We start from the raw sequence: 144,179 nt of genomic DNA, 5'->3' as shown, positions 1-144,179 counted from the left end.
CTTTTAAGCTTTTTGATTCTAGCGTCACTGATGAGTCTTTTGTAGACGAAACGCGCGTCTGCCGCAAATACAAAATTTCAATCCTGGTATCTATGATGAGTTTATTGTAGACGAAACGCGCGTCTGGCGTACACAATTTTACTCCTGATATCTATGATGACTTTATTATTCTAATTGAATATTCCTTTGTTTACAAAACTTTACATTTTTTAAATACTAAGGCTTTTCTACCTTAGGAATAGATTACCTTAGCTGTATCTGGCAAAACTTTTAGGAATTTTTGGTCTTAAATACTCTTCAACTGCTTACTTTATTTGGCCTTTTAAACTTGTTTTTTTTTTAGCTTCACTGATGAGTCTTTTGTAGACGAAACGCGCTTGGCGCAAATACAAAATTTCAATCGTGGTATCTATGATGAGTTTATTGTAGACGAAACGCGCGTCTGGCGTACACAATTATACTCCTGATATCTATGATGACTTTATTATTCTAATTGAACATTATTGTCTTATTAGTTTATTGTCTTGTTTGTTTATTATATTATGAATAAATATTTAATTTTCATTGTAACACGTCTTCTGATTAGCTGAAAGTGTTTTGTCTATCAGCTCATAGACATAATTTTGTTATGTGGCCGTGACGTCAGCATTTTTTTTTCATGATTTACTCCTAAACAATGAAATTTAGAATTAAATTATAAGGAATGACTGCAATATTTTCTATGTCTATTCGAAATAACCTCAAACATGTGGTGCACAATTTTAAATAAACCGCTACGCGGGATATTCAGTGTGAACCACATTTTTGATGTTATTTCTTCTTAGACAGAAAAAATATTACAGTCATCCTTAATTACATTGTGATTAATCTATCCTTCAAAGGGCGCCTTGGTGTGTTAAAAAAATTATCTCTATCTGTATCTGTATCTGCATATGTTTATTTTAGATATAAACCCTTCCCTTATCAATCTCGACCCGTGGAAAACACAAAAAAAACATATAAAAAAATAAACATTTACACAAAGAAAAACACTAAAAAATTTTAATAACGGAACATAATTATTTTATAGCACAGTAACAATAATAGTAAAACTATAGAAATACTTACAGTTTCTTCTAATATGTGATTATGCCGTCCTACATTTTGTGAAAAAGCTGATTTTAAAATACCATTTCTGATATGTTCTAAATGAGCCTCTGTATATACCCTACATGAACGTTATATATCAGTGGCGTTGTAGGAAAACTTTAGTTGACGGCATCACCGATATGTAACTTATAATATACAAATTAACTTAATATCACTGTTTCTACAATTGAAACAAACCTGTAGTCGAAGAATTCATAAACGGAAATCACCTTAGACTATATAATTGCTATGGAATTACCTATAAGGGATGTTAACATTATTTTACTGTTTAAGGTGGTACCTAACACTACAGGGAGATAACTCTGTAAAAATCAACTAGACGTTTTAATCACGTTGTATTGTTAAGGAAATATTAAACTTCTCAATGATCAAAATTAGTGTTTGTCAAACTGCTATATAACCAGTGAAATTTTTCTGATAAAGTGGTTGGTTGAAATTTTTTGAAATTTTTATATTTTTGTCAAAGGGTCAAAGTAAACATTTTGTCAAAATTTTATGAAAATTAAACGAGCCAAATTAATATAAGTCAAGGTGTTGGGTACCACCTTAAGAAGTCCTAGTAGTGCATTCAATTTTAAGTGAAAACAATTGCATGTAAATAACCTTTCATCTAACATGTCTTAAAATTCTTACATCCTGGCAGATAAATGTATAGTACATGTAAATGTCTCTGATTACAGGTGATGTTTTTGTGACCTCTTTTTAATTTTGACATTTACTCTTTCAAGTGATTATATTAATGGAAATTTTATCATTGGTTTGTAAGATATATAAACTGAAAATCTTATTTCTCCGGAATATTATTCTACTCAAACTACATTACATTTACACACAAACAATTATTTAGGGACATTGAACTTACTCTGTAGAAGTTTGTTTTAGTGCAGATTACTACCCTGAGAAAACACTGTCAACCGAGACACAGAGGTTTAGAACAGTAACAACCTGCTCTATTTTCTTTTAAATTGTAAATTGAAAGTAATTAAGTATTATAGATACAATGAATAAGCGTTGGTTCTTGAAAAAGAAACAATGAGCCCGGAGGGCGACTGGTTGTTTTTTCATGAATCAACGTTTATCCATTGTATCTCTAACTTAAACTATTATATTTTTATCTTTTCAAAATTAAAGCCTTTTCTTAATTAGATGGTATATTGTATACGTAAGTGAGTTTAAATAATCATGTTATCATATTCAACGATGCATTAATCACAATCAAAATGGTTGAGAAAATACAAATAGAACATAACACGTCTGTTTTCTAAATCACATGAATATCATCCGTAATTTACAAAATAAGACATATTCAAACTTATTTCTATACATATTAAGTATGCTACTGAAAATTCTATCAATAAGCCTAAATCTAGGCACGTCACGATTTACTCGAATAGGGATTTGTGAATAATCATTTGTAAAGAAATGTAGTCAAACTGACGAAATCATACTATATTAACAAAACAAAAATTGACAAATTGAACGTAATCATTTTCTTTTCAAATATGTGAAATAGCCAATAATAATCCAAAAATAAACGGGAAAACCCGCTATTATTACAAAAATATCTACAGTAACATACTAAATAAGGATATGTTGCTGTCAGTCACACATAACAGAAGGGGCCTCGGTGGCCGAGTGGTCTAAGTAGTTACTACTGTAATCACTAGCCAGTCAACACTGAGGTTGTGAGTTCGAACCCCGCTCGTGCGGGTGCACTCGACTCCAATCTTTATTGACTAGGATTGTCAGTTTTCCTATCGAAGGTCGGTGGTTTTCTCCGGGCACTCCGGCTTCCTCCACCAATAAAAACTGGCCGCTACGAAATAGCCCAAAAGCGGTGCTTAAAAGTGGCGTTAAAACACCAAAAATCAAAAATCAAAATCACATAACAGATTTCAAGGAGGGGTTCTATTCTCAGTGAAGGCATATACAAATTACAAAAAAAAATAAAGGTAAGTTTTTAATTAATTCCATTTGTGAACAGAAATCAGTAAATTAGCCAATTCAAACTTAATGAAATTAGGCACACAAAGGAAACGATGGAATATTAATTGGCGAGTCCATTCAAGCGACAGATTTTGGAAGCGTTGATTCTAGAAAACGAATCCATGGTAAATGAATACGCTGTCGTCATAGCAATGGTTTAACTATGATCTTACGTACATAACAACGTCAGTATTAATTAAATGTCTAATGATTCTATTTAGTTATAACATATCCTACTTTAACATAGTAAAAAAATACAAACTGTCTGACACATTAGTCATTTACCAATGCTAAATATATTTTTCCCTTATCATTTTAGCTTCAGTTGATCCCGAATGTGTCGCGAAAGCGAATGGCGGCAATTGTGAATTTTACAATTGTTTTGAACAGCAAAGGCAATGCGGTAAATCTGGTTATCTTACAGGATATGGCTACAAGTATTGTAACAGATTCAAAAGTTTTCATTCTAATTTTACTACAGCTGGGAAAAAATGGATCGACTGTGTGAGGCCTTGTTTAACAAAAGCTCTGATTGGAAAATATGAGGAATCTTTGAAGCCAGGACAGAAATGTAATCAGTTAAAGACGTATGCCTTTGACACACATGTTAAGTGCTACCTGGATTGTGGATTTTGTAGTGTCTATAAATCTAACATTTCGGCATTACGTAGAGTTTTGAGTTTCTCGGACCTTCTTTCAACAAATGCTTTGAAACAAATCTTGAAGGTTGCAAAGGAGTGCATTTTTAGGTAGACCATACTAATTATGTATCCAATAAAATTATACATACTGCAGTGTTTGCTGTATTTGAGAGAAGTATCGCTATTTTGAAGCAAATTAAATCCGTCAAGACAAACAAGCAACTGTTTTTCAGCTTCAAAACAAATGAAATATTTAAAATCATTGCGTTAAAGTGGAAACAATGTTCGCTAATCTTGCTTTTTACTATTTTGTCAGATATTCGAAATCCTCTGGTTTTATCCATGTGGTGCTATTACAAATTTACCTGCTAACCCTACTTTTCTTTTTTAAAATCTTATCGAATCCTTTTTTTCATAGTTTTTGCAAGAATAAAAATGCCAAATATAGAGAGAATCATTTCCCGAATTTTTTTTAAATTGCATGCCTATATTTTTAAAAAAGCAACGACACGGACCTTGCATATTTTTTTATTTTTTAGTTCCGTTATTCATATCCGATCAATTTATAACAGACTTATAAAATGCTTGTTATTTTGAAAAAGATGCGTGTTTCTTCTAAAAAAGACTCATCAGTGACGTTCTAAGCAAAAAGTTAAAAAGGTCAAATAATATACGACATTTAAGAGCATGATGGACCCGAAATTCCGAAATGTTTTGACACTTAAGGTATTCTATTTCTAGAGTGTTTTGTAAAGTTTTGTAAACAGTAGTTCATAATTATAAAAAAAAAGAAGATGTGGTATGATTGTCAATGAGACAACTCATTTTGGTAAAACTCGGCAGTAGATAAAGAGAATGCTTGATTATTTAACGAAAACATATCATCAAGATAACGATAACTAGTATTGTTGCATTTATCAATTTGAAATGTAATTTAGACTTGTTTTTACTATGAAAGGGGTGCAATGTGAGCTCATAGGAATACCTGCAACCTATCGATAAACTTCATCGCCGAAACGTGCATAAATTCTGTCAAGGAGACAGCTTCAATCGTGTCATCACACAACCATTTATTTAAATAGGAAAGCTTTTGCTTGTAAGATGGTGTCGTAGTGTTGAAAAGTCAAAAATCTCTATCGAATTAAAAGGACCACCAAAAGCTCGTGATTTATCAAATCATCCCAAGAATTTTTAAACTCCGAAAAAGTTTATTCCACTATTTTCATATTACAAAAAGTTAATGATAAGTTCTTTGATAGTAGTTAAGTTAAGAAACTAGTGAAAAGAATATTTACTTGAAGGCGAGATGAAACAACATTTTACGTTGTTTTTTGTTTAGTTTACGTAACCAATACATAGTAGGGACTTTTAAATGCTCAGACGATGCATTAAGCTGAGATGTGGTAATGGTATGATTGTAACCTATATGACTTGGTCTGAATGTAGATGCATTGATAATTTCATTCTTAAGAACTTCCATGTAGTATCTCCGTCATACCACCACCACATTGCTGGCTCCTTTGTCGGCCGGGACAAACACTTACCGCTTTGCAAAATTAATACACAAAAGTGTGTCTCTTATTCTAGAAATATGCGTATTTTTATTTCTAAATAATTTTCAAAACGTGATATTTGAATATCCATAATCTTGATAATATGTATATTCGTACATTAATGTATATTTAAATAAGAATCAAGAACATGTTGATCAGATTTTTCCGGTGTACAATATTTTAAAATACGAGGAAAAAACGTCTTTAATGACATGAAGACACTGTTTCTAATCTATTTTAGATGGAGGACGATATTTTGGTGGTTTAAACCTCTGGGTCTTGAACGATGTCGAGATCCCCTGTCATATTATGACCATTAGGGTCATATGTAAAATTCGATGATTCAAGGTCTCAAAGTGAAAGGAGCATTTTTTTTCAATACTGACGTCTAATGTAACTGACGTAAGATAAAAATTGAAGTTTCTACATGTTTTCTTGTATAGTGGCTCTATGTTTTTAAAATAGGGAGGTATACAGTCTTGATTCATTACATATAATAGTATATTGTTACTAACTTGCTGATTCTGTATTGGCCCATGTATTGATTCAAGGTCTGCTGTATGTCCAGTCCGTATGACAGGAAGTAACTACAGCTGGTCCGTATTGCCAGTCCGTATGACAGGAAGTAGATACAGCTGGTCCAAATGACCATTCTGTATGACAGGAAGTAGATACAGCTGGTCCGTATGAAAAAACTTATCAACAGGTACCAACATCCGTATTAAACGTAAAGTTAATATGAGTTGATCTTTTGAATTCCATATAAGTCATGCTGATTTTAGCATATTAGGGCCAATTTAAACATATTATTTAATAAATAAAATTGTAAAACGAGTAACTATATAACTGTTAAAGGGGCATTAGCTGTCAAATTCATATATTCACCGACTTAACTCAAATTATCATATTTGATTAATTACATACTAAAACGTATATCCAAATTACAAAACGTTCGAAATAAACAATTAAAAATGCATGGACTCGATTAAATGTATCAGCCTTTCGTGTGTATTTTATTCTAGACGCCATCTAATTAACCATCGAGGTGAACTTCGAAGACTGTCGACAGTGATATAACCCGATATAAGTTAAAAATATAAATGTAAAAGAGATACATGTAGCGTGCGCGTGAAATTGGATTTTTCTATGTTTATTTGATTTCTTTTTATAGATTTCTAAATATGTTAATCAGTGTTTTTACATGTATAAGAATAATTTTTGTGGATCGAATCAGTCAACCTAATTGTTCATCCTTGTTTCATGTTCAATGTTGACATGCTTTTTCTTTTAATAGCTAAACACGCTAAGCTGGTACATGCGTAACCCATCTCTAGCTAAGGGGTTAAAATGAATGTCACATGATTACGGATTCAACGAGGTTAAATTATTGACTTGCAAGTGAATAATACATCAGCGATGTTATTGCGCTTATTTTGAAATATTTTGGCCAATCTGACTTTTTATAACAAACAATTATTTCTAAATTATTTAATACTTGAAACAAGAATTAATTTTATGTTCAATATTTTTGTAAATCGTAGCCAATGCATCTTTCACCTAAATAATTTTCAGAAAATGCCACTTTATATTCTTCAGGTTTATGTATGCGCGGGAACAGCCTACGGTCGTAAAAAGCTGTCATTATACACGTTCAGTCTATGAGTGGGCTGATAAACGAGATTGTGACGCACTTCTTGAAAATGTTATGTAATTTACTAATTGGTATTTGACCAAGTTTACATAGCAATTGCAGCCCACTAGTATCTTAAATATAGATGAGAGATCGTCAAGTGTATAATTTATACGACGTTAAGTATTTGTGGTAAGGTACATTTCTTACATACTACAAACAATTAGTCAAGTGAACAATATTTGTGTATAGAATAATTGTAGTGTACATTTCCACCTTGCGGGATTTATTTAAAACACATTATTTGATTGCAAATGTTACCTTTATGTGATATCTGTAATAAAACCTTAAAATATCTTAGGCCAAAAATAAAATTTAAATTGTTAGATGTTGCCTATCTCCCCGACTAGCTATAAAGCAGCCTACCCGAAAAAAATTATGTAGTAAATTCTCGGGTCAGATTTCCAAATAGCTATAGGTCTGTTAAAGATGTAAGATTTAATGTTTCTTAAAACATTTCAAGCTTTAGGTCTTGTCTAATTTTTCTTTTAGGTGTTTCCCATGTAAAATTGAAAAACCGTCTAAAAGAAATAATCCACAATGCTTTTCATCATAAAAATGGTAGCATACGCTATAAATTTATTACTTTGGGATACCATAAGGCATATTTTGTTAATAGTGAACAAAAGTGTTTAAACATGCTACACAGAGGAACAAGTGATCAGTATGCTGGAGTTTCTTATTGACAACATATTTGTTGAATATGGAGGTAGACTTTTTCAACAAATTGTCGGCATTCCTATTGGAACGAACTGTGCGCCTCTCCTTGCCGACCTCTTCTTATTTTCATATTGATCGGAGTTCCTTCAGACACTTGTCAAAAACAAGAAGATCAAAGAAGCCAGGTTATTTAATTTCACTTTCAGATATATTGATGATGTTCTTTCCATTAACAATCCGAACTTTTCTGATTGGGTTCCATTAATATATCAGAACTAGAACTAGAAATTAAAGAAAAACCAGACACGGTTTCTTCCGCCTCATTTTTAGTATAAGTATTTCTTTATTTGAAACAAAGATAAATTCTGCACAATTTTTTGCAAATTTAACAAAGACTAATAGGGGAAAATCAATGATGGTATTACACCTATAGATGCATCAATATTGGTCATTCTTCGAGCACAAATAATAGCTGATATGATGTCATGTTGCATGTACTTAATATTTAACCAATTGGTACCTTAGTCAAAACTTTCGACATTTGTATCAAATTCAGATAGCTCTCATGAGATAAAGCATTCCACTATTATAGAAAAAACAAACTAAAATCATCGAGGTTTGCATCAGTTTGACAGTAAGTGTAGTCGAGGCTGGATTATTTCTATAGATATGGCTCTTTAATCTATACTACGACGTGGGTGGTTTAACGAGTTTTACACACAGTTACAAAGTGTTTATACGGTTGTGATTATTTCGTTTATCAGGTCTTAACCTAGTAATAAATCAGTTTGAATCAACACAAGAAAATCCTTTTGTCATGGATCAAATTTGGTTCTAAAGAATGAAATCTAATTAGAACGTGTTTCCCTTTTTATTTTTGTCAATTTTTTTTCGAATTTTTATTGTCTATTTCAAACATTCATGACAGTAGTAACACTCTGTTGACCGATCACTCTAACTGTTGATGTCTCGTGCTGATTAGGAAGCACACGTTTAGCGTGTCAACCTAGTAACACTCTGTTGACCGATCACTCTAACTGTTGATGCCTCGTGCTGATTAGGAAGCACACGCTTAGCGTGTCGACCTAGTAACACTCTGTTGACCGAACACTCTAACTGTTGATGCCTCGTGCTGATTAGGAAGCACACGCTTAGCGTGTCGATCTAGTAACACTCTGTTGACCGATCACTCTAACTGTCGATGCCTCGTGCTGATTAGGAAGCACACGCTTAGCGTGTCGACCTAGTAACACTCTTTTGACCGATCACTCTAACTGTTGATGCCTCGTGCTGATTAGGAAGCACACGCTTAGCGTGTCGACCTAGTAACACTCTGTTGACCGATCACTCTAACTGTTGATGGCTCGTGTTGATTAGGAAGCACACGCTTAGCGTGTCGACCTAGTAACACTCTGTTGACCGATCACTCTTACTGTAGATGCGTCGTGCTGATTAGGAAGCACACAGCTAAGCGTGCCGATCTAGTAACACTACGTTGGCCGATCACTCTAACTGTTGACGCATCATGCTGATTAAGAAGCACACGGCTAAGCGTGTCGATCTAGTAACACCCTGTTGGCCGATCACTCTAACTGTTGATGAATCATGCTGGTTCAGATGCACACGGCTAAGCAAGTCGATCTAGTAACATTATGTTGGCCGATCACTCTAACTGTTGATGCCTCATGCTGATTAAGAAGCACACGGCTAAGCGTGTCGATCAAGTAACACCCTGTTGGCCGATCACTCTAACTGTTGATGAATCATGCTGGTTCAGAAGCACACGGCTAAGCGTGTCGATCTAGTAACACTCTGATGACCGATCACTCTAACTGTTGATGCCTCGTGCTGATTAGGAAGCGCACGGCTAAGGGTGTCTATCTAGTAACACTCTGTTGACCGATCACTATAACTGTTGAAGCCTTATGCTGATTAAGAAGCACACGGCTAAGCGTGTCGATCTAGTAACACTATGTTGGCCGATCACTCTAAGTGTTGATGCCTCGTGCTGATTAGGAAGCACACGGCTAAGCGTGTCGATCGATAACACTCTGTTGGCCGATCACTCTTACTGTTGATGCCTCAATCTGGTTAAAAAGCACACGACTAAGCGTGTCGATCTTGTAACATCCTGTTTGCAGATCACTCTAACTGTTGATGCCTCAATTAGGAAGCACACGGCTAAGCGTGTCTATCTAGTAACACTCTGTTGACCAAAAACGCTAAGTAGATTAATCGACTAGAAAGACTGTTCGGTTCGGCCCCGAGTCAAAATGATATGTCCCGTTATAAAAGGACGATTTTTCTGTATAAAGTCAATAATTATGTAGAATCTGAAGCCCAAAATTTCTATTACTAGTGTGAAGCTAGCCGCCGATAACAGCCGGCGTTAATATTCATGAGGCCAGCCTGCAATAATATTCATGAGCCGTCAATAATATTCATGAGATGACTTGAGTTCGATGAAGTGTTGTAAGAAACTATGATCGATTATAATGATTAAATAACGTTTTTGTTTATATTTGATATTGTTTCAAACAGGCAAGTCATTCGGGTGTCTTCTTCGAGGTCCACGTTTATTTAATCAATTATAAAAAGGAACTATTGGTCTTCTGCAAAGTCTGTGTCTTTTAACAACATTTAAAATGAAAGTGAAAAAAGGTTAATGCTTCCATGCATAAACATAGAACCAAGAACCGATCTTTTGAAGATTCTGTGACTAATGAGATAATGTAAACTGAAACAACAATAAATAAAAAGATGATTGAATATAGAAATTTAACGATTACTATCAATAAAGAAATTAGAGGATAGAAATGAAATATGCTTAATTATGAATCTTAAAAACGGGACATTCCACCAGACATATTAAATAGAACAGTTCTTAAAGATATTTCTGACTCCTCGAAGTAATTAAATATTTAACAAATATAATTTAATCGTACACTGAAAGGAATTAAAGGGAATTAATTGTCATAAGGGCATTCCATAATCTGTTCGTTGTCCCATATATAGTCCCATCTCAAAAGTAGTACATACCGTAAATGCGATCGTTTATCTTCCATTTTAAACAGACCAGACAAACAAAAAGTTTTACAATTAAAGAAAAAAGAAGAAGTTACTTTATAATGACGTTTCATTATTCAAAACTACGGAGACCAATTTGAGTCTTAACATAATCAGGTTATTGCTATTCAGAGGAAGGCATTGCGTTTGAAATGGCCCATACCACTTATGCCCTAGACCCGTACGGGTTTGTCAGCAAAGAATTAAAAGGGGGAGGGGTACCCCGGTACATCACGAAGTCAAAATAAACTATTGCTGGTTGGCAAAATTAAGAGATTCTCCACGTGGGTCATAATACCAAAGATACAGGTAGGTATGGCCTCTAAAATGGCCTATAGCACTTATACCCTAGACCCTTTGGAGTTTGTCAGCATAGTTAGGGGGATACCCGGTAGGTCACATAGTCCAATACCACTATTGCCGGCTGGCCAAACTAAGAGATTCTCCACGTGGGCCATTATACCAGAGGTAGAGGTAGGCATTGCCTCTAAAATGGCTCATATCACTTATGCCCTAGACCCTTAAAAGTTTGTCAGCATAGTGTAGGGGGGGGGGGGTACCCGGTATGTCACATAGTCCAATACCACTATTGCCGGCTGGCCAAACTAAGAGATTCTCCACGTGGGCCATTATACCAGAGATGGAGGTTAGCATTGCCTCTAAAATGACTCATATAGCACTTATGCCCTAGACCCTCAGGAGTTTGTCAGCATAGGGTGAGGGGGGTACCCGGTATGTCACATATTCCAACTTTACTATTGAGGGCTGGTCAAACAAAGAGATTCTCCACGTGGGCAATTATACTAAAGGTAGAGGTAGGCATTGCCTCTAAAATGGCTCATATCACTTATGTTCTAGACCCGTAGGAGTTTGTCAGCATAGGGTGGGGGGTACCCGGTATGTCACATATTTACACTTTACTATTCACGGCTGGCCAAACTAAGAGATTCTCCACGTGGGCCATTGTACCAGAGGTAGAGGTAGGCATTGCCTCTCAAATAGCTCATAGCACTTATGCCCTAGACCCTCAGGAGTTTGTCAGCATAGGGTGAGGGGGGTACCCGGTATGTCACATAGTCGAATTCCACTATTGCCGACTGGCCAAACTAAGAGATTTTCCACGTGGGCCATTATACCAGAGGTAGAGGTAAGCATTGGCACTTAAATGGCCCATATCACTTATGCCCTAGACCCTCAGGAGTTGGTCAGTATAGGGTGAGGGGGGTACCCGGTATGTCACATAGTCCAATACCACTATAGCCGGCTGGCCAAACTAGGAGATTCTCCACGTGGGCCGTTATAGCAGAGGTAGAGGTAGGCATTGGCTCTGAAATGGCCCATTTCACTTATACCCTAGACCGTCAGGAGTTTGTCATCATATATAGGGTGGGGTGGACACCCGGTATGTCACATGTTCCAAATTTACTATTGACGGCTGGCCAAACAACGAAATTCTCCACGTGGGCAATTATACTACAGGTAGAGATAGGTATAGCCTTTCAAATGTCCCATAGCACTTATGCCCTTGACCCTTAGAGGTTTGTCAGCATAGGGTGGGGGGTACCCGGTATGTCACATAGTATAATACCACTATTGCCGGCTATCCAAACCAAGAGATTCTCCATGTGGGCCATTATATCAGAGGTAGAGGTAGGCATTGCCTCTAAAATGATCCATAGAACTGATGTCCTAGACATGTACGAATTTTTCAGCAAGGAATAGAGGGAGAACCATGGTATATCACAAGGTCAAAATTAACTATTGCCATGGAAACAGTAATTATCTCGGAAACCTAACATTTTTGGTTGTTCTGGTATACATTACGGTTCTTGTATTCAAGCACATATTTCTCCTTATTTTAGTAATGTTTTGTTATATATTTTGAAACTTGTTTGTATTCTATCTTGATATGATGTTCACGTATTTTTCTTTTGCGATATGAAGAAAGTCAAGTAAAGGGTTTTATACTGAAATGCGTCAATTCCCTGTTGTAACCATACATAAATGCATAACAAAAGTCATTATTTTCTATGATTATATTTGAAAAGTGAAATCATGTTTTTAGGTTTTAACTAAATGTAATATCATATTTCGACCGAACAACTCGGTATTGTTTCAAATCATTTAATTGTGTTTATAAAATAACGATACATAATGATATCAAAATTGAAGAATATCCTAATTTAGCACACTGTGATGTAATTGATAATACAGTTTGAGTGACTTAATTTATATACCACTGGAAAGAAAACACACAATAAATTAACATTGTGACTGCAATAAACATGTATAACACTTAGTAAAATATTATAGATATGTTAAGATGAACGTGTATCTTGAAAGAATAAAAAACTGATAAAAAATTGTTATGCAGAGTGAAAGTAGTATGATTAACTGGTAATATTTATGGTCTTTACGAATAAAATGACCACAGATTTAAAGATAAACATGTGAGATATCGTTGCCAATGAAACAACATTAGACCAAAGGACAAAGATGTGAACATCTAATGACCGAAACTCATACCAAATTGTAAGCTTTAAAAATCACCGCCACGACAGATTAGTCAACATGGTCAATTTGAATTTGTTATTATTGTTTTACTTGTTATCTATTTTGAAAAATTGAACGGACGCATTACGTAAAGACAAATAGCTGAAAAGAATCCACTACTACATAAATCAACCAATGAAAAGGCTTACATTTGTTTTATAACATTTTCACTCCCGTGTCTTCAATTACGGCCGCGTTTTGAGTATAAATTAATGCAACAAAGGCGGGAAAATAGCATAAATGGTTAGTTTTTTTCACAGGATTTCTCATAGTATCAGTGTTAATAAACTATGACATTCAAGGATTATTCAAAAAGATTAATACAGGTAGTTATTCTTTTCAATTATTGAAGCTATTCAAAATACAATATATCATTACAATTCTTAATTGTATCATATGTAGATCGATACATCATTAATGTAATAAGCGTTTTTTGGCAATAATTGCCATATGATATCACACCAATTTAAACCAGAGTTGACATATTATCAGTCCGGAGGAATGACTTTTTATATTTAGTACACCAACAAGTGGAAAGGTCGTTCATAAAACTGTTTAACAATATCTTTACGGATTTTATATTAACCTTTTGGGTTTGAATATTAACATTTAAATTTATGATTAAATATTGTTCTCATATGTGTAAGAAGTTATTCATTTCAAAAAATCATGTGATTAAATAAATCTTTTTTCCCCGATTTTGAGTAGTATAAATAATAAGTGTGATTAAAAGTTAGGTTGGGTAACTTTTCCCTGTCCCTTTGCTATATTTTATACCAGGACCATTATCCGCCATTGAAATTTACAGTATCACGGCTTCAGATCGATGTGTATAGTAAGGTTGTAACAACAGCGTGTAACACTAAGAAACATATAAAAGATGGGTTCAAATGTGCAATTTTTATAGACTTTGCTTAATCTTGTTCAAATACGAATGAGCAGGATATTGCAATAATAATGTTTTCTCTCTTAGGATTTAATCGATACAAGCTTGTTACCGATGTAAAATGTTATACAAAAGAAATTCAGCTGAACTGTATATTTTTTATCTTTTATTGTCATCCTTCTGAAATAAAATAGTTGTATGTATATTAGATAAGAACAGATGTTAGTAATACGTCAATGAGAGGATAACCCATAAAAACATAGCCTATAGACATTTAAATAATACGTATAAATGAGGACAAATATAGAGACCCAAGAATATGTGAAATTGAGTTAGCCACTTCTTTTATTGTCATTCCTATCAAATTTCAACAGTGCCATGTTAGCTATTGTCATCACTTAGCACTCGTCGTCATCGTAGGTATTTTAGTGAACTCCTCCTCTGAAATAACTCAACCGATTTTAACCAAAATGTCCGACGATATCTTATATGAGTTATTTCCCTTTAATAATAATTTTTTTTTTTTCAATTTTTATTGTTAATTTTTGCCTTCTAACTTAAAAATTGTTTCAGATAGACAGAGCTATAAAACACACAACTATCAGAAAGATGAGATCTTCATATAAGTCAACATAGCCGATATCGTCCGAAGCCGTCTTATTTTGGAGTCATTGCCCTTTAAAGTCGATATTCATCATTTTGTCTTATATCTTTAAATCTGAAATAGATTTAAATAAAATTCACAAAATTCAAAATGATAAACAAGACACCATCTTCAAATAAGTTGAATGGCCAAAATCGTCAGTCGACTACTAATGAGAGTTATTGATTTTTAACGACCATTTTTACCAATTTTTTTATCTATTATCTTGAAAAATATAATAGATAAATATAGACCAAAAAAGCTAAAATTGTCGACAAGACAGGATATATAAATAAGATAATTTGTGGTAAAAACGTAAGTGGACCCTGTATAAGAGTTATTGCCATAAAATGACAATTTATTAACCCATTTTCTGTTTTTGTGGCAAATTACTATAGAGGAAATGCAAAACTGTAAACAAAAAACGTTATCAACAATACAAGAAAAAAAAAAATAAATTTTTGTCCTGAATTCTATTCTAGTCTACAATATCAGAGCGTGTCGCTTGTTGAATATGCGTATAAAGCTATGTGCGCTTTTTAGAACCTATAGTTTTCATTATTTGTATTACACTTCTTTAGTACTTAACCTGCTTGATTTTTACGAAACACGGATATAACACACATGAACCAACGTCAGCCTTTTAGCTACAGGCTCCTGACTTGAGACATGCAATAAAAACAATTTTCAAAGATCAAGTCACAGTGATGGATTTGGTATCTTTTATAATAAAATTCTTTAATGATTGATCAGTTTAAACGGATAATATCTAAATGTCCGAGCTCGATAAACAACATAACATGTTTTATTAGAATTACTTCTTGCTTTTTTTCTATATATTTTTTTTTACTTAAACCAGAAACACAATTGCCAAATTAAAGGAGATCCAGTTAGGTAAATTCTTCTTTTCTTGATAATAACTCAAAAGTATGTGTACATTGAAACTTGATTAAATACAAGTAATATGGACTAAGATAATTTTTTTCAAGATATATTTTTTAATATAAACAAGATGTCGTTTCGATTTAGGGGACTTTGTGTAAGCATCAGGATAACCTGTTATTACTTCGCTTTAACCGAAGTGTGGGAAACTTCTTGTGTTTGTTTCGTACCTTGTTAGTAGAAGCTTCTTGGTTTTAATAATAGAAGAGAATCATGCCTCATTATGCATCAAATTAGATTTATTCCAACAAGATTCCTTCTTCATCATTCATTAGTGGTACATAGCGGGACAGCTTTATTATATAATTAAAAACTAAAAGTGATATACTTCATAAAAATTCTAAATAATTTATTTTTCAACAAGAGGCTCTGATGGGTAAATTTTCAAATTATTTTAGTTTATATCTTTATCTTAATAATCAATATCAGCTGAGGCATTTCCTAAAAAACCGTCAAAGGTCCTTCCAGTCATATTTTCCTAATAGTGCATAAAGGTTATATTTGAACATTGGGTTTTTAAGGTATATATAGGGGATGAAGTGATATAAGGGTTTACAACAGGAGCGTATATTATTGTTTTAGGCTTCGTTAAAGTTGTTATATAATGTAACTAGGTAGTCCGAATAACTTGACATCAAATTGTACTATATTTGGCAACAAAATATATGAATGAAATAATGGAAAAACACAACTTTATTTATATTGACCTCATCTTAAAAGGATATTTTTCAAAATTTCGTATACTTGTTAAAAGACTGAATATATAATGTACCTTAAGACCCTACTCAAATTTTTGGTTAATGTCCTGACGGTCTTTCAGAAAAAAAAAGATTTTAGAAAACCTCCAACTAACTGAATATCTAAATATTGTCCCCTGAGCTCTGAAATACAACACTTCAATATTAAAAGGAATTTATTCCATTTTTTAAAGACAAAAAACAAAATATTGGTGAGCAATTGATTCAAAAATTGTAATGATCTGACAGATGATTACAGGTGTCTACGGAGACTTCGTTACAGCAATCTTAGATGACCATGCCTTTTTTCCCGAATCAGACCACTGAAACATGCAAGCTTTCAAAAATTGCTTAATTCCAAACTCTGAATTTTTTGGAGGATGGTTAAAATAACTCCTAACAAGTTTGATATTTTGCGTACAGCGTTCACGCTGAAGGTAAATCAGAAAAGCGCTTTGGACGTTTAAATTCACCTTAGACATGTAAGATAGATTTGGATATTATTTTGATTTTCTATTTGGTCAAACAGCTCTTCACGTGTTATGGTACATTTGCATTCTTGGCTTTAAAAATTTACGCATAGACCGGTTCAGATAAAGACATGTCGTTAAATTGCTTTGTCCTTTTCATTCAAGTTTAAAAAAATCACACAACAAAATAGTTATTTCTTGCAGCTGTAGAATTGTTTAGTATGAACAATTTTTTTTAATAAAAAACCAGTGTGCATCCTAACTATGCAGACAAGATCACGCATGCCTTGTGTGGTTATTTGACAAAACATCTAACAATATTTTTGTAGGAATATCTGGATATGCGGCAATCAGATAAGAGTTACAGACTATTGACAAGCAGGACACCTATTTGTGTTTGAGAAACGAAACCAGATATTCATTGTGTAAGTTTTCTTTAAATGTGAAACACTTACATGACAGAAAATAGGTACAAATGAACACTACGCTTAATGTAACGTGTTATTCCGGTCTCACACAGGGTAGATATTATGAACTACCCGGCATAGTATTTAAATATAAACCCTTAACTGTAAATGTACCATTATAGACCGTGTGTGAAACCTGAATTACTTATATATATATAACGGGTTACCTCTACCGTAATGTATTTTGCAGTACCGGGTATTTGTTTGAAATTCGGAATGTAGTATAGATAGTCAGTGCGTTTCTCCATACCTTGTTTACTTCACTTAAATGCATTTTCGTTCATGCTTACATGTCATTTTTACGTATTCTCGTGTTGACTTAGAAATACGCACTGAATCGTGGATTTTGAAATGGACATTCACAGTTAAAATCTAATTAAAATAAATCTCAGTTTCCCAATGCTTTTTAACCTGTCATTGATAATTACTTCGACCTTAAAACTGCAAATTAGGAAAGCCCTTAGGATAGATCAGTAGTATAAATATAACACGATATAATATTCTTATACGATGTAAAAATGTAGTTGAAATAACTATTTTTTTTAATTATAATACAAATTATGGGTTATGGAGCTTTTCTCGAAACTAATGATTGTGCAAAATTGTCAAATTGTTTTAATAATACAGGGTAAAAATTCATAAAAGACGGTACAAGTTTCACGTAACAAGCTACTGCTACAGGTTTTTTTTATATTTCTGAAAGGTCAAAGGAAGAATGTACTTGCTGTTGCAGATTTGTTTTAGAAATTTGTTCAGTAAAATTAAAAAGGGAGTACAAGTTTTCTGTAATCAACTCCTTGTACAGTTTTCAACCCAGATCCATAAAACTCCACAGAATGTTTGCACATATGTCGAAGTAGTGCATCTGCTATTGTGGCATTATCCATTTTTCCAGACTTAGAATTTTATTGATATTTCAAAAAAAAATCAAAATACGGTCACTTTTATTTAAAGGGGCACTAGCTGTCAAATTCATGTTCACCGATTTGACTCAAATTCTCATATTTGATTAATAACAATGTAAAACATTTATCCAAATTATAAAAAGTTTAAAATAAACAATTTACAGGGCATGGGCTTGATAATATGTAGCTTCAATTCGTGTGTATTTTAGTCTAGACGCCATCTAATTTACTATCGAGTTGACCTCCGAAGACCTCCGATGGTCATATAAGCGTTATAAACATAAATATAGATATAAATAGATATCGAAACTCGTGCAATTGTACTTCTCCTAGGTCTGTTTAATTTCATTTTATAGATTAAAAATATATGTTAATCATGGTTTTTACCTGTATCAGAATGAATTTTTGTGGATCGAATCAGTCAATCAAATGATTTACCTTTGTTTCACTTTCCATGTTGACATTCTTTTCCTTTAAATAACTCAACACGCACAATGCATGCGTTATCCATTTCTAGCTAAGGGGTTAAATTGAAGTTAACATGAATATGGATTGAGTGAGGTTGAATTATTCACTTGCAAGTGAATAATTCATCATCAATGTGTCATAGCTTATTTTGACAAAATTGAACCATATTGGCAGCTAAAAGCGAATTATTATTAATGATTGAACAAAAAAAATCATATTTTAGATTTTTTATATATCTCGTAGCTAGTGCCCCTTTAATGAGGTTATGAACCTGTCATTACTGGGTTGTTTAAAGATTTTTTACATCTTTTCTCATATATTTAAATGTTTATTATGGACCATTCTCCTTTGCTACAGAAACAAACTGCACAACCCGGGCTCGGTGTTTAAATGTCTTTGGTGATGACAACATATCAACGTCACTTTCATAAATGCTATTTGAAAATATTCAATGTCCAACATAAAAATTGCCAATTTCGTGTAGTCTCTGAAATATTCAGTTAAATTCAAAATATCGGTACTGTAAACATGATACAAATGGAGCTTTATGTAGGATTTGTAATAATGTGCACTATTACTACTTACTATAAAATATTATGTTAGGGAGCACTCGAATTCATTTATGCTGCATGAGTTTTTAAGGAAAATGTAGACCGATAAGCATTTTCCGTAAGCGAAAAGCAGTGTGATACCATAGACAAACAAAAAACAAGTACACATATGGACATTACTCAAGTACATCTTTAAGGGTGCACTCGCTTTCAGTTACTTATTACGAGGTTTTCATGGAAAATGCAGACATGTAAGCATTTTCAGTATACACAAAGCAGTGTAATAACATGAACAAACATGTGAATAATCTATATTTCAATTATTAAAACGAAAATCGTTGTAATACATTTTCTGTAAAAATATTGTCTACAGTTTCCTCGTGGTATATGTACAAAATGGCATGACTATTTCATATATTTCATGCATTTTCTATACATAAATTATAAAATATATAAAATGTTTATACAATACAGCCTAGGAGAAGGGGTCCTAATATTAACTCCTTTTCACTTTTTTCCTTTTCGATTTGATCGATTATGCAGGCTTTTCAAAGGTCATATTCTATTTTGATAGTCTGTAAAACCATTGAATGCACTGTACTTGGTTTGAAACAGGAAGTTTGACTTATAGCTTCACTTTTAATAACACTCAGTAATTGCAATCAGTGACACATCGAAATTTTTCTGTTTGTCGATTTCAATTCTATGAAATAGCTGTAGAGATAATCACACCTGGTCACCATACCTGTTTTTTCATCCAATAAGACCCATATGATTTCAATGAGATTTAATGTCAATACAAAAACTTCCTTATTTTTTTAAACTTTAATCATATTACATGTATATATAAATAGGAAGATATGATATGAGTGCCAATGAGACAACTACATGTATCCATCCAAGTCACAATGTGTAAAAAGTTAACAATTATAGGTCAAAGTGCGGCCTTCAACACGAATCTTTGGCTCACACCGAACAGCAAGCTATAAAGGGCCCCAAAAAGACTAGTAAAGCAATTCAAACAGGAAAACCAAAGGTCTTATCTATTTAAAAAAATAACGAGAAACAAGAAACACTTATGAACCACACCAACAAACGACAACCACTGAACAACATGCTCCAGACTTAGGAGGTGCATAAAAATGCAGCAGGTTAAAACGTTTGAACAGGTGCCAACCTTCACCCTAACCTAAAACAGTGGTATAACATTACAACATAAAAAAACACACAATGAAATATCAATTGAAATGGCTTAACTCGATCAAAAAGACAATACACAAAAACAAGTAAATATACACTGATCGAATAAGTTTGATCTATGACACAATATAAATAAAAAAGATGTTTCAATGTCAAAAAGACAACTTTAACCTACGACATAATGGCGTTAAATGAAGTAACGTACACAGGTAATGTCCTTGGAATTTAAAAAAAAATATCCACGTCAAGCATAGCAAATGCCATTAAAGAACTCAAAATAACACATATAAAGAAATCATGTAAAGCAGAGACATTAGGTCTCATTTGCTCCAAAATAGGAAGACAGAATACAAAGGCTAACAGATTAACAGTTGAATATTTATTGAAAAAGAGATGTATTGGAAACATGTACAAGAGATCACCTAAGATAAAGTATAGCTCTACAGAGTATACCACCTTATTCCAACCTAGAAGAAATAGACTCAAACTGGCACTCTCGTCGGAAAAAAAGAAGTCCGAGTGGAAACCATTGAAGAGCAGATGCATGGACACTGACAGAGTCAAGGGACATGGAAACAATCAAACGTTCATTAAGAGCAAAATTGGTTCACAAAGTTTATGAAAAAAGGATCAGGTACATATGACGGTTTTATTTTATGTGTATTCTTTGAAATTTAGGAATTTACTATCTATACTGATTTATGAACAAATGTGATAGAATTGAGAATATTTAATGCATGTTAATCAACATATAACAAGAACAGGAAATTTCCGATTTATTTTCAAAGGATCAACTGTATCAATACTCAGAGAATTCTTCCGGAAATTGTATGTGATAAGTTATTAAATTGTTTCTTCACTGTCAATCCTTTAATTTGATATCACTTCAAAAATAACTTAACGGTACCAATTTTACAAAACACGATGATAAATGTCACTTCATTTACGTTCGAAGACAACGTACCAAAGAGATCCAAACTTTCCACAAACGGTGAAAGGCTGATAAACCAAACATGACCAAAAGTACATACAAAAGGGCAAAGAATCCGACTATACATGCAGTTGGTACATACACTAAGACATCACCATATCATGAATTGGTATACACAATCACAAAGTGAAAGTTTCAGCAGCAGACAACAGATTCCTTAATTAACATGTAAACGGCTTTTATGTAGAAAATGCGATATGAATGAAAAAAGCTGCTGATTAAACGTCAATGTTAGACAATAAGACAATGTTCCGTGTACAATTATATCTATCTGCCTATATGCAGACCTTGGCAAAAAAATGACATCAAATATCCTCTCAATTAAAACTTGTCATCGAACAACGAAAATTTGCACCCACAAACAAATTAACCCACGATAACAGAAACTCAAAGAAATAATTTGATTATTTTCTTTATTACAAAGTCTCAGACATACTGTTTAAGTAAGTCTAAGATACATGTTGAATTGTGGCATTAACGCTAACTGAACAAATGTCTTGTAAAACATTGCAGGATGGGTTATCATCCAGTCTTTATTTTGAAATAACAACATTAGCGGTACCATTTTTTATGCACTGTATTCGCATTTCGACAATAAATGATAATTCAGTGATGCTCGAGGCCAAAACATTAGTAAACAATTTAAATGAATTAACGACGCTTATTACACACCAGAAATTTGGTATTCTAATATCTATCTTATTATATTGGTTTCAAAATAATAAAGTTGTCTAATGTGTTTAGTTGCAGCAAATTATACAGAGTGTCATATTATGTTGAGATATTTAATTAATACATGTTATTCTAAAATCATTAACATTCAAGTAATGACATGCGACTCATTCTGTTGGTGACAGAAAAAATACAAATACCTAATATTATTTCATAAATTATTGCTAAGTTGTTTTTTAAAGGTGCACTTATATTTTTTTTCTAAAACATGTCGATAATTAGTTGTTCTTATATCTTAAATTACATGCAAAAAACTATGGACGATAACAGTGACACGTCAATCTCACTTCTTCATTCTTTGTTTCAAATCACCAGAAAATATTACATATTACATTCTAAATATTTCTTAGTATTACTAGTATATAAATTCTACAACAGTAGTTTACCGATGTTCAACATTCAATAATTTTTATTTAGAACAAAACTAGAGGCAAAAACCTGCATGGACAAAAGATGGAGGAAAACCGATTGTTTTAACAGGGTAATGGTATCGACTATACATCTCCCGCCGTGTGATCAATTCGTCGTTAACAAATCTCTATAGGGAAAAGGGCAAAAATGACCATATTATAGTACATTTCATCTCTTCACCTGTATCAAACCAATTGTGACTAAATTATTCCATTACAAACATGTGTTGCATACTCTCAATATTAGTGACTATAAACGTCTTAACCTCCAAACTGCACCTGTGCTAGTTCTCCATTCATATGCAGTAACCGGCTGGCTACGTTTTAAATAGGTATCTGAACATTGTCAAGAACACTTCTATGCGAAGCGTGTCATCTACAGACCCTACATATTTTGAGACAACTTATAATTGGAAACACAATTTCAAAATACTAATAGATTCAGTCGAGGAGTATGCCAGACTATGAGCTAAATGCTAAAAAAGATGACGTCGATAATCTTTTCAAATAAACTAAGACTGAGATCGTTGATACAGATTAGAATTTAAGAAAAAACTGAACAGGTATATAAATACACATTCTACAGAGATTAACATAAATTTTATCAGAAAGCAAATCCGATCTTCAGAGTTATTGTGAACCTACCTACTCTAAGGCCAGTGTCAATAAGATGTTGATAATAAAAGGTTCTAAGATGTGTTCAAGTACATACAATCTAAGTCTTTTTCCTCCTGTAAAAGTATTAACATATTTGACTTTTCTGTCCTTTACACAAGTATTCCCCATTATGAAACCCAAAGACAAATGAATGAATTGGTCCTACTTTGTTTTATAAATAAATGACCATCGTAGATATAATTACCTTGCATCTATCCAATCGAACTTGAAATAAAGAATACAAAAAAGAAAATAACACGTTATAAATTATATGCGTCCGAAGCGCTTTTCTGAATTTACCTTCATCAGGAACGCTCAAAGCCAAATATTTGAAAGCCAAGGGTGTTCAAGAACCGAGATAGTTGAAGAGCTATATAACCAAAAAGGACCTAAAAATAGCAAAATCCATCTAAGTCAACTTTGCCTGAGTGAGTGGAAACCTTTGTTTCTAACAATTTCAAAAGTTATCACGGACAATGTTGTAATAATTGAAAACAACACGTTATTAATGAAATGCGTCCAAAGCGTTTTTTTTTAATTTACCTTCATCAGCAACGCTCAAAGCCGAATATTTGAAACCAATGATGTATAGGTAAAGGCAACAGTTGTATACCGCTGTTCAATATTCATAAATCGATTAAGCGAAAACAAATCAGGGTCAAAAACCAAAACCGACGGAAACACATCATCTATACGAGCAAAACAACGGAACAACAGAAACACTGAACTACTACAACAACAGACGCCAACATACATAGAAACGGACTATTTGATAACAACTGCATATTCTTGACTTGGACCAGGACATTTTAAGAACAGAAACAGTTGAAGAGCTATAAAACCAAAGAGGACTTACTGAATTTATTTGAACAAACTGCTGTAGACAAAAACTACAGTCAAGTCGTGAAAGTGCAAGGTGATAAAATAAAGCATACTTACAACCCTACAAGACTTTAATCCCACTTGAATGTTATTATGAAAAATCAGTCTAACTAGACATTTTATTGATATTGTCATACTAAAGGTGATAGTAATTGATACGTAAGAATTAAAGTCTTATTGGGTTGTAAGTATGCTTTATTTTATCACCTTGCACTTTCACGACTTGACTGTGGTTTTCTGCAGCAGTTTGTTCAAATTTCTTACCAGTTGAACATTTTGGTTTTATAAAACAAATTGCAATTTGGTCAAAATTTTGAAAAAATTGCAAAAGGTGGAGAGCAACACTTACAGTCAAGTGACAGTAAAAAATTACAAATGATACAATTAACTCTAACTCATATCTTGACTTACATCCAGAATTTGACAAAGAGGGTCGGTTAAAAACAAATCATTTCGACAAAAGAGATAATTCCAGTTTTCAAAATGTGAAACTTTCCATCTCTGTGTAGCAACATTCCAGCAACGCCTGCATATGGAATATTTATCGCCCATTTAATACGATATTCCAGTGCTTCCATTACAAGAAGGATGAGTTTTGCTGCTAACAAGGCAGCTATTAAACCAAGAGATACAAGCGAGGAAGTTTAAGTCATCCCTTCGAAAATGTTACGGACGCCATCACGAGTTGGTTTAGTGTTATGGAATATCTGTCTCACAGATGACGACATTAACAGGCCTTCAACTGAAAATTTGAAAGCCCGTACTATAGATCGCCTTCCGAAAATAAACAAAAGCCCGTTCACATTTCGTTTCATTTGATCTTCTAGTAGGTATTCTACGACTTATCTTCTGTACTGTCAACCAGTCCCCTTACTTTTTTTCAAGACATAGTTATTGATTTCGGAAATGAAGCATATGAAAATTGGTTGTTATGGAAGAATTACGTGCTATTGATTTTTCGTTCAATTCAGTTGCCAGTTATGACTTTTCGACTCTCTACAAAACATTACTATACAATCTTATCAGACTGAAGTTGTCCTATTTACTTATTAGTAGATGTTCCTTTGAGACATCTGGTTGCAGATTTATTAATTTTATAACTACAAAAAAACTAAAAACATTTACCAAATTCTTTCATAAATACAAACATTCAAGAAGGATGTTTGGCTGTACCTGTAGAGTTATAATTGAGAATGGAATATCAAATCCTGAATTTAACGGTGATGATTATAAATTTATATACGATTCATGTACACTAATGATCCTTTGAATAAGTTTATTTTTAAAGGTTATCACAGTAGTAAAATATGTACTTATTGTTCTTAGAGGTACTAACAATGATTTTGTTTTTAAAAAATAAAAAATAAATTGATAATTACTAAATATCAATTGCTAAATAGTGACAGTTATAAAACCTCAATATATTGCTTCCTTTCGATATGGCTTACTTATATTCTGACAATCAATGTCGCGTGTTTTTCAGACTGTTTATAACGTCCATACACTACAGCCATTAAATGTGTACTGATTGATACTTTAGTCTGAGTGATTTATTAGTTATAATTGGCTTTGAACTAGCTTTCACTAACTTCCAGTACTTTAATAAGGTGCTTTGTGTCTATTGCTTTAATGCGAGTTCATTTAGTGTCATGCACCGATCCTTCGAGTGCAACTGAATTTTACAGTTTGTTCTTATCCCACTGTCATTGGTTAGAAAAAGGGTTGAGCGCTCACAAAAATGTTTCTCCCCGGTACATTCTTTATGTGCCTGTCCTATGTCTGGGCCTGTAGTGCAGTGGTTGTCGTTGGTTAATATTTGTTTTTTCGTAAATTGTTTTGATAAGAATTAAGTCGTTAGATTTCTTGTTTGAATTGTTTCACATTTTTCATGTCTGGGTCTTTTACAGCTTACAATGTGGTATGGGGTTTACTCATTGTTGAAGGCCATACAGTTGAATTTAATTGTTTAGTTGTCTCATTGTCAATAATACCATATCTCCTTATTCTATATCCTAGGTTGTAATCGAATTGTTTTGTCAATGAACGCCACATCATCAACACCAAAATGCGAAACTAACGTGCAAATAAATATCGACAAACAGTACAGAAAACACATTAAAAAGGATGGCCGTTTAAAAGAAAACCAATTGCAATGAAATATAATACGGTTGCTATGGGTATACATATTCAAACCAATTGCAATGGAATATAATACGGTTGCTATGGGTATACATATTCAAAGCATTCTTATGGTGGTTTCCTGCTTTTGGTTTGTCAATATCCGTTTTTCTTTAAAACAGTTATATATGACATCTTTTTGGGCATACAATGTACCGAAAAAAGCATATCATACGGAATGAACAGAAACTGTCAAATATAGACATCAGAAAAGTAAATAATATAATACTATAAACACGTTAGTGATGCATATGCTCGTCTGTTTGTTTGTGTTGCACTTTAAGTCACGCTTACAGTTCTCGCCTACCAAAATCTTTGAAATCATAGCATAATTTGATAAACCATTTGATGCAGGTCTAGTTCGAGCCTGGCGTTATGTGTATGTGCTGTTCAAGAGTTACTTACTTATTTCAAATAAACTGTTGACACAGAGAAATGTCTTGCCTATTGGCATAAAACTCAGAAAAAGACAATCTGATGGACAGCAACATTGCTTATTAATTCAGTCACTGGACCACGATCCAGTGAGCAGGGCCTGAAAATGGTTGACAAACTGAGATGTACAGACAGTAATACAATTTTATAAAAAAATATCGTTGTTTATTTTAAGTAGTTCCTATGAAAATAACTTAAGCAGAAAAACTTTAACATTTAAAATTGCTAATTAATTCAATGTCACAGGACCATTTCCTACGGCACAGGGCCTAAAAATAGTCGTCAAACGGATATGTACTGATAGCAATGCAACTTCATACAAAATATCAATAAACTATCACAAGTACTTCTTATCAAACTGACTTAAGCAGAAAACTAAACATTGAAAATTGTTGATTAATTCAAAGTCACTTGACCATGTGCTAGGGAGCAGGGCCTCTTAATAGTCGTCAAACTGATATGTACTGATAGTAATGCGACTTCATACAAACTATCAATGATCTATCACAAGTAGATCCTATCAAACTAACTTAAGCAGAAAACTTAACATTGAAAATTGCTTATTAATTCAAAGTCACTGGACCATGATTTAGGGGACAGGGCCTCAAAATAGTCGTCAAACTGATATGTACTGATAGTAAAGCAACTTCATAGTAAATATCAATGATCTGTCATAAGAAGTTCCTATCAAACTAACTTAAGCAGAAAACTTAACAATTGTTGACGCCGGAGCCGGATCCGTCGTCGCCAGAAAAACAACCCTTTTGTCTCACTTTCCGCGACTTTCGTCGAAGACGAGACAAAAATTGGCTTTCCTTCCGGTTTATTATGACTGTTTTAGCATTTACTTTACTGGAATTTATGAGTTCTAGATCACCTCATTCCCGTGTATTTATTACCATTGTTTTTGCTTTCGGTAAATATTCATCTTAAAAGCTGTTTTTCGTTATTTGTTGCAAAGGTATTTCATTAAATGCTATTCTTTCGTAATGCTTTATACCAACGAAATTTTTTTATTAGATTTCAGCGACAAAACAGTACACCAAAATTTCAAAACCGAGGAAAACAATTCCTATTCAGTGATGATCGTAACTTTCTCTATATGCTGATAGGCGACTACAAATACATCGTGTTTGCGCTCGTGCGGGTGCACTCGACTCCAATCTTAATTGACTATGATTGTCAAGTTTTCCTATCGAAGGTCGGTGGTTTTCTCCGGGCACTCCGGCTTTCTCAACCAATAACATACTTAGAAAGCTTTACCAATATGTAAATGCAGAATACATGTTCGGATTAGGGTCAGTTAACATCAGAAGTTTGTCCAGTTCGGTGTCTTTCTCTTCCATAATGCTTTCCATAACCTTGGGTAAAAATTGAATCCTAGTATCGATATATGCTGCGGCCTCCTTAACGTTCGGAGTTACATACTTAGAAAGCTTTACCAATATGTAAATGCAGAAATGGTGCAAGACATGGCAATCAATCTTTTTTCAAATGATAATATACTTTCCAATTTAGAAACAGATTTATCCAGGTCACCTTACCTGAACGAGATTTACTTAGACATAGCTTCTAAATCTTTATCAATGAACTATCTGCAATATTTCAAAGATATTCATATCGGTCTAGTAAATTTGGGAACATCGTGCTGGTTTAATGCTGTCGTACAGCTACTAGCTGATTGTAAATCCATGCAGAATATAAATGAACACTTTGTAAAAAATCTTACCTTTGAAGAAGGGCTTAGGGATGTATTAGAAGTTTTTCACCGTGTTGCCGTAGGAACAGAGGTTTACAGACAGCACTTGCAGAGCGCTTTAGGTGATCTCCAGAAGAAATATAGAATTGATATACGTCGCCAAAATGACGCTCACGAATTTATATCCACGGCTATTTCAGACTTTATGAATGATAACAGAGATACTAATTTTATCAAGGTAAATATTTTTGAGATTTTTTTTATCTGATTTAGAACAAATATTTTTGTGCTTTAAGTATATGATTTAATATGGAAGGATTGCTGTATTGATATTATCATTTACATGTACAGGAAACATTTTTTTGCATTACCAAATCTGCAATAACATTCATACCATCCAAATGTTCGATTAGTCTGATGGAACATGGTTGCTTTAAAAAATGTTTTAAATGTAAAATGTTCAGTAAGAAGTATCCTTTATTCTAAAGTGTATTCAACATTTTCCCATTTCAAAATTTAACAATAACAGCAACAACGCTAGCATAACAGCATGCAAAATCTCAAAAGGGTGAGACTGGTCAGGTCATGTATGGTAGTTTGATTTACAGAGATTTGGGTGTTGAGTCTACGCCTGTTCTGGTTTTTCTTCATCCAAATAATGTTGGTAGGTTTTAAGACTTGTTTGATAAAGCTTATGTGATAAATATGTTTCAATGACCGATGTGCACATAACAATTCGCGTAGTCCGATTATATGTCTTTTATAACTACTGCTACTGACACAAAGTAATTGCAATAGTTTAATAGTTTTCTGAGTAGTGATTCATTCAATCTTTTTATCTTTTGTCGTTTTTGTTTTCTTGCCAAAGTATTGTCGGATATTTTCTATTTTTACATTTAAATTGTCTTTTTGTATTCCTTGCCTATGTTTGATATATAGACATTCATAAAATTATATTATGTTTAAATTTGGTATCGTTTTTCCTAGATGAACGAAGCAACAACATGCGTAAATTGTGGTAGCACTGTTGTAAAAGGCGAGAGTCACATTGATATACAGCTCAAGGTAGCCGGTAGTCATGTTAAAAAAGGATCCAGTATGAGGGTGAGTAAAATTATCGTTTAAATGCGGGTCCATACATGTTAAAATAGAAACAATAGTTTGCAAACATGACATTATAACTCATAAGTCGGACACAAACCGAAAATGTCATGGAGAGAAAAAAGACAAACGACCAAAAGACAAACAACAGTTCACAAATCACAAGATATAAAACTAAAGACTGAGCAATACGAACCCTACCAAACACCAGGGGCGATCGAATGTCCCACTGAATGCTAAGCAGATCCTGCTTCACATATGACACCCGCATGTCGGGTAACTCCTATAAATTACGTTGATAAGTAAAATCAAATGATAAAGCATTACAATCGACCGAATATGACATTTTTAAATTGAAACGCGTTTTTCACGACAATGGATAGACAAGACTGTTACAGGAAGACTCAACATAAGATATTGAAAACTTACAAAACACAAAGAACAACACTGAAAATTCAAGCAAGAGCAACACAACCCCTTTTATAAAAAAAACTAGAGGGATCTCAGGTGCCCATGAAGGGTCAGCAGACCCTAACCTACAGGTGACACCCGTCGTGTTGCTCATGTCAGTACAACACTGGCGATCAGTGTAAATCGGTAGGTCACCTTAGTAGCAATATACCAACTTCACCTGCATTCGGTATCCGAGACGTTCTTTTACATAACCCTGGTTCATCAACTTTTTGCTCAGACACTGGTGACGTTTTATAAAGTGTGAGTAGCAGCTGCAAGCTCTTGAATACTGAATGAATTGGGAAATGTATATCACCATATGCAGATGAAGTTGGTATATTGCTACTAAGATGGGGGAAATTGATAATTTCAAAATTAAAATGGTCTCGTTTGTCATAGATTCTCGTATTTAGATGACCGTTTATGTCAAGTTAGTATTTTTAGTATAAACTTCCCTAAGTAAAATGACATAACAACGGAAGTATACAAAATTGCGCATCGAATGTTTGAAGAGCAAATTAATTCGCATTGATATGACAAAGCCTATAGTAGTAAGGAACTAGTCATTTTCTTTCAATGGTGGGCCTGGGTAGAAGCATGTGAATTTCTCTTATTTTCTAATGTCTTCATCTTGAACAAAGGAAATTCATTCGAGTGCCACCCTATCAAAAAGCAAAAAACAATCACCCCTCCTATTTCTCAATGTTTTTAAAGTAAATGCCTTCATTTTCTATTTACATTTATATCATTATCATTATTATTATTATTATTATTATTATCATTAATATAATAATAATTATTATTATTATAATTTTCATTACCATTATTACTATAATTATTATTATCATCATTATAATTATTATTATTTTATTATTATTATTATTATTATTATTATTATTATTATTATTATTATTATTATTATTAAAATGTTGTATCAGCAGTGGATCTAGAGCTTTAAATGGGTTCCTTGTTTGTTACTTCAGGTGAATTTATTTTGTTATGGTTTCATTGACATATTCCGCACCTTCATTCTATTTTAGCTTCAGATAAGAAAAAGACTTTCTAGAAGAACACATTGTTACTTAAGAATGGGGATCTTAATAATTGAACCGAGACGAGGAAGGCGGGAAAAAAAACTAACTCTTTCGTACTATAAAATTACTAATTTTACTTGTTGTACTGGGCGGGTCTCATGACTACGCAACTCCATGTAATAATGGATTATTATTCATGTAAATAAATGTTGAAAATGCCACACTTGACTCCCAGATATTACCTTAAACTATTGATGTTATGATATATATGCTCAATCATTTTAAGATTAATCATGTAATGAAGTTTTTATTATATGACAAGGAGTAAAATAAAAAAGCTCAAAGAGAAAACCAGCAAAAGCAATGCAATGACATTCAAACCATCAACTCCTGATATTGTCGTTCTTCAGCGGTAGAAGGTATTGACTTACAGGAAACACATATTTAAATGTAGAAGGTAGAAGCCAAAAATGATGACACAAAAGATATAGAACAAATGACACTGAATCAAGTGTTAAAAACTTAAGAATCCGTCAATAAGATACGATTTAGTCTATTCCTCAGATTAACATTGATTTTTGCTTGTTTGAAATACAGAATTTTCCAAAATCTTGTAGAATAAATACGATACTTCTTGGTTTGAAGTGTTAAAAAATTGGATAACTTCTTTCCATTTCCAGAATTTGTCCCCCCTTACTTCCTCCCTACCGCCACGGCCCCTACTTTACGTTTGATGGTTATTTATCGGTCGTTTTGCATTTTTCCATAATTATGTTTCGGATTTGATTGGAAAAAAAGATATCCATTAGAGATGAAGTGAGTATAAGCAAACAAGGGGTCACCATTCGGCCTTTCAAAATAGGCAAATATGTTATTTCGTGTATTAGCCATTAAATAAAGATTTTTACAAATTTTCAAACAAATCCGTTAAACGAAAAGTAATTGACTATTTTTAGATGTCTGATTCAAAACAATAAGGTATATCTATTTCCATTGCCTAAATAAACGGTTGGTGTGGACATTAGTGCGCAGAAGCAAATGCTACATGTTTGCCATATTATTTGTCTCCTTTTGGTCACTGCGTTGACATCTATTATTTGATTAACTTTATTTATGGTAATGTGTCTTTTTATCTAACTTTAGGATCTACTTGATGATTACTTTTCTGATGAAAAGTTGAAGAAAGATATTATGATAAAAGATGCTTGCTGTGAGGAATCAGAAATTTGAAGAAGTTTTCGTCTATCACACTGTCCTTCAGACCTTATCATTACTCTAGTTTGATACATTTACAAAAATAACAGAGTAGAGAAAGTCAGAACGCCCTTTGTAATAGATCCACTTATCAATCTCTCCAGATATATTGAGTCGTACGAGGACAAAGTCTACCGGTTAAACGGAATAGTTGTTCATCATGGAAACTCTCCTGCACTTGGACACTATACATATTTAAACACAGACGGACCATCCCAAATCATAATAAATGACAATATTTTTGACATAAGTCATGACAATTCCTATGTAACTGACAGCTATATTCTGCGGTATGAAGAAATTTCAACGTGTGATTGTTTTCCGGCAATGCTTCATCAACTTATTGTGTGTCTACTTTCATCCCAGGGGCTATTGATAGCCATTGAATATACATGAATTCAGAAATGCTAAGTGTTAAGAAAAGAAAAACCATAGACCTTTTGAAATCTATACAATTCACCGATAGATGTGTGTTTCATTCACAACAGGCTTTAAAGATTCTTTCTGAAGGTATACATTTTCTAGGTCATTCTACAGCGTATGAGATGGAAACTGCCAATCTTTTACTGCCAAATGTCTTAGAATATGTACTTGGAGAGAATGAAATATTTCTATCTAACAGCTTCGGGATTACGTACTTACAGAGTAGTAAATGTTCAACATGTGGGAATCAGGAAGCACAGGTTATCCACTCCATCATCTTTGAAAATGAAACATTAAGCAAATCGAATGCACCATCCACTAAGTGTCAATCATGCAATGCTAGTATATACTCAAAAATCACAGTGATAACAAAGCTAGGACATACCATCATATTACAGAACAGTTTATTACCTGAGGAAATCACAACCTACCTTACTAATTGCACCTTCTTTCAACAACTGAACTCATTCCGACTAGAATGGAAAGCTTGTCTTACACTTGATGCTGTATTTATGGTTGATGAAAATGAAAATAACAGGAAATCATACGCAATGGTTAAAAATTTGAAGTTTTCAGAAACTAAGGTTTCAACTCCCTCAGGCAAAGTTGACCTTAGATGAGTTTGGCTATTTTTTTTAGGTATTTTTGTCATATAGCTCTTCAACTGTTTCGGTACTTATACATCCTTGGATTTCAAATGTTTGGCTTTGAGCGTTCCTAATGAAGATAAATCCAGAAAAGCGCTTCGGACGCATGAAATTATTAAACGTGTTTTCAATTTTTTACAGCACTGAGTCGATACCTCTGTTGGTGGACTATCAGTCCCCGAGGGTATCATCAGCTCAGTAGTCAGTACTTCGGTACTGACATGATTTATAACAAACCTTTCTAAAATTGTCCGTTTATAAATTTCGAAACATAAAGAAACTAAGGTTTCAACTCCCTCAGGCAACGTTGACCTTAGATGAATTTGGCTACTTTTTTAGGTATTTTTGTCATATAACTCTTCAACTGTTTCGGTACTTATACATCCTCGGATTTCAAATGTTTGACTTTGAGCGTTCCTGATGAAGGTAAATCCAGAAAAGCGCTTCGGACGATGAAATTATTAAACGTGTTTTCAATTTTTTTCAACGAAACCAATTTCAACAAGTATTTCAATGAAGCAAGACAACCATCAGAATCATGTATAACATTTTTAGATGTCACCAACTTTACATTCAAAGAAAACTACCAAGTACACGATATCCCAGATTAATTTCAAAAGGATATGACACAGTTTCAAACATATATCTTGAAGCAGGACATTGATTTATTAAATAATTTTGACATATCCCTTAACATCGGAAATTTACAGTTAACCAAAGATCATGTTTCCAAATTCATCGGATTCCAATTGACAGATTTGAATATTGATGCTTTTTTTTCTACAATAAAATCTACCAATCCTAACTGCTTGTTTGTCAAGTCGTCATTGTATTCCTGCAATGCAGAAAACACAAATTTCTTTACTCTGAAAACAAAAGAAAGCTGGTATGATAAATCATATATTGTAACTCCAGTGAATGTCAACAACTGCCACTGGATTTTGGTCGTTGTATGACCAGCTGATAATATCATGTATTATTTGGATCCACTTGGAGGAGAAGTTCTGAAACTTGTAGTAGACAATCCTGTTGAATATCTAACTTTCCGTTTTATCGCTGAAACAGCAACGAAGATGACAGACACATGGCAATTATGTGATGTTATGACCACACGACTTTACCCAAAGCAGAAAGACATCTTTTCGTGTGGAGCATTTATCTGCTTGTATGGCAAAATGTTCGTGAAACATGAATGCTTTGAAGGGTTTATTGACAGCACAAGAGTCAGACAATTAGTCTTGAAAGAAGTGGTTGATGAGTTTTACATCCAAAACGAAAACAAACCATTTGGAATTAAAGACATAACTAAAATAGATGACCTAGACTGCATTGTTCATATCATCTGTACAAACTCTGACGTTGATCGACATGACAGCTTTCTTAAAGATCCTGTTGCCATTAAAAAGAAAGTTTTAGATGGATTTGGAGAAAAATACATCCCGGCAGAGAAGTTTCAGTTCATATTACTGTATCATATGGCTCGGCGGGAGACAATTTTTTTAATGTCATCCTCTCGTGCAAACAAATCAAAATCGAAAATTCATTAATAATGTTAAAGACAATGCTTAACCTCTACCTTTTTGCCTCATAATTTTTCATAGACTATCAAAATAAAAGAAGCATCTTGCTGTACTATTGTAATTTTTCATAATTATTGTGACGTTGTTAATATCATGAACTTCATAGTTAATAAATTTCAATTTATAACTTAAAAGACTAAAATTGCATAATAAATTCAATAACACATAGCTGAGAGGGTGTTAGAGCAGATTGTTACCCCTTGAATAAACATTGGCTTTGCCCCAGTTGATAATGTTTTCTTGGGCAAACAATCTGTTCAATTACTCTTTCAGCTATGTGGCATTTATAGAATTACAAAGATGACACGGACGCATATGGTGGAAGTAGTATTTAACATTTATTCAATATAAACAAGATGACTTGTTTGATGTCATTTCATTATCGATAACATGAAAGTAGAATGAAGTATCATGGCATCTGTTTTCGAAAACATAAGTTTTGCATGTTGTATGTGATCAATATTTCATAACTCAATTCAAAGCAATTTTTTTTTACATTTTCGTATGACATATGATTTGATTTTTTTTAAAGCATTTATCCTAAATGCCTTTTTCTTCATCACATTTTGCACTTCCTTTTTTGTCTTTATGTTGTCATTTTATAACTTTGTTATGCATAACATATGATATCTTTCTAGGAATATCATTTAAAATGATGGCACAAAATGTTCAAGGCATTTTGTTCAGTTTTATATAATAAATTATCATTTTGATACGATGGGCATATCTTTTAGTCATAGACTTTGTTGTTTCCATTTTTTGTTAATCATTCAACAACAAAATGTAACGTTGTAATATTTAACTGTCATAAATATTTTTATGAAAATAATGGTTGATAGATGATAACTATTACTATTGTCTAAGGTATTGTTTTGTAAATGATGATTCCTTGTCCTTTGGACATGATAGTTTATCTCCAGATATTCATAATATTCAATCACTTGTGGTAGTTAACATATAAATTTGATATTTCATGTCATTGGTTAATGGATGTTTTGTATGCTGAGTGGTGATGACATGATGACAGTTTTGTTTTGTTTTATTGTTTGTTATTTTTCTTTTTAGTGTGTTATTGTTTTTTTTATATAAGGATTGTTGTAGATACAGCATCGATATTTCATTGCATGCCATTGATATTTGATTGTACATGTATATTCTTTAATTACTATAATATTTAAAGCATTTTGAAGCTGCCATGTTGTATGCGTTTTGTTGATGTTTTTTTATGTTGCTTTCATGAAGGTAGGCCTTTGTTGTGATTTATGTGTGTGAGTGCTATGTGATGATGAATTATGCTTGTGATGGTTATAAATTGAGTTGATGCTTATTTACTTCATGCAATAATTGTTTTAGTCCTGAAAATTTATGCAGAAATTATGCCATACTGAATATTTTATTTTGAATTCCATCTTTTTTTCATATTATGTCTGGTGGCTTTTCTTTTTTTTGCTTTTTTCAAAATGCACGTGCTATTTGTTGCCTCTGATTCTTTTAGGTATGATCGAAATTGCATCTTATGAAAGCATTTAATTGTAATTAATGATGCTTTTATTGATGGCTTATTGACAAGGTCTCTATTTGCATGTAATTGTGATGTTTGGAAATGTTGCACTTGTTTTATTTCTCATTGTACCTTCTGGCTCCGATCCCATCTGATACAGGTTGCTGTACAATCACACTGGTTTGTCATAACAAATTGTTTTATAGCACAACGAAAAATTCTTGTACACAAGATATATGACAGCCTTTTTTGTGTCGAGTCAATGTAATAGTAATGATGTATTCTGGTTCAATTATTCAGCATTATATCATGCAAATAGTAAAGTCGTTATTTCTTAACAGTTATTGTGTATGCTATTTGCCAATGACATGTAATGTATGATATGAGACTCTATGCAATAGCATGTTACATATATGAGACTTTATACTGAGAAATGGGGACATCTCATGTGAAATGCAAAGTTCAGTACATTTCTTTAATAAATGAATATTATAAAAATTTTGACTTTTTCGTTCATTGATTTTTGTTTTTCGCCACTTGCAGCACTATTATGTCCAGAAAGAACCAACAACTGCTGAAAATCTCCTAAGGGTCTAGGGCATAAGTGTTATGGGCCATTTTAGAGGCAATGCCTACCTCTACCTCTAGTATAATTGCCCACAAGGATAATCTCTTAGTTTGGCCAGCCGTCAATAGTAAAGTTGGAATTAGTGACATATCGGGAACTTCCCTCACCCTATGCTGACAAACTCCTGAGGGTCTAGGGCATAAGTGCTATGGGCCATTTTAGAGGCAATGCATACCTCTACCTCTGGTATAATGGCCCACATGGACAATCTCTTAGTTTGGCCAGCCGGCAATAGTGGTATTGGACTATGTGACATACCGGGTATTCCCCTACCCTATGCTGACAAACTCCTAAGGTTCTAGGGCATAAGAGCTATTGGCCATTTTAGAGGAAATGCCTACCTTTACCTCTAGTATAATTGCCCACGTGGAGAATCTCTTAGTTTGGCCAGCCGTCAATAGTAAAGTTGGAATTAGTGACATACCGGGTACCCCCCTCACCCTATGCTGACAAACTCCTGAGGGTCTAGGGCATAAGTGCTATGGGCCATTTTAGAGGCAATGCCTACCTCTACCTCTGGTATAATGGCCCACGTAGAGAATCTCTTAGTTTGGCCAGCCGGCAATAGTGGTATTGGACTATGTGACATACCGGGTATCCCCCTACCCTATGCTGACAAACTCCCAAGGGTCTAGGGCATAAGTGCTATGGGCCATTTTAGAGGCAATGCTTACCTCTACCTCTAGTATAATTGCCCACGTGGAGAATCTCTTAGTTTGGCCAGCCGTCAATAGTAAAGTTGGAATTAGTGGCATATCGGGTACTTCCCCCCCCTCATCCTATGCTGATAAACTCCTCAGGGTCTAGGGCATAAGTGCTATGAGCCATTTTAGAGGCAATGCCTACCTTTACCTCTGGTATAATGGCCCACGTGGAGAATATCTTAGTTTGACCAGCCGGTAATAGTAAAGTTGGACATATCGGGTACCCCCACACCCTATGCTGACAAACTCCTGAGGGTCTAGGGCATAAGTGCTATGGGCCATTTTAGAGGCAATGCCTACCTCTATCTCTGGTATAATGGCCTACGTGGAGAATCTCTTAGTTTGGCATGCTGGCAATAGTGGTATTGGACTATGTGACATACAGGGTATCCCCCTACCCTATGCTGACAAACTGCTATGGGTCTATTGCATAAGTGCTATGAGCCATTTTAGAGGCAATGCCTACCTCTACCTCTAGTATAATTGCCCACGTGGAGAATCTCTTAGTTTGGCCAGCCGTCAATAGTAAAGTTGGAATTAGTGGCATATCGGGTACTTCCCCCCCCCTCATCCTATGCTGATAAACTCCTCAGGGTCTAGGGCATAAGTGCTATGAGCCATTTTAGAGGCAATGCCTACCTTTACCTCTGGTATAATGGCCCACGTGGAGAATATCTTAGTTTGACCAGCCGGTAATAGTGGTATTGGACTATGTGACATACCGGGTATCCCCCTAGCATATGCTGACAAACTGCTAAGGGTCTAGGGCATTAGTGCTATGGGCCATTTTAGAGGTAATCTTACCTCTACCTCTAGTATAATTGCCCACGTGGAGAATCTCTTAGTTTCTCCAGCCGTCAATAGTAAAGTTGGAATTAGTGACACATCGGGTACCCACACCACTTCATCGAATGGGGTATCATCTCATGAATTTTATTGACGGCTGGCCTCATGAATATTAACGCCGGCTATCTTCACACAAGTCTTTCTATTGCCTTAAATACGCGAATGGAAGAACCGAAAACGAAACCAATACAGAATTACATGTTTTTGAAATATAGCAAAACTTTCGGTTGACATATTTTTATTCCTTATTAGAAAAAATGAACTTAAAATAATTATTCTCCCTACCCAGTTTACTCCTATTACTTATTATGATGTGGACCGGTCATTGTTTTTGAATCTTACGCAATTTGGTTGGATAAAGTTATTATTAGTTTACCTTCAAACTGTTAATTTTTTTCAAACATGTATATTGATTAAATCAGAACGGGCATGAATGTAATAAAAAAGATGAACACAGTTGGTGCCTTATTCATTTATTTATTTTTTTATTTATTAAGCAGAAAATGTACAACAAAAAGTATTTGAAAAATTTGTTTTCTTAAATCTGAATTATAATTGCTTTTCTTTTTACATGTACACACACGTTTACAGTAACTTAAATGACCTTCAAACTGGACACTGGAGGAGTCCATGTTATTCTTTATCTATGAAACTAAAGGTACGAAAGGTTAAAATTGCCACTTTTTATATTTTCACAAAATTATCCACGTATAGAGTAGATAAATTATTTTTTAATAGCCTATTCCCGAGAAAAAGAGAAACTTTACAAAACAGACGTTTCATTCCATCAAACCAAGTCATTGTTCGAAGAGAAATGCCGAAATACATTAACGAGACGGCTACACCAGGTAAAATCATTGTTTATCTGATAATAAAAAAACATTTATCAGTCTCGATATAATGTTATATTAAACCTCAGTTATCAATTTCTATATAAAATAAGTACACAATTACAGTTTCATTATTTTTCAAACCCTAAGAGGAGTTAGACGAGGTGGAACCAACTGTTCTTAATTCCTTACTCAGGAAGTTCTAAAAGTCAGACGGAAACGAATTACATTGTGTATGCTTACAAATCAATGTCGAAAATACGTGACGTTTTGGATTACAAAATAATTTCATTCAGTCTAGAGACTTAGATGTTGTAAATAATGACAGTTTTGCAACATCCAATGCAATGTTCAAGACAGAAATGGTTAAATTGTAAAATAATTGGCTTAGGAACTGTCACTCAAAAAGATGTTATTATACCTGAAGACCTACAAAAACTGTACAGTCATGAGAAATTTTCTTGTGATACTCCAGAGTCCCGGCAGAAATGAACATTTTTGGAATATCAATTTTACTTCTGTAATCGCGGAAGGGAGAATCTTAGAGGAGTGCAGAAGGGTGACTTTGAACTGAGACGAGACTGACATGACAGAAAGTATGTTTCCTGAAAATAGGACGTCAAACGAAGAAAAGAAAGGTGAAAACTTGGCTAATTTCGATCACAGTGATGGCAGAATGTATGAACTACCAGGTAAAACCATCGTAATTTCAAATCAGTACAACACATTTATCTTTTTACGTTTTTGCAGACTGTCCATGCACCTTGATCAAGTTTGAACTTTTGTTGTCGCATTATTTGTAATTGTAACAACCACGGCAAACCAAAAAAACAAACACAAAAACAAAGAGAGACATGAAATAACAATGAGTCATACACATGTAGAAATGTCGAGAATGCAAAATACATGTACATTAATTTATGTAGAATTACCCAGGAAAGCTTAGTATAGACTTCTCCTAGACTCCACAAGAACAAAAAATAATTTATCGAAAGGTCATGCAATACACAAATGAAGCTACAGATTGCACACAGTTTTCGCATCTGCATAAACATTGTATATTTGAACTATATTATACATAAAATTCCTAAAAAGTATATTTTTATTTCTAATTTCAGGTGATGTTAATGGTCCAGTTGTCAATTTACAAAGTACATGAGCAAACTTAACCCGCTTAATGATATTTTTTGGCAGAGACCGAAGCTTGCGTCCAGTGTTTCGTATACCGATGATCTGTGGTATGATAATGTTCCCGTGGGAACAAAAGCAATGGCAGATCAAATGAATTCGTTGAAATTGTTGTTCTGTTGTTGAATTCTTTCTTTTGTTTTGAAAAAAAGTAGCTTTAAACAATTGCCTGCTTGTTATTAGAATGCATAGTTACAATCGGATAAATGTCATCACTATGTGTCCGTTGTCTCGTACAAAATATTTAATTTAAAATGAATTTCGGTCACCTGTGTAGTTCAGTCCTTGGCATAACTTTGTGTCTGTTGTCTCTTTCGATATAATAAAACACTTACTGACTGGACATTCGTGGAATAGTATTTTTATTGTCACCTCGGATACAACTATTGCCCTCGGCTACGCCTCAGAGCAATAGTTGCACCTCGTGGGACAAAAATTACTCTTCCACTCATATCCAGGCAATAAGTATATTTACAATTAATCCCAAACAAAAGTAGTCAGTAAATAAAGTCAAAATATGTCCGATCTGCTAATTTTTTTTTACATTAAAATTCAATACGATCGTTTTTAGGTCAATTCGTCTGCCTCACAAAATCTTGTTAGGCACTGTAGTAGATATATTTCACGTTGTTTATTTGTGACATGGACAGGTAATCAAATTAACACACAGCTCTTAGAAATTAATCGTACCTCAAATGAATATTATCCTTTTTAATTCAAGTAAAAATCGATTTATAACTGCAATGGAATAATACTCATTGAAACACTAATTGCTTTATCAAAACTTATTTATTTTTAAAAGTATTATTTTACGGAAAATAAATTGTTTCTTCTTCGCTTTCATCCACAGTAGGTTTCCTATTTTTGCGTAAATTGATCCGTTTTATTTCGAGTGAAATATCATGTAATAAAATCCATTTACTCTTATTTCGTAAGTATTACAGTTTATTTCTGATTCCCCCAACTTGTTTAAATGGTAGACACGGCACACCAATTTCAAATATATCACTCAAAGTACAACTTTTAATATCGTAAATATTTCTACGTGTTATACAGTTAAAACGTCCAGTTTTTTTAGAACATGTCAGTGTTTTCCAAAGAAAATGTGAACTGGAAACAAAGCGTCCTTTTCTCTAAAACCTGAAAACCCGACCTTTTCATTGTATTACTGCAATTTTTGAATCTTGAATTTTAATCAACAATATATTACCAGTAACATAAAAAATAAAAAAATAAAATTGAGAACGGAAATGGGGAATGTGTCAAAGAGACAACAACCCGACCATAGAGCAGACAACAGCCGAAGGCCACCAATGGGTCTTCAATGCCGCGAGAAACTCCCGCACCCGGAGGCGTCCTTCAGCTGGCCCCTAAACAAATATGTATACTAGTTCAGTGATAATGGACGTCATACTAAACTCCAAATTATACACAAGAAACTAAAATTAAAAATATTACAAGACTAGCAAAGGCCAGAGGCTCCTGACTTGGGACAGGCGCAAAAATGCGGCGGGGTTAAACATGTTTTTCGAGATCTCAACCCTCCCCCTATACCTCTAGCCAATGTAGAAAAAACAAACGTACAACAGTACGCATAGTAAAACTCAGTTTAAAAGAAGTCCGAGTCCGATGTCAGAATAGGAAACAAAAGAAAATAAGCAAAATGATAATAATACATAAATAACAACAGACTACTAGCAGTTACTGACATGCCAGCTCCAGACCTCAATTAAACTGATTGAAAGATTATGTCTTCATCATATGAATATCAGGCACAATCCCTCCTGTTAAGGGTTTAGTATTATATCATCATAAAATATATGAGAAGAACAAAACCCGTGGCATGCCAACGACTGGTTTAAGAATAAATATGTTTAATTCCGATGCAAAGACCCTATAAGTAAATCAATATTAAAGCCAAAATATGCAATCTTTAATGACCTGACAACAGTATCGTAACTATATCCCTTCTTAATAAGTCTGTTTAAAGGTTTTGTTAGCTTTTGAGGTGAATACTGACATTTTTGTGCTTTGTAAAGAATATTACCATAAAAGATTGGATGTGAAATACCCGAACGTATAAGATGTCTGCATGTTGAGTTATATTTACGAATGATGTCCTTATACCGATGATAAAATTTAGTAAATGTTTTGACTAGTTTATGATATCGAAAACCCTGGTGTAATAATTTTTCAGTAATACATAAATTTCTTTCGCTAAAATCTAATACGTTGTTACATACACGAGCGAATCGTACAAGTTGAGATATATAAACACCATCAGATGGTGACAAGGGAACGTCACCATCTAAAAATGGATAATTAACGATAGGAAATGAAAAATCATCTCTTTTATCATAAATTTTTGTATTAAGCTTCCCGTTAATGATATAGATATCAAGATCGAGGAAAGGATAGTGGTCATTGTTAGTTTTAGCTTTATTTAAAGTTAGTTCAACAGGATAAATGTCTTTAGTATACATACTGAAGTCGTCATTATGAGAGCCAATATATCATATCATATGTTTTTTTGAAGAAAAAAAAAAAACAAAAAAAACACAAAAAATAAAAATAATAAAAAAAAAGGATTATGTACCCTTTTGTTAATAAAATGGTAAACATATGGAAATTGAACAGAAAATTCACAGTTTTTCACCTTATATTCTCATATTTGACAATTCTGTACTTATAAGTTAGGGGGTTACTGCATCCAGTGATAGCAATGATTTTCTTAAAACAAATTTAGAATGAAAGATGTTAGTTAAAACAGTCAAAGTATGGACCTTGTAAAGTACACCTTCCAAGGTGCGATCGATTACGTTAACCAGCACGATTGTTTTGGAGTGTAAAAGTTATGTTGTATAAAAATAAGGAGATGAGGTATGATTGCCAATGAAACAACTATCCACCAGGACTTTCATAGGACTTTTTTATAAACAAAATAACGCTAGCACAACAGAGACAAATACTACGAAATAACTGAATATTGTTTAGATATAAATAGGAATATGTTGTATGAGTATCAATGAGACAACTATCCATTTAAGTCACAATGTGTAAAAAGTAAAGAATTATAGGTCAAAGTACGGCCTTCAACACGGAGCCTTGGCTCACATCGAACAGCAAGCTATAAAGGGCCCCAAAAAGACAAGCGTAAAACAATTCAAACAAGAAAACCAACTGTCTAATCAATATAAAAAGCGAGAAACACTTATGAACCACACCAACAAACGACAACCACTGAACGTCCAGGACAGACAGGACAGACGCATAAAAATGCAGCGGGTTTAAACGATTTTAACAGGCGCCAACCTTCACCCTAACCTGAAACAGTGGTATAACATTACAACATAAATAGACACACAATAAAAAATCAATTGAAATGGCTAAACTCGATCAAAAAGACAATACACAAAAACAGGTAAATATAGAGCTTATATTTTATTCAAGTCCAATTGAACACAGTTTTTGAAATCTTCTTCATCATTTATGCTTTGGTACCTTAATCAATTGCATACAGTCTATACCCGCTATCGATCAAACTTCAGGTACAGTTTCTCTTTATTTTTTATGGTTGTCAAGATAATAGCCAAACTTGCTATTTTAGAATATCAATCAATAAAGTATTCTGCCAGTTATGGTCAAATGGTAGATCTTGACCTTCTGCACTGCTCTGTCTCTGTCATACTTTTTCTATCCTTAACGGTTTTGGAGATATTGGACAAAACATGTGTCTCTTAAATTGTCTATTTCTTTCACAACACCAAATACTCTGTTATACCAACTGTCAAAAGAGTGTTACCCACAATTTAGAATAAAGATAATAACAAGTTTTTAATCTAACGAAAGCATGACAAAGGAGAAACCCATTTCTTATTTCCATTTCGCCTCTCCGTTATATATTCTATTTTAATCAGATTTGGGATATAGTGGCATTGAATAATCCTCATAAAAGATGTTTGCAAGTAACGCTTTTTAATTTTCACGCTTTTTTAATACTTATTTAAATTAGTCAAACGTGTTGACCTTCCATGGACTAGGGACCTTTACGCTCCTTTCTGGTCGTATAGATCTTGAATTGCCCAGATACTTATACATCCATCGGTTCAAATTTTTATGGTTTCAGCGGTCCTGGTGGAGTTTAACACAGAAAGCGCTTTGGACGAACCAAATTAAAAACAGTGTTATTTTCCTTGAAATACATATTTGATATTTTGAAGTTTCCCCATACTGCCATGGTATCGCATGAACCCCAAAATGAGGGAGATCGGACGCGTCGACACGTTAAGCGTGTGCAACTAAGCATGGATCACCTGCCATGCAAATCGACAGTCATTCAAAATGACCAATCGTGAATATGACACATTCTGTAAAATTACAGATAGAACGACAAATCTGCTAATTAAAGATCTTAGGCCGCGACAACATGTCGCTAGTGAGTTCAAACACAGACACGTCGTATCGTATTTGTAATTGTGAGTGTGAAACATATGTAGTAATCACGTATTTATTGAGATATGTAAACGTCATACAATTCATCAAGATAGTATGTTACTGTTGAGAAATGGGAGGTTAACAATTGGAAAGTTTAAATCATCATGTTTGTCATAGATTCTAGTTTGAAGTCGTCTATCTGTGTCAATATCGACGAAAAGATCAACATATGAGCAGACCTCTTTGTTTCGGTAGTATCCTTAATATCAGGTCCACCGGGTTATATGAGATGTTATCACTCATAGAAATATGGATTATATAGTGATAGGCCATAATCAATATAATATGAAAATTTACAAGACTTGAAGATTCGTTTTGAAGGTTTTGTTTGAAATGTTCTTCATATGAGTGCAAAACAAAAAGTCGGACGGTAGGGGTGCACAATAAGAACCATTTAAATACCGATAATATGTTAAATATCTATCAACCAAACTCAACACATGTAATGTGAATGACAAATTCATGCGTTTTGTTAATATCATCTTTGGTGTATATGTTGTTGGAATCACTGTCGTTTATGACCTTAAGGAATTGGTATCTACGATTTGATTTTTTGTCGAAAAAAGCTGTTTAGTCAAATTACGAAGTCTTTCTTTCACTTAAGCATTGCGAATGGAAGTGTAAAGTGTAGAACATTTTTTAAAATGCTATTACTGTAAAATTGTAAAAATTGAGATTGAAGATTTTGGAGAAAATTTGTAGAATTTTTCAGATTCCACAAGTCATGTGATTTTCGCCACTGGTTGAATACAACTCATTACACTATTCTGAAGGCCATCTTTTAATGTAGAAAGAATAGTGGTACGAACTTTAAGAGATTGTCATCGTCATCTTTTACGTTAGTACTGACGAACAACGAAGTGAATTTGAAATTTCTAACCTTCCACTTTTGTTAATTATGCAGGGATATATGTGGGATTCCTAGTTAAGCTTTGAGTTTCAAGTTCTTTAGTAAGACATTTCAAATATTGATGTGTGTATACAGAACAAAATGTGTGGAGACTTTGTCGGCTGGAACAACACCATATTTGTCATGAAGAGAGGATAAGCATCCACAACTACGGCTTTAGGGAACATGTTAGAAATGCGTGTTCTATTTGTATATCGTTTATTTTGAATGCGCTTCTGAATACCTGACCGAACAGCTTTGATTTATTCAAATAAAGTACCCAGTTTGGTACATCTTTTCCCATTTTTTATGCATAGTCCACAACTGCTTCTATCAGTGGCCACCTTAAGTTTTTATTCCAGTTGGTGTTCTCTGGAATGTTTGACTAAAAATCCTCTAAGATGTTCATTGTTCACGATTTAATTGTTTCCAGTCATAAAATGACTAACTAGAAATATTTGTATTGAAACGATGAACAAGAGCTATCGGGAAAATTAGAGTTTAGACTTTTCAGGGTAAAACTTCCTGTGATTGAAAATCTTAGATACAATAGGTGTGTTTTATGTATATGAAATGACAAATGTAGTTTGAGGTAATAAGGCATCGTGTTCTGCACATATTATGTTGGATAATATTTATACTATTTATAGAAGCAGGGACATGACACTCTCCTAACTCCAGCTTACCGACTGACGTCCACACTCTGAACGGAAGTCTGTTGACGGGTTACTTTATCCATTAAAGCCTTTACTTTTATATGTAATGATAAATGATACAACTGTTTTTGGATTGGTTCAGTATTGTCTACCCTTCTGATGTCTTTTACACATTATTATTTACTTCAAATGTTTAAATTAGATAGGCTACAATTGTAATGATTTTGTTCAATTTGTTTAATTTATGTTTTCATATTCAAAGTGTGTAATAGAATATCATATGGCTGTCAGCATTGCCAGTGGTTAAAGTGTAATCTGTTAATATGCATGCTTTATTAACGTAATCTAAATCCTCGGGTTCGAGGAGAAGAGTGGATTTGTGGCAGATTTGTTCCCCCACTTTTGCTTTTGTTTATTCAATTGATATGATTGCAGTTGATGTAATTTTGTAATAATCCTGAATTATAACTTCATATTAATAAAGATGTCAAATGTTTTACTTGCAAACTGTATTTGTACATTTTTTTTAAAATTTCGAATATATGCCCCATTTCGCCGATCTTGTGATTAAATAGCATAACAATCTTAGACTGTGGCCGGTTGTATATATAAGTATTTTATTATGTCTATCTGTCTGTCTTAAGCAACTCAACAAACATGGTACACATTGAATTTACCGAATGCTGTAGAAAGTTTGTTGATCGTTCGTTTTTACAATGGACTTCACAAATCTCGATATACATGAATCATTTCCAACTGTTGAATGGTACATGCACTGTACGAGGACCCACTCATTTCAAATATATCTAATTGATTGAAACGACTCATAAATATATAAACTCTTAAAAAGAATAAGCCCGTATCTACCAACAACATGTTTTTGTTAAGTGCTGTATCAAATCAATGTGGTATATATAATTTGAAATAAAATCCCACGAATTTTATTTCAAAGTATACAAGGTGCAACTGATGACCAACAATTAGTCATTTATTTTGTAAATACGATTTAATGCACAATCCTTTCCGTTACTGGACTTTACAATACTATTACAATCAATACATGCTTGGATGTGTATAATTATAAATGATTAACAAAAACATTTATTTTTTTGAATAACATGAAATCCGATGTAGCTCATGCTTTATTAATAAGAACAGTTGTAAAACAGAAAAATTAATTTGAGTTAACAGTATTATTTTATTGTTTTATTATTCTAAATACGTATAATATTCCCCATTTAGAAAGAACATATGATTAGTCAACTGCAAAATGATATTGCATGGCGTAGAATATAAATTTATATAAATTCGAGGATTCTCACAGCGATGATAGTTGCAAACGGAAACAGCAAAATAACATCGGAAATGAGGTCGAATATGAAAGCTGTTTTAGTGCTTCTGATTTGTTCCTTTATCATCCAAGGTAAATATATTTTTAGGGTCGCTTTCTTAGTATTTTTTAATTAGAAATATAGTTTATTTATTACTTTGTTTATATAATTATGAAAACGTTTTATTATTCTAAAAAAGTTTTTTTTTATATTTTATAATCTTTTTTTTAATATAGAAATGAAATTGTTGAATTGCTTTTTTGTTTTGTTTTTGTGTTTGGGTTACTGTAAATAGGCGGGACGTAGTTATTTAAATACAACAAATTATCTGGAGAACAAAGTGTTTTTGAAATCCGTTTGCAAGATAGCAAGAAGGCATCCTTCCCTTTTTGTACATTGAAGCACTTTATTAATTTTAAAAGAGTTGGAGCAATGGACATGATGGATGATCAAGACGACATAAGCGTGTTTATTCAAGATGGTCGATGGGGAAAACCATGACATAGTACAAGGAATTAAACGATTTTAAGTACCTTGAATATCAAAAGAAATTTTCCGGATATTGCTGTACCTCGTACCTAATGCCCCCTTTCATAGGTTTTTAAGATTTGATAGAATTATTGACGTTCACTTTAAAAGTCGTGTAATACGATATCGAAGAAATGAAATTATTGGCAGGTTGTAAAAAGGCGAAGTTATCAAAGGAGCAATACAAAACTGAATTCGAGGAGAGATAATGAAAACCCTTTCTAAAGCTGTGCATTGGGAAATTTCAAATGCAATAATATCAAAACACATAACTTTTCTTACATATACTATGAAGAGACATCATTACTAATTTCGTTAGTTTATTGTTTTATTACATTTAAGGGGAAGGAAATGGGTATTTTGTGATAACTCAAGAAAATTACAAACAACCAACAGATGTTCATGACCTTATTATACGGATTTTCGTCATAACATTTAAAACATAGATTGCTTACTTGATAGTCTATATTCTGCTATGGTGTTATTATCTTGCTGTTTCTGTATTGGACCTGCCAAAAATATGATGTTAGTTGTAATTTCCCCAACAGTTAGAGAAGCGATGGCTAATACAGCTGATCGCGAATCTATTACATGAACAATACACAAGCTGCCAGTTCATATGTAAAACTTCTATAAATAACTCTATATCTTCGATAAAACTAACAAACACACCGTGAAGCAGGTAGAGGAATTCATATTTTGAATCCATTTTTCTTTTTGCAGTCACGATGCAGTTTGTCAATATTGTTGAAATTTCTGATTTCACGTACAAGTATTTAATCTATGCTACTTCCATACATTTAATCTACCAAATGTAAAGTAGCTTGGGAGAATAAATCAGACATTTAAACCAGTCTTACTCTTTAATCGTTTTCGTTCTGATGACTGATCAGGGAAGTGAAACAGTAATCATAATCGACAGTTTCTTGCGGAAAGGCTGTGTATTAATGTTTTCGTTTCAGATCGTTACGGAGGTTGTGAGTACGAATCCCGCACGTGACAGGTGCGCTTAACTCCAATCTTAATTGACTAATACTCCTACCGAAGGTCGGTGGTTCTCTCCGGGCCCTCCAGTTATCTCAACTAATAAAAACTGACCGTCACGAAAAAGCACAATGTTGCTGAAAGTGGCGTTAAACACCAATTAACTAATCAATCAAATAGGTACGAAACACGGAACATTATTTAAACTGTAATTAATATTATTCTAAGTTAATAAATATGATAAAACTATCTAATGTATGATGATACGTTCAACGATAGGCGAGGATTAAAAAAATGAAGGTCTCGTACTGGACGGATTTTTCTTTTATTGACCCGGACCGAAAAGCTGTATTAATATGAACAGGACGACGTCATCAATATTACACATGGTGATGTATCCGTCTTACGGCTGATTTAATCATATCATTTAATAATATCGTTTATTGTTCACTGAAAGCGCTAAACTACCTTTTTAATAAAAACGAAAAAGGTCCATATTTATACTTGTTTTATTAACTACATTTAGATACTTGTATAGGGTAATCATCGGGAAAGAGGGGGAAGCATTGCATTCAGAAGTTCGATATTTATTAAATTCCGAAATTTCAAAATTTGACAGTAGAGTGGAAAATCGTAGGAATTTTTCATAAAATTTCCATATGTTTAACATTGAAACAACGAAGGGATACACAATTATTAGTCATGATATTGGGAAGCGGATAAGGATAGTTATCTTATGGGCAATCATGCCTCGTCGCCTTTATATATCAAAACAAAAATGAGGAAACATTTCTCAACATCAATCAAATGCACGGTGAAAGGACACTTTTAAGCCAAACTTACCTAAAAAAATATTCTCGAATTTGCAGAATAAATATCGAATCTATGAACTTTATCAAACTCTATTTTTGGTATATTTCCTTATAAAAAGTAATACACTCATAAAATGAAGTTGATATCGTCAAGAATGCAAAACCGTGATATCGATTCAATGCTGAGAAATACGATAGCGCAAGCCAATCGCAGAAAGATATTTATACAAAGTTTTATTGGTGATCATGTACCTGCAAAAAAGTTTATTTCAGCAAACATCAGTACTCTCAGATCTGTACTTAGTGTCCTTTTTGTTGTTAGGGATTTGGGATGGATAAATACCCTGCCACGTCCGGTCTATGTTTGATATTTTTTTGCTTTGTATCGATCTGATGAGTTAAACTTTTTTCAAATGATTTTTATAGTTTGTTCTTATGTTGTGCTGTTACACCACTGTCCAGGGTTAGAGGAGGGTTGAGCGCTCACAAACATGTTTCACCCGACCACATTCTTTATGTGCCTGTCCCAAGTCAGGAGCCTGTTGTTCAGTGGTTGTCATTGGTTCATGTCAGTCATATTTTTTTTTCGTAAATTGTTTTGTTATAAATTAGACCGGTAGTTTTCTCAATTGAATTGTTTCATATTTTTTATGTTGGGGCCTTTTACCAACTACGACAATTACGAAAAGTCATCCAGAGTAAAAAAAATCCTTTTACTATAGACAATTGTCTATATAGTAAGTCACGCTCGAAATCGTACCAAATGTAAATTCGTTTTAATTAAAAGACATTAACAATAAAAAAAAATTCCATTAAAACTCAAATTCTCGAAAATAACGATTAATATATGACATTCAACAACTATACTGACGAGTTTTCCGACCCTTGAAAACATTTAGCGCGGTAAAACTATTATCTTAAATCCGTCCTTTTTTAAACTCGATCATTAGATTAACAAAACAAACATTTACAATACAATCCAATTCAGTACTGGAAGGCACTTATGTATAAATATACGGCATTATGAGTAACGAAAAGGATAACAAATTATGTTAACACAACATGATTATTAGGTGTTTATAAAATTGATCAAGCATGTTATCATGCAATTCTACTTGTTCCCTACAGGAACTCGGTGCTAGAAACTCTAAAAAATTACCTTTTATAGTATGGCTAAAGGTACGGATCGATTCAAATTTTCAAACGGAAGGTTTAACTTACATTGCACATACAAAACACGATCTAATCATGCCTAATGCATGATAAAATAAAAAAGAACAAATGTCTATTTCAGAAAATCATAACAAGTAAAAATATTTTCTGTTTTCACAGGTATGTCTATGTCATGGCAGAAAAGAATACGAGTAATGAAAGTGTGTAGCAATTTAGAAATAGCTGGTACTTTTCCAAAATCAACATGTTTCGAAATGGAAAAATTGCAAAGCTTTATATGTGGACAATGTAACGATAACGGTTGTAACAACCGGTACATGTGTTATCTTTGACTATTACATTCATGGACTTTTGTTTGCTTCACATTATTTTAATGAAAGAACAACGACTTTGATGATGTTTGAAAGACATGTACTCTATACATATTTCTGGAGTAAATATAATTTAAGGGATCAACTACCTTTACTTCAACATGACATTACATGATTGTATTTATTGATAACTAATGCATTTTTCTGAATCTGAATAAATCGATTAAATTCCATACATTCGATAGTTTTCATTGTTTGTTCTATCCTTATAAAAGAACACGTAGAGGGGCGGAAGAAACTATTTCGGGAATGCGAGATTTATTCATATCGGGACTCGGAAATAAATGCTTATTTTTGGGTGAATTCGGGATGACACCCCTCCTACCGCCCATCAACATAATTCGTATGAGCTAAAAACCTCAATGTCATTCGCACGGTTTGTCTTTTTTAAAACTTTATAAATAAACTTCAGCAAATAATTTCCACCCACAGAATGTAGAATACTTATGTAAAGGGTAAAGATTCTAATAGTGTTATACTATTGCATAACGAAAGGGTCTATGTTTTCAATCGACAGCAAATCTAACATGTATCTAAAATTAAACACTGTTTGATACGCCTTATTGGCGGAAAATTAGTGGGATTTAGTACAGATGTTTGCATGCGCCCTATTCTCCTTACTTTTCGTTGGATCCGTACGTTAATTCGTATTTTTTTAATGTAAATGAACTACTGACGAAACTCAGAAATAATTTGTTATATTACAGGTCCAAAAATGTATGAGATAACTTATGTTGGTAAAGACGTTCCTTAACAAAATGTATGAGATAAATAATGTTGGTAAAGATGTTCCTTAACAAGATGTATGAGATAACTAATGTTGGTAAAGACGTTCCTTAACAAAATGTATGAGATAACTAATGTTGGTAAAGATGTTCCTTAACAAAATGTATGAGATAACTAATGTTGATAAAGATGTTCTTTAACAAAATGTAACAGTAACATCGGCTGTTATGTACTTTCTTTAAAATCTTCAATTAGCAAGACATGATAGCAATGGTTCTAAACAGATCACGTGATGGTTAAGCCACACAGTATAACCAAGTTTACATCGAAATTTTTTTTATAGAAAACTACTATAAAAATGTTATTGGTTGGTCTTGTGTGGACGAGACGCACGTCTGGCGTATTGAATTTTAAGCCTAGTACCTTTTGTTAGCTATTATTCGTGTGATTCTTTGTCCTATATGTCCTCCCATTTATTTGTATTGTGGTCCTGTCATGTGATGTTGTCGTTTTGGTGTTGTGTTTGACGTTGCCATAAAAGCGGGAGGTTTGGCATGCCACAAAACCAGGTTCAACCCACCATTCTTTTCTTAAAATTTCCTGTACCAAGTCAGGAAAATGTCCATTGTTATATTATAGTTCGTTTCTGTGTGTGTTACATTTTAATATTTTGTTTTTGTTGTGTCGTTGTTCTCTTATTTGATGCATTTCCCTCAGTTTTAGTTTGTAACCCGGATTTGTTTTTATCGCTATCGATTTATGAGTTTTCAAACAGCGGTATACTACTGTTGCCTTTATTGACTAGTTAGTGAAATCGAGGTATGATACATTGTTTATACACTGTAAAGGAGAGGCGAACGATACCTTAGGGACATTCAAATTCATAACTCGAAAATAAACTGACAATTCTATGGCATAAAACAAAGAAAGACCAAATGACAAACAACAATATACAAAACTAAAACATGAGAAACAAAAACCCCACTTAAAACGGGGATAGTCTCAAATGCTCCGGGAAAGGGTGCTCCGGAAATTTGGTTAAGAGATTATGCTCTTATACTGTCATGTAGCCCATGTAAGGACAAAACCGGTGGTAAGTCTAATTTGGTAGGTATAATTCGAGAGAAAAAAGGACGGGTTGTGGTTTGAATACCTGGAACAAATCCGTAGTCATCTGTGAACAGATATTCTATAACAATCAACCAACTCGTAATGACGTTTGTTAGATATTTGAAGGGGTAATTTCCCTCTACCAAGAAAAGTATGATAAAAAATGTCAGCTATGGGATATTGTATCAACAAGGAGATATATATTACATATGCAGGCGCTGCTGAAAAGTTGCAAAATAGAAGTGGAATGTTCATAATAAGCTGAAAGCATCTGTTTTATCGTAAAGTGTTTTCATTTACCGACCCTCGTTGTTTCTAGATATAAGTCGAGATTTGAAGCACACTTAACTTTACCTGTTATATCTGTTATTTCAAGTTTGATGTGATAGATGCATTTATCATAGTAAACTTTGAATTATTTAGTGATAGGGCATCAACTATTAAGGGGTAATTCTAGCTTCTTTCCATTCTTCATAAGAAGCTCTTATATGAAGCCAACCTCATATGAGTACAGGAACAGGTTTTGAGTTTCCAACTGAATTGTCATTACATTTTGTACCTTATTCATTTATCAAGCATTTTTGTACAGTAATTTACACACAAAAAAGATATTGTTTTGGGCTATGTCTGCGGAGCTGTAATAATGATAGTGATGAACATTATCTGCAATTACTTTTGTTTAAATGATATATACTCATAACATGTACGTATTTATTTTACACGACCTTGATGACTATCGCTAATAAATGAAGTATGATGTAACGAGCACTCATATATTAAAACAATAATATTTCATTTTGACATTGAAGTCGCACCACATTTACTATACATGTATGTATGGCTTTCTAGACTAATACCACTAAATTAAATAACTCTATTGGAATGATCTGCTGCAGTGAAATTTAAATATATTCGGTTTCATTGAATTATTTATAAAACCGCAAATTTCTCCGAAACAATACAATCAATTCAATAATCATTATTTCTGATTGTCGAGTATCATGAGTTTTTGTATTTAATTACATAACAGAAAACATAGACATTTAATTGCCATAATTGTTTAGTATTGTTTATAAAAAGTACAGACAATTTCAAGGCAAACCCATCAAGGAATAAAGAAACTGTATTAGTTTATATGACACAGGATGGTACTTCGGAAGCGGAAAATAACGTTTCAAAATCTACCATTTATCGATCAAAGTTGGTTAACTTTTAGCTGAAGTTCTTAACTAAAGGCGAATTATTCCGTCGACATATCTTTCAACAGGGAAAAAAGAGGCAAAAGATACCAATTCGAAAGAAACATTCTAACTCTTAAATTGAACATTAACTGTTAACGCCATGGCAAAAAAGTGCACATGAACTCTAGGATAAAAAGAAATTACAAAACGTCATAGTAAAAATTGCACATTTCTAGCTGTAAAAGGATTTCCTATGGGAAATTTCATTGTCTATTAAAATCACAGAAGTGTAACCTTAAAGTGGTTTCCTGCAGTTGGGTTTTAGTGCGTTTTAGTAATCGGTCTGCCATGAAGTATGAAAACTTCGTACACAGGTGACTTTGCATTTGTAACTCTGTCTCGCAAATCACATAAATGACGTTTCCTAATTGACGTGAAATTTTCTGATAATATCAAGCTGACTTACACCAGCCTGCAACATCCATATAACTTGATCGAGATTATCAATACTCGCTCTCCGCAATATAAAAATTCCACACACAAAAAAGATATTGTTTTGGGCTATGTCTGCGGAGCTGTAATAATGATAGTGATGAACATTATCTGCAATTACTTTTGTTTAAATGATATATACTCATAACATGTACGTATTTATTTTGCACGACCTTGATTACTATCGCTAATAAATGAAGTATGATGTAACGAGCACTCATATATTAAAACAATAATATTTCATTTTGACATTGAAGTAGCACCACATTTACTATACATGTATGTATGGCTTTCTAGACTAATACCACTAAATCAAATAACTCTATTGGAATGATCTGCTGCAGTGAAATTTAAATATATTCGGTTTCATTGAATTATTTATAAAACCGCAAATTTCTCCGAAACAATACAATCAATTCAATAATCATTATTTCTGATTGTCGAGTATCAAGAGTTTTTGTATTTAATTACATAACAGAAAACATAGACATTTAATTGCCATAATTGTTTAGTATTGTTTATAAAAAGTACAGACAATTTCAAGGCAAACCCATCAAGGAATAAAGAAACTGTATAAGTTTATATGACACAGGATGGTACTTCGGAAGCGGAAAATAACGTTTCAAAATCTACCATTTATCGATCAAAGTTGGTTAACTTTTAGCTGAAGTTCTTAACTAAAGGCGAATTATTCCGTCGACATATCTTTCAACAGGGAAAAAAGAGGCAAAAGATACCAATTCGAAAGAAACATTCTAACTCTTAAATTGAACATTAACTGTTAACGCCATGGCAAAAAAGTGCACATGAACTCTAGGATAAAAAGAAATTACAAAACGTCATAGTAAAAATTGCACATTTCTAGCTGTAAAAGGATTTCCTATGGGAAATTTCATTGTCTATTAAAATCACAGAAGTGTAACCTTAAAGTGGTTTCCTGCAGTTGGGTTTTAGTGCGTTTTAGTAATCGGTCTGCCATGACGTATGAAAACTTCGTACGCAGGTGACTTTGCATTTGTAACTCTGTCTCGCAAATGACATAAATGACGTTTCCTAATTGACGTGAAATTTTCTGATAATATCAAGCTGACTTACACCAGCCTGCAACATCCATATAACTTGATCGAGATTATCAATACTCGCTCTCCGCAATATGAAAATTCCACACACAAAAAAAACATAAACAAATCTTGATAACTATAAAGATTATTCATGGTATTTATAATATGTCCGATACAGGTTTAAGTTAGTATGACATGATATATATAATTTATAAAAGGAAACACAGAATTTATAAGTTATTAAGGAAAAATATGGTCCATTGAAAGCTTCAACAACCGTTCCTTCCGAGAGAAATATCATTATATAAACAACACCTAGCAACTATTAACACATGGTTCAGATAGCCCGATCCGGTACATGTACACAGTGTATTTGGGCAAAATCAGCTTCATTTGCGAATTTGTACGATGGAGAGTTGTCTCATTTTAAATCATACTACGTCTTTACTTTAGAAATAAGAGACGACGCATAATTTGAAAAGCAAGGTCTGTCAACGTATATTTTCTTCCGCCTTACATAAGCTCCCTTAGAATCTTTGTTATAAACAATGCCACAATATCTGTTCCTGTTGGAACAAATATTCTATTCCATTTATTCCGTAAGTAACACAATCAGTGGAAAAAATATACCAGAATATTTCTTCTATCTGGAACTTATTTTATGAAGGAACTTCAATTCCATGACGTGTGCTGCTACAAAGACCTAGCTGAGAAAACTATAGCTGTAAGGTAAATAATGATCCTCGACAAAAACTACAAATATCAGAAACAACACTCCTTACAGATTTAATAAAGTTCTGTTCTCATAAATTTGATTGATATCGGCATTATGTACCTGGTACATGCATTTCGAATTGAAGCAACACACACTTTGCAAGTTCCGCTTTTTTCAGAAACTCTATGAAAAACGTGTCACCGTGTTTTCATTTAAGCTATTTATGACCATAGTTATTATATTGTTGGTTAGATGCAATGAATAATTTGTTGTTATTTAACCGCAGCTGTGTTCTTCAATGATGATACGTAGCATGATAGACATTTATAACGTGTTGTTTTCATTGTTTGTAGTAATGAATTCACTTCAAACCGGCACATCATTGGAAGAAATATATCTGTCTTTTGATTCGTTGAATGAAAAGTACTTATTATTCGATTTTATGAAGTTGAAATCTGTGAACAATCGAAAATGAATAGTTTGATTAATTATCATCGTGCTTAGTTTAAAAATGTAATCCTAAAATTAGAGGTTATCAGTTTGCACCAAGATAATTGGCAATTATTTTAAATGTCATAATTATAATTTTAACTTTCAATTTTACTCACATGGAAAAGATTCACACGCTATATTTAGATATCCGCTTGACAAAGGTAAGGTTCTGTTTATATTTAAGAATGCATGTTAACATTTTTATTCAGACGTCTCCCTGCAAATTCATATATTGATCTAGATTCGATAGGAATATCGATTAGCCAAGGCCTTGAATTCCATTTTTTCAATTAACGAAACGCTTTAATCGTCTCAAGATCTAGAGGTGTTAAACATATCTAATTTTTGCAAATTGTTGTGTAATACAATATTAATTTGCGTAAATGCTAAACAATCCATGATTTCGTAAAAAACAATGTTATAAGCCGCTTATTTCCCCTAAGACATATTCAATGAAATGAAACATAGTCATCCAAAATTTTGACTGACTATGTTACGAATTGAAATTGGGGCGTCAAATGCATTAACTCGGTGTTTTATCAAAAGGAATATTTTCTAATGAATGTATTTATCTCAGATAAAAACTTGAGCAATATTATTAATATTAATCACTACATTCCTCCGAAAGCTAAATCAGAATATAGAACTTGAAACATTTTTGCGGGAACTATAAAAAACGGCCTCCATGCATGTTGTTAATGACGCTCTTCGTATGCGAAAAGGCCCCTATAGCGCATCATTTATTAAAAGGAAATTCATTTGAATCTTCATTCCCCTAACTTAATTATCTCTTTAGAAAGTGCGTACAATTAGTACAATTAGTACGACTAAAAAAGAATATGATACAACTCAATTGAGAAAACTAATGGCTTAATTTAAAACAAAAAACAGTTTACGAAAAACAAATATGACAGACATGAACCAACGAAAACCACTAAAGTACAGGCTTCTGATTTGCGACAGGCATAAATTGAATGTGGCGGGGTTAAACATGTTTAAAGGCGCCCACCTTCTTCCTAACCTTAGGCAGAGGTGTATAACATTAGAACACTCTATATAACTCACATGGAAATGTCTTAACTCATTAGATCGATACAAAGCAAAACAAAACATCTAACAAAACCACAGACAGGACGTGGTAGTTTATTATACATCATCCATAAAAACAAAAAAGACACAAAGTACAGATCTGAGCGTACTCGCCAATGACAACTAATGCAAAAATCGTGTATCTAAGACTGAGTTCCCCAATATCAGACACATAAGGGATATTGACCACTTTGAAGGAGATTCTAGCCACAGAGTACAGGTCCGTCAAATTTTAAAACATTCTAGTCAGGTAATTTATTATAACAGACACAATATTTGAATTATTTTGATCGATAAATGTGATCTGTTTTTTTCCTGTTTTCAAAAATAATAATATTTAGCATTTTCTTTGAAATTTGTAGAAAATTTTGATTTATAACAGAATTTCAAGGCAAAGTATGTATTAACTTTTGTTTCGGAATTTTCATACGATTAATAAAAGGACGCAAGACTGACCACCCAGTTCTTCGTCAGCTAAAACATGTAGATAATCCTGATCTAATTTTTCATTTCATAATGTGACAAACTTGGTGCTGAGGGAACATGTTTTTAAAAAGCTTATCTAGACAAAACTAAAAATTTAAAGTTTTTAAACATAAAAAAAACAAATGATATATTAAAGTCATGAAATTTGATTTTTAAATCCGAAATTTTTTATTTTCCAATGTGTACCAGAAAAAAAAGTATATGACTGTGTAGTATTGTTACATAAGGATATGTGTAGTATTGTTACATAAAGATATGTGTAGTATTGTTACATAAGGATATGAGTAGTATTGTTACATAAGGATATGTGTAGTATTGTTACATAAGGATATGAGTAGTATTGTTACATAAGGATTGATTGATTGTTGGTTGCTTAACGTCCAGTGGCAAATATTTCATGCATATTCAGGACGAGAACAAATTAACAATAAATACAATAGGTAGGTTCTGTAATAGAGGCGTATGGGGTTGAGGTTGGAGAAATTTAGACTGCCACGGGAAATGAGGGTATATTGGATAGGGACAGAAATTTAGCCTTGCAACAGGTCACCTACGGACCCCTCAAAGAGTTGTTGCAAGGGTTCTTAACGTGAAAAGAGCGTGGCACTCTCTTTACACGAGGCATCGGATTTAACGTCCCCATTCTGACCGGACGTGGCTGCAAATTTGTACATCCCGCACAGCCAAACGGACGCCCCACTTTGACGAGGGTTTTACCGCCGGTCGGAGGAAGACCAATGGTGACCATACTTCTATTCCCCAGTCACCCTTGGGGACGTTACATAAGGATATGTGTAGTATTGTTACATAAGGATATGTGTAGTATTGTTATATAAGGATATGTGTAGTATTGTTACATAAGGATATGTGTAGTATTGTTACATAAGGATATGTGTAGTATTGTTACATTAGGATATGAGTAGTATTGTTACATACTGATATGAGTAGTATTGTTACATAAGGATATGTGTAGTATTGTTACATAAGGATATGTGTAGTAATAGAGATTTCCAATAAAATGACATAAGTACCTAACTCGACGTACGCACGTAACGGGACCGTTTATTGCTAACCTATTATTTTGTTAAATGCGTCATTCAAGTTTTAACTAAGTATTCCTAAACTATAAAACCCATTCAGGATCAATTTTTGTCAATATCAAGTATTTCTAAGATGATGAAAAACGAAAGAAATCATGATTTTTATATATCACGTGATTTTTGAGATTCCCGCCAAAACTTCACTGTCATAAGACCACGTATATACTCGTATCTTTACCTATCATACGGTTGATTTGAGGTGTCTTTCATGGTTTTGACCATGACTTTGTTTTTCGATATACTTTGCAAATGAACCTTTTATTATTAAATATTTGACATGCTTTTATTTGTCGTTATCAGATTGGTGTCCCTTTTTCCTTTCGTCTCTTAATATTTTATAATATTTAGTTTCCTTGGGTATTTATTATATGACAGAGATTTTTCTAGCAATTTCAGAAATATCGAATTCAAAGTGTTAGTCAGAATTTGTCTCTGTTAAAGTTGATAACTTGGATTGCATCATACTTTATTAAGCATCATTTGACCCCAGGAGTGTAAAGAATAAATCGAAAAAAAGAATGCATGCTTAGCATACTAATGCTTTTGAAGAGAAAATTGAAAATATTTGTTGAACAGACAGACTGGCGGACGGACAGACAGGGTGATTGTAATATGAGTGCGGGTACAATATTTTGTCAGTGTATGTATCTTAGATGCTAGTGGTAAGGAAGTCTGGATCAAAACGGGGAAATCTTTACTTGTCAAAAAGTATTTTTTTACTATTTAGAATAATAATTGCATGCCTACTGGATATTAGTACAATAGCAAGTCACAAGGATAATGGAAGCTGTGAAACACCATTTTACAATAAAAACTAAGCTTTTTGATACAAAGAAACAAGGAGAAAAATCAAACAAATTATGCAACAAAAAGTGATATCAAAACAAAACAAATGTTGCTAGAATAATAATATATGCACTTAAAGCATAAAACATATAAACAGGTTTTTATTAAATATGGAATTGACTGGTAGCAGGCCAGCCTCGATTTTGGGTTCAATTATTTTGTTGGACAAATCGATCAAGCGAATCACTATCATTTCATCATCCTTAATATATATGTAATATTTGTCGCTGGATATAAGACATACATCAGTATCATCATCTTCATAAGTATTATAGCCTGAAGCTAAATCTTCGTCGTATTTATTATAGCTTGCAAGTTTTATAGCTTGATGCTAAATTCTTATCTGATATTTTAGCCAATTTATGTCGAGAACTTATTTTATGCATGCATCTCTTTGCTACATGCTATAAATGTCCAAGTTAAAGCCAATAGAGATCATAGAAGTATGTTTATCAAATGATCATGTCTACTCATAATTAAAACAGTAAGAAAGGGATTGACTCGTCCGACTAAAACGAAGCACAAAAACAGCAACTACTAGCATTTCAAAATAAACTCCATGAACCGATCTTAGAGTATTCACAGCTACTGAACACTATCTTAAAAACAATTACAACTAATAAATACAGAATAATTATCCAGTCTAGAATATTAATAAATTATTTCGTACTGTTACACCACTGTCCCAGGTAAGTCACTAAGTGGGCCAGTTAACATGTTTAACTCCGCCACATTATGTATGGCGGTGACTGTCCCAAGTAAGGAGCATGTAATTCAGTGGTTATCATTTGTTGCTGTGCTTTCGTTCATTTTTTTGTACATTAATTAGGCCGTTAGTTTTATCGTTTTTGTTGTTTTACATTTGTCATTTTGTGGCCTCCTATAGCTGACTATTCGGTATGGGCTTTGCTCATTGTTGAAGGTCGTACGGTGGCCTATAGTTGTTAATTTCTGTGTCATTTGGTCTCTTGTGAAGAGTTGTCTTATTGGTAATCATACTACATCTTTTTTGTACATATCACATATTAAGTACATAAACACTCTAGAAAAGCAAGACCTTGTGTCATGTCAAAAGCACAGAGTGTCTGTAGGACCATTAGTGTTCATAACTGTATAACAGATTATATGTAGTTTCTATAAAATGTAATGATAATTTATCAGTAAAAGATACATGATTATTTGTTAGTGGGATTATATATAACTAAATAAATGAATATTTATATTAAAAGAAACAACAGAAACAAGAATATATGTCCATTAGATTACACACCAGTATCACATTTCCGTGTTGAATGAGTTCTAAATCCAGGAAAAAATCCAATTCAGTATGTAGTCTTAAACTTTTAAATCTCGTGCGAGATGTCTAATGTTCAAACATTGTTGTTTTTAAAACGTATTTATCAAAGTCAAACGACAATCATTTAATTTATTTTTTTTTGGTGCTATACAATTTGTGATTATGGCCGGATCCAAGATATTTGAAAGAGGGCGTAGTTCCCGATAATTGAATTTATACTGCCAAGCGAAGCAACGCAAAAAAATATTGGACGATTTTATAATAAATATTTGTATAGATAACGTGGAAAATGTGAGATGTTCAAAATTACTTGGCGATCGAAAGGGGGGAGTACGGCCTCTACCCCTGTATCTGCGAATGCACGTTTAGGGATACATGATCAAAACCTCGTCCCATGCATTATTATAGTTAAAGACTAAAAAGTACTTTTTGATAAATGTATCAATGATATGAATTTCTGCCCACGTCAAATTATCTTGAATTAAATTATAGAATTTTTTTTTTAAGTTAGTCGCGTACACCTTTTACATTCGGGTGTGTTGGAATCCACTTTTTAAACGTTAAAACTTATAAAAACAAAAAAAGAGATAACCTTCTCGCTTCGGATTTCATTATTTTAATATTTTCATGCTTAATGTTTACTTGGTAGTTTTTTAAATTCACATATGTTGAGAAGAACTGAAATATGGGTCAAGTGAAATGACAAGAAATGATGGGTGTATTTGATTACAAGTTGCTAGCTTACTTATTCCATTAAAATATTTTTGTCAATAAAATCATTAAAAATTTAATAACAAAATATTTAAAGATTAAAAAAAGTAGTTGGGGTTGATTTTTACATTAAGTCTATATCAGTAAAAAATGCGTGTTCAAAGAGCAAAAAATGCATGCAGTGTATGCTCCCCTCCGTCATGCTTCGATGCAATAGGACGATATACGTTTAGTTAGGTCGGTTATGTCGAGTAAAGTCATTTTATTGGAAATATCTATTGTTACATATGGATATGTGTAGTATTGTTACATAAGGATATGAGTAGTATTGTTACATAAGGATATGTGTAGTATTGTTACATAAGGATATATGTAGTATTGTTACATAAGGATATGTGTAGTATTGTTACATAAGGATATGAGTAGTATTGTTACATAAGGATATGTGTAGTATTGTTACATAAGGATATGTGTAGTATTGTTACATAATGATATGTGTAGTAAGGATATGTGTAGTATTGTTACATAAGGATATGAGTAGTATTGTTACATAAGGATATGTGTAGTATTGTTACATAGGATATGTGTAGTATTGTTACATAAGGATATGTGTAGTATTGTTACATAAGGATATGAGTAGTATTGTTACATAAGGATATATGTAGTATTGTTACATAAGGATATGTGTAGTATTGTTACATAAGGATATGTGTAGTAAGGATATGAGTAGTATTGTTACATAAGGATATGTGTAGTATTGGTACATAAGGATATGTGTAGTATTGTTACATAAGGATATGTGTAGTATTGTTACATAAGGATATGTGTAGTATTGTTACATAAGGATATGTGTAGTATTGTTACATATGGATATGTGTAGTTTTGTTTCATAAGGATATGTGTAGTATTGACACATAAGGATATGTGTAGTATTGTTACATAAGGATATGAGTAGTTTTGTTACATAAGGATATATGTAGTATTGACACATAAGGATATGTGTAGTATTCTTACATAAGGATATGTGTAGTATTGTTACATAAAGATATCTGTAGTATTGTTACATAAGGATATGCGTAGTATTGTTACATAAGGATATGTGTAGTATTGTTACATAAGGATATGTGTAGTATTGTTACATAAGGATATGTGTAGTATTGTTACATAAGGATATGTGTAGTATTGTTACATAAGGATATGAGTAGTATTGTTACATAAGGATATGTGAAGTATTTTTACATAAGGATATGTGTAGTATTGTTACATAAGGATATGTGTTGTATTGTTACATACGGATATGGGTAGTATTGTTACATAAGGATATGTTTAGTATTGTTACATAAGGATATGTGTAGTATTGTTACATAAGGATATGTGAAGTAAGGATATGAGTAGTATTCTTACATAAGGATATGTGTAGTATTGGTACATAAGGATATGTGTAGTATTGTTACATAAGGATATGTGTAGTATTGTTACATAAGGATATGAGTAGTATTGTTACATAAGGATATGTGTAGTATTGTTACATAAGGATATGTGTAGTATTGTTACATAAGGATATGTGTAGTATTGTTACATAAGGATATGTGTGGTATTGTTACATAAGGATATGAGTAGTATTGTTACATAAGGATATATGTGGTATTGTTACATAAGGATATGTGTAGTATTGTTACATAAGGATATGTGTAGTATTGTTACATAAGGATATGTGTAGTATTGTTACATAAGGATATGTGTAGTATTGTTACATAAGGATATGTGTAGTATTGTTACATAAGGATATGTGTAGTATTGTTACATAAGGATATGTGTAGTATTGTTACATAAGGATATGTGTAGTGATGTTACATAAGCATTCATTCAACATGTGATTTACGATGGCGCCATCGTGTGCGATAGATGAATTATTTCACCGTTTATTATCCTGTTCTTCTGAACACACAGAAAGCAACACGATTGCATAATTATATAAACGAGCATGCCTTTAAATGATAAATAATTCTAAACTTCCCTAACTGAATAAGAACGAACATTAGAAATGACATTTTAAACTCGTGACAATGATATTTGATATTCAATTTTGGTTTATAAAACTTAAGTAATAAACATGATGTTAACTTAAACAGTTAATGTTGCATCTATAAGGAAACTGTCGGGTTTGATAGAAACAATTATCTGTGTCACTAAAACAAATGTGCATATTTTATTAAACATGCATTTCAGAAAAAAATAAATTGTCTTGGAACATAATTGTTTTGCACCATATCATCTCTTGGTACCATAAATGTCTGTGCAATATAATCAATAGGACCATGATTTTAAATCGCCAGGACGTTTCGAAAACAAAATTATCAATCTATTTTGTTATACGTAATAATCTCAAAATGTGTCTTGTATGATACATGAAAGAGAAACATTTTGCAAATTATCAATTTTAAGCCTCTAAACATACATGAAAAAGCTTTTAAACTTTATTTTACAAATCAAAAATATTAAAAAAAAAATTCAAAAACCACTTAAATATCTGTATATTTGTATTACTTATATTAACGTTTAAATATAATGCAGTTTCATTTACACTATTTCTGTATTAGACTTATGCAAAAAGGATGGAAAGGAAATAGTTTACAAAACAAAGTGCTGTTTAACGTAGCTGATCTAATGTTATGTAGGGGAAACAGTGATACAAAGCTGAAAAACAGGTATTAAAATACAAAATAAAATGAACTGATATTGTTATATACAACAAAAGTATGCAATAAAGCATACAATAAATCGCCTTCAACAAAAATGCATTATGATGAACATATACATGTACAGTTTTATATTAGATAATTTTGTCAACTACATCATGTACATAACAACATTGCAACTAGATAACGATATTTACTGAAATTTTATAGCTTGCTATGCGGTATGGGTTTTGCTCAATGCTGAAGGTCTTACGGTGACCTATAGTTGCTTATTCTCTACGTCATTTGGTCTCCGATGGAGGGATGTTCCTTTAGCAATAAAACCACATATGTATGTAGGGGACTGTTACATGTGAAACAAAGTGGAAGCATTTATATGTTTACTTGAAATTCTCGCTGATAATGCTACTCAATGGAACTTTATTAATTTTACACAGGCACTGTGGGTTATACTAGGTGTAATATTAAAGTTACAATACAAATGTAAATTTAACAAGTTACCGAGTGGGTGTCTTGCAAAATCTGAATCACTCCAGTCATTTTAAAATTCAATTGGAAAAGTTTTTCAGTTTGTCTTGTTTGGTCGAAACGAATGTCTGCCGTACAAAATATAAATCAGGTATGTATGATTACCTCTTGTTTTATATTTCTACACTTCTTGTATCGATACCTTCGATACCAGGTTGTAAAAGCTTTTCAACGTTACCACTGTGACAAATATATTTAATCGATTCTCTGATTATTTCATTAACAAAATCCTACAGCGTTATGTAAGTAGACATATTCTCGAGGTACAGCCAATAGTTGTTACTAATAATTTCATGCTACCAAATTACAGATCAAATAGCGGAAAATAATTCTTCAATATATGGCAAGTAAAACAGTTGAAAGATTTTACTACATATATGTTTAAACTGGAACATAGTATGGCAATTTTATGAAACAGCGATAAGTGGTTTTACTGGGACAGATAGTTTATCTTACCTAACGTATCCTTTTGCAGCTGTCATTAAAATAAATGCAATAAAATTCTAAAAGTAGCTTAAAACCAACATCTAAATTGCATAAAAAATGCTATTCCAACCCCAACAAATGTCCAAATAGAGCATACAACGCGAGATGCTTGGCTGGGACACAAATAAACAAATGTTATTAAGAGACTCATCTATTGTTATTATATTAAACAAGTTAAATACTGTTAACTATTTTTTATTTGATATTCAATTTATGTAGTATTACATTGTGACTTTTACACTATTTTTTTTGAAGATTTGATATTATATACATGATATGATTACGAGTAATTTGAATCATTTTTAATTGTTCTACCAAAGTTATGACAAAGGAGCTTACCAAAGGGTTGACTGGGGTAATTAAATACGACCAGAGTTGAATCCAGAGGTGAGTGTATGCTTTACAACAGACGTAAAATATTGTATTTATGAAATTGCTACTTGTAAACAATTCGTATCATTTTACTATCTCATAACATTAAAAATTATATTTTACAGTACAATGGATCGTTCTCCTGCTGTCTCAGTTCTCATTATGTTAACTGCAATTACTAGTTCACGTGGTATAGTATTGTTATTGGAATTTTAATTCTCTTCTTACTTTCTCAATATTTGATTCATTGGTATTTTATTTCAGCATTATATACCGTATATCGGGGTTTTTTTTTCGCTTCGGCTGTATATTTGTATTACTTATATTAACGTTTAAATATAATGCAGTTTCATTTACACTATTTCTGTATTAGACTTATGCAAAAAGGATGGAAAGGAAATAATTTACAAAACAAAGTGCTGTTTTACGTAGCTGATCTAATGTTATGTAGGGGAAACAGTGATACAAAGCTGAAAAACAGGTATTAAAATACAAAATAAAATGAACTGATATTGTTATATACAACAAAAGTATGCAATAAAGCATACAATAAATCGCCTTCAACAAAAATGCATTATGATGAACATATACATGTACAGTTTTATATTAGATAATTTTGTCAACTACATCATGTACATAACAACATTGCAACTAGATAACGATATTTACTGAAATTTTATAGCTTGCTATGCGGTATGGGTTTTGCTCAATGCTGAAGGTCTTACGGTGACCTATAGTTGCTTATTCTCTACGTCATTTGGTCTCCGATGGAGGGATGTTCCTTTAGCAATAAAACCACATATGTATGTAGGGGACTGTTACATGTGAAACAAAGCGGAAGCATTCATATGTTTACTTGAAATTCTCGCTGATAATGCTACTCAATGGAACTTTATTAATTTTACACAGGCACTGTGGGTTATACTAGGTGTAATATTAAAGTTACAATACAAATGTAAATTTAACAAGTTACCGAGTGGGTGTCTTGCAAAATCTGAATCACTCCAGTCATTTTAAAATTCAATTGGAAAAGTTTTTCAGTTTGTCTTGTTTGGTCGAAACGAATGTCTGCCGTACAAAATATAAATCAGGTATGTATGATTACCTCTTGTTTTATATTTCTACACTTCTTGTATCGATACCTTCGATACCAGGTTGTAAAAGCTTTTCAACGTTACCACTGTGACAAATATATTTAATCGATTCTCTGATTATTTCATTAACAAAATCCTACAGCGTTATGTAAGTAGACATATTCTCGAGGTACAGCCAATAGTTGTTACTAATAATTTCATGCTACCAAATTACAGATCAAATAGCGGAAAATAATTCTTCAATATTTGGCAAGTAAAACAGTTGAAAGATTTTACTACATATATGTTTAAACTGGAACATAGTATGGCAATTTTATGAAACAGCGATAAGTGGTTTTACTGGGACAGATAGTTTATCTTACCTAACGTATCCTTTTGCAGCTGTCATTAAAATAAATGCAATAAAATTCTAAAAGTAGCTTAAAACCAAAATCTAAATTGCATAAAAAATGCTATTCCAACCCCAACAAATGTCCAAATAGAGCATACAACGCGAGATGCTTGGCTGGGACACAAATAAACAAATGTTATTAAGAGACTCATCTATTGTTATTATATTAAACATGTTAAATACTGTTAACTATTTTTTATTTGATATTCAATTTATGTAGTATTACATTGTGACTTTTACACTATTTTTTTTGAAGATTTGATATTATATACATGATATGATTACGAGTAATTTGAATCATTTTTAAATGTTCTACCAAAGTTATGACAAAGGAGCTTACCAAAGGGTTGACTGGGGTAATTATATATTGCCAGAGTTGAATATCCCATCCGTCGGTAAGTGTATGCCTTAAACCAAAGGGTTGACTGTGGTAATTAAATACGACCAGAGTTGAATCCGGCGGTGAGTATATGCTTTACAACAGACGTAAAAAATTGTATTTATGAAATTGTTACTTGTGAACAATTCGTATCATTTTACTATCTCATAACATTAAAAATTATATTTTACAGTACAATGGATCGTTCTCCTGCTGTCTCAGTTCTCATTATGTTAACTGCAATTACTAGTTCACGTGGTATAGTATTGTTATTGGAATTTTAATTCTCTTCTTACTTTCTCAATATTTGATTCATTGGTATTTCATTTCAGCATTATATACCGTATATCGGGGTTTTTTTTCGCTTCGGCTTTTTTTTTACGATTTGTTGAAATAATGGGCAGGTTAAATTTTTACTGTGTATAATTTTCGCTAAATGGAAAAATACACGCAAAACAACCCCACCCCAGTCAACAGACTAACAGTGGGCCAACGTTTGCAAATTGTCGGATCGTTGGTCGACCGTTGGTGTTGGCTGCACAACATTGGCCCAACGTTGGCAAATTGTCGGTCCGTTGGTCGCACGTTGGTGTTGGCTGCACAACATTGGCCCAACGTTGGCCTGCTGTTGTAAATCATATTATTATCTAATGTTGGTTATAAATAATCGGGCCAACGTTGGCATTACGTTAGTAGCAACATAGGGCCGATATGAAATTTTGTTAATGAAAATTGATTATGAAATATTTTACGCTTTGTTTCTCTTGGGAAGGCGGATGATTTCGATTGCTGCATGCTTTATGAAAAGTAAATGTTATACCGAAAGGGTTCATCAACTGAAATTACATTTACAACTCTATGTTGGGCCAATGCTGTCCAACGTTGATCCTATATTATATATAAGTCAGGTAAAATTTATACTGGAATATCATTACTGTAATAAAAAAAAATATATCGTTAACATAGATTGCCTGGTTAAAAGTTTAAATTTATTGCAATCATTATTTATTATAACTTTATTTATTAAACTTTGTGAAACATAATAATTTAGCAATTATATACAGAGTGATATTTGATACAGCCATTCTCTTAATCAAGGACATTCTGATAAGGTTGACCATATGTTAGACAAATTCAAAAGATAGTTGCTATGGTAATTAAGTTTATAGGAAATCTGAATGTAATGGGATGGTCACTCTTGTGGTTATTTCCTGTTGTGTATTTGTAAGAAAGCAGTGAAACGAAGAAAACAAAAAGAGAAAATCATATTATCTGAGGTTCAAAGAAAAAGAAAGTGACATGTAAGTTATAACTTTAAAAATTCTGTTATATATATACAATTGTGAATGACAAACATATATGTTTTTTTTTTAATCTGAGGGATGTTGTTCAAAATTAAAACATATAATTTCTATCATTTTATAATGTTGATCTTGAAGTTTATACGTTTCTGGCGAAATATTTTCTAGATTTTGTTTAAAACATTTCAATCCTAAATAATCATGAAATAGTTGCCACTGAACATTAGTATCATCAAACAAATTGTAAATTGCTAATATTTTAATGTTTTATTTGTGAAATCTATAACGATTGCATTTATCACCATTAATGAAGTTAGTGGAAAAAGTCTGTCTTAAGATGTACCTTGTTCCGTAATGTTTCAGAAATGTGGTATAATGATTTCTACTTCATAGAAATATAAATGAATTTGTTAGTTTTATTATTTCTAAATCGCATGCAAACATATACGATATATTTGTGAAACCTCATCATATACACACTTGCATGTGTAACAGTGTTTTAGATATCAAATAAAGTATTTATTTATTAAATTCATTGCAAGAATGTTGTAATTTATATATAATTATACGGACTCGACTGAATTTAGTTTTTTGTCCTCGGCAAAACTTTTGCAGAAGAAAACCGATATTTGAATAGTTTGTAGGTGTAAATATCAGTCACAAAAAGCTATCGCTTGAAATATAAAAAAAAAGGGGGGAATGTAAAAAAAGACTATACCACACATAAGGATATTTATAAAAGAAAAAGACTACAAAGATTATTGTCTGAATTACTTGAAGTAGCTTTTCTTTTTAATATACAATTTTACATTTAAATATAAATTTATAGGTTAGGTATTTGAGTACTACAGAAGACAAAATAATTCAGAGGGCAAAATGAATAATACAGAGCTAGGAATAATAGCAATTATTGACAACATCCTGGCTAGAAAATGCATGGGAATGGAGATGGGAAAAAATGCATTTTATCCATTTGATAGCCCAGAATGAATAAGTTTAAGAAAGTAAGTTAACATAATAGCCATCATTTGTGCTACATCGGATTCGAATTTCACAGATATATATGCATAAAATGTTTAATACTACCGTTAATGCTAGTGTATTTAGATTTGACTTTGTGTTTTTTTTTTCAACTAGTTTTATTTATTTACTTAGAACGTTTTTTGACAAAGTTTCCTGTATCGATTTCTACACTCAATTGTCCTGCTTAACCTAGCTAGTGAGGTTAAGTCTAGCCATTATGGTAAAGCATGCAATATGCCTTTTGCCTTGGATTGTAAAGGCTAGGGAAAATATAAAAAAAGAGTATTTTTTCTAACTATTGTAATGTGCCAGGACACCGGAAACAATGCATTTTTTGTCTCTTTGTTTATTTTTTAGGAGGATTTAATATATTCTAAATATACATACATTGAGTACTCATTTATTCATTACTTTATTACAGAGGTACATGTAGTGAAATAACTTTTATGAAGATATGCTAAACTGGATATTAAAAGGATGTAACATTAGACGGATCCAGAAATAGTGACAAAACAAAGTGTATCAGAAAACAAAAGGAACACTCTTGTGAATAAAAACCATGTTGGAATGCAGAACTAGAAAAATAGCTGTATAAAATGAATTATCAAGGCCGTCATACAGAGCTTGGATATTGCAACATAAACTGTAATGATATTATACAAATGGGATAAATGAATTATCATCAATAGACTTTAACATTTTCATTCTATAGATCTGATTTAGCAACGTATAGATACAAAAAAGACCTTTTAAAATTTGCTGGTTGTCTAGGTAATAATAAATTATATTTAATCATACCTTTGTATTCATATTATTTAAGAAAAAAAGGTAACATGGATACGTTGATTGAGTTCATACAAATATGGGTATAAAAATCAGAAGTACAATTCCTGGAGAGAGATTGATTGGTTGTTGGTTACTGAAACGTCCATTCACAAATATTTCATGCATTTTCAGGAAGATTTGAGAGAAAGTTGCAAAATACAAAATTTTCGGGTAGTATGTAAGACACAACATGGTATAGTGGAGCTGTAAAACGCAATAATTGCAACATTTAAAAAAAGTATTACTTTCGCCATTTTGAACTGATGAAAGAACCAGGATTTATTGCAGTTGTTGTCTGGAAGGGATTTTAGTATCCTTCTGAAGTTCATATGGATAGAAAAGTTTACAGATTGAACCAACAGAGTGCCAACGTTTGTTAACAGTTTGTTTTACTACGTTGGCCCAACGTTTGTTCAACATCGGCAAGTACTATTCCATCATTGGACCAACGTTAGGCCAATGTATTGTATAAAACCTTACAACGTTGTGCCAACGTTTAACCATCACGTTGGGCCAACATAGGGCCACTTTGCACTTATACATTGGGCCAACGTTTAAAAACAACGTCAGGCCAATGCATGTAGATACGTTGGGCCAATGTTGTGCCAATGTACCAATGTTGTCTGGGACTGTATTGTATTATAACAAGATGTAAACAACATAAACTTGATTGACTGACAAATAATCGATAACAAATAAACGATCTTTTAATAACTGTTTAGATAAGGTTCATTGCTGCATGATAAAAAATGAAGATTTTGGTCGTTTTTATGCTTGTGTAACAGATACTTTTGAAAGCGTATTTGTGCAAATATCCGTTTAAATGTGATTTATTTTGATTTTATTTTTGATCATTTTTACATTGTATGCAAAATGTTTGGGTTATGATAACAATCAATAGACGTCGCTAATTAACATTGTTGAACAGTTCACTGAGTGCCGTGGTGTCGAACGGTATGACATGTTTGATAGTACAGTTATTTATTATGAAAACAGAGATCTTAATTAATTATGCACAATCTTGTGATCTACCGATCAACACTAAAGACTGATTTTATATATGATGTAATGTCGCCTTCAGGGGAAAAGAGTTTACATATCAAGTTGTGATAACTCGATTTTTAACAGTTTAATGTCAGAAATAAATCTAGGAAAAGGCAGGGAAATTTAAGCGGGGTTATATGTTCACGTTTCTGTGGGTGCCGCGAACAAAGCAAAAATTAAACACACGCGAAAAAAATAACCCAAACGATAAACGGTATCTTTATTCCTTATGCTATCCTCTTGACATGTTTCTTGCAATATGCCAAGCTCTAAATCGTTGACGTGCATGTACATTTATTCTTAATTGATGTATTAACAAAAAGTTATTTAGACAAAACATTCAAGTAGGCTTATCACATAATACTGAAACAGTTACCTGATTAAAACAACATGTAAAGTGTAATCAAAACCATGGTTACTACAATGTGAATTGTTTCAAACAATGTTCGTTGACGTCTGGTATATACTTGCTCATAAGAAATCATAACGGCGTTTGCTCTTTTATGTATATCTGTGGCCGAACTTCTTATATAAATCCATACAGCAATTAAAGAAACATCCCTTGTAAAGGAATCGTAGTCTTAAACGGTCGTTTTGGTCTTGATATCATCTGAAGAGTCTAAACAATAAATTATTAAGTCATGTTCAGTCGTTCAGCCAATTTCCTGACGTATGTAATACGGTATATTCAGTATTGCTCAGAAAATTAGCTTGAAGTCAATTCAGTATTGTTCAATACTTTTTCAGACCAGTCAGTATGATGGTGATGTGTACAGATAATTTAAAAGTACTGAACAGTCTGAATATAAACTGAACGACTGTAAGCGAATATTTCGTCTTAATAAGAATATGACGCAAAGTGGTGTATAGGGTATAAAAATCAAAAATTTGAACAGATTCGAAATCACCAATATAAGCATGCAATTTGTCAAGTACTTCAAACGAATTTTTGACACTCCAAAAATAATTGATTCCACTATTTTCAAAGGCATTATTTGAACAATTTATTACCAGGTTTTTGATTGTACCAAGTGTACTAGTAAGTAGAAGACAGTTTAGTAGTAGAACAATGGCTGGAAGACGAAATAAATCCATACTTGTAAGGTGTTTTGTACAGCTTCGGAAACCAGTACAAAGTTGGAACTTCCATTGTATTTGGTTCTGCTTGTAAAGTGGTAAAGTTTTAAAGTTTATGTTTGTTACAGATGTCATTTTCCGAAAAGAGAGCCAGTTTGAATGCATGCTTTATCAACGTAATCTGAAATCTCGGGTTGGCGGAGAAGAGTGGATTTGTGGCAGATTTGTTTTCACACTTTTGCTTTTGTTAATTCAATTGATATGATTGCAGTCGATGTAATATTGTAATAATCCTGAATTATAACTTCATATTAGTAAAGACGTCAAATGTTTTAATTGCAAACTGCATTAATTTCGAATAAATGCCCCTTTTCTAAAGACATAAGCGTGTTTATTCAAGATGGTCGAAGGAAACGATGGCATAGTGCAAGGAATTAAACAATTTTAAGTACCCTGAATATCATAAGAAATGTTCCGGATATTGCTGTACCTCGTACCTAATGCCCCCTTTTCATAGGTTCCTAAGATTTGATAGAATTATTGACGTACACTTTGAATTTCATGTAAAACGATATCGCAGAACTGAAATTATAGCCAGGTTGTAAAAAGGCGAAGTTACCAAAGGGGCAATAAAACCATGAATTCGAGGAAAGATAATGAAACCCTTTTCTAAAGCTGTGCATTACTAAATTTCAAATGCAATAATATCAAAAAACATAACTTTTCGTACATATACTATGAAGAGACTTCATTACTAATTTTGTTAGTTTATTGTTTTATTTCATTTATTGGGAATGAAATGGGTGTTTTGTGATAGCTCCAGACCATTACAGAAAACCAACAGACATTCATGACCTTCTTATACGGATTTTTCTTCATAACATTTTAAACATATATTACGCACTTGATGGTCCATATTCTGCTATAGTGTTATTATCTTGCTGGTTGTGTATTGGACTTGCCAAATATATGATGTTAGCTGTAATTGCCCTAACAATTGGAGAGTCGATGGCCAATACAGCTGATCGCAAATCTATTACAGGATCAATATAGCAGCTGCCAGTTTATATGTAATTTGTTTTATTAAATAATTCTATATCTTTGATAAAACTTCCGAAACACACCGTGAAGCAGGTATAGGAATTCATAATTTTTCATTTCTCGTCCAAGTAGTTAACCTGCTAATTTAATACATTTTATCTAGCAAATATAGAGATGCTGTGGAGAACAAATCAGACATTTTCACCAGTCAAACTATTCAATACTTTGCGTTCTGATGATTGCTTAGGGAAATTTAACAGTGGTCATAATTAAAAGTTGCACTCAGAAAGGTTGTGGATTAGTGTTTGTGTTTGAAATCGTTACGGATGTTGTGAGTTAGAAACCCGCACTTGGCAGGTGCGCTCGACTCCAATTTTAATTGACTAGTTTTTCTACCGAGCAATCCAGTTTCTTCCACCAATAAAAACTAACAGCCACGAAATAGCACGAAATGGTGCTGAAATTTGCATTAAACACCAAACAAGAAACCAATCAATCAATCAATCAATAAATCAATCAAATCATTATGAAACACGGAACATGATTTGAACTTTTCTTTGTGTTGATTAAAGTCAGAAAATATAATAACAACATATCTCATAATGATACGTCCAAAGATAGATTAGGCTTAAATGATTGAAGGTCTCGTATTGGACTGTTTTATTTCTTGTACTGAATCGGACCGAAAAGCTGTATTGATATTTACAGGGCGACGTCATCAGTGTTATTCGTCTGATTTAATCATATCATTTAATAATCCCGTTTTTTGCTTACGGAGAGTGCTAAACTACCTTTTCAATAAACATAAACTATGTCGATATGTATACGTGTTTTTATAACAAAATTAAAAAAAAAAGTTTGTTTGGGAAATCATTGGAAGCATTGCATTGAGAAGTGCGCTATTAATTAAATTTCCAAATTTTCAAATTTGAGAGAAGAGAGGAAAAACCTGAGGATATTTTATAGCATTTCCATATGTTAAACATTGAAACAACAAAAGGGAACACACTCCTTAATCATGATATTTGGAAATGGATAATGAATAGTTATCTTATCGGCAATCATGTCTCATCGCCATTATATATCAAAAAGAAAAAAAAGACAAACATTCCAACAACAATCTAAAAACAATTTTATGAACGATTGAAGGACAATTTAAATCCAAACTTTCCTTAAAAAATTTCTCAGAATAAATTTTAGATCTATGAACTTTATCAAAATCTATTTTGGTATATTTCCTTGTAAACAGTTAATTAAACACACTCATCAAAGAAGTTAATTTCATCAAGATAGCAAAATTGTGATCCAATGCTCAGAAATAAGATAGCGACAGCCACGCGCTAAAGGATGTATATACAAAAAGTTTTATTTGTGATTATGTACCTGCAAAATATAAAAAAGAAGATGTGGTGTGATTTTCAATGAGACAACTCTCCACAAGAGACCAAATGACACAGAAATTAACAACTTTAGGTCACCGTACGGCCTTCAACAATGAGCAAAGCCCATACCGCACTGTCAGCTATAAAAGACTCCGTAATAACAATGTAAAACAATTCAAACGAGAAAACAAACGGCCTAATGTATGTACAAAAAATGAACGAAAAACAAATATGTAACAAATAAACAAACGACAACCACTGAATTACAGGCTCCTGACTTTGGATAGGCACATACATACAGAATGTGGCGGGGTTAAACATGTTAGCGGGATCCCAACCCTCCCCCTAACCTGGGACAGTGGTGTAACAGTAAAACATAAGAACGAACTATAAAAATCAGTTGAAAGAGGCTTAACTCATCAGATGGATAAAAATACAAATACTAAAAATACAAGTGGACGTGGCCGGGTATTTGTACATCCAAACAACAAAAAGACACTAAGTACAGATCTGAGAGTACTCGCAGTTACTGACAGCTAGTTCAAAGTCACTAACAACTAATAAAAAATAGTTTATTTCAGCATCAATCTGGTAAACCGTCCTTCTTGAATTACTTACAAACTATCACAAACAAAAACGGCTAATATGAATAAAAGGAGTTGTTGCATTAACGTCACTGAAACTACAACAGTTAAGAAAAAATCATCCGTGGTAAAAAAAAATAATAAACTATAGAAAATCATAAGTAAAACTAATTTCTGTTTTCACAGGTATGTCTATGTCATGGCAGAAAAGAATACGAGTAATGAAAGTGTGTCGCAATTTAGAAATAGCTGGTACTTTCCCAAAATCAACATCTTTCGAAATGGAAAAATTGCAAAGCTTTATATGTGGACAATGTAACGATAACGTTTGTAACAACCGGTACATGTATTATCTTTGACAAGTACATTCATGGACTTTTGTTTGCTACACATTATTTTCAGGAAAGAACAACGACTGTGATGATGTTTGACAGACATGTACTCTATACATGCTATACATATTTCTGGAGTAAATATAATTTAAGGGACCAACTACATTTACTTCAACATGACATTACATGATTGTATTTATTGATAACTAATGCATTGTTGAATCTTAAGAATAAATCAATTAAATTCCATACATTCGATAGTTTCCATTTTTTTTCTATCCTAATGAAATAACACGTAAATTGGCGGAAGAACCTATTTCGGGAATGCGAGATTTATCCTTATCGGGACTCGGAAATTAATGATTATTTTTGGGGGAATTCGGGATGACACTCCTCCTACCGCCCCTCAACATAAGTCGTATGAGCTTAAAACTCCAATGACATTCGCACGGTTTGTTATTTTTTAAACTTTATAAATAAACTTTAAACTTTAGTAAAAAAAATCCACCCACAGATTGTAGAATGTATACGGTAGAGATTCTAATAGTGTTATACTATTGCATAACGAAAGAATCTATGTTTTCAAAATTAAATAATGTTTGATACGCCCTATTGGCGGAAAAGTAGTGGGATTTAATACATTCACCAGATGTTGCATGCGCTCCATTATCCTTACATTTTCGTAGGATCTGTACGTTAATTCGTTTTTGTTTTCAATGTACTGCTGACGAAACTCAGAAATAATTTGTTGTATTACAGGTCCAAAAATGTATGAGATAACTAATGTTGGTAAAGATGTTCCTTAACAAAATGTATGAGATAACTAATGTTGGTAAAGATGTTCCTTAACAAAATGTAATCAATAACATCGGCTGTTATGTACTTTCTTTAAAATCTTCAATAAGCATGACATGACAGCAATGGTTCTAAACAGATCACGTGATGCTTAAGCCACACAGTTTAACCAAGTCTACATCGAAATTTTATCATAGAAAACTACAATAAAAATGTATTGACTAATAAGTTAAATCGAGGTATGATACATTGTTTATACACTGTAAAGGAGAGGCGAACTATACCTGATGGGACATTTAGACACAAAACTCGAAAATAAACTGACAACGCTATGGCATAAAACAAAGAAAGATAAAATGACAAACAACACTATACAAAACTAACAAATTAGAATCAAGAACCCCACTAAAAACCGGGGATATTCTCAGATGCTCCGGGACAGGGTGCTCCGGAAATTTGGTTACGAGATTATGTTCTAATACTGACGTGTTGACCATGTACGTCTAATTCGATAGGTCTTATTCGAGAAAAAAAGGACGGATTGTGGTTTGAATATCTGGAACAAATCCGTCGTCATCTGTGAATAGATATTCTATAAAGGTCAACCAATTCAACTCATTATGACGTTTGTTGGATTTTGGAAGGAGCGAGTTTAACTTCACCATTTAGAACTTTAAGTTTAATAATTTCCCTCTATCACGAAAAGTATGATAAAAATGTCAGCTATGGAATATTGTATCAACAGGAAGATATATATCACATATACAGGCGTGCTGAAAAGTTGCTACATAGAAATGGAATGTTTATAATAAGCTGAAAGCATCTGTTTTGTCGTATTGTGTTTTCATTTACCGACCCTCGTTGTTTCTAGATATAATTCAAGATTTGACTTTACCTGTTATATCTGTTATTTCAAGTTTGATGGGATAGATGCATTTATCATAGTAAACTTTGAAATATTTAGTGATAGGGCATCAACTACGTAGCGGGAAGTGAAGTTAAGGGGTAATGCTAGCTTCTTCCCATTCTTCCTGAGAAGCTCCTGTATGAAGCCAACCTTAAATGAGTACAGGAACAGGTTTTGAATTTCCAACTGAATTGTCATTACATTTTGTACCTTATTCATTTATCAAGCATTTTTGTAAAGTGATTTATACACAAAAAAGATGTTTTTGTGCTATGTCTGCGGAGCTGTAATAATGAAAGTGATGAACTTTATTTGCATTTACTTTTGTTTAAATGATATATACTGATAACATGTATGTATTTATTTTGCAGGAGCTTAATGACTATCACTAATAGTTGAAGTATGATGTAACGATCACTCATATATTAAAGTAATAATATTTCATTTTGACATTGAAGTCGCACCACATTCAATAGACATGTATGAATGGCTTTCTAGACTAATACCACTAAATTAAATAATTGTATTGGAATGATCTGCTGCAGTGAAATTTATATATATTCGGTTTCATTGAATTATTTATAAAACCTCAAATTTCTCTAGAAGCATGCAATCATTTCAATAATCATTATTTCTGATTGTCGAGTATCAGGAGTTTTTGTATTTGATTACATAACAGAAAACATAGACATTTAATTGACATAATTATTTAATATTGTTTATAAAAAGTACAGACGATTTCAAGGCAAACCCATCAAGGAATAAAGAAAGTGTATTGGTTTAGAATGACACACGATGGTACTTCGGAAGCGGAAAATAACGTTTCAAAATCTACCATTTATCGATCAAAGTTGGTTAACTTTTAGCTGAAGTTCTTAACTAAAGGCGAATTATTCAGTCAAAATATCTTTCAACAGGGAAAAAGAGAGGCAAAAGATACCAATTCGAAAGAAACATTCTAACTCTTAAATTGAAAGTAAACTGTTAAAGCTATGGCAAAAAAGTGCACATGAACTTTTCATTCTAGGATAAAAAAAAAATACAAAACGTCATAGTAAAAGTTGCACATTTTTAGCCGTAAAGGATTTCCTATGGGAAATTCCATTGTCTAATAAAATTACAGTAGTGCAACTTTAAAGTGGTTTCCTGCAGTTGGGTTTTGGTGTGTTTTAGTAATCAGTCTGCCATGACGTCTGAAAACTTCGTACGCAGGTGACTTTGCATTCGTAACTCTGTCTCGCAAATGACATGAATGACGTTTCATAATGAAATGTTATTAACGTGAAATTTTCTTATAATATTAAGCTGACTTACACCAGCCTGCAACATTCATATGACTTGATCGAGATTATCAATACTCGCTCTCAACAATATAAAATTTCCACACAAATAAAAAACATAAAAAAAATCATGCTTACTATAAAGATTATTCATGGTATTTATAATATGTCCGATACAGGTTAATGTTAGCATGACATAATATATATAATTTATAAAAGGATAGGATACAAGGAATTCAAAAGATATTAAGGAAAAAATATGGTCCATTGAAAGCTCCAACGACCGTTCCTTCTGAGAAAAATGTCATTATATAAACCAAAGCTAGCAACTATCAACACATGGTTCAGGTAGCCTGATCCGGTACATGTACACAGTGTAGTTGGGCAAAATCAGCTTCATGTGCGAATTTGTACGATGGAGAGTTGTCTCATTTTAAACCATACTACATCTTTACTTTAGAAATAACAGACGACGCATAATTTGAAAAGCAAGGTCTGTCTTCCGCTTTACATAAGCTCCCTTAGAATCTGTGTTATAAACAATGCCATAATATCTGTTCCTGTTGGAATAAATATTATATTCCATTTATTCTGTAAGTTACACATTCTGTAATATTTGTTCCAGTGGAAAAAATATACCAGAATATTTCTTCTATTTGAAACTTATTTTATGAAGGAACTCCTATTCCATGGCGTGTGCTGCTACAAAGACCTAGCTGAGAAAACTACAGCTGTGATGTGAATAATGATCCTCGACAAAAACTACAAAAATCAGAAACAACACTCCTTACAGATTTGATAAAGTTCTGTTCTCATAAATGTAATTGATATCGGCATTATTTACCTGGTTCATGCATTTCTGATTGATGCAACTCACACTTGTAAATTTTGCAAGTTCCACTTTTTTTCAGAAACTCTATGAAAAACGTGTCACCGTATTTCAGTTAAGCTTTTTATGACCATAGTTGTTATATTGTTGGTCAGATGCAATGAATAATTTGTTGAAATTTAACAACAGCTGTGTTCTTCAATGATGATACGTAGCATGATAGACATTTATAACGTGTTGTTTTCATTTTAGTAATTAATTCACTTCAAACCGGCACATCATTGGAAGAAATGTATCTGTCTTTTGATTCGTTGAATGAAAAGTACTTATTATTCGATTTCATGAAGTTGAATTCTGTGAAAAATCGAAAATGAATAGTTTGATTAGTTATCATCGTGCTTAGTTTTAAAATGTAATCCTTAAAATAGAGGTTATCAGTTTCCACCCAGATAATTGGCAATTATTTTAAATGTCAAAATTATAATTTAAACTTTCAATTTTACTCAATTGGAAAAGATTCACACGCTATATTCAAATATCCGCTTGACAAAGGTAAGGTTCTGTTTATATTTAAGAATGCATGTTAACATTTTTAGACGTCTCCCTGCAAATTCATATATTGATCTAGATTCGATAGGAATATCCATTAGCCAAGGCCTTGAAATCCATTTTTTCAATTTACGAAACGCTTTAATCGTCTCAAGAGGTGGTAAACATATCTATTTTTTGCAAATTGTGTGATACAATATTAATTTGCGTAAATGCTAAACAATCCATGATTTCCTAAAAAACAATGTTATAAACCGCTTATTTCCCCTTAGACATATTCAATGAAACATAGTCATCCAAAGTTTTGACTGACTATGTTAAGAATTGAAATTGGGGCGTCGAATGGACTAACTCGGTGTTTTATCAAAAGGAATATTTTCTAATGAATGTATTTATCTCGCCCACCTTCTTCCTAACCTGAAGTAGAGGAGATAATATTAGAACACTCTATATAACTCACATGGAAATGCATTAACTCATTAGATCGATACAAAGCAAAAAAAAAAAAAAAAACATCAAACAAAACCACAGACAGCACGTGGTAGGGTATTATACATCAATAAAAAAATAAAAAAAAACCAAAAAGTACAGATCTGAGCGTACTCGCAGTCACTGTCAGCAAATTAAAAGCCAATGACAACTAAAACAAAAATCGTGTATCTAAGACTGAGTTTCCCAATTTCAGACGCATTAGGGATATTGACCCATTTGAAGGAGATTCTAGCCACAGAGTACAGGTCCGTCAAATTTTAAAACATTCTAGTCAGACAGGTAATTTATTATAACAGACACAATATTTGAAATATTTTGATCGATAAATGTGATCTGTTTTTCCTGTTTTCAAAAATAATAATATTTATCATTTTCCTTTGAAATTTGTAGACAATTTTGATTTATTACAGAATTTCAAGGCTAGGTATGTGTTAACTTTTGTTTCGGAATATTCATACGATTAATAAAATAGCGCTGACCACCCAGTTCTTCGTCAGCTAAAACATGGAGGAACATGTTTTTAAAAAGCTTATTTAGACAAAACTAAAAAAAGAATTTCAACGTAAAAAAAAACAAAAAAACAAGTGATATATTAAAGTCATGAAATTTGATTTTTAAATCCGAAATTTAATATTTTCCATTGTGTACCAGATAAAAGTGTAGCATTGTTACATAAGGATATGTGTAGTATTGTTTCATAAGGATATGTGTAGTATTGTTACATAAGGATATGTGTAGTATTGTAAAATAAGGATAAAGGATATGTGTAGTATTGTTAAATAAGGATATGTGTAATATTGTTACATAAGGATATGTGTAGTATTGTTACATAAGGGTATGTGTAGTATTGTTTCATAATGATATGTGCAGTATTGTTGCATAAGGATATGTGTAGTACTGTTACATAAGGATATGAGTAGTATTGTTACATAATGATATGTGTAGTATTGTTACATAAGGATATGTGTAGTATTGTTACATAGGGATATGTGTAGTATTGTTACATAAAGATATGTGTAGTATTGTTACATAAGGATTCATTCAACATGTGATGGCGCCATCGTGTGCGATAGATGGATTATTTCACCGTTCATTATCCTGTTCTTCTAAACATACAGAAAGCAACACGATTGCATAATTATATAAACGAGCATGCCTTTAAATGATAAATAATTCTAAACTTCCATAAGTAAATAAGAACGAACATTAGAAATGACATTTTAAACTCGTGACAATGATATTTGATATTCAATTTTGGTTTATAAAACTTAAGTTATAAACATGATGTTAACTTAAACAGTTAATGTTGCATCTATAAGGAAACTGTCGGGTTTGATAGAAACAATTATCTGTGTCACTAAAAAAAATGTGCATATTTTATTAAACATGCATTTCAGAAAAAAATAAATTGTCTTGGAACATAATTGTTTTGCACCATATCATCTCTTGGTACCATCAATGTCTGTGCAATATAATCAATAGGACCATGATTTTAAATCGCCAGGACGTTTCGAAAACAAAATTATCAATCTATTTTGTTATACGTAATAATCTCAAAATTTGTCTTGTATGATACATGAAAGAGAAACATTTTGCAAATTATCAATTTTAAGTCTCTAAACATACATGAGAAAGCTTTTAAACTTCATTTTACAAATCAAAAATATTAAAAAAAAAATTCAAAAACCACTTACATTTGAAATATTAAAATATCTGTATATTTGTATTACTTATATTAACGTTTAAATATAATGCAGTTTCATTTACACTATTTCTGTATTAGACTTATGCAAAAAGGATGGAAAGGAAATAATTTACAAAACAAAGTGCTGTTTTACGTAGCTGATCTAATGTTATGTAGGGGAAACTGTGATACAAAGCTGAAAAACAGGTATCAAAATACAAAATAAAATGAACTTCAATAAAGTATACAATAAATCGCCTTCAACAAAAATGCATTGTAATGAACATATACATGTACAGTTTTATATTAGATAATTTTGTCAACTACATCATGTACATAACAACATTGCAACTAGATAACGATATTTACTGAAATGTTATAGCTTGCTATGCGGTATGGGTTTTGCTCAATGCTGAAGGTCTTACGTTGACCTATAGTTGCTTATTCTCTACGTCATTTGGTCTCCGATGGAGGGATGTTCCTTTAGCAATAAAACCAAATATATATGTAGGGGACTGTTACATGTGAAACAAAGTGGAAGCATTCATATGTTTACTTGAAATTCTCGCTGATAATGCTACTCAATGGAACTTTATTAATTTTACACAGGCACTGTGGGTAATACTAGGTGTAATATTAAAGTTACAATACAAATGTAAATTTAACAAGTTACCGAGTGGGTGTCTTGCAAAATCTGAATCACTCCAGTCATTTTAAAATTCAATTGGAAAAGTTTTTTCAGTTTGTCTTGTTTGGTCGAAACGAATGTCTGCCGTACAAAATATAAATCAGGTATGTATGATTACCTCTTGTTTTATATTTCTACACTTCTTGTATCGATACCTTCGATACCAGGTTGTAAAAGCTTTTCAACGTTACCAATATGACAAATATATTTAATCGATTCTTTGATTATTTCATTAACAAAATCCTACAGCGTTATGTAAGTAGACATATTCTCGAGGTACAGCCAATAGTTTTTACTAATAATTTCATGCTACCAAATTACAGATCAAATAGCGGAAAATAATTCTTCAATATATGGCAAGTAAAACAGTTGAAAGATTTTACTACATATATGTTTAAACTGGAACATATTATGGCAATTTTAAGAAACAGCGATAAGTGGTTTTACTGGGACAGATAGTTTATCTTACCTAACGTATCCTTTTGCAGCTGTCATTAAAATATTCTCAATGTAGCTTAAAACCAACATCTAAATTGCATAAAAAATGCTATTCCTACCCCAACAAATGTCCAAATAGAGCATACAACGCGAGATGCTTGGCTGGGACACAAATAAACAAATGTTATTAAGAGACTTATCTATTGTTATTATATTAAACATGTTAAATACTGTTAACTATTTTTTATTTGATATTCAATTTATATAGTATTACATTGTGACTTTTACACTATTTTTTTGAAGATTTGATATTATATACATGATATGATTACGAGTAATTTGAATCATTTTTAAATGTTCTACCAAAGTTATGACAAAGGAGCTTATTAAAGGGTTGACTGGGGTAACTATATATTGCCAGAGTTGAATATCCCATCCGTCGGTAAGTGTATGTCTTAAACCAAAGGGTTGACTGGGGTAATTAAATACGGCCAGAGTTGAATATCCCATCCGTCGGTGAGTGTATGCCTTAAACCAAAGGATTGACTGGGGTAATTAAATACGGCCAGAGTTGAATATCCCATCCGTCGGTAAGTGTATGCCTTAAACCAAAGGGTTGACTGGGGTAATTAAATACGGCCAGAGTTGAATATCCCATCCGTCGGTAAGGGTATGCCTTAAACCAAAGGGTTGACTGGGGTATTTAAATACGGCCAGACTTGAATATCCCATCCGTCGGTGAGTGTATGCCTTAAACCAAAGGGCTGACTGGGGTAATTAAATACGACCAGAGTTGAATACCCCATCCGGCGGTGAGTGTATGCTTTACAACAGACGTAAAATATTGTATTTACGAAATTGTTACTTGTGAACAATTTGTATCATTTTACTATCTCATAACATTAAAAATTATATTTTACAGTACAATGGATCGTTCTCCTGCTGTCTCAGTTCTCATTATGTTAACTGCAATTTCTAGTTAACGTGGTATAGTATTGTTATTGGAATTTTAATTCTCCTCTTACTTTCTCAATGTTTGATTCATTGGTATTTTATTTCAGCATTATATACCGTATATCGGGGTTTTTTTTTTCGCTTCGGCTTTTTTTTTACGATTTGTTGACAAAATGGGCAGCTTAAATTTTTACTGTGTATAATTTTCGCTAAATGGGAAAATACACGCAAAACAACCCCACTGTATTGTATTATAACAAGATGTAAACAACATAAACTTGATTGACTGACAAATAATCGATAGCAAATAAACGATCTTTTAATAACTGTTTAGATAAGGTTCATTGCTGCATGATAAAAAATGAAGGTTTTGGTCGTTTTTATGCTTGTGTAACAGATACTTTTGAAAGCGTATTTGTGCAAATATCCGTTTAAATGTGATTTATTTTGATTTTATTTTTGATCATTTTTACATTGTATGCAAAATGTTTGGGTTATGATAACAATCAATAGACGTCGCTAATTAATATTTTTGAACAGTTCACTGAGTGCCGTGGTGTCGAACGGTATGACATGTTTGATAATACAGTTATTCATTATGAAAACAGAGATCTTAATTAATTATGCACAATCAACCGATCAACACAAAAGACTGATTTTATATATGACGTAATGTCGCCTTCAGGGGGAAAAGAGTTTACATATCAAGTTGTGATAACTCGATTTTTAACAGTTTAATGTCAGAAATAAATCTAGGAAAAGGCAGGGAAATTTAAACGGGGTTATATGTTCACGTTTCTGTGGGTGCCGCGAACAAAGCAAAAATTAAACACACGCGAAAAAAATAACCCAAACGATAAACGGTATCTTTATTCCTTATGCTATCCTCTTGACATGTTTCTTGCAATATGCCAAGCTCTAAATCGTTGACGTGCATGTACATTTATTCTTAATCGATGTATTAACAAAAAGTTATTTAGACAAAACATTCAAGTAGGCTTATCACATAATACTGAAACAGTTACCTGATTAAAACAACATGTAAAGTGTAATCAAAACCATGGTTACTACAATGTGAATTGTTTCAAACAATGTTCGTTGACGTCTAGTATATACTTGCTCATAAGAAATCATAACGGCGTTTGCTCTTTTATATATATCTGTGGCCAAACTTCTTATATAAATCCATACAGCAATTAAAGAAACATCCCTTGTAAAGGAATCGTAGTCTTAAACGGTCGTTTTGGTCTTGATATCATCTGAAGAGTCTAAACAATAAATTGTTAAGTCATGTTCCGTCGTTCAGCCAATTTCCTGACGTATGTAATACGGTATATTCAGTATTGCTCAAAAAATTAGCTTGAAGTCAATTCAGTATTGTTCAATAGCTTTTCAGACCAGTCAGTATGATGGTGATGTGTACAGATAATTTAAAAGTACTGAACAGTCTGAATATAAACTGAACGACTGTAAGCGAATATTTCGTCTTAATAAGAATATGACGCAAAGTGGTATATAGGGTAGAAAAATCAAAAATTTGAACAGATTCGAAATCACCAATATAAGCATGCAATTTATCAAGTACTTCAAACGAATTTTTGACACTCCAAAAATAATTGATTCCGCTATTTTCAAAGGCATTATTTGAACAATTTATTACCAGGTTTTTGATTGTACCAAGTGTACTAGTAAGTAGAAGACAGTTTAGTAGTAGAACAATGGCTTGAAGACGAAATAAATCCATACTTGTAAGGTGTTTTGTACAGCTTCGGAAACCAGTACAAAGTTGGAACTTCCATTGTATTTAGTTCTGCTTGTAAACTGGTAAAGTTTAAAAGTTTATGTTTGTTACAGATGTCATTTTCCGAAAAGAGAGCCAGTTTGAATGCATGCTTTATCAACGTAATCTGAATCCTCGGGTTGGCGGAGAAGAGTGGATTTGTGGCAGATTTGTTTTCACACTTTTGCTTTTGTTAATTCAATTGATATGATTGCAGTCGATGTAATATTGTAATAATCCTGAATTATAACTTCATATTAGTAAAGACGTCAAATGTTTTGATTGCAAACTGCATTAATTTCGAATGAATGCCCCTTTTCCCCGATCTTGTGATTAAACAACATAACAATCTTAGACTGTGGCCTGTTTTATATATAAGTATTTTGTTATATCTGTCTGTCTGTTTTAAGCAATTAAAAAAAAATGGTACACATTGAATTTAACGAATGCTGTAGAAAGTTTGTCGATCGTTCGTTTTCACAATGGACTTCACAAATCTTGATATACATGAAACATTTCCAACTGGTGAATGGTACATGCACTTTACGTTGGTCCATTCATTTCAAATATATCTTATTGATTGAAACGGCTCATAAATATATAAAATTCTTAGAAGAATAAGCCCGTATCTACCAACAACATGTTTTTGTTAAGTGCTGTATCAAATCAATGAGGTATAAGAATTCCCACGAATTTTATTACAAAGTATACAAGGTGCAACTGATGACCAACAATTAGTCATTTATTTTGTAAATACGATTAAATGCACAATCTTTTCCGTTACTGGACTTTACAATAATACATGCTATGGTGATATAATCATAAATGATTAACAAAAACATATTTTTGAATTACATGAAATCCGATGTAGCTCATGCTTTATTAATAAAAACAATTGTAAAACAGAATAATTAATTTGAATTTACAGTATTATTTTATTGTTTTATTATTTTAAACACGTATAATATTCCCCATTAAGGAAGGACATATGATTAGTCAATTGCAAAATGATATTGAAGGCGTAGAAGAAAAATTTATATAAATTCAAGGATTCTCATAGCGATGATAGTTGCAACACGGAAACAGCAAAATAACATCGGAGATGAGGTCGAATATGAAAGCTGTGCTAGTGCTTCTGATTTTGTCCATATTCATCCAAGGTAAATATAGTCTTAGGGTCGCTTTTTTAGTATTTTTTTAATTAGAAATATGGTTTATTTGTTACTTTGTTTATATATTTATGAAAACGTATTATTATTCTAAAAAAGGAAATTGTTAAATTGCTTTTTTGTTTGTTTTTGGGTTACTGTAAATAGGCGGGACGTAGTTATTTAAAAAAAAATTATCTGGAGAACAAAGTGTTCCGTTTGCACAATAGCAAGAAGGCATCCTTCCCTTCTTGTACATTTAGGCACTTTATTAATATTAAAAGAGTTAGAGCAATGGACATGATGGATGGTCAAAACGACATAAGCGTGTTTATTCAAGATGGTCGAAGGAAACAATGGCATAGTGCAAGTAATTAAACAATTTTAAGTACCCTGAATATCATAAGAAATGTTCCGGATATTGCTGTACCTCGTACCTAATGCCCCCTTTTCATAGGTTTCTAAGATTTGATAGAATTATTGACGTACACTTTGAATTTCATGTAAAACGATATCGCAGAACTGAAATTATTGTCAGGTTGTAAAAAGGCGAAGTTACCAAAGGGGCAATAAAACCATGAATTCGAGGAAAGATAATGAAACCCTTTTCTAAAGCTGTGCATTACGAAATTTCAAATGCAATAATATCAAAACACATAACTTTTCGTACATATACTATGAAGAGACTTCATTACTAATTTTGTTAGTTTATTGTTTTATTTCATTTATTGGGAATGAAATGGGTGTTTTGTGATAGCTCCAGAACATTACAGAAAACCAACAGACATTCATGACCTTCTTATACGGATTTTTCTTCATAATATTTTAAACATAGATTACGCACTTGATGGTCCATATTCTGCTATAGTGTTATTATCTTGCTGGTTGTGTATTGGACCTGCCAAATATATGATGTTAGCTGTAATTGCCCTAACAATTGGAGAGTCGATGGCCAATACAGCTGATCGCGAATCTATTACAGGATCAATATAGCAGCTGCCAGTTTATATGTAATTTTTTTTATTAAATAATTCTATATCTTTGATAAAACTTCCGAAACACACCGTGAAGCAGGTAAAGGAATTCATAATTTTTCATTTCTCGTCCAAGTAATTAACCTACTAATTTAATACATTTTATCTAGCAAATATAGAGATGCTGTGGAGAACAAATCAGACATTTTCACCAGTCAAACTATTCAATACTTTGCGTTCTGATGATTGATTAGGGAAATTTAACAGTGGTCATAATTAAAAGTTGCACTCAGAAAGGTTGTGGATTAGTGTTTGTGTTTGAAATCGTTACGGATGTTGTGAGTTAGAAACCCGCACTTGGCAGGTGCGCTCGACTCCAATTTTAATTGACTAGTTTTTCTACCGAGCAATCCAGTTTCTTCCACCAATAAAAACTAACAGCCACGAAATAGCACGAAATGGTGCTGAAATTTGCATTAAACACCAAACATGAAACCAATCAATCAATCAATCAATAAATCAATCAAATCATTATGAAACACGGAACATGATTTGAACTTTTCTTTGTGTTGATTAAAGTCAGAAAATATAATAACAACATATTTCATAATGATAGGTCCAAAGTTAGATTAGGCTTAAATGATTGAAGGTCTCGTATTGGACTGTTTTATTTCTTGTACTGAATCGGACCGAAAGCTGTATTGATATTTACAGGGCGACGTCATCAGTGTTATTCGTCTGATTTAATCATATCATTTAATAATCCCGTTTTTTGCTTACGGAGAGTGCTAAACTACCTTTTCAATAAACATAAACTATGTCGATATGTATACGTGTTTTTATAACAAAATTAAAAAAAAAAGTTTGTTTGGGAAATCATTGGAAGCATTGCATTGAGAAGTGCGCTATTAATTAAATTTCCAAATTTTCAAATTTGAGAGAAGAGTGGCAAAACCTGAGGATATTTTATAGCATTTCCATATGTTAAACATTGAAACAACAAAAGGGTACACACTCCTTCATCATGATATTTGGAAATGGATAATGAATAGTTATCTTATCGGCAATCATGTCTCATCGCCATTATATATCAAAAAGAAAAAAAAGACAAACATTCCAACAACAATCTAAAAACAATTTTATGAACGATTGAAGGACAATTTAAATCCAAACTTACCTTAAAAAATTTCTCAGAATAAATTTTAGATCTATGAACTTTATCAAAATCTATTTTGGTATATTTCCTTGTAAAAAGTTTATTAAATACACTCATAAAAGAAGTTAATTTCATCAAGATAGCAAAATTGTGATCCAATGCTCAGAAATAAGATAGCGACAGCCACGCGCTAAAGGATGTATATACAAAAAGTTTTATTTGTGATTATGTACCTGCAAAATATAAAAAAGAAGATGTGGTGTGATTGCCAATGAGAAAACTCTCCACAAGAGACCAAATGACACAGAAATTAACAACTTTAGGTCACCGTACGGCCTTCAACAATGAGCAAAGCCCATACCGCACTGTCAGCTATAAAAGACTCCGTAATAACAATGTAAAACAATTCAAACGAGAAAACAAACGGCCTAATGTATGTACAAAAAATGAACGAAAAACAAATATGTAACAAATAAACAAACGACAACCACTGAATTACAGGCTCCTGACTTGGGATAGGCACATACATGCAGAATTTGGCGGGGTTAAACATGTTAGCGGGATCCCAACCCTCCCCCTAACCTAGGACAGTGGTGTAACAGTAAAACATAAGAACGAACTATAAAAATCAGTTGAAAGAGGCTTAACTCATCAGATGGATAAAAATACAAATACTACAAATACAAGTGAACGTGGCCGGGTATTTGTACATCCAAACAACAAAAAGACACTAAGGACAGATCTGAGAGTACTCGCAGTTACTGACAGCTAGTTCAAAGTCACTAACAACTAATAAAAAATAGTTTATTTCAGCATCAATCTGGTAAACCGTTCTTCTTGAATTACTTACAAACTATCACAAACAAAAACGGCTAATTTGAATAAAAGGAGATGTTGCATTAACGTCACTGAAACTACAACAGTTAAGAAAAAATCATCCGTGGTAAAAAAAAATCATAAACTATAGAAAATCATAAGTAAAACTATTTTCTGTTTTCACAGGTATGTCTATGTCATGGCAGAAAAGAATACGAGTAATGAAAGTGTGTCGCAATTTAGAAATAGCTGGTACTTTCCCAAAATCAACATGTTTCGAAATGGAAAAATTGCAAAGCTTTATATGTGGACAATGTAACGATAACGATTGTAACAACCGGTACATGTGTTATCTTTGACTAGTACATTCATGGACTTTTGCTTGCTACACATTATTTTAAGGAAAGAACAACGACTTTGATGATGTTTGACAGACATGTACTCTATACATATTTCTGGAGTAAATATAATTTAAGGGACCAACTACATTTACTTCAACATGACATTACATGATTGTATTTATTGATAACTAATGCATTTTTGAATCTTATAAATAAATCAATTAAATTCCATACATTCGATAGTTTCCATTTGTTTACTATCCTTATGAAATAACACGTAAATGGGCGGAAGAACCTATTTCGGGAATGCAAGATTTATCCTTATCGGGACTCGGAAATAAATGATTATCTTTTTGGGGGAATTCGGGATGACACTCCTCCTACCGCCCCTCAACATAAGTCGTATGAGCTAAAAACTTCAATGACATTCGCACGGTTTGTTATTTTTTAAACTTTATAAATACACTTTAAACTTTAGTAAAAAAATTCCATCCACAGATTGTAGAATGTATAGGGTAGAGATTCTAATAGTGTTATACTATTGCATAACGAAAGAATCTATGTTTTCAAAATTAAATACTGTTTGATACGCCCTATTGGCGGAAAATTAGTGGGATTTAGTACATTCTCCAGATGTTGCATGCGCTCCATTATCCTTACATTTTCGTTGGATCCGTACGTTAATTCGTTTTTGTTTTCAATGTACTACTTACGAAACTCAGAAATAATTTGTTGTATTACAGGTCCAAAAATGTATGAGATAACTAATGTTGGTAAAGATGTTCCTTAACAAAATGTATGAGATAACTAATGTTGGTAAAGATGTTCCTTAACAAAATGTAATCAGTAACATCGGCTGTTATGTACTTTCTTTAAAATCTTCAATTAGCATGACATGACAGCAATGGTTCTAAACAGATCACGTGATGGTTAAGCCACACAGTTTAACCAAGTCTACATCGAAATTTTATCAGAGAAAACTACAATAAAAATGTATTGACTAATAAGTTAAATCGAGGTATGATACATTGTTTATACACTGTAAAGGAGAGGCGAACTATACCTGATGGGACATTTAGACACAAAACTCGAAAATAAACTGACAACGCTATGGCATAAAACAAAGAAAGATAAAATGACAAACAACACTATACAAAACTAACAAATTAGAATCAAGAATCCCACTAAAAACCGGGATATTCTCAGATGCTCCGGGACAGGGTGCTCCGGAAATTTGGTTAAGAGATTATGTTCTAATACTGACGTGTTGACCATGTAAGTCTAATTCGATAGGTCTTATTCGAGAAAAAAAGGACGGATTGTGGTTTGAATATCTGGAACAAATCCGTCGTCATCTGTGAATAGATATTCTATAAAGGTCAACCAATTCAACTCATTATGACGTTTGTTAGATTTTGGAAGGAGCGAGTTTAACTTCACCATTTAGAACCTTTAGTTTAATAATTTCCCTCTATCACGAAAAGTATGATAAAAATGTCAGCTATGGAATATTGTATCAACAGGAAGATATATATTACATATACAGGCGTGCTGAAAAGTTGCTACATAGAAATGGAATGTTCATAATAAGCTGAAAGCATCTGTTTTGTCGTATCGTTTTTTCATTTACCGACCCTCGTTGTTTCTAGATATAATTCAAGATTTGACTTTACCTGTTATATCTGTTATTTCAAGTTTGATGGGATAGATGCATTTATCATAGTAAACCTTGAAATATTTAGTGATAGGGCATCAACTACGTAGCGGGAAGTGAAGTTAAGGGGTAATGCTAGCTTCTTTCCATTCTTCCTGAGAAGCTCCTGTATAAAGGCAACCTCAAATGAGTACAGGAACAGGTTTTGAGTTTCCAACTGAATTGTCATTACATTTTGTACCTTATTCATTTATCAAGCATTTTTGTAAAGTGATTTATACACAAAAAAGATGTTTTTGTGCTATGTCTGCGGAGCTGTAATAATGAAAGTGATGAACTTTATTTGCATTTACTTTTGTTTAAATGATATATACTGATAACATGTATGTATTTATTTTGCAGGAGCTTAATGACTATCACTAATAATTGAAGTATGATGTAACGAGCACTCATATATTAAAATAATAATATTTCATTTTGACATTGAAGTCGCACCACATTTAATAGACATGTATGAATGGCTTTCTAGACTAATACCACTGAATTAAATAACTGTATTGGAATGATCTGCTGCAGTGAAATTTATATATATTCGGTTTCATTGAATTATTTATAAAACCTCAAATTTCTCTGGAAGCATGCAATCATTTCAATAATCATTATTTCTGATTGTCGAGTATCAGGAGTTTGTGTATTTGATTACATAACAGAAAACATAGACATTTAATTGACATACTTATGTAATATTATTTATAAAAAGTACAGACGATTTCAAGGCAAACCCATCAAGGAATAAAGAAAGTGTATTGGTTTAGAATAACACACGATGGTACTTCGGAAGCGGAAAATAACGTTTCAAAATCTACCATTTATCGATCAAAGTTGGTTAACTTTTAGCTGAAGTTCTTAACCGAAGGCGAATTATTCAGTCAAAATATCTTTCAACAGGGAAAAAGAGAGGCAAAAGATACCAATTCGAAAGAAACATTCTAACTCTTTAATTGAAAATAAAATGTTAACGCTATGGCAAAAAAGTGCACATGAACTTTTCATTCTAGGATAAAAAAAAAATACAAAACATCATAGTAAAAGTTGCACATTTTTAGCCGTAAAAGGATTTCCTATGGGAAATTCCATTGTCTAATAAAATTACAGAAGTGCATTTTTGAAGTGGTTTCCTGTAGTTGGGTTTTGGTGTGTTTTAGTAATCAGTCTGCCATGACGTCTGAAAACTTCGTACGCAGGTGACTTCGCATTCGTAACTCTGTCTCGCAAATGACAAAAATGACGTTTCCTAATGAAATGTTATTGACGTGAAATTTTCTAATAATATCAAACTGACTTACACCAGCCTGCAACATTCATATGACTTGATCGAGATTATCAATACTCGCTCTCAACAATATAAAATTTCCACACAAACAAAAAACACAAAAAAAAATCATGCTTACTATAAAGATTATTCATGGTATGTATAATATGTCCGATACAGGTTAATGTTAGCATGACATAATATATATAATTTATAAAAGAATAGGATACAAGGAATTTTAAAGATTTTAGTAGTAGTTTTTAGACGTAATGTTTTGGCGATATTTGTTAACATTGTCATAAAGCGGGAGGTTTGGCTTGCAATGAAACCAGGTTCAACACTATTTTTTCTTAAAATGTCCTGTACCAATTCAGGAATATGGCAGTTGTTATCAAATAGTTCGTTTCTATGTGTGTTAACGTTTGTGTTTGTTGCACTTCCGTGTTCCTGTTGTTCCTTTGTTTTCCTCTTATAGTTGATGTGTTTCCCTCGATTTTGGTTTGTAACCCGGATATGTTTCTTTCAATCGATTTATGACTTTTGACCACCGGTGTACTACTGTTGCCTTTATTCATCGTCATTATATAATAAAAAGCGAGAAAAAAGAGAAACATTCCAACAACAATCTAAAAAAAATTTAATGAACGGTGGATGGACAATTTAAAGCCATACTTACCTTAAAAAAATTCTCGAATTTGCAAAATAAATTTTGAATCTATGAACTTTATCAAACTATTTTTTGGTATATTTCCTGGTAAACAGTAAATTAAATACACTCATAAAAGAAGATAGTTTCGTCAAGATAGCAAAACCGTGTTCCAATGCTCGGAAATATGATAGCGCCAGCCATGCGCAAACGGATATTTTTACAAAAAGTTTTATTTGTGATTATGTACCTGCAAAATAGTTTATTTCAGCATCAATCTGGTAAACCGTCCTTCTTAAGTTACTTACAAACTATCACAAACAAAGAAACGGCTAATATAAATAAAAGGAGATGTTGCATTTACGTCACTGAAACTACAAAAATTACGAAAAGTCCTCCAGAGTAAAAAAAAATCCTCTACTATAGAAAATCATAACAAGTAAAACTATTTTCTGTTTTCATAGGTATGTCTATGTCATGGCAGAAAAGAATACGAGTAATGGAAGTGTGTCGCAATTTAGAAATAGCTGGTACTTTCCCAAAATCAACATGTTTCGAAATGGAAAAATTGCAAAGCTTTATATGTGGACAATGTAACGATTACGATTGTAACAACCGGTACACGTGTTATCTTTGACAAGTACATTCAAGGACTTTTGCTTGCTTCACATTATTTTAAGGAAAGAACAACGACTTTGATGAAGTTTGACAGACATGTTCTCTATACATGCTATATATATTTCTGGAGTAAATCTAATATAAGGGACCAACTACCTTTACTTCAACATGACATTACATGATTGTATTTATTGATAACTAATGCATTTTTGAATTTTATGAATAAATCGATTAAATGCCATACATTCGATAGTTTCCTTTTTTTTTCTATCCTTAAGAAATAACACGTAAATGGGCGGAAGAACCTTTTTCGGGAATGCGAGATTTATCCTTATCGGGACTCGGGAATTAATGATTATTTTTGGGGGGGAATTCGGGATGACACTCCTCCTACCGCCCCTCAACATAAGTCGTATGAGCTAAAAACTTCAATGACATTCGCACGGTTTGTCTTTTTTTAAACTTTATAAATAAACTTTAGTAAAAAAATTCCACCCACAGATTGTAGAATGTATAGGGTAGAGATTCTAATAGTGTTATACTATTGCATAACGAAAGGATCTATGTTTTCAATCGACAGCAAATGTAACGTGTATTTAAAATTAAATACTGTTTGATACGCCTTATTGGCGGAAAATTAGTGGGATTTAGTACATTCTCCAGATGTTTACATGCGCCCCATTATCCTCACATTTTCGTTGGATCCGTACGTTAATTCGTTTTTGTTTTTAATGTACTACTGACGAAACTCAGAAATAATTTGTTATATTACAGGTCCAAAAATGTATGAGATGACTAATCTTGGTTAAGATGTTCCTTAACAAAATGTAATCAGTAAAATCGGCTGTTATGTACTTTCTTTAAAATCTTCAATTAGCATGACATGGTAGCAATGGTTCTAAATAGATCACGTGGGGGTTAAGCCACACAGTATAACCAATAAAATTAAGAATGGAAATGGGGAATGTGTCAAAGAGACAACAACCCGACCATAGAGCAGACAACATCGAAATTTTATTATAGAAAACTACAATAAAAATGTATTGACTAATAAATTAAATTGAGGTATGATACATTGTTTATGCACTGTAAAGGAGAGGAGAACGATACCTAAGGGACATTCAGACACAAAACTCGAAAAATAAACTGACAACGCTATGGCATAAAACAAAGAAAGATCAAATGACAAACAACACTATATGAAACTAAAAAATTAGAATCAAGAACCCCACTAAAAACCGGGGATAGTCTCAGATGCTCCGGGACAGGGTGCTCCGGAAATTCGGTTAAGAGATTATGTTCTAATACTGTCGTGTTGACCATGTACGTCTAATTCGATAGGTCTTATTCGAGAAAAAAAGGACGGATTGTGGTTTGAATATCTGGAACAAATCCGTCGTCATCTGTGAACAGATATTTTATAAAAGTAAACCAATTCAACTCGTTATGACGTTTGTTAAATTTTAGAAGGAACGATTTCAACTTCACCACTTAGAACTCTTAGTTTAATAATTTCCCTCTACCACGAAAAGTATGATAAAAATGTCAGCTATGGAATATTGTATCAACAGGGAGATATATATTACATATGCAGGCGCTGCTGAAAAGTTGCTACATAGAAATGGAATGGTCATAATAAGCTGAAAGCATCTGTTTTGTCGTAAAGTGTTTTCATTTACCGACCCTCGTTGTTCTAGATATAAGTCAAGATTTGAAGCACGCTTAACTTTATCTGTTATATCTGTTATTTCAAGTATGATGGGATAGATGCATTTATCATAGTAAACTTTGAAATATTTAGTGATAGGGCATCAACTACGTAGCGGGAAGGAAGTGAAGTTAAGGGGTAATGCTAGCTTCTTTCCATTCTTCCTAAGAAGCTCCTGTATGAAGCCAACCTCATATGAGTACAGGAACAGGTTTTGAGTTTCCAACTGAATTGTCATTACATTTTGTACTTTATTCATTTATCAAGCATTTTTGTAAAGTGATTTACACACAAAAAGGATATTGTTTTTGTGCTATGTCTGCGGAGCTGTAATAATGAAAGTGATGAACTTTATTTGCATTTACTTTTGTTTAAATGATATATACTGATAACATGTATGTATTTATTTTGCAGGAGCTTAATGACTATCGCTAATAGTTGAAGTATGATGTAACGAGCACTCATATATCAAAACAATAATATTTCATTTTGACATTGAAGTCGCACACCATTTAATAGACATGTATGAATGGCTTTCTAGACTAAAACCACTAAATTAAATAATTGTATTGGAATGATCTGCTGCAGTGACATTTATATATATTCGGTTTCATTGAATTATTTATAAAACCTCAAATTTCTCTAGAAGCATACAATCCATTCAATAATCATTATTTCTGATTGTCGAGTATCAGGAGTTTTTGTATTTGATTACATAACAGAAAACATAGACATTTAATTGACATACTTATGTAATATTATTTATAAAAAGTACAGACGATTTCAAGGCCATCCCATCAAGGAATAAATCAAGTGTATTGGTTTAGAATGACACACGATGGTACTTCGGAAGCGGAAAATAACGTTTCAAAATCTACCATTTATCGATCAAAGTTGGTTAACTTTTAGCTGAAGTTCTTAACTAAAGGCGAATTATTCAGTCAAAATATCTTTCAACAGGGAAAAAGAGAGGCAAAAGATACCAATTCGAAAGAAACATTCTAACTCTTAAATTGAAAGTAAACTGTTAACGCTATGGCAAAAAAGTGCACATGAACTTTTCATTCTAGGATAAAAAAAAATACAAAACGTCATAGTAAAAGTTGCACATTTTTAGCCGTAAAGGATTTTCTATGGGAAATTCCATTGTCTAATAAAATTTCAGAAGTGCAACTTTATGGTGGTTTCCTGCAGTTGGGTTGTGGTGTGTTTTAGTAATCAGTCTGCCATGACGTCTGAAAACTTCGTACGCAGGTGACTTTGCATTCGTAACTCTGTCTCACAAATGACATGAATGACGTTTCCTAATGAAATGTTATTGACGTGAAATTTGCTTATAATATTAAGCTGACTTACACCAGCCTGCAACATTCATATGACTTGATCGAGATTATCAATACTCGCTCTCAACAATATGAAATTTTCGCACAAATAAAAAACATAAAAAAAATCATGCTTACTATAAAGATTATTCATGGTATTTATAATATGTCCGATACAGGTTAATGTTAGCATGACATAATATATATAATTTATAAAAGGATAGGATACAAGGAATTCAAAAGATATTAAGGAAAAAATATGGTCCATTGAAAGCTCCAACGACCGTTTCTTCTGAGAAAAATGTCATTATATAAACCAAAGCTAGCAACTAACAACACATGGTTCAGGTAGCCTGATCCGGTACATGTACACAGTGTAGTTGGGCAAAATCAGCTTCATGTGCGAATTTGTACGATGGAGAGTTGTCTCATTTTTAACCATACTACATCTTTACTTTAGAAATAACAGACGACGCATAATTTGAAAAGCAAGGTCTGTCTTCCGCTTTACATAAGCTCCCTTAAAATCTGTGTTATAAACAATGCCATAATATCTGTTCCTGTTGGAACAAATATTATATTCCATTTATTCTGTAAGTAACACATTCTGTAATATTTGTTCCAGTGGAAAAAATATACCAGAATATTTCTTCTATTTGAAACTTATTTTATGAAGGAACTCCTATTCCATGGCGTGTGCTGCTACAAAGACCTAGCTGAGAAAACTACAGCTGTGATGTGAATAATGATCCTCGACAAAAACTACAAAAATCAGAAACAACACTCCTTACAGATTTGATAAAGGTCTGTTCTCATAAATTTAATTGATATCGGCATTATTTACCTGGTTCATGCATTTCTGATTGATGCAACTCACACTTGTAAATTTTGCAAGTTCCACTTTTTTCAGAAACCCTATGAAAAACGTGTCACCGTATTTCAGTTAAGCTTTTTATGACCATAGTTGTTATATTGTTGGTCAGATGCAATGAATAATTTGGTGATATTTAACCACAGCTGTGTTCTTCAATGATGATACGTAGCATGATAGACATTTATAACGTGTTGTTTTCATTTTAGTAATTAATTCACTTCAAACCGGCACATCATTGGAAGAAATGTATCTGTCTTTTGATTCGATGAATGAAAAGTACTAATTATTCGATTTCATGAAGTTGAATTCTGTGAAAAATCGAAAATGAATAGTTTGATTAGTTATCATCGTGCTTAGTTTTAAAATGTAATCCTTAAAATAGAGGTTATCAGTTTCCACCCAGATAATTGGCAATTATTTTAAATGTCAAAATTATAATTTAAACTTTCAATTTTACTCACTTGGAAAAGATTCACACGCTATATTTAAATATCCGCTTGACAAAGGTAAGGTTCTGTTTATATTTAAGAATGCATGTTAACATTTTTAGACGTCTCCCTGCGAATTCATATATTGATCTAGATTCGATAGGAATATCCATTAGCCAAGGCCTTGAAATCCATTTTTTCAATTTACGAAACGTTTTAATCGTCTCAAGAGGTGGTAAACATATCTATTTTTTTCAATTGTGTGATACAATATTAATTTGCGTTAATGCTAAACAATCCATGATTTCGTAAAAAACAATGTTATAAGCCGCTTATTTCCCCTTAGATATATTCAATGAAACATAGTCATCCAAAGTTTTGACTGACTATGTTAAGAATTGAAATTGGGGCGTCGAATGGACTAACTCCGTGTTTTATCAAAAGGAATATTTTCTACTGAATGTATTTATCTCGCCCACCTTCTTCCTAACCTGGGGTAGAGGAGATAATATTAGAACACTCTATATAACTCACATGGAAATGCATTAACTCATTAGATCGATACAAAGCAAAAAAAAAAACAAAAAAACATCAAACAAAACCACAGACAGCACGTGGTAGGGTATTTTACATCAATAAAAACAAAAAAAAACAAAAAAGTACAGATCTGAGCGTACTCGCAGTCACTGTCAGCAAATTAAAAGCTAATGACAACTAAACAAAAATCGTGTATCTAAGACTGAGTTTCCCAATTTCAGACGCATTAGGGATATTGACCCATATGAAGGAGATTCCAGCCACAGAGTACAGGTCCGTCAAATTTTAAAACATTCCAGTCAGACAGGTAATTTATTATAACAGACACAATATTTGAAATATTTTGATCGATAAATGTGATCTGTTTTTCCTGTTTTCAAAAATAATAATATTTATCATTTCCTTTGAAATTTGTAGACAATTTTGATTTATTACAGAATTTCAAGGCTAGGTATGTGTTAACTTTTGTTTCGGAATATTCATACGATTAATAAAATAGCGCAAGACTGACCACCCAGTTCTTCGTCAGCTAAAACATGGAGGAACATGTTTTTAAAAAGCTTATTTAGACAAAACTAAAAAAAGAATTTCAACGTAAACAAAACAAAAAAACAAGTGATATATTAAAGTCATGAAATTTGATTTTTAAATCCGAAATTTAATATTTTCCATTGTGTACCAGATAAAAGTGTAGCATTGTTACATAAGGATATGTGTAGTATTGTTTCATAAGGATATGTGTAGTATTGTTACATAAGGATATGTATAGTATTGTTACATAAGGATAAAGGATATGTGTAGTATTGTTACATGAGGATATGTGTAATATTGTTACATAAGGATATGTGTAGTATTGTTACATAAGGATATGTGTAGTATTGTTTCATAATGATATGTGCAGTATTGTTACATAAGGATATGTGTAGTATTGTTACATAAGGATATGTGTAGTATTGTTACATAAGGATATGTGTAGTATTGTTACATAAGGATATGTGTAGTATTGTTACATAAGGATATGTGTAGTATTGTTACATAAAGATATGTGTAGTATTGTTACATAAGGATTCATTCAACATGTGATGGCGCCATCGTGTGCGATAGATGAATTATTTCACCGTTCATTATCCTGTTCTACTGAACATACAGAAAGCAACACGATTGCATAATTATATAAACGAGCATGCCTTTAAATGATAAATAATTCTAAACTTCCATAAGTAAATAAGAACGAACATTAGAAATGACATTTTAAACTCGTGACAATGATATTTGATATTCAATTTTGGTTTATAAAACTTAAGTAATAAACATGATGTTAACTTAAACAGTTAATGTTGCATCTATAAGGAAACTGTCGGGTTTGATAGAAACAATTATCTGTGTCACTAAAAAAAAATGTGCATATTTTATCAAACATGCATTTCAGAAAAAAATAAATTGTCTTGGAACATAATTGTTTTGCACCATATCATCTCTTGGTACCATAATTATCTGTGAAATATAATCAAAAAGACCATGATTTTAAATCGCAAGGACGTTCCGAAAACAAAATTATCAACCTATTTTGTTATTATGTTCCCTACGTAATAATATTAAAATTTGTCTTGTATGATACATGAAAGAGAAACATTTTGCAAAGTATCAACTTTTAGCCTCTAAACATACATGAAAAAGCTTTTAAACTTTATTTTACATATCAAAAATGTTCAAAAAAAATATTCAAAAACCTCATACATTTGAAATATTAAAAAATCTCCATATTTGTATTACCTATATTAACGTTTAAATATATTGCAGTTGCATTTACACTATTTCTGTATTAGACTTTTGCAAAAAGGATAGAAAGAAAATAGTTTACAAAACAAAGTGCTGTGTTACGTAGCTGATTTAATGTTATGTAGGGGAATACAAAGCTGAAAAACAGGTATTAAAATACAAAATAAAATGAACTGATATTGTTATATACAACAAAAGTATGCAATAAAGCATACAATAAATCGCCTTCAACAAAAATGCATTATGATGAACATATACATGTACAGTTTTATATTAGATAATTTTGTCAACTACATCATGTACATAACAACATTGCAACTAGATAACGATATTTACTGAAATTTTATAGCTTGCTATGCGGTATGGGTTTTGCTCAATGCTGAAGGTCTTACGGTGACCTATAGTTGCTAATCCTCTACGTCATTTGGTCTCCGATGGAGGGTTGTCCGTCCCTTTAGCAATAAACCCACATATATATATATAGTGGACTGTTACATGTGAAACATTATGGAATCATTCATATGTTTACTTGAAATTCTCGCTGATAATACTACTCAATGGAACTTTATTAATTGACATAGGCACTGTGGGTTTTACTAGGTGTAACATTGAAGTTACAATACAAATGTAAATCTAACAAGTTACCGAGTGGATGTCTTGCCAAATCACCATCACTCCAGTCATTTAAAAATTCAATTGAAAACGTTTTCTCAGTTAGTCTTGTTTGGTCGACACGCATGTCTGCCGTACAAAATATAAATCTGGTATTTATGATTATCTTTTTTTTTTTTTATATTTCTACACTTCTTCTATCGACGCCTTCGATACCAGGTTGAAAAAGTTTTTGTAAGTTACCACTGTGACATATATCTAATCAATTCTGTGATTATTTTATTAACAAAATCCTACAGCGTTATGTAAGTAGACATATTCTCGAGGTACGGCCAATAGTTCTTACTAATAATTTCATGCTGCCAAATTACAGATCAAATAGCGGAAAATAATTCTTCAATATATAGCAAGTAAAACAGTTGAAAGATTTTATTACATATATGTGTAAACTGGAACATACTATGGCAATTTTATGAAACAGCGATAAATGGTTTTACTTGGACAGATAGTTTATCGTACCTTAGGTAACCTTTTGCAGCTGTCATTAAAATATATGTAATAGGATTCTAAAATTAGCTTAAAACAAACATTTAAATTGGATAAAAAATGATATTCCAACCCCAACAAATGTCCAAATAGAGCATATACCGCGAGATGCTTGGCTGGGACACAAATAAGCAAATTTTATTAAGAGGCTCATCTATTGTAATTATATTAAACATGTTAAATACTGCAAACTATCTTCTTATTTGATATTCAATTTATATAGTATTACATTGTGACTTTTAAACTATTTTTTTTTGAAGATTTGATAACATATACATGATATAATTACGAGTAATTTAAAACATTTTCAAATGTTCTACAAAGGTTATGATAAAGGAGCTTACCAAAGGGTTGACTGGGGTAATTAAATATTGCCACAGTTGAATATCCCATCCGTCGGTGAGTGTATGCCTTAAACCAAAGGGTTGACTGTGGTAATTAAATACGGCCTGAGTTGAATACGGCGGTGAGTGTATGCCTTAAAACAGACGTAAAATATTGTATTTACGAAATTGTTATTTGTGAACAATGCGTATCATTTTACTATCTCATAACATTAAAAATTATATTTTACAGTACAATGGATCGTTCTTCTGCTGTCGCAGTTCTCATTATGTTAACTGCAATTACTAGTTCACGTGGTATAGTATTGTTATTGGAATTTTAATTCTCTTTTTACCTTATCAATATTTGATTCATTGGTATTTTATTTCAGCATTATATACCGTATATCGGGGGGTTTTTTTCGCGTCGGCTTTTTTTTTTTTGCAATTTGTTGACAAAATGGGCAGGTTAAATTGTCACTGTGTATAATTTTCGCTAAATGGGAAAATACACGCGAAAAAAAACACTGTATTGTATTGAACAAGATGTAAACAACATAAACATGATTGACTGACAAATAATCGATAACAAATAAACGATCTTTCAATAACTGTTTAAATTAGGTTCATTGCTGCATGATAAAAATTGAAGGTTTTGATCGTTTTTATGCTCGTGTAAAAGATGCTTTTGAAAGCATATTTGTGCAAATATCCGTTCAAATGTGATTTATTTTAATTTTATTTTTGATCATTTTTACATTGTATGCAAAATGTTTGGGTTATGATAACAATAAATAGACGTCGCTAATTAAAATTTTTGAACATTTCAGTGACTGCCGTGGTGTCGAAAGGTATGACATGTTTGATAATTATTATGAAAACAGAGATCTTAATTAATTATGCACAATTTTGTGATCTACTGATCAACACAAAAGACTGATTTTATATATAATGTAATTTCACCTTCAGGGGGAAAAGAGTTTACATATCAAGTTGTGATAACTCGATTTTTAAGAGTTTTTTTGTCAGCTATAAATCTAGGACAAGGCAGAGCAATTTACACGGGGTTAAATGTTCACGTTTCTGTAGGTGCCGCGATCAAAGCGAAAATTAAACACACGCGAAAAAAAACCCGATATACGGTATCTTTATTTTATTTCTTATGCTATCCTCATGACATGTTTCTTGCAATATGCCAAGCTCTAAATCGTTGACGTGCATGTACATTTATTCTTAATCGGTGTATTAACAAAATGTTATTTAGACAAAACATTCAAGTAGGCTCATAACATAAAACTGAAAAAGTTACCTGATTAAAACAACATGTATAGTGTAATCAAAACCATGGTAACTACAATGTGAATTGTTTCAAACAATGTTCGTTGACGTCTAGTATATACTTGCCTATAAGAAATCATAACGGCGTTTGCTCTTACATATATATCGGTGACCGAAACTCATATAAATCCATACAGCAACTAAAGAAACATCACTAGTAAATGAATCGTAGTCTTAAACGGTCGCTTTGATCTTGATATCATCTACATCTAAAGAGTCTGAACAATAAACTATTAAGTCATGTTCAGTCGTTCAGTCAAATGTCCTGACGTATGTAATGCGGTATATTCAGTATTGCTCAGAAAATTTGCTTGAAGTCAATTTAGTGTTGTTCAATAGCTTTTCAGACAAGTCAGTATGTTGTTGATGTGTACAGATAATTTTAAAGATTCCACAGGTTCTGCCTGTTTGGACAAATTAGAGCTTTGTAAATGTTGATAAAAGTGTTACATTAGGGAAGATGAAAATGTTTTTTTTTTTTGAGGTTCGTTAAATATTATCAAAATTTTCATAAATCCAAAACTTGTAATATAAACAATTGGATTGATGTCCATGGCAGGATAACAGAATGTTGGAAGTTAAACAAGTATTACAAGAAAGTTTGGGATCTCTTTTGTGAAGTAGCAAAATGTTTTATGTCACGAGGTAGAATTTTAGTGTTCGTTTATCAATTCTGAATATGAAAAAGATCCAAAAAGTTACACAATTTGGGAAGGTTGAGAGATCGAATCGTGCATTAGAGAACAATTAACCTTTTCACAGTTATGGCTGGGGTTCCATATCTTTTAAATACCGTGGTCAGCTTATAACCAATAATTATTGAAGGTTTAAACTATGACGTTTCCCAAACAAATCCTTCGGAGGTAGAATTTAAAATTTTGTGACCGAACGTAACTGTTTATAAGAAATATCAAGAGATTATGTCGACAAGGCCGTTCTGAGTTGCTACTATAATCAATTTACTGTAAGTGTCAATTTATATTACATATTAAGTCTATGTTTTCTATACACTTTTTATTGTGCAATGTACAAAATTCAAGGAGTGTATTTATTGTAATAATAAACTTTTAACCTTTTCAAATAATTAACATATGGTTTGTGTTAGATCATTCAGACCAACATATCACTAGGTCATTTTATATTCCAGTCAAAAATCAAATACAAAATAATAAAAAGTGATTTTTTAAAAATTTTAAACGTTATACCTTTTTTACAAAAGTGTACGTATGGTAAATGTCTTAGTTTTGACTGTATAAAGGGATTCAATTAAGAATATGATCATAAAATAATATGAGCATTTGAATTGCTTGTCTTACAATTCAAATCATTTGTAGTTTTAGAATATTATATGTATCTGACAAAAATGTACACGTCAAAATTATTATTGATTATTATTAAGGTTATGACTGTGACGAGGGGAGAGTCAAATGTCAGGATGGTAATCAGTGTATTCATAAAGAAAATCTATGCGATGGTTACTTAGACTGCAATGACGAATCTGATGAATCTCCAGATTTCTGTGTAGGTACGACATTTATGCAATTCTAAAGTAAACTGCAATCTAAAATATAATAAATGATAAACGGTTTTCGCATTGAAGCGAAAACTTGGATTTTCTATATTTTAAAGGAATCTGGAAAAGTGATATGCATTTATCTTACCAATCCAAGAACGTTCATCATACACCTTATACAATAGTATATTATGAAGCAGATTTATCAGGACAAACGTCTATATGATGAAATCTTAAAATGGTTTTGGAAGAAAAAGAAGCATTTGATTTCTCTGAAAACAAGGGAAGAATAACGACGAAAAACATATGCAAACTTCAAAGTGAATGATTTTTGTCATGCATTATGTCATAATTTTACGTTTTCCTCACCTTAGAAAATTTTTCAATTACATCATGAATAACCTGAATACATACAAAAATGATAATAATATTTACAAAAAAGAATGATAATATGCAAACATATATATGTATATACAATAACCCTAATATTGTATAGATAAGCTAGATAAGCTGTTTTTAAATATTTTAGTAACCCTGATGTTCGATAATGTGAAGCTATATTTGCATTATTGCAATATAATACAATTATTTACTGGCTATGAGGACAATAGCAAGTTAATTATCCCACAAACATATTTTTTTCCGACACGGGTAGTCCATACCCTGTAAATAGTAGGACAATAAACTTCCTATTGTAACACAGTAAATACGTGTTTTATTATTCAAAACGCAAGGGCAACTGTTTCCTTCAAGTTAATAGTTTATACACATTAAATGGTTTTTGAAACTATTAACCGGTTAATGATATTTAACGGGAAAAGTTTGTCTTCAGTAAATAGTGCATACCTAGTAAATAGTTTTCGAAATGGTTCGTGTTGCTCAGTCTTTATGTTTCTATGTTGTGCTTTGTGTACTAATCCAATGGATGTTGGATGTGTACTGATTGATATTTAAGTCTTAGATGCAAGATGTGTTTTCATTAGTTATTATTGGCTTTGAACTAGCTGCCAGTAACTGCGAGTACTCTCAGATCTGTACTTAGTGTCTTCCTGTTGTGTGAATGTATAATTACCCGTCCGCGTCAACTCTGTGTTTTTGTCTGATGAGTTAAGCCTTTTTCAATTGATTTTTATAGTTTGTACTGTTAAATCACTGTCCCAGGGTAGGGGGAGGGTTTTACGCCAACAAACTAGTTTAACCGCGCCACATTCTGTATGTGCCTGTCCCAAGTCAGGAGCATGTAATTCAGTGGTTGTCGTTTGTTTCTGTGTAACATATTTGTTTTTCGTTCATAAAATTAATTAGGCCGTTATTTTTTTTAATTGTTTTAAATTTGACGTTTTGGGGCCTTTTACAGCTGACTATGTGGTATGAACTTTGCTCATTGTTGAAGGCCGTACGATGACCTATGGTTGTTAATTTCTGTGTCATTTGGTCTCTTGTGGAGAGTTGTCTCATTGGCAATCATACCACATCTTCTTATTTCTATATTGTTTGTCTGTTTGTCTTTTTCTTTTTTAGCCATGGCGTTGTCAGTTTATTTTCGACTTATGAGTTTGAATATCCCTACGATATCTTTGGCCTCTCTTTTACAAGCAAATTGGGTTTTGTGAGACAATTTAATAGAAATAGTGAATAGTTAACTGCATTGCAACATTTCAAAGGACACTGTAAGCCGATTTGGGCCTAGGGGCACAATGTTTTTCACAAAGCTTTCATTAAATTTAAAAAAATGATTGTACAAAGTATTCATTCATTTTCGTTGGTACCAATTTTCGTGGACTAAGGAAAACTGACATGTTTGTGGGAATTTGATTTTATGGTTTTCAAACAAGCCTTAATAAAATTTGTAAATGATTGACGATTTAAATTCTTGGTACACCTGCACCAACGAAATCTACGATAATTGGTATCGCACGACAAATAATGAAATGTCAGTGCATAAGTGCTGACTTCTTGGCTAGTGTTATCCATGGGAGGAAACCATCAACCAGTTATGTAATCGACCTTGTTGTTTCCAATTACTGTACATTCAGTGTCAACTCATAGAGTTATAACGAATGTCCAATCCGTCATCACCTACTTAAATCTCTATAACTCTTATAAATAATTAAACAATTAAATTTCAAATTAAAAACCGATGTAATCAAACTATTCTATTAATGAGGCATTTTGTTATATCGAAAAAGTAAAATAGCAAAAATACCGAACTCCAAGGAAAATTCAAAACGGAAATTCCTTCACCAAATAGCAAAATTAGATGCTAAAACACATCATACAAATGGAAAACAACTGTCATATTCCTGAATTGGTACTGGTATTTCTTTATGTAGAAAATGGTGGTTTAACACTGGTCAAATAGCTAGCTATACCTATCACTTTTATTACTGTTTTGTACATAAATCAGTCTACTATTGTGTTACAATTGTCATTTCGGGGTCTTTCATAACAATTATTGTTTGCAGCTTTTTTGTGTATGCAGAATTCTATGACTTTGTGTGACGATGGTTTACGTTGTATTCACAATAGCACATTTTGTGATGGTGACAAAGACTGTTATGATTGGTCTGATGAAATACCGCAAATCTGTGAAGGTTTGTTTAAAGGAACATATGTTGTTTTTGTTTTGTTTTGTTGTTGTCTAAATTACAACAAAAACAGGGGTAACCAATTAATGTTTGAATGAATATAAAACCAGAAGCTGACAAATTATCCACCTGTTGATTATTGCCAACTTAAAAATTAAAGCTGACAACATCAAAATGGTGGATTGTTCTTGACAAAATATTTTTGAACGTTGGACGACGTGTTTTGAAAACAGACAAGCGGGTTAACTTTTATTTTACAAAGCCTTCTAGATATCCATTTAAATCATGCATAGAAAAATGCCATTTTAGTTTAAAGGTTTAGGCTTTGACATGTTTTTAGCAATTAAAAAAGTCATAAATTACTACGTCCCATCTTTTAAATGACTCTTAACAATAACAATATGTATAGAAGTGTTTAGCTTCATTTGTATAATAGTAGTGAAGTTGAATGAAAGTCTTGTAGGATTGTAAATTTACTTTAATTTATCACCTTGCACTATGATGACTTGACTGTAGTTTTCATAATTGCCATAACATATCTAAATTGTTCATTTTAGACATTGTTTGGAATTCAATTTAAAACAGGGTAACAACCCAATATTTAGTTTACGCATTTCAATACATCAAAAATCAAATATGGAGGAAACGCTATGCTATGGTCAAAACGATTATCGACAAAAAGGTAAACAACACTATAAAACCGACAGATATATAAAAATAAATAACACAAAGAAAATTCATGAGCGCCGGAGAGAACAGCTGTTTCTGCTTCACCAGTTACACTCATCTCTTAATATTGTGAAAATACGTAAATGAGACATATCCTGTGCTAAGATCCTTTGATAAGCATCATACTATCTTGGATCGTTAAATGTTACTCATATAATCATTAAGTAATAACACATTCATTAGGTGGCAGTCTTCTATATTATGTAAGCCAAAGACTGTAAACAAAAATAGAGATTTGCAGGAAATAGGAAAACTAGACGGTATTTGATAGAAATAAAAGAAATGAGGGGGAAAATATTCCTGCGACAATTATGTCACTCATTGTGCTGCTTATGAAAAACATATATTCGGTGATGTAACATTAAGGAAAATTAGGACGGGATTTTAACTACAACATGCGGATTATAACCGTAATCATTCGTGACACACATACTTGACATAGCGGTTAAACAAACCAAGGTAGCGTCCGAAACTTTTTAAAGGGATGACTTCAAAACAGATCCTTGTATCTCGTTACAACTGGTCAAAATATACCTTCGGCTGTTTTCGGCTCTTTGATCGGGTTGTTGTCTCTTTGACATATTCCCCCTTTTCATTCTCAATTTTACTTATATATAGGCGCATATATGTATATATGTTTTTTAAGAACCAAAGTTGACTTAAAAGACGTTTCAACTTTGTAATTGCATCAGGGGGTTGAATCCAGTATGTTTCGTAAACAATACAACACAAATACATCAAGATATCCGTTAAAACATTTTAAAAATATATACATTCTAATATAGATTTCGATGACAATGGAACATACAGAGAAAGCGTTAATTGTTGATTGAAACGCATTTGACGTTTCAAATAATAAGCCTGAAATATTAGATGGCTTTCACAACTTCTGGGTGGATGTCACTGCCGGAGGGTATCACCAACCCAGAAGTAAGCGCTCCATCCAGTGTTGAAATGAATATCACCGATTGGATAATTTTATGTATATTGATGTTCATTATATGTTAAAACTATTTAAAACATTAAGTTTGTTTACCCCATACATAGATTGCCATAGCTACATTCGGAACAATGTGTATAGTTATGGTTTGTAAAGTTCTTTTTTATTTATTTGGCATGTCTAACGTATGTCGAAACGTTCGTCTCGTGTATTAAATGGTCAGCCTTATACCTTTGAAGAAGAATATCGATTTGTGTGTGTTTTTGCTGATTTTGTGTCATGGATGGACACCCCATAACATTTGTTTTTCTATTCTACATGGAAGAAAGACTTTGAAACAAGAATAAACAGTGAACAGTTGAGATAATCTCCTCAAACATTTTTGCACGGCATTACATGACTTGATTGAATGTTCTTTATTATTTAGTTTAGAAGATCATTTGGCTGATGCATTTTGGTTTTTTTTTAATGTTAAACATCAAAAAGTTTCAAACCTTGATTAAAATTGATTTTCCATTTCATTATAGATTCATTACGAATATAAAAATAAAATACTAGAATATCAGCCTTTGAATTGATTGTCTTACAATTGAAATCATTTGTAAAGTAAAAATATGATATGTTTCTGACAAAATTATACACGTCAAAATTTTAAATGATTATTATATAGGTTATGACTGTGGCAAAGGAAAGGTCAAATGCCAGGATGGTCTACAATGCATTTACTCTAATAAGCTATGTAATGGAAATGCATACTGTAATGATGGATCTGATGAATCACCGGAAGTCTGCAATAGTAAGTAATACTATGTATTTCCATGGGGTAGTTAAATTCAAAAATATGGATATAAATAATGATTTTCATTTAAAGTTGAAACAAATATGTCCTCATCAGCATTCTTGAGAACAAACATTGTCAATTATCTGTACGCAATGAATGATTTTTTGGGATTTTTTTTTACGTTTCTCTTTGAAAGATATACGATACCCACTGCACCATACATCATTCTTGTTTGTGTAATTTGTACTTCACCTTATATATCTATCTATCGCACCATTAATCTTTTCCTACTTTTTCTATACACTTTTTATCGTGCAATGTACAAAATTCAAGGACTGTGTATTTATTGCAATGATAATTTTTCAACCTTTTCAAATAATTAACAAATGGTTTGTGTTAGATCATTCTGGACAACATATCAGTAGGAATTATAAAGACAACTCATTTTATATTCCAATCAATAATCAAATAAAAAATAATGGAAAGTCATTTGTAAATTTAAAACGTTATATCTTTGTTACATACGTGATCGCTTGATTAATATCTTGGGTTAGACTGTTTAAGGGGATTCAATTAAACATATAATGATATACTATCATAAAATTATCAGCCTTTGAAATGATTGTCGTCCGACTGATCATTGATTATTATTAAGGTTATGACTGTGGTCCAGGGAGAGTCAAATGCCAGGATGGAATCCAATGTATTAATGAAGGGGATCTGTGTGATGATTTTTTGAATTGTAACGACAAATCTGATGAATCACCGGATTTCTGTAGAGGTACACAATGTATCTAATTCTAAATACAAATCTAAAAAAGCATAATGAATAATAACAGGATTTGGTTTCAATACATTTGATTGCTCTGAAAACAAGGGAAGGATAACAAAACAAAACATATATATACTTCAAAGTGAATTCTTTTTTTAGCGCATTACGTCATAATTTTCCATTTTGTCACCTATTTAAGTTTCCCCATGTCATCAAACATGTCATAAATAACCTAAAGACGCACAAAAATAATAAAAATGAAATAACAAAAATACCGAACTCCAAGGAAAATTCAAAACGGAAAGTTCCTTATCAAATGGCAAAATTAAGAGCTCAAACACATCAAACGAATGGAAAACAACTCTCAGATTCCTGACTTGGTGCAGGCATTTCCTTATGTAGAAAGAAACATAACAAAACATAATGATAATATAGGATTATTGAATGAATATTAGAAAATTGTAAAACGACAGAAAGAAAACAACAATGTTTACAGTAATCAGTGTTTTATATTTGTGTCATAATCTGTGTTGTTTCCCCGGTAACACTTTTTTTAACTGGGAAAACCCTTTTCATTTCAAACTTGTTTTAATAGTTACCGGTTGTTAGCTGGAAAATTTACCAAGTTCAACGTAATTGCAAAGGAGTAGCTAAATAGGTGCCACAAGAGTAGTACGACATTCTCAATGCATTGCCTTAGACATATTCGACACAAAGCTTTGGATTTTTTTGTTCAAAATGAATGCTCTTCAACTTCAATTGTATCTGATTTTGCCTCACCATTGTATTGATTCGGGCGAAACGGATAAGTCTGGTGTAGAAGTAACAAGCATCTGGCGTACTAAATTATAAATATGAAAATAATGATGATTTATTTATCGTCGATTTATGTTTTTTTATTACCCCCTTGCTATCTTCGCCATTTTTTCAGCAAGAACTCTTTTTATTAGAATTTAAATGAGGAAAAAGAAGATATAACTGATAAAACTCATCACAGACAATTGCGACCTATCATCATAGGTTACGTTATTTGACTTCTATATTAGAATTCCAGACGTGAAAAAAAAAACAAAAGTACTGTATCATGTGTATTGCCACTTACTTATATGTTGCTCGAAAACTATCAGAAATACCAGTCCTATGATTTGTTACGACAGACTTGAGTTTCGTCTACATCAGAATCTTTACCGGCAATCAAATCAAAACCGTTCGATAACCGAATAAATTACAAAATTGTAGAGCATTAAAAATTAAAAAAAAGAATTACAAATTGTGCCTCCGGTGCCATCTTAATATGGGATAGAAAAACTTTTTATTTTCGACATTTCATGAACAGTAAACTTGCAGTAATAGCCGTTTCCCTGATCTTTAAAACAGCATACAATTGCAGGCAATTGGTCTGCTGATACTCTCTGGAACAAACGGTTACCTAGCAGTTGCCTAGACCTAGTAGTTGTAAAATAAAACAAAATTATAATTTCGTATTGCAGAGGCGCATTTCGGAACCCAGTTATTTTCACGAAATTTGGCTTTTTCGCGTTTATCCCATTTTAGGACATTAATCTGCATTCTATTTCTATTTTTCATTTTTAGACTGCGTTTACATATTGGACAAATTCAAAGTTTGTCATCTTTGCGACGATTATATTCGCGTTATCCTTTACTTGCAAAAGGCGCGAAAGTAAGTTGATCATAGTATTGACCGCACCTGTTATGGACCAGTTTTATTAAGCAATTGGAAAATGAATTATTCATAATCAACACTTTGGTTAACTTTGCAATAATCAGTTACATAGACAATTATTAATCTGATTATTCACATGCACTTTTGAAGTTTTTATTATGTGAATTTTAGATAGAAAGTGTCCAAGCGGTCAGTTGAAATGTAGAGATAACATCGAATGTATTCATGAATCTTTCGTATGTAATGGAGTTATGGGCTGTACAGACAAATCTGATGAAGATGAGGAATTCTGTAAAGGTACAATGTATTTCTAGTATTTCTTGTATTATTTACCATAGTGTTGAGATTGTTCAATACAGTTATCTAAAGATTTGACAGTTTTTACAACATATTTCCATATATTACCTTCCGGTTCTTTTGATTCGAGCGCCACTGATGTGTCGTGGACAAAATGCGCGTCTGGAACACCAAACAGATCCGGCTATATTTAATGAGCTTATAAAACCACTATGTCGATGTCACTACTAATGGATGTTTTATCTTCCTTTAAACCACTAGCCCAGTAGTCCGTACCACCGTTTAACATTAAATATAAGTAGTACATGTAGTACGTTCATTTTCTGTAAATTTACTGTTTAACAATAATAATACATGTACATGTTAAATTATTTTAACTACATAGTGTTTTCTTCTCCAAGGCATATATACATGTAGCCTTAACAATATTTGGCAGAACGTTTTGAAAATTTGGTTCTCAATGCTCTTTAACTAAATAATCGCTTAACCTTAAGCGGCACTGGTGTGTCTTAGTATGAGTCAAAAAGCGCGTCCATTGGACATAGTGTATTAATTGTAAACTTTGTATATTTTGTAAGTTTTTATAGTGCAGCACAATTGTGTTTGTGTATTCATTTTTTGATACTTTTTCCAATTCATGAAATAGTTTTATCTCAGAAAAATATCTGGCGAAAGATAAGAAAACTTGTACGATTTAATTTTACTGTTAATGTTTTGCTGCTGTATTTGTGTTATGATGATCCATGTTTTTCTTGTATTTCCCTTAATAAATCTAATGTTACTATATTTGAAATTCAATTGCAAAGCTATAAATAAATAATCGTTATTGTCGCGTATTGTAACTTTTGAAATGATCTTTATCGTTATGTTGACATCATTACCGAACTACGTCATAAACTAAATGTTGTCCACAATCTAAGTAATGAAAAATCTGAATTTTTTTTTTTTTTAAATGTGTATGAATAAAGTATATGAACAAGATATATTGTTTTAGCTTATTCTTGTATGGAGAACTATATGAAGTGTGAAGACGGTGCACAATGTATTCACAATAACGTCTTTTGTAATGGATACCCAGACTGTTCAGATGGTTCTGACGAGGAGCCAGAAATGTGTAAAGGTTTGTTGAAAGGAAACATTTATTTACTTGAATCTGTATACATGTAACAACTTGTAGCGATTATATCAATGGATAGCACAACGGTGATTTAAAGAACACGTTAAAACGCATGCACGTATTATGTATAATTCATCATTAAAATATTGGTTAGTTCACTTTCTCAGGCAAATTTTGACCATAAATGAAATAGACTTTTTTGTCTTTGGTCCATTTTGGTCATATACATACTTACGTTGAAACGTATTTACGCATACCTGGCTTTCAAGTGTTTCGGTTTGAGTGTTTACGATGAAGGTAAATCTAGGAAAGCGCTTCGGACGCACGAAATTGATAAAGTGTTTATTTTTATTTACAGCTCTGCAATCAAAAAGAGGAGATATAAGAGGGTCTAGATTGGGGTTCCCTTCATTTCTGTATTCTTTATATTTTTAGACCAATTTTTTCTATTCATAATGTTTTTTTGTTCATTATTCTCTATTCTTTATTATTTTGCCAATTATTCACTATTCTGTAAACCCCCAACCAGACCGTCATATAATGAGAACAATATGAAATGCTAAAATTGTTAAATATTTCAATCCTCTCAAAGGTACACTTATTTTATTATTAAATATATGTGATAATAGTGAATTAGACTAGAAAGGTCAGACATGATGTCAATGTGACGTTCAAACCAGCCAAAATGGAAATATTCGACTTAAATGCAAACAATAGTCTTTGGTACAAAATATTACAAGAAACAGTCCTACCAAAAAAAGATATTTTATTTACCAAAATAAACTTTGTAAACAAAACTGGATTAGTTATTTTTGTAAGCATAATGCTCTCTTTATTATATGAATGGAAAGGTCACATGCAAGAAAAATAAGGGATTCAGGCTAAAATGTAGAACAATTACAAGAGTATGATGTCTGGTATCTACAAATAATGATGACTTGTGATCATTAAAATAATTGTATTTGTTATATATATTTTATTTTGTAATTTCTAATTCAAGGGCAAACACGTTTCTTTTTAACCTTTCCTTTAATCGCATTAATAATTAGATATAATAAGTATTTCGACAAATGAAGAGGAACAAATATAGTTGTGTTTAATTAAAATTATCAGGTATAAAACTTGATTAAGATTAAATATTTTAGATTTCAAAACACTATAAAAATAAAGGAGGTGTGTATGATTGCCGCTCGCCAACTTTCCACATAATACCCAAATACTTTGTTTTTTTACTTTGCAGACAGAACGTGTGAAGGAAACATGGTTAAATGTAGTGATGGCATAGAGTGTATACATAAATCTCATCTGTGTGACAAACGCACATATTGCAAGGACAAGTCTGATGAAGATGAAGATATGTGTAAAGGTAAAACAGTACCAAATATAAAATGATTGCAAACCACATAAAACATGTAAAATTAACCCAAACGTTAACTTCATTTGCACAACATTTACCCTGCGACAACTACAAAACATGAGCAAATATTATAAGTAAACAAGCTCTAAATTTCACGATCGCGTCGGCATTAAGGTACTTGTAATAAGTAAACATGCTTTAACTTTCACGATCGCTTCCGCCGTCAAGTACATTATAAGTAAACATGCTCTAACTATCACGATCGCGTCCGCCTTAAAGTACCTGTAAAAAGTACACATGCTTTAACTTTCACGATTATGTCCGCCTTAATGTACCTGTAATCAGTACACATGCTTTAACTTTCACGATCGCGTCCACTTTAAAGTACCTATACTAAGTACACATGCTTAAACTTTCTCGATCGCGTCCGTCTTAAAGTACCTGCAATAAGTACACATGCTTTAACTTTCATGATCGCGTCCGCCATTAAGTACCTGTAATAAGTACACATATTTTAACTTTCACGATCACATCCGCCTTAAAGTAACCGTAATAAGTACACATGCTTTAACTTTAACGATCACATCCGCCTAAAAGTACCTGTAATAAGAACACATGCTTTAACTATCACGATCGCGTCCGCCTTAAAGTACCTGTAATAAGTACACATGCTTTAACTTTTACGATCGCGTCAGCATTAAAGTTTCTCTAAGTTGTCTAGTCTGTAAAGTAAATTTTGACTGAGTGTGAATTCGCAGAGCGCGTGATGCATGCGTAGCAGGAGACGCGTACCCTGTCGACGCAACAATAATTGGACGAGTTGATGCAATTCCGTCGGCTTTGATTTTGTGACCTTGATTTGTAACTGCCTTAGCTTATGGATCTACGAGGTTTGAACATATATAAACTACTAGAGCCTTGATTTAACGTAAAAAATGTACGGGTATCTTATTTAAGGGGATGGCACATTTAGACTTTGAATTAAACGATCGTTATCGCTGTTTTTTCATTGTAGCCTTTGTTTATTGACTCAACATCTGATATGATTACTGCAAAGGAGTAGGAGCATTTAGGCCACGAAAATAAAGTTTTTGAGAACTATTTCAAATTTGCAAATAATAATTGGAAACGCATAAATTCAAAAAGTATAAATGAATGAAATAAGATTATTATGTCACAATTACGCTCTAATATGCACAAATGTCATGAACATAAAGAACATTGCTAAGTGTATGCAGTTTTCCTTCATCATTTTCTTTGTTGAAACATCGTGAGCAGGCAAGAAACAACAAAATAATTTTAAGAGATGCTTTATTATAAATGTTAAAATATTCTAACCGAATATAAAGTTGTTTCTTGGAACCGCACTTACGTTTCCAATCTAATATATACCTAAAGGTTGGTGAAAACAAGGAAAATCATGAAATTGCACAAACTATACATATCTTGTCAAATTTGTTGCCATATTAAATTGTTAGATGTGAAATTATTTTTTTTATTTTTTTTATTTTTCTGAACACCTTGAACCTTAGTTTATTTTGGAAAAATTAATGAATATGTTTGGTAACTTTTTAATTTGCACTAATATTTGGGCCTATCCGTTCATCATGCCATACTAATACACTACGTAGTTATTATATGCAGGATACAGAATCTCTTATAAATTACTACACTTAAACTGATAAAGAAACAAAATAGAAATGTATTGTAATAAAGGCATTTTAGTAATGATTTTGTTTTTGTATCTGTAAACAAATGTAGTATTACGAATGTTTTATGGGGGTTAGAAACTATGTTCTCATTCAAAGGAGTAATTTACATATAATACTATGAGCATGATGAGATATCAATAAAGAAAAGAATTTCACAAAATTACCAATTGATGCAAATTCAGAAAGAGGGACTGGGGAAGTACACCATAAAAACTGACAAAATCGAACCAATGGAACGAATGAAAAACAACTGTCATATTTCCTGACACGAATTTTCCGAAGACAATAGTGGGTTAAATCCGTTTTTATGGCTAGCTAAACCTCCAACTTGTATGACAATTTAAATGGTTCCGTCGTTTTGACAAATTTGAGTGAGCAAACCAAACATAATTAAAGATCGTTTTGGAAAATTCTAACAGAATGACACATAAACCACTTTATAATAATATATTTCGTACGATTAAAGCTGAAAAAAACGTAAGATTGTAAAAATATGAAAAATCATGACCAATTCTACTGAATTATTTTTTTTAAGTTGGAATTTATAATCGCATGTGCATGTTCACATCATTTAGCCAAATAAAATATCATATACAGTTCCTTTGCCGTTTTGAATACATATTTTAAACCACAATGATTTAATTTTTGATGTATCACGTCTTCTGATTGGCCTAAAGCTTTTGTCTATCAGCTCATAGACATACTTTTGGCATGTGACCGTGACGTCATCAACGTTTTTTTTAATGATTTACTCCTTAAAAATGGAATTTAGAATTAAATTATAAGGAAGACTGTAATATTTTTTTCTGTCTATTCAAAATAACCTCAAAATTGTGGTGCACACTTTTAAATAACCCGCTTCGCTCTAAAATATTACAGTCATTCCTTAAATAACATAGCAATATGATAGTATGATTTCATATCAGCAGTTGAGAATGTTTTCAGTAACTTCGATTAATTTTTGTCCCGTTATGTTTATTATTTGTGTGCTTGTACTTTTGTGTATTTTATTTATTGAACTGGTATCAAATGAAGTCATTAAGAAAATACACTTTAAACTATCAGCAATATATACATATATAAGTGCCTTTATTGTAATAGTTTATTTTCGATATTTTGAGAGTTTGATTTTTCATCATTTTTGTGTCTGCAATTCAGCATATCAAGATTCAAAAAGGATGGAAGAGAATTAGAATAGTGCCTCGTGTTCTTATGCATATACAAATCAGGAACCTTGTCAATGGTTGTCTTTATCCATATGTAAAAGCATTGATTGGTTTGTGGGGTAGTTTTTATTAGTTGCTGTTTTTATTGTTATAAAGTAGATTTTGTGTTAATGGCAACCTTTAATTGTCTCTGTTTATACACATTTAACAAGTGAATAGACTTTAGTCCAATAGATAGTTCCTGTGCAGTGTTATGCCTTGATGTATTAAAAGAAATTTGATGCTTTCTTAAAAAAGTACCTCTGTTTATCTTATTTGGTCACTTGAAATTAAGTAAATCAAAATCCATCTATCAACCAATTCAAACCCATCGTGCTTAAATGTTAGGTATGTTTTAACATTTCATTTACTTGAATTATAAGACTATTAAATTGATTCAGTTCTACTCATATTAGAAAAAAACATTTCAAATCAAATGTATCTTATGTATGTCTCTGTGCTGAGTGTTCTTCCGTTTGTTTGTACTGTATTTCTGTCACGTAGTGTTTCCATTTTAGTGGTATTTTTAGCATTGCCATATCAGCGGCAGGTTTAACTAGCCATAAAACCAGGTTCAACCAACTATTTTTTTCTTAAAATGTCCTGTACCAAGTCAGGATTATAACAGTTGTTATCTACTGTCCGTTTCTATGTATGTTGGCGTTTGCTTTTGTTGTCGGTCAGTGTTTCTTTTGTTCCGTTTTTTTCCTCTTATAGTTGATGTGTTTCCCTCGGTTTTAGTTTGTGACCCGGATTTGTTTTTGCTTAATCGATTATAACTATTGAACAGCGGTATACTACTGTTGCCTTTATTCATAAGATATATAAAATTTACTTTAGTTGGAGTTATTATATTAAGTCTGAATTAAAATGTGAGAAATGTTTGAGTTATAAAGTACAAGCTCCAAAATTGTAAATCAATGGTGATTCATTGTTTATATGTATATAGTCTGGGCTTTCAACAGTCCGTGAGTTTGAATCTCCAATAATACATTGTAAGTAATGACAAATTCTAAAGGATTGTTTTCAGATGTTTATACATATTGTTTGATAATGTCACAGACACAGTTATGTTTTGCAGCTAGAACTTGCGATCCGGGTAAGATAAAGTGTGCAGACAATTTTACGTGTATAGAGGAGCACCATGTTTGTAACGGGTATATCGACTGCTACGATGACTCTGACGAAGATCCATTACTATGTAAAGGTACTTTAATGCTATGCCTACTACTACAATACTACCCACGGTTACATCCCGGTGGTTACAAATCAATTTTTCAAAATCAGTGTAATTTTTACCTGGAATTTGATATCACCAGAACATAGAAAACAATTGTTTATGTGTGCATATAATGTCACAAAACTATGATAATGTCACTTTCATCGTTAATGGTGTCAAAGTTTTCAGACTTACAATAGGAAAGGTATTTGTATACAGTACACACAGTGCAATCAAACCTAATCATTTGGAATACGACACGACGGATACGAAAGTGTACCAATATTGTCATACAGCACAAGGATGTGTGTTTTGCATTTTCAGTCGTGTGCTTGTTATGTATAAGTATATTTATGCCATTATCTCATACTAGTGGGAGGTTTGAGCACATATAAATTATGTTTAACCCAGCTATAATCTTTATGTGCTTGTACCAAGTTATAAATCAGGCCGTTGATTATTTCGTTAAATTGTTACACATTTTGAATGGGGGTTTCTAATCATTGGCGACCGTTCCTAAATTTGCTTAAATATGCTTCAACTGGATTATGTTCCAATTGTACTTCGTCTTGTTTTGTTTATATCAAAAAGTCACGTTAACTTTAACTCGTAGGCTGTAAAAGTTTACAAATCGAAAGCAAACAAGTTTGGAACAATTGACGTCAGTCTAGTTTCCACTATGCTTTATGTTGTGAATAAACTATAACTTTTGATTCATAAATTAATGGAAATAAGAACTGAATACAAAAAGTGCTTACGATTGTTTTATATTTTTTTATTATTTCAACCTTCTGCGTGTATACTTGTAATTAATGCATTTTTCTAATGACCTACTCAAGATAATTAGGTGGTTATCTAAGCTCATTGATAATACACTAAATTACTATTTTGAAAAGACATCACAGCAATATTTTACAAGGAGGACACAATGGATAAACGTCCAATTTGATTTGAACTGCCACAGATGTACGAACTCATACTGAGATATATTACAAACTTTCCAATTGGCAACTCTCTTTTTCAATATTTCATACATACCCTCTGCCGCACCTCATGTCATTTACATATCTTAATTAATACATCGCTCGAACATATTCATACTATAAGAACTTTATTAGAGGTGTGGCTATGACACAAAAACTGCTGCAACAGAGTTATGCATAAAAGCGATTGAAATCGACTGAACATACAAGTTATGATGACCATCATAAATTGGTTGACCGAAACGATGTGACTGTATCTCAACTCACTAGCGATATGTTTTCGAAACCTTAGATCTACCAGAATAGTCGTACCATCTGTAAATTCACCTATTGTGTCCTATTCCTAGTTGTGACGTTTTATTCGTATGGCGGCTGATTCATCCATGGTAGGAGATGATTACCTATCAACGCAACCGGTCTCGCTCCCTTTTTGCCTTGTATATTCGTAATGAATGTATGATATAATAACATAGGTAAACTACTTTTGCTTCTAATTTAATACACTGTCCACCACACATTTGTGTCGATAAGCAATTTTTTATCTTTGACGTCTGGCATACTAGTGCATTTTTCCTGTTTCATAGACTCGTACAAATACAGCTGATATTTAAAGGCACTAAACATTTATTGTCTATTTCAATTGAGTTGTGTTGTATATTATATTTTCCTGACAAAAGCGTTCGTGTTGCAATATCGATGAGGATTATTTTTTTTAGCCTATAACTGTGTTGATGGAATGGTCAAATGCCGCGATGGTTTTCAATGTATAAACGAAATTGATCTGTGTAATGGAAGGGTGGCATGCAAAGATGGATCTGATGAAACAGCGGACATCTGCCGTGGTACGAAACATTATGTTAACTAGAACATGTAGAATGTATTACAATTTAAAAAATATAATAGAAAATCTGTTATAAAATATTCTGAAACTTTAATAATTAGAAATTGAACTTTGCTTCAATACGAACTCAGTGATAAACTGAAAAATGTATTATGAATAAGATGTACCAATGTTACTAATTCATTTTTGACTGACGAAAAATTCTTAAGAAATGATGGTATGTCCTTGGCCTGAGTGAAAACTGAAAATATGCACTGTATTTTACACTGTACTATTCTATTTCCATCGAACAGTTAAATCTTTCCATTTCGACATGTTATGTCAATGTCGTTTCTTAGTAATCATATGAACGCTAAAACTTATGAATTTTAAGAGTTTCAAAACATCTATTGCAAATATATACCTAAAATAAATTCGCACGCATTTTGTTATGAACATGATGTATATAAACCTGTAATTGTAATCTTACATTTTTATTTAATACATAATATTACACCCTTCTACGTTTGTTGCGATAACAAGTATTACATGTTTATTAAACAAATCATTTCTTTTAAAAACCATTCTTATGTTGCTAGCTCAATAATTCAATTGAAAACGTAATTTCGGTCAAAATCTAGGTTATCCATACATTAAAAAATTAAAAGCCCTGACAGCCAGATTTTGATTCTGTGTCATAACTGTTTATTGTCTGCATGATATATCCACTCAAAATGCCACATTAGAATCTTGAAATTTTTGGGAAACCAATTTTCTACGATTGGAAGCCTCAAAGATTTTTTTCAATCAATATTCCGGTTTTAGTATCAATTCAACATTTTGAATCACACAAACATTTTCTAGTATGTTATGAGTAGGTTATATAATTCAGCCTAATTGCATATACGTATTATCATAATATGTTGATATTCAGACCATAACATACATAATGAGATATTAAAAATATAATTTTTATATAACAAATAAGAACCTTTATCCGTACAGACTACCTACTTAAATACGTGGAATCTTTTTTTCAAAAACAAATAACGTATGTGTTTACGGAAACCCGATGCACTATTCCGCAATTGCACTATACTCCATTCCCTTTAGTACCAAATGCCATTTCTTATTGCACTAAACACCATTCCCTATTGTACCATAGGGCTCCCTATTACAAAATACACGTAGAATTTGGTTTGTTATATCATTTCATGAAGTTATGTCACTTAGCTAATTCAAACGGACCTTACATGTATTCCGATGTTAACATTTATGCGAATAAATCGAAGAACTTTTTTCGTGTTTACCCGCTTTAGTCAATATTTTTAGCGGCAAATTATTTTCCCCGATTTTCTAACTTAGTTGGAGTATTCATTTAGGAGAAGATCTAAATTCACATATTCGTGACGATTGAATTTGGACCTATTTTTCTTCACGTGAAAGTCGCGTAAATAAATCGCTTGTTTAAAGTAATTACATTCTATATAGATACTAGTATAAACAATGAATATGATAAAGATGCCTTTGTCAATTACATGTATAAAGTAAAATAACAAAATTCCGAACTCCAAGAAAATATTTAAACAGGAAGTCTCCTATTAAATGGCAAAATCAAAAGTTTAAACACATTGAACCAATTGAAAACAACTGTCATATTCCTGACTTGGTCATGTTGGTACAGGCACCTCCTTATGTAGAAAATAGTCGATTAAACCTGGATTTATAGCTAGATATACACTTTAAATCAGCATGTTTATCACCAGTATGTTTTCCAACAGCTATAAGTAAGGAATCATGTATAAAATTAGTTAGTTTCGTAATATTATTTGAACTCAGAGTAATTAATACACATATGGTCTCCTTCTGAATAGATCATGACAATCCTAAAATAAGGTAAAAAAAAGGAAAGTTACATTTCTATAACTCCTGTAATGGATTGGTTTCACCTTACATTTGGAAAAAAAAAGATTTATGATAAATCCTATAAAGAGGTTCGCCATATTCAGTTACATAGACGATAAGTACTTGGGTATTTACATGCACTTTAGAAATAAAGTTTACATTATCTTTATTATAGATTTTTTAATTTAAGATTACAAGTGCCTTGATCATCAAGTAAAATGTAGAGATAACATCGAGTGTATTAGTAAATCGTCATTATGCGATATCCATATCGACTGTTATGATGATTCTGACGAAGATGAAGAATTCTGTAAAGGTACTATGTATTTCTAGTTTTTATAACTGCATGTGTAATATTGACTATGTTGTTGACATTCACCAATATATACATTGATAATCATTTAATTCACCAGTTTAAAAATATGTTATTTCATTCGAAAAAACTGGTAAAACGAAGTCTTCACTGTATCTCGGTTGCCCTATTTGGCAGAATAATACTGCAGAATGATCAATGTTGCAATCAAAACATAACACACACACTAGCACAGTTAATCACATTCAATAACACAACAACTACAGTGACCTAGAGATGCCTTAATCCACTTCAGTTTGACTCTAACATAAAGTTGTCCCATTGGCAATCATGCCGTATCTCCATACTTTAGTGCCTATTATATACAATGTAACTACAGATGGGAAAACAACAGCAAATAAAGCATTGGTACATCATCTTAATATATGACAATATAGCTCCATTTCTGGACATCATAGACAGAACGAGACAGAGGGTGTTTTATATTCGTGTATATCTGTAAACTGCTTGTACTTTGTTCTTTTAAAATTGTAAAAGTATAGTTTGAATCCAAAAAAATCGTAATAGATTTTCATCAATATCTGAAAGTTTTTGTTATAATTGTTTAACTGAATAAGATTTATGTTTAAACTTTCGATTTTCAATCAAAACGAAGTTCCAATTGTTTTGATTGACGCCCCATTGATCAGTCTTGTGTTGACAAAACGTAATTTTTCGTATAAAACTATAATCAATGTGTTATTGATGAGTTTTTACAATCCAGTGTCCATGATGTTTCGTCCGCGAGCGTGTCATCAGTCCAGTATGATGATTTTGCAATGCTCTTACACTTATTTGATATGGCTTCCAAATGTTTTGATTCTATCACGATCTGATGATGTATTTATGTTATTAGTATCACGATCTGATGATGTATCTATGTTATGAGATCGCAACCGTCCTTATTGTTGCTTCGTTGTGTTGGTTTAATAAAGTTATTATCATTAAATGTGAAAATGTCATCACTATGCTTTTAAAAATATTTATGTGTTTTTGTGTATCTGACCACGTTGAATATTCAAAGGTATATATATTTGGAGTATGATCTGTTTACTCTACTGGAGCACCTGAGATCAAACCCAGTTTTGTTTAAAAGGGGTTTGTTTTGCTCTTGCCAAAGTTTTAAGTATTGTTCTTTGTGGTTTTAAATTTTAATATAGAAGTTTTTGATATTTGTAACAGTTTCGTATATCTTCGGCCTAATATTTGTACTTCGTATACCTACCTGAAGTTATTTTCTTTCAGAACGATATGTCGTTCTTTTGAAGAATACACCGGACAATACAAAGTTTCAATGAAATTTGCTTCAAGGCATAAAATAATGACCTGTGTAAGGTCATTATTTTCCTTGATTAAAATGCAAAATATGCAATAGATTTGATTCGTTTGATAGTGTGTTGTTGATTAAGGCAGAAACAATCTTGTCATCCGTTTATTAGATTGAAATACAAAAAATCGCAAATTGTAATTTTCGAAACAAATGTGAAGTTTTGTTAATTTATCGCATCAATAAATTGCCCAAAGAAAGGACCCCTTACGGTCGGTCTTTCATTTGATCAATCCTGACTCCCCTCGGTATGTTAAAAAAAACCTTAAGATATGCATTATCTATAACAGATAAAAACTATAACTTAGATTTGTTGTTTGTAGCCTATCCTTGTATGGAACATTGGATGAAGTGTAAAGATAATATTCAATGTATTCACATAAATGAATTATGTGATGGAACCACAGAATGTTCAGATGGCTCTGATGAAGTGTCGGAAATGTGTGAAGGTTTGTTTAAAGGGAACATGTTTTTACCTGAATCGTAACAATATTGACAATTTACATGGTTCTTTTCAAACATTCTGATCAAACCAGGAACCTTTTCAAAGTAATAAAGTTATTAGGTATGTAGACAGATAGTGATAAGGATAAGCTCGGAATGAAGGGGGTTTACCACTTATTGATTCTGAATTATTATCTTTTAAGTTATCATAGAACAATATGTAAGGCATACTGACCAAAAATAGCTTTTTGGGGTTTTCTAAATCTTAATTTTAGTTGTCGGAGATAATTTTGCGCGTCTGTAGTACTAGAATATGAACATTTTCAGACAGTTTAGTCGAAGCAACTACAAGTAGACGCTTATAACCGAAAATAACATTAGACTGGTAGTCTGACCTACTGTGTTTCTATATAATATCATATTCTGAACTTCAAGATTTCGTTAAATGTTGATATCATTTGAAAGACTTAAATTTTCTACCACATGGTATACCTGGCCGAAACGTTTGGAAATTTATATTTGCTTGTCAACATTTGTATCTTTGCGATCTGATGGTGTGTCATTGTACATACATCATGTACATATTTTGTTGGTATAATTTAAAATTATCAATAGCTTTGCCGAAAACAGGATATCTTTTAAACCTCTATACATGTAATACATCGTTTTAAAAGATGTATATTGTTGATTTTTGTTTTTTGTTAAGAATGTTTTATCATGATCATGCTTATTGGTGTCCAATGTAATGTCACTGTTAATTTGAATGTTCGACATAGTTTGGGTTATAGAACCTCTTCTACCATTTTGAAAATATTGAGTAGGAATAATTAATCCGGAAAAAAATATTATGTTTTGGATGATATGGTATATTTTTTGAAATTATACACAAAGCTAAACTTGCAAAAAGAAGGAGAAAAATACAAACGAGCCAATCAAAAACTATAAATAGAAAAAAATCAGACAACACTAACCTGAAAAAAAAACGAAAAAAAAATCAACAAAACACCACACACAAAAAAAAAAAGATTCAACTACCCGAACCTAAACAAATACAGAGAAAAGCTAGGATGCAGCGAAACAAAACCAAGTAACAGTCGGAACATATACATACTTATTTCTGACTCGTATATTCCATATCGGTAAACCAAATCATGGTGGCGTCCGTAAATCTACGATGGGATGATTTCAACGTTACCATTTGAAACCTTTGGTTCAATAACTTCCGTGTAAGCAACAACTTTCTATGAAAAGACACAGGACGAAGTATAGGAAAGTCATATCATGAAGCATACTTAACTATATCTTATTTATCCTTTATTTCAAGTGCAATGTGATATCTTATGGGGACAGTAGTTAAATCAATGTTCAAATCTCGTTAATCGAGTACAAAGAGACACATCAAGGTAACAAACTAACAATGAGGGAATCGTATGAACTCTACAAGCGAGAACGGATGCGTTGACAGTGTATGCGTCTTTTACTATGCTTGCAGCATCACTTGTTATGCCAGCAACAAAACCAATAAACTTTGAATTTTGCATAAATAAAGCATAACGTGACAAAACACATTTTTCTTGACGTCTTTGACAAATTTACTTTTAACTATATTTGTATTCAGAAAAATACCTGTACCAAGTCAGGAAAATGACAGTTGTTTTCACTAGTTTCGTCGGTTGATAACGGGGTTTTATGGACTGATATTGAAGAGCGGTATTTTGAGACGCCATCACGATTTGGTTGACCGTTATGGAATATTTGTTTAACAGAAGATGACTGATAAATTCGTCGTAACCAATATCCAGTCCTCTTTTCCTCCAACGTGCTGATTAAAACTTTTCAGCGGATTTGTACTTACATGAGCAACTCGCGTACGACGCGTGCCACATGGTCTGGATACTTTTCCGGAGCATTTGGGATCACTCCTAATAATCAATCTGCTTTTGTGTGATGCCCAAATAATTGATATTAGTTATCAATTTATTTAATAGGAAAAATTAGCTCACCCTCTCGGTGCACCTGCTATAACCCCTAATGTTGTGTGTGGTTTGTGTTACCGAGTTTTTTTGTTGTTGTGTTTTTGAACTGTTGTTTGTCTTTTTCGTCGGTTTTTTGCAATGGCATTGTCAATTTGTTTTCGATTATGAGTTTTAGTATCACTTTGGTATTTTTTGCCTCTTCCTGTTATATTTTTTTAATCTTGAAACATTTACAGTTAGATTAAATCAAATAACGTCGTAATATTCGCACTAGATAAAATTATGACTTAGATTTTTTGTTTGTAGCATATCCATGTAAGGAACATTGGAAGAAGTGTGATGATAATGTTCAATGTCTTCATATTACTAAATTTTGTGATGGATACCTCCAGTGTGAAGATAGTTCTGATGAAAAGTCGGAAACTTGTAAAGGTCTGTTAAAAGTTAATACGATTTACTCGAATCTTAACAATATTGACAAATTTACATGGTTTTGAAAACATTAGGAACAAACCAGGAACATTTTCCGAGTATTAAAGTTATAAAGCATGTAGACGGATAGTGATGGGGACGAAACTGAAATCAAGAGGTTTTATCGTTTATTAATTCTGCTGAACTATGATAGTTTAGGTTATCATAGAACAATATGTAAGGGATACTGACCAAAAATAGCAAAGAAAATTAGTGTGGCCTTTCTAAATCTTATATTTAATTATCTAAGATCATTCCTTGTAGTACCACAATATGATTATTTCCAGGCCATTAGATCGAAACATGAATGAGTGGACATTTATAACCAACAATAACTTTATAATGGAAGCCTGCATTACAGTGTTTCCATATATATAATGTTCTGTACTTCAAGAGTTCGTTAAATGTTGAAATAATTTGACAAACTTAGATTGTTCTACCACATGATATATTCCCCGGTACTTTGGGAAATTTATGTTTGCTTCTCAACATTTGCATTGCTTTGATCTGATGTAGTATCACTGTACATACATATTTATTTGGTACTATTTAACATTAGCAATAGCTTTGCCGCAAAAATGATATCTTTCTAACTTCAAGATTACATCGTTTTAAAAGATATATCTTTGTCGATTACTTTTGTTGATGATATTTTATTGGTGTTAGATGTGATGCCACTGTTAACTTAAGGCTTCAAATAGGTAGGGTTATAGTACTTTTCCAGTCATTTCCAATCATTTGGGAAATATTTGGTAGGGATAGTTATTAAAAAACAATAATAAAAAGTAATAGATCACATAACCACATAACTTAGAATTATTCAGTGGAAGGACACCACTTATAAAGCGGATGGGGACAGTTGATTTTTTTTTCGTACAAAAGATTTTATTCAAATAAATTATAGTCTTTAGTCATTTTAGACCAAATTTATACTGCTATTTAAAACAGTTACATTAATTTTATAGCACATCCGTAAATAGTTCTCGTCCTCAGCTTCCTATAAGAATGGTGTTTTTATCATTGTTGAAGGTCATGTGGTGACATATATTTGATTACATTTACGTCTTTTGGTCCCTTGTGGAAAGTTGTCTCATTGTGAATTGGCAACCACAGCACATCTTCTTGTTTTAATATTATGCCAATAAATGATCATTTGATTATGTTTCTTCGTTACTATAATTTGTTATTTTGCTGTACAATGTAGAAGAAGAATCAAATATGGTTTATATGAAAATATATACGTAAAGTAAGGGGCCAATTGAATTTGATTAAGCAATATGAAACCTTTGTTAATCATTTATATTTTTTTTTTCTTCACAGATTTCGACGTACCAGAAGAATTGATGACAACTACTATTTTTACTACTTACTAGATGAAATTAAACAATACAAATGTTATTATTGATTTGTCAACATGTCTAATCCACAGTATTTTATGTTCTTGATGTATGAATAGTTAATTATAAGTGAATTTTGACATTTTACAACCTATTGGGGATTTTGAGTGAGGCGTATGGCTAAAGGTATAGAACCACTAAGTCGGGCCCGGTCGGAAAGAAAATACAAGAAAGTAGTACATATTTTAAACAAAATAGTTCCTTTTTGATTGGTTACAGGCAATAACTTAATGCCTAGGCGTTAGCTTATTGCCTAGTATTTAAGCTTAATACCTAATTTTACTTATTACCGCTAATATATATACAAAGTCAATCACCCATTCTTCAAAGGCTTACAAGGCACTGTAAGTTAACATATATTACTTATATTAAAATTATGAAATTTATACTTTAAGCACATTTTTAAACAAGATTCCTTATACGTCTTGATGAGAAATTAACTGAGCTCGAGATTTTTAAAATATTGAATATATAGTTTAACACTAGTTTACAGTCAGTAGTAAGCAATTTAATGAGTATTTCGTTATCAGAAAAAGTGGAAATGTCTATGATATTACGTTGCTGAAATTCAGTAAAGGCGTTGTTTCTTTCATACAAATATAAAGGACATTGAACTAAAAAATGGGTTTGCCCTCAACGGATACATTGTCATAACAAACTTAGCAAAAATCTCTATTTGACGGGATACCACGATAACTCTTATTCCAATGGAAAAGTACCACAACGCATTCTGGCTAAAACCTATATATGTTGTCGTGTTATATTAGTGGTTATGTACTGCTGTGTTTCAAAGTTTGTTTCGAGACATTTAAAAGTTCGCAATTTAGGCATGCTCTTAAAATCCAGTTACCATTTTTGAGAAGCTTTTGACGGAGCAAAATTTCTGAATAGTTTGCAATAAACTTAACGCTTAGTCCATTTGTGTAATTATTGTTCAACAAATCCAAAAATTCACATTTTTCCATCAATGATTTTAGCTATTGACGGAGCAAAATTTCTGAATAGTTTGCAATAAACTTTACGCTTAGTTCATTTGTGTAATTATTGTTCAACAAATTTAAAAGTTCCCATTTTTCCATCAATGATTTTAGCTCGGTTACCATGTTTTCGCATCTTTTTCTGAGAATGTTGAATCCTATTGGAAAATACGATTTGGAACCTTACTTACATGCATACTAGCTATTCTATGCCAAAGTCGTATCATGTTGCACTGGCGGCGGACATATACAGGATTCCAACGCATATCACCACAAATAGCCGGAATCGAATTACATTTCCCAACTCCCATAAATGTCCTGATTGCTCTCTGATCGTAAGGCATGTAACCCCAGACACCAGATGTATAGTCCAAGATTGGGATAACTGTACTTGCGAATAATTTGGTGTTTGTTTCGTATTCAAAGCCATCCAGAAAATCTTTTGATGATAAGGCACCAAGTGGTCTACTAGTAGCTGTGATGAGTTCGTTCACGCACTCGTTATATTCTAGGGTTTCCGATATTGTAAGTCCTAGGTATCGATATCTTGTTGTGTATTCGATAGTTGTGTTCCCCGTCTTAAATACTGTGTCTCTGCACGAAGATGACCTTGGTCTAATGTGCATAACTTTCGTTTTGTCACATTTCAATCACAAGCTCCATTCCAAAGACCAGTTATTAGGTGTTGTTAATTGTTTGTAATCTCTGTTCTCTGTATCCGACATAGGCACAATATCGTCAGCATAAAGTAATGTACTGCTTTAAAATTTAGTATCTAGACGGATTCCACAATTCAAAGAATTTATATCTGTAGTCAAGTCGTTGATGAAGATTGCAAATAATGTGGGAGCCAAATAATTTCCTTGACGAACATCAGTTTCGATCGAAAACAAATCTGTTAGATTACCGCTTAGTCGAAAACAGCTTTTTAAGTTTGTATACATGCTTTGAATCGATCTCAGCATATTTCTATAAACAACCGCTTTAACAAGTTTATGCCTTAAGAGGTAGGCATGAACTGATGTTCAGTGGTTGTCGTTTGTTTATGTGGTTCATAAGTGTTTCCCATCTCGTTTATATAGATTAGACCGTTGGTTTTCCTGTTTAATTGGTTTTACACTAGTCATTTGTTGGGCCCTTTGTAGCTTGCTGTTCGGTGTAAACTAAGGCTCCGTCGTGAAGGCCGTACTTTGACCAATAATGGTTTACTTTTTCAAATTGTCACTTGGATGGAGAGTTGTTTCACTGGCACTCATACCACACCTCTTTATATCTATTCATTATAAATAAAAACACTTATACAAATATCAAAACATACCCGCCCAAACACTAAATTATTGTAGGATTGATGTAAACAGTTCAAAATATGAATATATAAACAAGAGCGCATATCTTTTAGAGTACTATTATTCTTGCATAAATAAATGATCATTTTATTAATGGCATTTAATTGGTGGGAATTCGTGGATGTACATTAAAACCATTCAAACAGGAAAACCAAGGTGTAATCTATATAAAGAACGAGAAACGAGAAACATTTATGAACCACATCAATAAACGACAACCACAGAACATCAGGTTTCTGACTTAGGACAGTTGCAAACAAATGCAATATCAATTGAAATGTCTTAACTCAATCAAAAGACATATAAACAAAAACAAGTGAACATACACTGAACGAATAATTTTGATCTATGACACAATGTAAATACAAAATTGATAAAAAAAAAGGGGGGGGATGAGATGTAAAACAATATTAGAAAGACGACCATAACCTTGGACAAAATGCCGCCAAATAAAAAAACGTGCATAAGGTACATAAAAAAAAGAATTGTTGTAAGGTATGCATGGAGTACCGAAATATTTTTTGCAAAAAAAAATATTTTGTTGTTCATAGTACCAGAAAAGAAGTGAAACTTTATTGTCATACCAAAAACGTATTAAAAATGGTATATATTATAAATAGTGAGACGAGATATAACACTAAATAAGTAAACATTAATTAACAAAAATGCATAACAAATTGTATCAACATTAACACGAAAGTAGGATATGAGAGTACTCGCAGTTACTGAAAGCTAGTTAAAAGCCAAAAACAATTAATTATCTCAGCTTCTTGGTAACTTCTTGCCATCAAATTGAAGTCGAACAGTGAGAATACATGTTGTAAATCATCATCATTGTTTGCATTTCTAATGTAACGGATGACCTCTCCTTTGATGAAACCTACAAACACGTCTACCTTATGGCTGCTTCCCCTATAGAGATATAAGAATGTATATGTAGGGTAGAAATAAATGTTCGTATCTTATATGTTATAACACTGAATCCGTGAACCCTCTTATATTTTAAGGTCAAGAAAATTTTTTTCCTGATATTTCGTAATTGAATTTCAAAAGTTTATGATGACTTTTTGCCAAGTCAAATAATTGATTTCCGACAAAAGTTAAAATGCCATCGTCCAAATATCTCCCGATGAAGAATATTTGTTTTAACTTAAATTTAGACATTATGTCGTTTAGTATTTGATATATAAAGATGTTGCAAATATGTGGGGAAGGAATAGCGCCAATGGCTGCACATGTTTGTTGTTTTTATAGGATATACATTTTGTAATTGAATTCAAAAACATTGTTCCGGAGTATTGATTCAATGAGATGAATCAAATTATCTGTAGGTTAACATTTATTTTGAAGTGTGATTTGTCGAAATTATCAAAGGCTTTTCTAACTGCAGTTAATATTTCATAAATATGACAATTTGTAAACATTTGACTTATGTCGAAGCTACTAGTAGACATTCAGAAGGGGGTCTCAAATTCAAAATTGATTTGATCAATATGATTTGCAAGGGTATTACAGTAAAATATTGTTGTTTGTGGTATATTCTCAATCTGAATGGATGGATTGGGTCATTAATATCGACACCTCATTTTCCTGCACGTTTCATTAAAATCTTTCATTAGTTCAGATTCTGCCATTTGATTTGACGGTTTAGGAATAAATCTCAATCCTTTTGATAAAAGGAGATATTCTGCACCGCTCCGACGTCTTTGAGATAGATTAAGCATATGTATGTTTAGCTTGCGTTAAGTTTTGCTGTAATACCGTTGAACATTAAATTAATCAAACAAAACTTGAATTATTCTCACTGCAAGTTCAAGATTTTAGAGATAACTTGACCAGTTCTGAGACATGTAGTGTTTCAGCGTCATATAATGACAAAATATAATCATAAAATCTGACAAGAGCAACAATGTTGTAATAATTGATAAAATCAAATACATATCTGAAGCATATCGCAAATTTGATTCGCCACACTATACAAAACTGCAATCCTTCGATTTTGCAAACAGTAGATACAATCTTGATAATAACATTATCATAATATGTATTTATAGACGAGGTGCTCTAGACAAAACCACATTTGATTATCCAATAAAAAGCAATCAACAAAATTATGGACAAGGGAACATGCATGTCCTTCCTGAAATGCACAAATTAGACCCAATGGTTTTATAAAATAACAAATAACAAATTTGATTCTATTAGAATAACGCCACCTCCTGGTAAACCAATTATATCCCAAATTGGAACTATCACTGAATCCTGTCGTAAACGTTATTGACGGACTGAGGACATATCAGCGCTTAACGTTTTTACACGTTCTTGCGTTTTAACTGGACTCTTTCTGGCGAACAACTGTTATCGGACACATTTGAGCGATTTAAGAGTTCAAGAACTTGTTTGGGCGAAGTACACACTTTTGGGGGGCATCATACACTTTTAAGGGGATGGACACGTTTGAGAGTGTTTTTGTTTTTATCTTTTATTTGTTGTTCAATAGTCAGGATTTTACAATACCCCTACAATCACCACCTGACTATGGTTTTTGGGGTAAATATTGAAAAATATGTACAAGACTATTCAATTTGTTTTTTAAATTCATATTCATAATACATGAATATAGTTATTGAAGAAAAAAATAGCTACTCACACTCACACTTTCTCTCACTACTAACACACAGTCACTGCAATCTTACCATTAGTATGCATCAAGTCTATATATAAAGTAAAAATCAAATATAAACTGCTTATTACAGTATAATTTAAAGTATAAATGATAATAAATCATGAAAATATAGTATGTAGTGGGGACCAGAATCTTTCATAAGCATTTGCTCTTTTACTTTTGTTTGCAATATAAAATTCATTAGATTGGTATTGTTTTATTCTGGATTTAAGTCCTATTACACTAGGAGCTATATTTCTTAAAAAAAGGGACGAAAGATACCAGATGGACAGTCAAACTCATCGATCGAAAACAAACTGACAACGCCATGGCCAAAAATAAAAAGACAAACAGACAAATAATAGTACAGATGACACAACATAGAAAACTAAAGACTAAGCAACACGAACCCCACCAAAAACTGGGGGTAATCTCAGGTGCTCCGGAAGGGTAAGCAGATCATGCTCCACATGTGGCACCCGTCGTGTTGCTTATGTTATTACAAATCCGGTAAATAGTCTAATTCGGTAAGTCACATTCGTGAAAAGGGAAGGGTATTGTAGTAACGACATACGGAACATATCCGATATCATCTGTGAAACGGTTATTCCATAACGGTTAACCAACTCGTGATGGCGTCCGTAAAATTTACGAAGGGATGATTTCAACTTCACCATTTGGAACTCTTGGTTTAATAGCTTCCTTGTGAGCAGCAATCCTCTATCAAGGAAATCATGATAGGAAACACAAGCCCGGGAATATCGTATCAATTTGGAAATATATACTCCGTATGCAGGCGCTGCTGGAATGTTGCTACATAGAAATGGAAAGTTCACAATTGGGAAGCTGAAATCATCTCTTTTGTCGTAAAGTTTTGTTTTCAACCGACCCTCACTGTCAATTTCTAGATGTAACATGTGAAAGTCAAGATATAACTTACATCTGAAAATTTTGTTTTTAGCTATAATAATTAACAAATTTATAAACAAACTCTTAGTAATAAATCCCGACAAAATTTCTTTCTTACTGATGCTGATTTGATCATCAAAATATTTGATTTTCTGTAAAAATGACTGCCAAAAATTGTAGGTAACATTACAACCATAAAACAAATGTTCTATTGTTTCCTCTTCCTCATTACAGAATGTACATAGACTTGTTTCTGTTTGCTTAATTCTATATAAAAATGTATTGGAAGGTATAATTCAATGTAATATTTTATATTGAAAATTCTTAAAATATGTATCCCTACAACATCTTTTGAAAAGAGAAAAATATTTAGACCATTCTGAGATTTCAGAATTTGTTACTTCCTCCCATTTGAAAAATTTCTCATATGGGAGTATGCATATTTTATCTACAAGATCTCTGTATACAAATTTCAACTTCTTATTTTCCAAGATCTTTTTAGAAAATGCATCAAAAGGAACAATAATCTTTGATGTATTTTTTGATATATTTTGGAATGTTATGATGATAAACTATAGTATTTCAAAAAAATTTCCATATTAAGTTTTTGTCTTACTTGTTGAAATGTTAACAATGATTTACTTTGACTATCTACAATGTCCTTTATAAATTGTATACCATATAACTTCCATTTCATATAAACAGGGTATTCAGATATTGGTATAAAGTTTAAAATATCCAATGATAAAATTTCTGGAAAACATAACTTTGTATAAGGCTTTGCCATGTGTAGACAATCAAATATGTCCTTCCAAAATGGATTTTTTAAGCAATTAGAAATTTCTTTAATCTTATCCTTTTGTAATGTAAAGACTCTGTCACCACCTAACTGTTTTAGTTATGCAAGTAATAAATTCTGCCGAGTACCTTCTGAATTTAATAAAAACCTCTTTACCCAAGATAACTTAAGATATGTACAGAAAGACTGCAAATGCACCATATTTAATCCTCCCTGTGAAAAATCTGCAATAAGAGTACTACGCTTGACTCTATCAGTCTTTCCATTCCAAATGAAATTAAAAAACATAGCATTCAGTTCATTTAATTGTGAGTGAGGTAAATTCGGCAGGGCAGTCAACAAAAGAATCAGTTTCGGCAATGCCATAGTCTTAATTATAGTGATTTTACCTAGTAATGTTAATTTTCTATGTTGCCAGCTTTTAAGTATAGCTGAAAGCTCTTTGGTCTTTTTTCGAAAATCAATATCAAGAATACATTTTAAATCAAGAGAAAAATCTATTCCTAAAAGTCTAAAGTTTGTGTGTGACCACGTAAGATTGTAGTTAGGACACAATATGTGATCAGAATATTTTTTGGTACCAATCCAAACAGCTCTTGTCTTTGATTTGTTCATTTTTAATCCAGATAACATGTAAAAAGAATCAAAAATTGAGGTTTTCTTGTAGTGATGTCTCACTACCATCTAAAGTATCATCTGCATACTGACTTAATAGTGTTTGTTTTTCATTGGTGAGGATACCATGAATATTGGGGTTGGACTTCAGTTTCAAAGTTGATAACTCTACACCAATCAAACAAATAAGGGGAGAGCGTGTCCCTTTGTCGGCAACCTCTCTCAAGATTGAAAAAATTTGATAAATGTCCATTGTTGATTAAACAACTATTGGCACTTTTGTAGAGAGTCTCGAACCATCTGCACATCGACGGACCAAAATTAAAACTTTTTTATACTTTTTGTAAAAAGACTCAGTCAACAGAGTCAAATGCCTTTTCAAAATCAACCAATAAAAGTAAGGCGCTCATGTTGTGATATTCAAGATAATGCATCAAATCATACAATAATCTAGTATTCTCCCCAATGGACCTCCCCTTTATAAATCCCTTTTGAGTGTCACTAATAATATATGGTAATACAGACTTGATTTGCTATAGCTGCAGAAGCTATGTTAATGTCTGTATTTAATAGGCTGATAGGTCGCCAATTACTTATATATCGCCTATCTTTTCCTTCTTTTGATATACAAGTTATGACACTTTGATATTGGGCATTGAAAAAAAGACCAGACTCATATCCATAGAATAATAATCGATAAACAAATGGTCCAAGATCTCTCCAAAAGAAATTGAAAAAATCGACAGTAAATCCATCGCTTCCATGGGATTTTTCATTTTTCATCTTATTCAATGCTATAGCACATTCCTCATATGTCGAGTTACCCTCACACAGGTCATGTTGTTCCTGTGTAAAGGGGCAACGTTGTGAGAAAAAAAGCTTAATTTGAACAATCAATTTTTCTCTTTGAATACAAATTTTTATAAAAGTTATGTTGTTCTGAGAGAATCTTGGATTGGTCTGGTATATGATTACCTTGATCACCAATCATTTCAACCATTGTTTTCTTAATAAAATTTCTCTCCTCTAATTTACAAAATTATTGGGAACATTTTTCACAATTTTCATGCAAGTTTGCCCGGGACAGTAAAAGTAAACCCTTTATTTTCTGCTCTCTCGTGGATTCTAACTCCACTTTTTTTATCATTTAAAGTGGTCTGTATAGCTTCCGCAGGGGCTGTATTCATAATAATATCTTAATTGCGTATATCCTCTTCAAGTTTCAGAGTAGTTAATTTTTTTTTCTTTTGATTTAGATGTACTGTGTGTAATAGACAAGGATCGGATTTCCATCTTCAGTACTTCAAGAAAAAATTTATCGTTACAAGTAAATTGTACATGAAATGCGTCATCTATATTGTCTGAAAGATAGAACTCAGAAGCAGTATCCTTAATACACATCTTTACCTTTTCAACATATGCAGTATCTCTCAACAACTGTGAGTTAAACTTCCAATATCCCTTACCCCTTTTATCAAGACTGGCAGAAAATGTGAAAACAATGGCTGAGTGATCGGTTTTGTATCCAGGTATAATTTTTGTATTTTTAATAAGTGAAAATAAGTCTTCACTGAATAAAAAATAATCTAGTCGACTCTGCTTGATAGGAGAGGTTTGACGCCATGTAATTGTTTTGTCATCTGGATGACAGGTTCTCCATGGATCCAAAAGTTCAAAAGTTTGTTAAATTTCTTCAATCTTATTACGAGAGTTTAAATTTCTATTGTGCAGAATATTATAAGTGTCCATTTAAAAATCTTGTACAACATTCCAGTCACCACACATTAAGATGCTAGTATTAGCATAGCAAGTGATGTTGTGTAAACAGCCTTTGTTCATATAATGAAAAGTCTAAAATAATAAAACGACCTTTCTGGTCTATCTTAGAATCTGGAGTCTTAAAATCGAGACCCATGTTAAACATCACACTTACACCAGCACTTTTGTTGTTGCAGTGACTGAAAATGCATGTATTACCCCATTCGTCTTGCCAAAGTTTCTCGATATCCTCATTACTGTGAGTCTCTTGAAAACAAACAATAGATGCATGTTTACCTCCTACCAAATCAAAAATATCTAATCTTTTTTTCTTGCTCGAAAATATGCCCCTTACATTCATAGATAAGACTGTAATATTATTATCAATACTCATTAGGTAATATGTTCAATCAGACAATAGAAAAACAAAGCAGTTGTACAATGCTGAAAATAAAAATGCATACCCATACTAACAGCACATCTATACATTACAAATACACACAAAAAATGGCGCTTGAAACACTATTCAATAAACATCAGATATTTTTCACAGATTGGCTTCATATGATAAATAACTTTTTTTTTTCATTCTGATAATTAGCTGTTAAATGAGAGAAAAAAAAATTAACAGAAATGAGAACCTAGTATAATATTTTTTTTTTCAATGTTATTATAAATTGCAATTGTGATGAAAAAGATTTATAAGAAAAAAAAAACAAAAAAAAAAACATAGAAAATAAAGTTTTTGAAAATAGAGAAATAGTCTAGTAATATAGAGTAAATTGTTTTATTCAACTCTAAGCTAATCTTTGACCATATTTTTTTTTGGAAAGTAAGACTAAAAATTAGTTTCAACTCCATATTATAAAACATTCTAGAAATATAGAGTTACCTCCTATTAACCAAAGTAGCTTTTCCACTATTAATAATTAGAGTTATCTCTCATTTATGAAAAAAATAAATTACCACAACGTTTGGGAGTGTTGAATATCTGCAAAAGATTACTTTTTATCTAGATCTGTCATCGGGTTTAATCAATGCATATGATATGTTAATAATTTAATTACTAGTTATCATGTGTGATTGTTTTTATTACCCTTTATTAGAAGTTACAAAGGTTTCACCGAAAAATTTACTTCCACTTTTTGTGTCTGACCGAGTGTCTCTAGGAACGGACAGTACCAATCAATGTCAGTTATATGTGTATGTTCCTATTTCAACTGTAAGAGTTCATTGGTCAAAACAAATAAAGGGGTTTTAAACAATAAATTGGACTTTTGTTTCGTTGCAATGAAAGTACTATGAACTTGGTATTATTTAATGAAGTTTAAATCAAATCTGTTAACAATGAAAAATTACTAGTTGGAATAAATTTCGTCGTGCTTAGTTTGATTGTGTGACCCTACAAATAGAAGTAATCAATTTCTACCAAGATAATTGGCAATTATTTCAAATGTCAAAAACATATATAATTTGGACATTCCATTTAACTCGCTTACAACAGTACCACATGCTATATTACAATATCCACTTGGCAAAGGTAAGATCTTATTATCTAAGAATATCTATAAAAAAATATTCAGAATATTTTCTTTCGAATTAACGGATCAAGTTCGGTTTGATAGGATAGTCCTTTGGGCTTTGACACAGTATGTTTAATGTATAAACCATTTATATCGTCGAAAGAGGTGTTTAAATGTCACATGTTGTAGTTGTAGAACATTTTGCGTAAATATTAAGCATTCGATGATTCATCAAAACAATGATGCGCCTGTCCCAAGGCAGAAGCCACTGGCCTTTGAAAGTCTCGTGTGTTTTTTTTTTTATTTATAGATTATAGATTTTGGTGTTTAGTATGTCGTCGATTTTCATTGAACTAGTACACTTTTTTGTTGAGGGGCATGCTGAAGCCTGCCTCCTGGTGCGGGATTTTCTCGCTGTGATGAAGGTACGTTGGTGGCTTTCGGCTGTTTTCTGCTCTTGGTTCGGGTTGTTGTCTCTTTGACACATTCCCCATATCCATTCTCAGTTTTATAGTACCAATATTTCACATGAAAAGCGAGACGGACGAAAATAAAGGGATAGTCATAAGTTGATAACATATATTCTTTGATCTGGAAAATAGTCATCAACCATTTTGAGTGACAAGATGCATGGCAGGCAATGATATCAGGTCGATCTTTAACTGATAACATTAAAGGAACATACTACGTCATACTAATGTACTGTGATTAGTCTTAGATACATATATTTTTTTTTCATTTCATAATTTGATTTGTAATTAACTATGCCGTTAGATTCTCAATTGAAAGATTCTCAATTGAATTATTTTTGATGTTGGGCTTGTATAGCCGACTATACAGTATCGAATGTTCTCATTGTTGAAGTCATTACGGTTGTCTATAATTGCTAACATCCCCTGCATTCAAACTTTGAGGGATAGTTGTCATACTCGAAATAATCACTGAATCGATTTTAATTTTGTCACAGTGAAAAAAAAAATAATTCAACCTGGTTCAGAAGAAGGCATCGAAATAAGAACGGTAATTAAAAACGAATGAAAGATCCCAGGCTTACATATTTTGAAAGCAAGAATATAAAACAAAAGGGATTGAGGTATGATAGCTATTGTGTTATGTAAGTTCACACATACGCGAGGTACAGTAACAATATCATGCGATCAAATTACAGATCAACTAGCGGAAAAGCATTCTTCAATAGATGACAAGTAACACTGTCGAAAGATCTTCTTTAATTAATGTGTAACATGGAAAATAATATTGCAACTTTATGAGAAAAACATCGATAAAAAGTTCTACTGAGGCAGAAAGTTGTCCTTACTTTTGGTCATATTTTGCAGTTGCCAGTAAAATATATGCAATAGGATTCTAAAACCAACTTGAAACCGTTATTTTGCAACGATTACATGTTTGTAACTACTATAATTTCAGTCCTCAAAATGACAAATAAATAATATATATCAAGTTTTTTTGGCTGGGTCACCAATATTTTTATGAAAAGACTCATTTTTTGTAATTATGATAACGGTTGTTATCTATTTCCCATTTAATATCCAATAAATATAAATTATGATATTTAAACTAGCTTTTTGAAGATTTGATAACGTATAATAACGAGTAATATAAAACAT

General features: G+C 32.3%; 1 protein-coding gene and 2 long non-coding RNA genes across 3 annotated transcripts; all 3 read left to right on the top strand.

Moving 5' to 3' along the window:
• The first annotated feature begins 47,981 nt into the window (after positions 1–47,981).
• Positions 47,982–52,153, top strand: LOC127707572 (uncharacterized). Its single transcript, XR_007984961.1, has 2 exons — positions 47,982–48,202; positions 51,767–52,153. It is a non-coding gene; the product is annotated as an uncharacterized LOC127707572 (long non-coding RNA).
• An 18,159-nt stretch (positions 52,154–70,312) lies between these two features.
• LOC127707573 (uncharacterized) lies at positions 70,313–72,294 on the top strand. Its single transcript, XR_007984962.1, has 3 exons — positions 70,313–70,534; positions 71,364–71,538; positions 71,979–72,294. It is a non-coding gene; the product is annotated as an uncharacterized LOC127707573 (long non-coding RNA).
• Positions 72,295–83,088: 10,794 nt separating this feature from the next.
• On the top strand, positions 83,089–132,989 carry LOC127707571 (low-density lipoprotein receptor-related protein 2-like). The gene is made up of 15 exons (XM_052212170.1): positions 83,089–83,118; positions 105,286–105,350; positions 107,770–107,895; positions 110,349–110,477; positions 112,811–112,936; positions 113,577–113,702; positions 115,549–115,674; positions 116,669–116,794; positions 118,032–118,157; positions 122,147–122,272; positions 123,984–124,109; positions 126,183–126,308; positions 127,995–128,120; positions 130,398–130,523; positions 131,883–132,989. Exons 2-15 carry the CDS (start codon positions 105,290–105,292, stop codon positions 131,933–131,935), a joined length of 1,629 nt encoding a protein of 542 aa, XP_052068130.1. The 5' UTR covers positions 83,089–83,118; positions 105,286–105,289; the 3' UTR covers positions 131,936–132,989.
• Positions 132,990–144,179: the final 11,190 nt, after the last annotated feature.

The sequence above is a fragment of the Mytilus californianus genome, unplaced genomic scaffold, assembly GCF_021869535.1.
Source record: "Mytilus californianus isolate M0D057914Y unplaced genomic scaffold, xbMytCali1.0.p SCAF_7, whole genome shotgun sequence".
NCBI classification, from domain to species: Eukaryota; Metazoa; Mollusca; class Bivalvia; order Mytilida; family Mytilidae; genus Mytilus; species Mytilus californianus.
This window is presented reverse-complemented; position numbering and strand designations above follow the sequence as displayed.

What these genes read in the sequence shown, in the direction of transcription:
- LOC127707571 (XM_052212170.1), top strand. Translation starts at nt 105,290, where the DNA reads ATGGATCGTTCTTCTGCTGTCGCAGTTCTCATTATGTTAACTGCAATT. An exon ending in AATACCGCAAATCTGTGAAG is followed by an intron (nt 110,478 to 112,810) that starts GTTTGTTTAAAG and finishes ATTATTATATAG; the next exon opens with GTTATGACTGTGGCAAAGGA. An exon ending in AGATGAAGAATTCTGTAAAG is followed by an intron (nt 126,309 to 127,994) that starts GTACTATGTATT and finishes TGTTGTTTGTAG; the next exon opens with CCTATCCTTGTATGGAACAT.